The sequence below is a fragment of the Pelobates fuscus genome, chromosome 2 (genome assembly GCF_036172605.1).
Source record: "Pelobates fuscus isolate aPelFus1 chromosome 2, aPelFus1.pri, whole genome shotgun sequence".
In the NCBI taxonomy this organism is placed as follows: Eukaryota; Metazoa; Chordata; class Amphibia; order Anura; family Pelobatidae; genus Pelobates; species Pelobates fuscus.
This window is the reverse complement of record NC_086318.1, coordinates 69,446,305-69,590,483: the sequence shown is the minus strand read 5'-3', so window position 1 is coordinate 69,590,483 and position 144,179 is coordinate 69,446,305. Positions and strand designations below refer to the sequence as shown.

The window sequence follows — 144,179 nt, the reverse complement described above, 5'->3', positions numbered from 1 at the left end:
ATGTGTGTATGTGTGTATGTGTGTATGTATGTGTGTGTGTGTGTATATATATATATATATATATATGTGTGTGTGTGTGTGTGTGTGTGTATATATATATATATATATATGTGTATGTGTGTGTGTGTGTGTGTATATATATATATATTTGTGGTCGGCTAATATTAAATTGTGAAAACCTTGTGATGGGGTTTAAGTTGGTGTGGTGTGCCGGAACCGACGTAGGGGGTAGGCCTGTAAAAGAGGGCCTCCCCAAATGAATTGTATGAGAGGGCGAGGTGGGTGGGGTGAACAGCGTGCGTACGGCAAGGTAGGAAGGGGGGAGTGGCGTTCATATAGGAACGTTTAACTCCTCCCACAAATACAGGCCTTACGGCCTTAAACTTGTGGTCGGCTAATATTAAATAGTGAAAACCTTGTGATGGGGTTTAAGTTGGTGTGGTGTGCCAGAACCGACGTAGGGGGTAGGCCTGTAAAAGAGGGCAAAAAGGAATGCAAGAAAACCCACTTATAGCACTATAATTATCATGTAACTCCGTTGCCTTACTTCTTATTCGTTAGGAATGATCCTATAAAATGTTGCTGACTTTAGTGACTCTAATTATGTGTACCGGCATACAGCTACTGGGTGTCATGCATATGAAAGGATGTGCTAACATAGGAGTCGGTGGCCCACCCCCTACTCTAAAGCCAGGACTATGAACGTAAACCGTGTTAGAAGTGATTAGGGAGTGATTAGTATGGCAAGTGTCATGATTGCCTGGTTTGAATGTTGGCGTGACATGACATAGTGTTTGTACCTTCTTAATCCTCCTTGAGGAGACATGACTTGCCAGCCTGATTAGTTGTGATCGTGGAGTTGTAGGGATCTGGAACCCTTGTACGGGTGCGGGCACATAGATTTAAGCCCTGGTTGTGAGGCGACCAGAACCTTTGGAAGGTTGAAGGCCCGGAGGTTTGACACTAGGTTTGTGTGTCATGGATACTGTTAGGGAGTCTGATACTTCCCGGGATTCTCAACTGCGGATGTATGTTATAGTAGGGTGATGCCCCAACTATCTATTCCTTGATATTTATATATAGGGCATTCAAAAAGACGGTTTGGAAGGCTTGTCGTAAGGTGTTATTGTAGGTCATTGGTATGGTGCGATAGTGCTGTATGAAGCTGAGAAAGGGAAAAAAAAAAGTGGCAAAATGGTAGAATAGACTACAATTGAACGGAATGTCTGTGCTCGTTGTGCCATCACTGAGTCACGGAAGAATGTCATGTTCCAGTTGAACGTAAATTTAGGTGCACTAGAACAACGCTATCAGTGAAGGTAGTCGTCGAGTCCCAGTAGCTGGGCGACTGAACGAGGATGTATAAATGCGGCTATGAAGTGCGTAAAGTGACCGGTGAATCGGGTGTTGTCAGATGGGAGAGGTACAAGGACAAGTGAATCTAGGACGGGAATCCCCAAAAGCTGTGGGGATGCGCCACCCTGGATAGTGGTTCCACCGTACACTTGGGAGTAGGTCGGAACCAGGCGGGATGAACACTTAACTAGAGCACAAAATACTCCCCCCACCTGAACAGGAATGTCACGCCGAAGGACCTTCTAACACTGGCACCGTGGAACGGTCTGTGAACCATGTAACACTAAGGACTGAGGACAAACTAAAGTGTAGAATATGGTGCAGACCGCTATGCAGTCGGCCGAACCTTCAACTGGCCTGTATGACCAGGGTCCTAACCGTAGATGCTGCTGCCCCTATCAGTACTTTCCCAATGCCGACGTTGCTTTAGGTGGGAAGACTGAGCGATACTAAATCGGCAACCACAACCAATGTTTGTAGGGACGAGTGGCAACGTGAGGAGTTGGCGATGTCCGTCCTGCTAGGCCAAGTGGTTACACCTGCCCGTAACATAACTACCATCCTTAGAGATATAGTAAGGAGAGATCTGGGTAATGATATGCAAGGCAGAGGATGCGACAGAAAGCGGAGCAGACAGAACAAAGCTGAGACAGTGTTTATTAGTATCCTGGTGTTCCACAGTAGATAACAAGTGATTAGTTGAGGAGATGGGAACAACTAGAGCGCACTGTGAGAGTGACCCCCACCTAGTGTAGCACCCGTGAGACTAACCACCAAGTGCCGGACAGACTCGACAGCCATGGAACCACATGAATTTTTTACAACATATACGGGCAGACGGTCTTACCATGAGCCCCGAGGCAAAAGGCACATACATGAAGTAACCCACAGTTGGCAGTACTACAAATGCTACAGTTAAAATCGGTGCAAATAAGCGGGTGAGAACCCAGACCGTGAGGAGGGGTGAAAGGTGCAGTGGGGGGCCACCTCTGCGGGGTGGATGGAGCGAGCGCGAGTGGAGCGCCAGTATGCGCCGGGTTGGCGTTCTCCAAGGCGGATAGTCTATCATTGAGGGACTGAAGAGTGGTTAGAATGGTATTCAGACTTTCTATTACGGCCGAGAGTTCTCCTTGTGGGCTGGTCCCTGACCCGGAATCTTTTAGGATCGATTCAGCGGTTGTACTAGGGAGGAATGGTTCGACTCCCATATCACCTTCTTGGGACATACTGAAAAAGAACATCACAATAACAAAGCATTGATTAATAACCAAACAGTAGAATAAGCATAGAACTGGCTGGCTAACTAGTGCCAAAGCGAAAAACTCTCTACCCCATGACAGGTGAGGCCCTGCTAGTTGCCAAGCGGCAGGCGAGAGGCTCTACCTATGAGTTGGGCGTGGGGCTCGTGCCACTAGCGTGGTGGCGGGTTGTTGGCCTCTCGGTGACAGTAAAAGATCCCAAAACGTGTGGCCGTGTCAGGTGAGGCCCTAGCTATGAACCCGATAGGTGGGCTGATGCGAGGCTCTAACTATGATTTGGGCCGAGGGCAAAATCTCAGCGTTGAGATTGGGGAGTTGGCCTCGCGGGACCAGATCCGTAGTGCAACTAAGGCCAGCAACCTAACCCTAAACAGCCAGTTCTCTAGTCCTAGACGGGGGCTTGATCAGGGTGGAACGTAAGGTATGTAGCAACCGAGTCGAGGTTGACATGAACCGTGAAGGTACGAATTACAGGGAGAGAAAAGAAAAGAAAACAAGACGAGGAGGAACTGTAGACGTGGGATAGAAGACAGAGAAAAGAATGAACAATTCAGTGTAGATTTCAGAAAATGTGGATGATAGCGTAGTGACCATAACCCCAGAAGGTAAGGAAGAAACTCAGTATGGCAACTAAATAACCGGAAAGGCATTGTGCCAAGAAAAACGTGATAGTAACAGACGAGGAGAGGGTGGTGAAAAGAGCGAGGCTGTATGGAACAGGGTGATCTTCCATAGACAGCGAGTTTGATGAATCGTATGACGAGTAATCGAGTAGTGCCGTGGCCTGACGAGGCAAGGCGGGAAATCAAGCCCCCGTATCCCAATACCCCATCGTGTGAAGGCGTAACCTTGAAAAGGTGGTAGATTAACCAAATAAACGAAAAGTACATGTACCTGATTGAAGCGAGGAGACAGAACGAGACAGTAATCGACTGGCGATAGAATGCCGTCTTGAACCTGAAACCAAGGTGCAGTTTAAAAAAAGGACAACCCTACAATCTAAGCGCCTCTAACCGTAATCAAACAATGCTGAATATGTAGCAAGCAACGCAGACAGGAACTGTCCCTAGGAATCATACTTGGTTGTTTAGTTAATTTAATTTGTAAACCTATGGTATATAAGTGGACATGCTCTAAACACTGAAAACCACAATATCTGCATAATTTACCTAAGATTCAACCTATTTACCTCTTACAGCTGGTAGCCATTAAGCGAACGACATGGCTATATCCCATAGGCTACACCTGGTCCTGTCAGTCACAACAGCATCTGCAGTAACTGTCAATACGCTCCAACTTTTACAGTACTATCGCAGTAATTAAAACGGTCATCTTCACTGTAAAACACACTCTGGAAAAATAAGCATCCACCGGAGCGGTCTGCCCCTAACCATTAGCACAGTTTATTAGAAACCCTTCTCTGCACAACCTGGTGATAAACACCCCCATTTCTACTTGTGAAATGAAAGAATACAACGATGAGAGTTCCCTGTAAAACCTGCTCCCTGGCCGGATGCCCGCCTGATTAATACACGTCTCCTGTGGGCCGTGGGAAGCCTAATTCCCATGTGAGACACGAGCAGTATTTGGGATTGCACAGTAGAGGGTGCCCCTGAGCATCATCTCCCTGCAGCACACAATAATACAGTATACACTGGGAGCTGTCTGAAACAGGCAACACAAATCTTTCATTCACAGAGGACAGAGACACTTTGTAACAGCTCAGGTAAGAATCTGCTTGTGCTTGCTCCCAGCATGTGTCCAAGCTCTCATCCTTTTATACCCTGTGCACCTGCTTCCTACAGAGATCACTTCCTAAACAGTTAACCAGGACTTTATAAAAGCAAGTAACCCAGCACACAAACAGTTAAAACAGAAATGTATGCACTGGTCGCTATACTTTCCAGTATTTTAACATTATTAGGAATGAGCCCCAGACTCATGAACAGCGGGAGCCCAAGTATCCTAGCGGTTAAATGATTAGACAGTTTAATTGTCGACCAGCAAATAGCCCGAGCGCGGCTATTTGCTGATTACCTTAGCGTTCGTTTGTTCGTTGCCCGAGGTGGAGCGGGGGAACTGAGAGAACGCCGGACCGGAAGAGGTGAGGACCGGAAGAGGCCAGGACCGGAAGAGGCGAGGACCGGAGGAGCGTGAGCGAGGACCGGAAGTTCGGCTGTCACTGAGAGTGAACAGCGTGCGTACGGCAAGGTAGGAAGGGGGGGAGTGGCGTTCATATAGGAACGTTTAACTCCTCCCACAAATACAGGCCTTACGGCCTTAAACATATATATATATATATATATATATATATATATATATATACCTTGTGTGTATATATACACACGTGTGGCACACACACATATATACACGTTTTATAACTGCTCCCCTACTTTTGTCCCTGGCCCCTTATTGGCCCCCCTACGTATAAATCCTGCAATCGCCACTGCTTCTGCCAACCAAGACAGAAAACTGAGGCTACAATGGTCATAAAAGCACCAAAACTAGAAATAAGAGTAGGAAGATGTCACTGTGTTGAATCTTAATTTGTGATCTCCATGCATCCAACCTGCCTAGTATAAATGGTTCAGGCTGTTATTGGTATAATGGTGTGGTGACTATATTCTTAGAACACATTAGGCTTCCTAGTACCAATTGAACATTGTTTAAATGCTGCTGCCTCTTGTATATGCTGATGAGCATGTGTATCCCTTTATAGCCACTGTCTACATTAACTATTCAATCAACCCTAACTTCTAATGTCTACTCCCAGCAAGATGACATGTCATGTCAACAGCTCAAGATGGTCCCAAGGCAAAGAGATCAGCATACTCCAATATCATCCAAGTCATCAGATATTAAATACAATCCCTTTAGCATATGGTGGAAGATAAGACTCATGGCATAAATAAACTTGCGACAACCTGAAGAACCTTCCCGATGATATCATATCAACAAGGACCAGAATCAAGGAACAAATTAATGTTTCCAACAAATTGTTGGAAGAATTGCATTCTGTACTGGAGGATCTTACCCAGCATTAGACAATTGTGCATACCAAAGAGGTCCCTGCGAGTAAGCAATAAGTAGGATATAAGTAATTGCATAAAAGTCCTTTAATGTGCTTGGAACCAATTTTAGTGCAACAGGTATTCAGGTATAACCTGTAAACACATCAGGGTTCCGTCTCGGAATGATCCATTGCAAATGGCACAGATTCTGACAGCTTCTCATTTTATATACAGTATTTGCTGGATTTAGCATTGATTGAAGCTGTAGCAAAGTGTACACCAATTAATTCCTACTATGTAATTAATATCAGGTAGAATTACTGCCAGGAGCCAAACAGCTAATGAACTGTGATTCTAGGTTAATTCTTTCTCTTGCGCTTTAACACTTCATCAAAACTCTAGGTCGCTTCCATCAAACTATCCCTTCAAGGAAAAATTAAACTAAGGTGTGAGTGGAGCTGGGTAAGAAGAAAGAAAGTGATGAATGGAAGTACAGTGGAAGAAAAAAATAAAATATGTATAAGGTGGAAATTAAAAAATAATAATAATATTACAAAGCATAAAAAGGAAAATAAATGACCTGTCAGGAACAGAGAAAATTGTAGACAGAAAAAGAAGGCAACCTAGGGGAAAAAATGACGGTTGTGCAAAATAAAGGACTGAAAGGACAAAAGAGATGGAATTCATTAGAAATATACATGCATGTAATTTTATATTTCTACTGACTACCCCTGTCCCCTTTCCCAAATGACTCTCCTCTCTTTCAGTCCCCCATCCATCAACATGGTGTCGGCTCATTATTCCAAGTAGAAGGGTCCTCTATTCCATTTATCAAGCTCCACGGATGCAATCTGCATACCAATTATAGAATCAGACCCCTGATACCAGAATATGGAAATATGTATTGCGTTAGTTTGGAATGGACTGACTGAAGATTCCATAAAGTGAGCAATGGCTACGGTGGAATTTTACCTACTGCTTTCTGAAATGCCTGAATGTCAACTGTTGTATAAAATTTACTCATGTTATCTTGCCCTTAAAAGGGACATTTTGGGTCAACAGGTTCCCAGTGAAATACTTGTAAACTGACAATTAAAAAAATAATAATTTTTATTGAGAAAGAGTAATGGAGAAATAGATCAAAAATACAAAATACAAAAAAATTCAAAAGCTAGTCCAATTTATTAAAAATGAAACAATCATACCCTCCCTCTCTTTTACATTATATTAAACTTATAACCTCTAACCAGAAACAAAAAAAACGTTAAACCTCCTCAAACAGAAATTTTAAAAAGGTGTTGGAATGTGAGTTTGGATTGGCTTGGGGTGTGTATATGATCAAAGACTAAACATTTACCCTCCATTATACTGTGTGACATGAGTGAAGAAGATCTTAAACATTAGTCAGAAGTGTATGGAAAATAGAGAAGAAAAAAAAATGAGATGGGGATGTGGGTTGCATCCACAAATGAATACTCAAATTCGGCTTTCCACCATACTGTGTCATGTGAGTGAAGAACAATTTAAATATTCCTTCCAATATAACAAAATCTTGTTATGATCACAGAGTTCTTCCATATTGTACACAAAACTATTTTATCTCAGCAGCATACCAAAATTAGAAACTATTTTTCCACCTATAGGAAAAAGAAATATGGGACACAGTACAAACTTTATGGAATAATTTTAATCAGGACACCGTAGTCGTGTAGCAGAAGGGGTACTATTTAAGAGGGTCAGTATAAGATCAGAAATCATAAACAAGCCAAGAAATTGGTTAAGAAGTGCAAAGACACTCTCCCATAATTAGCAAATTCCCCAAATGTCCACCACATAGGACAGTTTGTGCTTCAGCAACCACTAGCACTACAACAGAGAGGAGAAAGACCTGGCTCAATATAACTAAGTCTAGCAGGATCCAAGAACCATACAGATACTTAAAATCAATATTCCTTGATTGTGGTGCAAATTGATAACATAACAATTCTCAAAGATTTTATTTCATAAGTCATAATCCAGGGTCCCATGAAGGATCCTCTCCAAAAGTACCTGAAAAGGTGATTTTCGTATTACAGATTGGTTTCGGAGCATTACTTGAATTCTTTATATTTCTTATTTTTACTAGGTTCATATACTTGTAAGTCTGTTTGAAAGAGGTCACAGAAAAATCTTTACAGCCATTGGCAAGACCATGTCAATATTTCTTAAATGGCATAAGGTTTCCAGATTCCTGAAAAGGCATTCCTAATGTGTCTTCTAAGAAGGCATGTGTCGGGTTCAGGTCAAACTTTTGCAAATCTGATAAAGCTTTTAAACGAAATATAGATTCTGTGTCCATGATTTTCACAAGTACATTCACACATCTCAGATTTCAAAAAAGCGGCAATGGGCTCTTATGATCTCTTCTATACAGCCCTTCATTTACAGCCTGGCCTAAGAATGTATTATTTAGGATATATAAAGGAACACTCCAAACTCCATAATCATTATAGCACACTATACTTTGTGAAGCCAAAAGTGTCCTGGCGAACTCCCTTTAGTAGTCAAACCATTTTAGAATGGCGTGCAGGGTGCCACTCTATGCCTCCACTGCAGCCAAAATCTCTAAGCTAAGCTCGGAGGTTCAGGGCTTAGTTTAGAACAGGTTTCTTAGTTCCTAAGGCCAAGCTTTTAATTCTCTAAGCATGGTGTTACTGTTCTCCTACGCATAAGCTTCCAAATGGGTTCAACAAGGGCACCCTTGATACCATAACTACTTCAGAATGATGTAGTGGTTATGGTGCTTGGAGTATTTTATCTTTTTTTTGAATACTCAATGTGTAGTCTCCCAAAATGTCATACATTTTTTTTTATTTTAAAGTCTATATTGACACCAAAAGAGTCTCTTCTGTAGTAGTAAAATGTGCATGTCTTTTCTTGTATTTGTTCTACACTGTAGTAGAGCCTCTACTCGGGTCTATCACCCTTAGTCGTCAAACAAGTATTTGTTCCATTTTCAGTAATGCGCCTCTTTAATTTTGACATTTTAACATAAACCAGGTCTTGATTTCACTGTCCCTCAGCAGCAACATCATGGGATCCTAGATTGTAGATCTGAAGTAGCTTCATGATGGAGCCCGCCACTGCAGATTGCTTTTTTTGGACCACTGAAGTCCCAAAGGCAAATTCTATCTACCAGCTACCCCAAGCAGATGAATAATTTGATTGTTATCACCACAACATAGCTATATCACATCCCAAATCTATTCATTTTTAGCTTCCTTAGAAATATTCTAACCATGAACCCCCTCTCCTCTTGATATTTCAATTTACCTTCACCTCTTCTGTGACTCTACTCTCCTTGTTGCAAAATTTTCAAAAATCTGCAGTAATTTGAGGCCATTTGTAGGGAAAAACACCTGCAGACATGTTCAAAATACAAATAGAGTGGACCTTTTCTGAAATTAACCAAATTGATCCAAAATGCACTCTATTTGGGGTTTACTACCTGAGAGCAAAGTTATATCTGGTATATAAGCTGTAAAGTTGTAATAATAATCATATCAATATGTTTCAAAGAACTCCAGACTACAAAATGAAGAAAATAGAACATGGACCTTGATTTTCCGACTGATACTGTTAGGAAAACTCTCCAAATTATTTAGCTACAGAAGTCACCATTAAAGTTTATGGGAATTCTTATCGATAAATTATTTTGAAAGTTTTTTTTTAACAGTAATAATTAATTTGGAAATCTTATTAAATCAAATCCTTAAAAAGAAAAAGCATAAATACTGAAAATCTCCATAACTAATAACCACATTTTTCTCTTTCCTCCTAAAACTGTCCAAACCAAACAAACTCTAATAACTTATTTGAATAAGTTAAGTGGAACCATCATCACTAAATAAAAACCTTTAAAACCTATCGCTTGTGTTCCCTTTTTTTTTCATGTGATGATCTGTGTTCTCTTACATGTATATTAAAGATTTAGCAACTGGAACACAAGATAATCCATTCCTGGCACAACCAAGGCATGAACTGCAACGGAGGGCAAAAATGAGAAACATTGCTTATTTTCTCCCCTTATCTGGATGCTCTTTCTATACTGACTACCAGGTGCAAATCATAGCACTTAAAACTGTGAACGAAAAAAGGGAGGTTCCGAGGCACCCCCATAACATGCATTTCTCAGGAGTGGGGCTGCCTTTAAGACCAAAATATAAAATCTAGATTAAGGAACTGCGCACACAAAAAAAAAAGTACAATTTCAAATCTTACAAAGTTAATCAACTATCTTCGCAAACAAATATGGGGATTTAGTTCCACCATATTTTGTTAAACCCGCCTCTACGTCACAGTACCTCCATTTTGGTGGGTCCCTATTTTAACTCATTTTAACATGGGAGAGCACTTAAAACAGTGACTGGCAAGGAGCTGAGATGGAGGCAGCCAGTTGATGGGTAAAGATGTCTGGATTTCTGCATTTCATTTTATTTGTAATACCTCCCAAAAATAAATATTGAGATAAATAAAAAAAAAATATTAAAAGTGATGGAGAGGGACAATTCCCTTTTAAAAGTCAGGAATAAACGTATAAAAACGTTTGATAAATAGCGAAGGTGGGATAGGTAGACAGAGATATTGTGTGAGTCTTGAAAAATAAAAGCTAAAGATGCATTCCTTTACCTATATATCTCTCGCAAATAACAGAGCAAAAACATGTCACAATCCACTGAAGCAGGTAACATGGACTAAAATGTATGTACTCTTACTTATAATGCACAATGTTGCTGTTAAATTATTCCCATGCTTTTGTACATGGGAGAAGGAAATATATTACAGTAAATTAATATTTGTAGGAATATTATTACCTGGAAGAGCATTGTGAGATTTGCATATCAGAGGTTAACACAGTAAAGGAGTTTAAGCATGCGTGGAATAGGCATAAGGCTATCCTAACTATAAGATTAGGCCAGAGACTAATGAAAGTATTTCGAAACGTGGGCAGACTAGATGGGCCAAACGGTTCTTATCTGCCGTCACATTAATGTTTCTATGTTTCTAATGATGTGATGGAATTTGCCAATTCCTAGTACACTTTCCATATCATGTCCTCTAATCTCTGGTAAAAATTTCCTTAAACACACTGGATACTGACAACGGCAGGGGAGAAATTTGCGGACAAACTCCAAGACAGAGGGAGACCCCAGTAAACCCCCAAATATCACATTGACAGAGATAATAAAACAGGAAATATGTAACTTGACCACAAACCCAGCCCCCTCCCAAACTTAGGACCGAACAAGACAGGGACAGCTTTACAACCCCTACTACCCTTCCCACTTCCCACACCATGGTGACATATATACTACTCCACACCCCACACGCTGAACTGCGTGAAAAAGAGCTAACATCCCATGCAAACTATCAGCTCATGACCTACCCAACCCCAGACACCCACATACAAAATGTATAAATGATGTGAACCATCGAAATTGTATGTTAATGACTGAGGGATGGTAGTGTGCTTTAAGGATGCTAGCAAGCTCTCTCTTCTTATATTTTTCTTCCTGAAATAGGATAGTTTATCAGTAACCTATCAGAAAGGACCTGCGCATCCCGGGTAAATAACATGATGTTTAACCGCTAAAGATCTGCGAGTCTACCAAAATGCGGATCCAGACAAAATGGAGGCCTGCGCGCCTCAACATTCAATGTTGTCTACACTTCTGGGGACCTGCGTGTCCCAATTTATATATTGCCACCCATTGCAGAGAAAACAATAATAAAAATATATTTAGAAAAAAAAAATTCCTTAAAAACAAAGGGGTTATACAAAACATGTCCCACAAGATGACAATCATAAAAATCTATACCTTGTGCATTATCGGGGATCTACACCCCCTCCCGTTACCCATAGTTCTGTTTTCCCTTGTTGTGTTAACATTGTTACATAACTTAATCCTCAGGAGACATGAATTCGAATCTCACTAATTGACTCATTATCATACAATTAACTTTGCGGTATAGATCAACATGTAAAGTGTTTTGATCCTGAAAACCTGGCTAAGGAAAAGCTCCAAGAATGAAAATCTGACAGCTTCACTCTGTTCCTGCAATCTGATTTATCCCGTCTTAATGAAGACAATTCCTTAAACATGTCACAGGCATCAGTGTTTCTACTGCTAAGAGGGTCTGACCCTGGAACGTAATTAGCATGTAATTGTGTTAAGTATAATTTAGGAGGAGTTTGGCTCCTAAATAGAATCTTTTGTGGTCATTAGAGTAAATTTAATTCGTCTTCAGGGGGATAAATATGTACTCTCTTTCCATCTGCTCCCGTGTTTTGTATTGATCAGATGGTGAAGGACCTTTTTAGTTAGTAGTAAACCATAGACAAGATGTGCTCTTGGACACGAGTGTTGTAAATCCTAGGGGTTAATTCATTTAGCAGCGAGTTGTTGTGTGTTAGCAACTATAGCAACTATAGCAAACAAAATTGCCAAAATTAGAACACGTTTTGCCCAAATTAGGAGATTAGTTGTCTTCTCACCATAGACAGACAGACAGACAGACAATAATTCAAGGATACGCATCAATAACAAAGCCAACACTAAAAAACATTTCACCTTTAATTCTGTAACATACAGTAACCTCTCTAATGCTATATTGTCGTCTTCTTCTATAATTTTTACTTCTCTTCCTTTTCCACTTATCACGTACTATTTTACGTTATAATTGCTCTCTTTCATTCCTGCATCCAATGTGTGTATCAGAATCAATGTCTCTATATACCATTTTAATAGGCGTTGTCAGCTAAAGCAATGATATCTTGTTTGTTTCTGCTGTTTTGTTAAGTAACGTCTTAATTGTTTCAGTTGAGGTATGTTTCCAGAATAAGGGAATTCCCTGAAAAAGTCATAAACACGAATACAGATTTACATGATAAGATTCCATTACTTTTTGGACGTATCATCATCATTTTACCATGTTGTTGTACTTGTTATTTAATTTGCTTTAATTTAATTTAATTAATTATACGTGTGATATGAACCTTTTTTGGGTTTTAATCATGAATTAAAAAGGAACTAGTGGCACTATTTGGCAATAAAATAAATGTAAAAGAGTTAATACAAATTGCAGTACTTACTATTAAATGAGGCCCTGATACCAAAAGCTTACAATCTATACTAGAGAACCGATGGTGCAAACCCATTCATCACTGTGGCTCATTGTTAATATTAAGATGTTTTTAAAACAACAAAATGAATATAATAATGATGCAATTATATCGGTTACTAATGTAGGTGGGGAGCTGTCTCAGAACTTCTTTTTAAAGATCTATCAATGCGTGAGATCACCATTTGTTTGTAGAACAATGCACACAGTTACTTTGTCCCACAGACCTTATAATCATCTGTCCTGACACCAAGGGCTGCTCTGCCTCAATATTTGTGTCTTGGGAGCCTTGGTCCTTCAGGCAAAGAGTAGGTGACAGGCTCCACTTAACATTCATTACCTGCATATAATAACCTCATATATCAAACTGGAATTGACCGAGAAACCCCTTGATAGAAGGTCTTCTGTTATACATGGCAAACACCATTAACCAAAAGTCCCTTGTTCCCTTGCTTGATATGCAAAACCAGTGGTGCCGTAGAGAAGAAATGGCTAGCACAATGAGTATTTGTTAGCACTATACATAATATGAATGAATTATGCAAAACAGTCATAACTCCGTCCTCAGATGCTTTGAGAAATAGGACCCAGGCTGACACCCAGTGCCCCGGAAAATAATGAGCATCGGCTGAACAAAATTATAAATAAAATAAATTAATTTAAAGTGGACGCTGATGCATAGAGACGGGACCAGTTTTAGCTGTTATGTTCATTCACCCGAGAAGTGTATTCATTGCTCGCAAGTGCAGCACCCCGAGGGTGAATACTGCTCTTATCGAGTGGATAAAGGTTGAATAACTGCTGGCTATTTGGGTATAGTTTTCTTTTAATTGCTTTTGCTCTCTGTGAGGATGCTAGAATGAAAACTGATGCCTCTATAAGGGTAGGAATGTTGCTTTAAAGGGCCAGCTACTTTCAGGTACAATACAGACATGTTAACATGTTTCAGAGTACACGGCTGGAATAATTTCTTAAAGGAACCGTGACTGTTTCATACTGTAAAAGAAACTCTAAAGAGCTGAATTGTAACTTAATTTGTCTCTATGATCCAATGGCATAGGTATGCTGATAAGGTTTAAATACATTATTCATCCTATTATTTAACCATTTCATTCTATGAATAAAGACCAGACAATTGTTTCATGCAGTAGCTCTGATAATAAGCAGAATGTGTCCTTTTTTAATTTGACCTTGGAGTCTTTCAGCCCAGTGAAATCTGGAGCTCCAGTCTTTTATCTCTCACTCTTATTACCTTAACTCATAAAAGCTCATTAACAAATGTTAACATGGATTTGAATGTCTCAGTAGTTGTGAATATTTTCTAAAATGAAAAGCAATGACAAACCTTTCTACAGCTGTCACATACCTTACTCCGGTTAAAAAAATTCTAAAAGTTTTTTTCTTCTTTCCCATTTTATAAGAGTCTCACCCTGGAGCATAAATTCCAAAATAGTTATACTTGGTACCTTGCTGTTTTTTTGGGGGGAAATTACAATAGATTTATGTTGTTATCCTTATCTTTCTGTACATTTGTTATGCTATATTTGATTTATATGGAGACTCTGTTATGTTTCCTTTCCTCTACATTTTGTATTTTTGATAAAAAAAAATGTATTTAAAATTGCTGTGCTCCTGCACAGCAATAGCGTTTCTAGCCAATCAGTTGATCAGGACAGCCGTGCAGCTCGTGGCAGCCCTGATCACCTCGGATTTTAAAATCGGGACACTGCTGATGGTTAACTCATCCAGAGACAAAGAACCCCTTAATGTAGGGTAGAAATCAATGTATAAAAAACACACAACGTACTAGTATCTAATAAAAAAGGAAAATAGTCACTAATGCCAATATAAAGGCGGGGGGGGAGGGAGGGGTAACAATATCTTATTTTCTCAACCAAACACGAAATTACACCTAGGTAAAGGTTATAGAAACACAGTTAATGGACAGTATAATAAAGTAACAATAGAAAATAAAAATTTCTCGAGTACTGACAGTTAATAGTAACATGTGAAAAAACTTCGGGAAAAAGTTCGAGCTTGACCTGAACTTGAACCCGAACCCGAACCCGAACCCGAACCCCATTGAAGTCAATGTGGACCCGAACTTTTGGGTACTAAAATGGCTCTAAAAAAGTCCTGGAAAGGGCTAGAGGGCTGCAACAGGAAGTGAAGTGGGGTAAGAGTAGGACAAGTGTCCTGCAAACAAATGTGGATGGGGAAATAACTTAAAATAACATAAAATACATAAAAATTAAAAATAATAATCTTGAACTAGGAGGAGGAGGTGGATGTGGAGTAGGAGGTTGAGGAGGCAGTGACCGTGGCGGTGTAGGTGGAAGCGGCAGTGGAGGAGGAGGTAGCCAACACTGTTTTTATTGGTTTGGTTTTTTAATAAACGTAAGCTTGTCCATGTTGGCTGTGGACAGGCGGCTGCGCTTGTCTGTGATAACGCCCCCTGCCATGCTAAACACACGTTCAGACAATACACTGGCTGCAGGGCAGACCAGCACCTCCAAGGCAGAAAGGGCAAGCAAAGGCCATGTGCCCAATTTGGAGACCCAGAAGTTGAATTGGGCAGACCCATCAGTCAGTACGTGTAGGCGTGTGCACACGTACTGTTCCACCATGTTGCTGAAATGCTGCCTCCTGCTAAGACGTTCCATATCAGCTGGTGGTGTTGGTTGTTGTGGCGTGCTGACAAAGCTTTTCCACCTTTCGGCCATGCTAACCCTGCCTTCTGAGGTGCTGGCAGTGCCCCAGCTGCGTTGGCGACCTCTTCCTCCTCCTCTGTCTTCGCCTTGTGCTTCCAATGAGCTCCGGTGTCAGTTGGGAATGCCGTCAGCAGCGCGTCTACCAGCCTGTGCTTGTAGTCGCACATCTTCCAATCACGCTCCAGTGAGGGAATTACGGACGGTACGTTGTCCTTGTAACGGGGATCCAGCAGGGTGGCCACCCAGTAATCAGCACAAGTTAGAATGTGGGCAACTGGGCAGTCGTTGTGCAGGCACTGCAGCATGTAGTCGCTCATGTGTTTCAGGCTGCTCAGAGGCAAGGACAAGCTGTCCTCTGTGGGAGGTGTATTGTCTGTGTCCTCTGTATCCCCCCAGCCATGCTCCAGTGATGCCCACGAGCTGCGTTGGGTGCCACCCTGCTGTGAACACGGTTCCTCCTCCTCATCCTCCTCCTCCTCATCTTCCAGAACTGTGCCCTGGCTGGACAATTGTGTACCTGGCCTATGCTGGTGCAGGAACCCACCCTCCTAGCCACTTGTGAATGACTGGACTGATAACCGTGGAAATTACCTCTCTTCCTCCTCCTTTTCCTCCTGTGCCACATCCTCTTCCATCATCGCCCAAAGCGTTTTTTCAAGGAGACATAGAAGCGGGATAGTAAGGCTGAGAATGGCGTCATCGGCACTGGCCATGTTGTTGGAGTACTCAAAACAGCGCAACATGGCACACAGGTCTCGCAAGGAGGCCCACTCATTGGTGGTGAAGTGGTGCTGTTCCGCAGAGCGACTGACACGTATGTGCTGCAGCTGAAACTCCACTATCGCCTGCTGCTGCTCGCACAGTCTCTCCAGCATGTGCAAGGTGGAGTTCCACCATGTGGGCACGTCACATATGAGCCGGTGAGCGAGAAGGCCGAAGTTACGCTGCAGTGCAGAAAAGCGAGCAGCAGCAGGGTGAGAACGCCAAAAGCACACACAGATAGCCCGCACTTTCTGATATATCTGGGTAGTTTTTCAGGAATTTCTGCACCACAAAATTCAGCACATGCGCCAGGCAAGGAATGTGCGTCAAACCGGCTAGGCCCAGAGCTGCTATGAGATTTTGCCCATTATCGCATCGTCCACAGCTGCTGCGCAGTGCGGGGTTTTCCCCCAAACATATGAGTTTTAAAACAGCCTGCTGTCATTTCCCCCTGGCTGTGCTGAAGTTGGTGGTGAAGGTGTTACGCTGACCGGATGAGGAGGTGGTAGAGGAGGAGGAAGCGGAGTAGGAGGAGGAGGCAACAGGGGGCAAAGAGAAATGACCTGCAATCGTCAGTGAAGGTTCGCTTCCTCTCCCTACACTACGTGACTCCAGCTTATATAGAAAATAAAAAGAATCTCAGGCACTCACTGTGATTGTTCTTCAAGCAGGTTTATTGCAACGTTTCGACCTCAATGAGGTCTTTTTCAAGCTTTGAGGTCATTGAGGTTGAAACGTTGCAATAAACCTGCTTGAAGAACAATCACAGTGAGTGCCTGAGATTCTTTTTATTTTATATATGTCTCTTGGGGTCTTTTGCTGTGTAATTGTTGTGACTGAGTGCGACCCTATTTCTATTTTTGTTCCAGCTTATATAGAGGCTGGGTCACATGCTGCACTGGCCAATCACAGTCATGCCATTAGTAGGCATGGCTGTGATGGCTTCTAAGGGCACACGAGTCAAACGCTTGTTGATTGGCTGCCCTGCAGCTTTTCAAAATGCGCCATTAAAATGCCGAACACCGAACTCGAACCCGAACTGTTACTGAACTGTCCAGGCTCGGGTTCGGGGTCAAAAAATCGTAATGTTCGGTACGAACCCAAACTTTACAGTTTGGGCTCGCTCAACTCTAATCCTAGCTCATAAAGAACTTTCAGAACTTCTGAAATGATTTTCTTAACATCCAGAATAACTATTTAGGAGGGTCCTTGGCTTGTTGATCCTGTCTGGGATATATATATATAATACACAAGATCCAGCGCACTCACTTATCCACTAAACAGCAACTTTATTGTTGACAGATTTTATTGCATAAGCCTGCCACAACATCAATGTACCCCATCTTTGGCAGGTCCTACTCTAACAGTCTAATGTCTGCTCTTATGAGATTAATCCACTTACTTGGGGAAAAATTCCATCTGGGGCTCTCTGCAGTACACAGCTAAATAGAGCCCTGGGATGAGGCACCTGTGACAGGGAGGGGTGCAAAACCAATGAGTTGGCTAGACTCCCAAATATATATATATGAAACTAGGGTGATGCACTCACCTGAACATGCAAAAATGGGGTGCTGCTGGGGGCCAATTTATGAAATACACAAGATCCAGCGCACTCACCTATCCACTAAACAGAAACTTTAATGTTGACAGATTTTATTAGTTTTCTTTTTGAAAACACCTAATCTAGGCAAAAAATAATGGGGGTTTAGTTACATTATATGATCATACATTGCATAAAACTATTAAAATCTGTCAACATTAAAGTTGCTGTTTAGTGGATAAGTGAGCGCACTGGATCTTGTGTATTGTATAAATTGTAGATTATGCTAGCTTTAGTGTACCTATAATCTTAATTTTATTAATGACAGGAGGCGAGTATTTGCTTAAGTCTCTCTTTACTAGAACTCCACAGCAGCACAGAAAAACAACCAATCAGAAAAAAGTTAGGTACTATAAAACTCCCCTCCCCATGCATCATTTCCTCTTTCAAGCTGCGACAAAAACAGAATAAAAGGCAGAGAACATCATGAGGAAGAAACGAAGTCCTAGATACGATGAATATAACGATGTCCACCATCCTAGTGTAACCGTCAAACTAGATAGTGTTGATGGACTGTAAACTGAAACGAGAGAAAAACAGAATCGAACAGGTTGATTATCCAATGAAATGTACTCTGAATAAACATGTAGGTACCCAGTGTAGCAAACAAAAATACCTTAATATGTAGATATCCCAACCCTACTTATGAAAAAACACAGACATAAGGAACAAGTGACAGGTAGCAGAGACAACAAACAGAGTTGCATACGTACCTGATAATCTAAACTATAACATTAAACAAGGGAGGGACAAGAATGGGTGGGAAATACTCGCCTCCTGTCATTAATACAATTAAGATTATAGGTACACTAAAGCTAGCATAATCTACAATTTTATAACATGACAGGAGGCTTCATATTTGCTGTTTCAATGCTCAGTTCACCAATCCAACGCTGTTTGTGTCGCTGGTATCTATTCCAGGAAATATCAGAGTAATCCTAATTGGACATTCCATGTACGATAAATGACAGCAGACGAATCAAAGAAGATGTCAGCCGACGAAGCATCTCAAGTACAGAAAAAAAGCACCATCCGCTGTTAAATCCATTGAATGTGGTGTTGCGACCAGTTTCCTAGCAGTCGGTCCATGAGCTGGCAAGCTGACCTATCAGCCATATTCCTGTAGTTGTATAATATCGAAGGTCAATCTCGGACTTAGGGTCGCGAGAAGAACCTGCCACCATGTCTCAACTCACGATCCGTAAGGCGGCTCCTCCGATCGTGCCAGGGTCATTCGGCGATGCGACCTTGCGGGTAGATCTACAACCTCAAGGAATGCGCCTAAGTCCACCACCAAAATCGCAATAGAAAACCGAGGAAGGATCTTCCGTTCCTTCCTGTCCTACCCGGTGAGATGCCTCATCCGAGGATAAATCCACAATGCAGGCAAGAGTGTGACCAAACCAGCCGTATTCTAAGTGATACCAATATTCCAAATGGACTGTGTAATCCTCGGAAGCAGTAGAGAAAAGACTCCAAAGGACGTCCATTCAGGGTTCCGAACTGAACTTGTGTGGAGGAAACGGTGGTCGACTACTCTGAGAATAGTGAAACCCAGAAATCTTCAAAGGAATGGGAAAAGCAAACTGGAACGCAGATTTCCATCCAGAAATGCCCTCGTCCAAGAGTGAAAGATCTCTGTGTAGGAGTCGGGGCACACCAGGTACTTCCATAAAGTCTCCTCGACGGTAGTTGAAAAATAGGTTAGCGCGAAACCAACAAAACAGCTCTCGCGAGGGATAAATAGAGCATGGACGGAGAGTCCTCTATCTTCAAACCATGTTCACCAGGTACGTGCTCCGAGGAGACGGGGCAGTCCTGCCATCTTATCCCAAGATCATAATGACCGGGGAAGTCAAGACGACCGGGTACTAGCCCGTCCCTAATCTTGTTACCCGAGCAAGGCAGTGCCTGTTTGCTCCATGAATGTCTCCGTATCACCTGACATCCTGACATGGGAGAAACTGTCCGAGCAGTTTGTTCGAAATGGTCTGGATATCCAAAACAGAAAGCAATCACTGTATTATATGGTGCAGAATATGCCAAAAAACCCTGCACTCTCATAATACCGGAGGGCCATCCGTTAGCCGTACCAACTCCAGGAGTGTGTGTAATAAGTGGGAGACTCCCCCCGTTATATCACTGAGTATTTCTTGCGTGTTTTACAGCGGTCCGGATCTAGTAGATCCATTACAGGAGATTGAATAGAGGGATCTAGTCTAAACATGTAATTCTTGCATGACCAGGCAGTCCTCTAGAACGAAGTCAGTAGCGTGGATGTCAGCTCTAATTGAATGCAGGAGGGACGCCCCTCTATGAAGTCATCAATGTCTTGCACAGGTACAAGCCTGTGTGATGAACAAATGGCCGGTACTGTAGAGCGTCGAGCGTATGAGAGAGCCGCGCTCTCTACTACTGTGATCGCATACCGTGAGAGCGTCCGGCTGCTAGCCTGAGCGGGCCGCACCCGTTAGTAACCAACAGCAGAGTCTACATCCGTGACTGGTTCTCTCTATGAGAATGGGTCCTCCCAACCTGTCCTCTGTATCCAGCCCAGTATCTGGTTGAGGACGAGTGCGGGCTGCGCCCCCTAGTAACAAATCAGCATCCGGTTCTGCATGAGAGGGTTCGCCCTCTGTTTCTGAAAATAAATATACTCGGATCGAGGTGATGGAGGGCCGCACCCTCCCGTGGTGCAAACTAGAGTCCCTAGAGATTCAGGGTGACCAAACTGTAGGGCGTACCTATTATTAATGTCAGCATAAGGCTGAGGGCAATCTTCGGAAACAACGATGGAAAACTATCAACCGACTATCCGGATCCCGTGCACGCGCACGGGGTCCAGGTAGACCGTTGGTAGTCTGAGGAAAGCTGGAGACGTTCTCCGCGATCCACGAGTGCCCGGGAGGTAGGAGGAGGTCAAGTCAGGCCTCACGACGACCCGAGCGAAAAGGAAAAGGAACTCATGAAAAAACAAAAAAGCCACAATTAACGTAGATAAGAGAAAATACACCAATTCTATCCCGGATAGAAGGAAAAACAGCAGGCCGGAAGGTAAAAAAAGTAAGTCCCACTGGACCGGGCCAGGAGCTAACCTAACGCAGGAAAAAACAACTGAACCTATAAGGCTTCCGGGAGGCAGATACGGAGTAGTTGGTAAAGACAAGGAAAAAACACCGCTTTCTCCTGTAGGAGTCTGAATACCGGTCCTTGCCTGTGCGAAGTTCACCTTGGAGATGTGCCGTCGCCGGTTTGGAGTAAACCGCGGATGTGTCCGGGGTCTTCATAAGAAACCTTGGCCTTCAGGCATGAGGTGTAGGGCCTTCACCCTTCCCACCAAATTCAGATGGCTGTATACTGGTGTCCTCTTGAACACGGTGGCAATGGTGTTTGTCTGGACACCTGCCTATCTCCATGTTACTGGTGGGCACTGGGTTTTACTCAGTGATATTACCCCAGGCCTGCGACCAAAAAGGGGTTCGGTACCAATAGTGTAGGCCCGCCAGTAGGGCACAGGCTCAGCAGGCCAAACGAATGGACACAGAAAGGTTAGCCAAGAAAATAGTCACAGACATAGCAGGCCATTCAAGTAGGCACCAACATAGCAGGCTATTCATTGGGGCACAGACATAGCAGGCCAATCAATGGGGCACAGACATAGCAGGTTGTTCTTATGGGCACAGACATAGCAGGGCGTTCTTATGGGCACAGAAATAGCAGGTCGTTCTTATGGGCACAGACATAGCAGGCCGTTCTTAAGGGCACAGACATAGCAGGCCGTTCTTATGGGCACAGACATAGCAGGCCGTTCTTATGGGCACAGACATAGCAGGCCATTCTTATGGGCACAGACATAGCAGGCCGTTCTTATGGGCACAGACAGAGCAGGCCGTTCTTATGGGCACAGACCGAGCAGGCCGATCTTATGGGCACAGACAGAGCAGGCAGTTCTTAGGGGCACAGACATAGCAGGTCAATCAATGGGGCACAGACATAGCAGGCCAATCAATGGGTTGTGTATTACCATAATATTATTATTAACATGTATTTATATAGCGCCTTCCAATTCCGTAGCGCTTTACAGTGGGTATTGAATGAGCAACGGGGACCTCTGAGTTCGGGTAGAGGTCCCTAAAAATTGTAGATCCTCAGGGCATCTTGTGACATAGGACCCTTAGACACCAACCCTTTTAGACAGCGTAATGCCGTGTGAGTAACCTGACCGGGACTGGCAGCCCCTAAATGCCCAGAAGGCAAACAGTGGTATTCCCGCTGTAGTGGAAATAAGCGGACGTTGTTCCAGTGACTATCATGTCCATGAATGTAAGATACACTGAGCGATACTCTCCTTAAACTGTGAAACAGTATGCACTTGCTCACACAGATCCGTTTTAAATTTCTTAGCATCTATAGATTACCATCACCATACCACCTGAAGGGTATTGTAACCATGGACTCTTGCAGGAGTAGGGCTAAACAATAGCCAACTCAATGACTCACCCCAAGAACCTGATAAAATTGTATAGTATCAGCGTAGACTGGTCTCCCATACCAGTTAGAGTCAGAGCCAGGTCTGGTAACATATATGCCATGGACAGAGAATCCATACCAGAGTAGTCTCATCTGAGGCCTCATAGCTGGGCCAGAAAAATATATACTGAGAAGCACATGAATCCTAGAATTAGCTGGCGCTGTATATGCCCTGTACAGAGCCTGTATAACAGTTCCAATATACCTGAAACACACAGTAATCTGTGATGTATCCTGATAGCAGAACTCGCAGTAATGACTGTTTGGGTAAAATCCGATGCAGGGTCACGGAAATATATAACTGCCTGATACGGGCACCTGAAAATTGCCCCAACAGTATGAAGTATGATTAATGTAAAAATGGTGACATAAGTAACTGGTAGCTTTAAACACAAAGGAAAAGCAAGTACATAAAAACGAAAAACTATAAGAAAAATAGAAAGACTAAGCTGTAAACCTAGACAGCCAAGCATGAGGATGTATACATAGATTAGTTACTAAAAGGTAAAGTTGAGAGTCTACTAAGCTTTATTTATTGCAGGTAAAAACAAACAAAAAAAAAAAACAACGAATGCCTTTCAGGCAGGATAGAACACAAAGTCAGGTAGCAGCTCGACTTCCATTAGGGTAACAAACCCGAAGCAGATCTCCATAGAAGCATGCACAGCCGGGGGAGGGGTCGCGATCAGAGCGCCCCCTCCTCCACCGGTCGGACACACGCGGTCCGGAGACGGCCGCGACACGCGGCCAAGTGAGGAAGAAGATCCGTCCGTCGGGTACTCGTGCTCGATCACGAGTACCCGGGGAACGGCAGGAAAGGCACGGGACTGTCGGAGGAGACTCCGCGGTCTCGGAGCCCAGGGGGTCGGAGGCGGCATGCTGACGGTCAGCCTCCAGCCGACCCCGGCGGAACACACACAGCCCGACATCTAAGGACAAAGGTAGCCAAAAAAACGGAGAATACACATCTGAGGGGAGGCAAAGCCCGGGAGGTCGGAGGGGAGAGACAGTCAGCCTCCAGCCGACCCGGGGGGAACTTTACAGCCCGGCAAGCGGGGTAGAGGCAGCAGGAAACACGGATCATAGTATCTGGGGGATTGCAGAGGGGGGAGGAAAACGGGTACAGTAAGGGTGAAAAAGCCTTCCAAGACCCCCCAAATCCATGCACAAACATATAAAAGAAATAGAAGTCATAGATAGCTGACAAAGCAATTACAAAGATGGCTATAGATAAGAAAGCAGGCCGATGATTAATAGGGCATCTGCCATGAAAAGACATGAACACCTTACAGAGAGGCATGCTATGTAGGAATAAAGCTACAGAAAATATTATAAGCTCCCAGATAGATAAATTCAAATTACTGCAATAAACAAATAAATCCCAAAGCCACCCACTAATAATAGCAGGAGGCAATGGTACTCTGACCTGTACTGATGCGGAGCAGCAAAGAAAGAGGAAATGATGCATGGGGAGGGGAATTTTATAGTACCTAACTTCTTTCTGATTGGTTGTTTTTCTGTGCTGCTGTGGAGTTCTAGTAAAGAGAGACTTAAGCAAATACGAAGCCTCCTGTCATGTTATAAAATTGGCCCCCAACAGCACCCCATTTATGCATGTTCAGGTGAGTGCAGCCCCTCTGCTGGAAGCTTTAAAATGTGCCATCTTAGAAGTCGATATGCCGGTAGAGAAGGGTTATGAGAGGATCTCTCCCTCTCTGCCTTATCCAACATAAGCAGAAGGAGCCAACAGCATCCACAATTTTGAACTGTATATTGCGAAACGTCTGATCCATGGGATCCCCAGAAACACTGCTTTCTGTAATGGATAATAGTGCTGGATCAATTTCAGGAGCCATTAGTGCCTGAGTGTCAGGGACACCAATATGGTTTCTAAAGAGGAGATCATCCTTTTTAACTAACGGGGATCAGAAAGCTAGTTTGGCAAAATCGCCTGACTTGCTCGATGGCCATCTGGAATGAAACCATTTTGAAGGGTGCACTTTACCTAAAAGGCTCACCCTGGCCATCTGAATGTTGCTCAACTTTCCTCGTTCAGTGGAAGCTGCAGAGCAAACCACCTCCTCAGACTCCCAATCAATCTCAGGTGATCCCTGCCTGGAGCAGGACCGCTTAGGGAGGATGCATGAGCAAATGCTCTTGAGGTCGGTGAGGGGCTGACAGCACTTAAACAAGTTTTATCCCTTTTGTGTGAAAACTGTTTAAAAAACCTCAAATGAGGGAAACACACGTTTGGCTTTTGAATGGGGTTGTTCCTTTAAATTGTCAACTACTGAAATGAGAGTGAGGGGAAGAGGGACCAAATCATGTTCACCATCAGAATTTGAAGAAGAGGAAAGGCAGCCCTTCTTTTTTCTTTTACAGGTGACTGGGACCATATCCTCCTCAGAAGACGAAGAGGATAGGTGCCTGGCAAGGAAGGCTCTCTTATGGAGCCTTATAACATTAATGGGACTGTCTCTAGGAGAGACCACCACCATATTTGTGGCAGACACAGAAATGGAATCCTCGATCAACGTAGCCATTTTAAAATCTGAGTTGATCAGGGCTGCCGCGAGCTGCATGGCTGTCCTGATCACCTGATTGGCTAGAAACGCTGTTGCTGTGCAGGAGCACAGCACAAGCGTTTTTAACACAGCAAAATATTTCTTTGGGACAGCTTTGCTAGGTGGCTATGCCTCCCGGAGGGACAAATGACATCATCACCAGAGACATAACATCCATTAAAGGGACACTCCAGGCACCCAGACCACTTCTGCCCATTGTAGTGGTCTGTGTGCCAACTTCCACTACCCTTAACCCTGCAACTGTAAATATTGCAGTTTTCATAAACTGCAATATTTACATTGCAGGGTTAACTCCTCCTTTAGTGGCTGTCTACTACTCCAGCGCCGAGGGACATCGGTGCTGGATGCAGGTAAGTCACTGAAGGGGTTTTAACCCCTTCATCAACTTGGGATGGGGGGTGGGAGGGAGAGGGGACCTGCAGTGCCAGGAAAACGGATTGTTTTCCTGGCACTGGAGTGTCCCTTTAAGGAATTGAAACAAACCTAAAACTTTGCTGTTAAAACAGACTTAGTTATATAAGGGTTATCTTAAGCCTTTAATTGCTAAATAAGTAAAACATATCTACTGGGTTTTTTTTCTTATCAATTTAATCAATTCATCTGAATTAGTTATCAGAAAGATTCAATATATATGGTTCTTGATTGAACGCACATGTGGCCAGTGATTTGGAAATCCTCATGCAACCAGGAGAATAGACACCCCTTAATGGCCAAGTTGGGAAAATGTTAAGGAAAACAGCCTCCATACTTAACGGGGGAAACGTTACTTCTCTGGGAATCACATGACTGTATATATATTCTTATGTGTCTTGTATAATTTGCCACGTTACCATGACATTACCCATATCATGTCACTCTTACATTGCAACCATGCTGCCACTTTGGACACACATGCCCAAATACAAATGTGTGTGTGTGTGTGGGTGTGTGGTGGTGATGTTACAGGGTTACTGTATGTGGATGGAGTGATGTGATAGGGTGACTTTGTGTCTGGAGCGGGGGAGGGGACTAGATGTAGCAGGGTGACCATGTGAAGGGGAGATGTGACAGTGTGACTGTATGTGCGTGTGGGTCACGTAGGTCAAGTAGTGTAGATAGAGACAGATATTGGGCGTTTTTTAACTGGATTTTCATGGTAAAAATGGTAAAAATGGGCACAAAACCCAATAATCTGATTGGCTAGAATTCATCTAGTTCATGCAGCCCTGTAGTTATATATAAGGCTGCATTTTTGATGTGCTAAAACTTTTCCATCAGCCTACCAGGATAAGCAAAGCTCTGTACCCTGTCAGCACTAATAGAAGAGCTGTTACTTCATCTGGAGGAAGAAGCTAGGCGTTCTCAGGGAGATGAGTAGCTCAGGAGTCGCCTGGCATCAGCCCCTTCTGTAGCAGCCTATGCGGAATGTGAGGAGGATGAACAGGCACCGGCTATTTCACTATTGGAATATTATAGAGATAAAGTCAGCATGGAGGCAGGTCTAAGAGAAAATTAGGCTTGGAACTCACAGCCTTATTGCAGCGGTCAGGAAGAAACTTTATTTATTGCACAGAACTCCAGACACCTGAGGAAGAAGAGGATTCCTCAACCCAAAATATGTTTCTCTCCTTCATCAATTGGCTTAGGCAAGAAGAGGCTTAGCAGAAAGAAGCAGGGTCCAGCTAAGACTGCTGCACAGGGGAAACCTCAACAGCTGCAGACTGCTGTGTCTCTTCAAAACTCCAAACTGGTGTGTGCTTCCCTGGGGTATCTGGTTTATTGAAGCTGGGGGAAATAATTGGTTTACTTAAAGATGTGTTACAGTGTATTCAGACTGGTGCAGGTTTGGATTCGGATAATGCTAAAGTAGTCCACTTGTGCTAAATTTAACAGAGTAGATGAGAATTGTTTCAATCTATGAAATGTCATCTCTAGGTTGCCATTTAAGTACATCCATGAAAGAGAAACTTTGGAAGAGAGATTACATTGATATATTATCTTTACTCCCTGCTTCAAAAGAGTTTTGACTTAGGAAGGATAAAGATAAAGGAGGAGGAATGATGCAAACCAATCCCTAGGCCTAGGTCATTGACTAACTGGTTGCAGTCATTCTGTATTTGTGTTAGCATTATATGTGAAAAACAGCCATTATTGATTGTGGGACTATTTCAGCACATAGAATCCATTCTAGAGGCTTACAAGAATTTTGGCAGCCTTGCATGGTTTAATTATGATGATTTATTCAGGCAAAAGATTTCCGTCATAAGAATATGAAATGGGGTGTCACAGATGTAGGATTGTGGGTTAGCATAATGTGACCACAAAGACAATGTGTTACTTCTTTCAATTCAGCTTCTGCTACTAATGTGTCTGGACAAAAACGTGAATTGTGCTTTAAATGACTCCCAGTGTAGATGGCTTAATACACTGCGTACATATAGGGGTCACAGGGGTCGCAGCTGTGACCGGGCCAATCACTCCAGGGGGCACAGTCACCCTGCGGGCCCCTGCGACCGGGTGCCTGCCGTCAGATTAAAAGTGCTAAAAAATTCACAGTTAGAACAATTCAGCAGGTATTGGGTGTTACGAGAGAGATTAAAGAGGACATTGCAGTTTCAGCTGTAGTAGTTCAAATTAACAGTGTAAGCAAGGGAAACAAAGTTGTGGAATTTATTGGAATGGTAAATGGGGTTTTGGCAGATGACCGGTGAGCTGGATTTTAGAAGGTTGGACAAGGAACATGACCTTAATAGAGTTATTTCCAATTGTGGTTGTGTTTGAAGTCAGGAGTGCTGATTTTGCCAATACGAGAATTCGAGTTGTGTGTGACAACCGTAGTGTGGTAGATGCAATATATTCTTTACATGCCTCATCCCCACACGTTGTTACATTATTACGGAGATTGGTTTTACTCTGCGTTGGAATAATATCTGGTTAAAAGCTATGCATATAGAAGTAAAACTCAATTTAATAGCTGGCTATTTCTCGTTTCCAGTTTTCACTTTTCAAGAAACTCGCCCCAAATGCAGAGAAGAAACCCATTAAAATTCCACTGGAAGTGTGGGAATTAATATCACCAGGTTGAACAGCTTATTGCAGAGTTCAATGATGAGCTCAGCTTGGGTGGCATACATTAATGCATGGAAGGTTTGGTGCAAATTTATGAAAGAGAGTCAGATTGATCCTTTAAATGCAGATTTAGGCCAGGCTATTTATTTCTTTATGCGTCAAATTGATGCGCATATTGTGAACCCTTCACTAAGAAGGGCTATATGCGATATTAAATTGGTGGCGAAATATTTTGAATACAACAAATGATTAAAGGTTATGTTGGAAAAGAAAATTGTAAAGATACCAGGAAACCAATTCCGTTTCAGTTATTGAAACAGTTAATTCATGTTCAAATGATTATAAGTTCAGCTTTTCCAAGTTGCCTTTCTATTAGCCTTTTTTGCTGCACTTTCAAATAAATTGGTTTCTGAAACTAAGTTTAAGCATTCGGGTTTAGGAACTGAGGACAGTAGCTTGTGAACTTCTAGATTGTCTATTTTCCTTCTGAAACCTAAAACTGACAGGGAGGGCAAAGGGAAATGTGTCAATATTAATGCTATCAATTTCTCATTTTGCCCGGTTAAATTTTTGTTTTTTATTTTAACTGTATGATGGGCAAACCCAGGTCCTCTCTTAATACATGAAAATGGAAGTCCACTTAAAAGATATCAGTTTAGATTAATTCTTAGGAAATGTTTGGAGAAGTTAGGCCAGGGACTAGAACATTTTAACTCACACTCTTTTAGAATAGGGGCAACCGCAGAAGAGATTATTTAAAGGTTGGGAAGATGAGTGTGTAATTGCTTTAAAAGATACATAAAACCAGAGTTGTTATAATTTAGCTACAATGTATTACAAACTATTTGTTTTCTCTTATAGGTTCAAATACTTTGTACCGTCTCTAATCTCTCCAATGAGAGTCTATCTGACCACCATCTGCTGATCATTAACAGTGGCATACTTCATACCCATTTCACACCAACCTCAGTACATCAATCTCGTTGAAACCTCCATTGTCTTGACCTACAGCAATTCTGAACCAACCTCCAAACTTTTACGCATCTCAATCACCTACACTAGTTCTGCAACCTCCCTCTACAACTCCACCCTCTCCTCTGAACTGGATAGTATGGCACCTCCATTTTTAAACATTGCAAGTGACCCCAGCTACAATCCTTGCATGCTAAACTGACCCTTTGCCTCCATAAATGCTCCATAACTGCTGAACACTCCAGACTCCTGTGTCTGAATTCTTCCATTATACATTTATGCTATGCTCCTACAGTCTGGCTCTATCCTCCACAAATGAAAACTACTTCAACACCCTCATAACCACACTCTCCCGAGAACCCAACCTCTTTTTTCACAATGTTAACTCTCTTCTTCACCCTGTTGCTGCTTTTCCTACTAACTTGACCACCACTAACTTTGCAAAGCACTTTACTTTCAGAAGATTTTCATGATCAGTAAAGAGATCTCTAATCTCTGTCCTACCACTGCCTATATTTTCCCCATCCCAGCACCCTGCTCTTTTTTATGCTCAGTCGCACCCACTATACCAGCAAAGATTTCTGCTTTACATTGGTCCTCCAGTCCACTTATCCACCACTTATCCCTAAATTATATACCTCACCTCTCACACGCGCAATGTCTCTTTCTCTGGTTTTGCCTCTCACTAAAATATTAAGTCTCTCCCTCTCCTTTGGCATATTTCCTTCACCCTTCAAGCACGCATCCATCACCCAAATTCTAACAAAAGTCCCACCTACTTCCCCATCCAAATACTGCCCCCATCTTGCTACTTTCATTTGACTCCAATATCCTCAAGAGAGTTGTGTATGCTAGATTGACCAACTTCATGAAATCCAACTCTCTTCTAGACCCGCTTCAGTCTGGATGCTAAACTGATTAATCTCTTGAAACTGCCCTGACCAGAGTATCCAATTATTTAATTGCTGCTAATCCAGTGGTCGCTACTCTCTCCTAATCCTCCTTGACCTTTCTGCTGCTTAGGAGACTGTTGATCATCAACAACTGGTCTACAAGACTCTGCACTTTCCTTGTTCTCTTCCCACCTTTTCCAGAGTACTTTTAGTGTTTATTTTTCTGGCTCTTCCTCTCCTCTGCAACTTCTTTCTGCAACCCCTCTCTGTAAGTGTACCCCAAGGTGTTGGTGCTCACTAGCCCCCTACAGTTCTCCACATATACTGCCTCTTTCAGTCTTTTTGCTTCCAATATAATTTCTATGTGGATGACACGCAAATCTATCTGTCCTGTCCTGATCTCTAGCTGTCCCTCTTGTGCTTGTGTCTCTGACTGCCTCTCTGCTATTTCCAACTGGATGAAAGCTCATTTTCTAAAAGGGACACTATAGTCACCAAAACAACTTTAGTTTATTGAAGCAGTTTTGGTGTATAGATTATATCCATGCAGTTTCACTGCGCATTTCTCTGTTATTTCAGAGTTAAATCACTTTGTTTATATAGCCTTGTCACACCTCCCTGCATGTGACTTGCACAGCATTCCTAAACACTTCCTGTAAAGTGTCATATAATGTTTACACTTCCTTTTTTGTAAATTCTGTTTAATTTAGAAATTATTATCTTCTACTCTGTTAAGAGCTTGATAGACCCTGTAAGAGCCTCCTCTATGTAATTAAAGTTCTTTACAGAGCAGGAGATCAACAACATTTAATGTAAGTTACATTTTTTAATGCCAGCTGTGTCAGTCACAGCCAGGGGATGTGTGACTAGGACTGCATAAACAGAAACAAAGGGATTTAACTCCTATATGGCAGATAGCTGAACAGTGAAACTTCAGAAGCATGATTTGTACACTAAAACCGCTGCATTAAGCTGAAGTTGTTTTGAAGACTATAGTGTCCCTTTAAACATAACCTGTCCAAAACAGAGCTTCTTGTCTTTCCTACCATGATTGTTGCTACACCCATGTATGTCACCCTCCAAGTCAATGGAGTTACCATCAGCTCCATCCTGGAGGCTTGCTGCATTGGTGTTCTCTTCAACTCTAACCTCTCCTTCACCCTTCAAGTCCAATCATTTGCCAAATCCTGCCACTTCTATCGACAAAACGCACTGCCCGTCCAATCTAACGCAGGATGCAGTCAAGGTGCATGCCGCTATCATTCCCTTGACCACTGCAACCCGCTTCTCAGTGGTCTTACGTGTTCCCAGTTGGCCCGTTACAGTCCATAATGAATGCAGCAGCATGGTTCATCTTCCTGTCTGCCCCCACCTTCGATGTCTTCCCCATCTCTCAGTGCTTACACTGGCTTCCCATAAAGTATTTAAAATTTTAAATTCTAGTGTTTGCTTACGATTCGCTGCACAATTCTGCTGCAACCTACCTACCTTTACTAAGACACAAGTATGTCCCATCCAGGCCCCTCCACTACACAAAATAAAAATAATAATAATAAAATGGGAAAATGCCATGCACCTCCAATCAAATACTCTCTATAAGCAGCATTTGATTGAAGAACTGAGTTTACCTCGGTACTGAAGTCCGAAACAGCAATGTTTTACTGTGAAGTGTTAAAATTATATTGGTCTGGATGCCTTTAGTGGTCTTTCAAAGTGCCAAGAGCAAAGGCTAGAAGATTTAAAAAATATATTTACTTAGATCTGAGATCCTCAGCATTGAACTTGTTAAATGACACCTTCATGTCCAAACTTGTACAAGCACCAACTAGAAAGGACACTTGTCTGAACCGTGTTTTAACAAACAACGTTGATCTTTTCAGCAACATTCAAGTAGGTGAGCACTTGGGAAAAAGTGATCACAATATAGTGTCTTTTGAAATAAACTCAAAAAAACAAAAGAACATGCGGTATACTAAAACATATAATTTTAAAAAGGCCAATTTCTCGGGCAGCTTCTAGGGCAGCTTTAAAATATATTGACTGGCATAGACTCTTTAGTGAAAGGAATACTGAAGATAAATGGAACATCTTCCAACAAATATTAGAAAGATAAATTTCTCAGTATCTACCATTGGGTAATAAATATAATATGAAACAAATTGAAACCAATGTGGCTTAGTAGAGGAGTAAAACAAGAGATTAAAAATAAGAAAATGGTATTTAAAGTATTTAAATCGGACAAATCAGCTGCATCTTATAAAAGATATAAGGAAGCCAATAAAGCGTGCAAAAAGGCGATTAGATTCGCTAAACTTCAAAATGAAAAAATGATAGCCAAAGATAGCAAAACCAACCCCAAAGCATTCTTTAAGTACATAAATTCTAAAAAAAAATGTAGGCACACTAAAAACTGGAATGAAAACCAGGAAAAGGCAGAAATCTTAAATAACTATTTCTCCTCCGTTTATACTAAGGAAGAACCCATGGCAATAGATGTGCAAATTATTGCTGCTAAAAACTTGCAGAATAATTGTAATTGGTTAACTCAAGACAAGGTGCTGCAGTACTTAGTTCCTTAAGTACTCGTGGATGAATACCGTCAGGCCCTGGTGGCTTAGTAGAGAAGTAAAACAAGAGATTAACTAAAGAAAGTTAATATAAACAAAGCACCAGGGCCTGACGGTATTCATCCACGAGTACTTAAGGAACTAAGTGTAGAAATAACTGAACCTCTGTTTATAATCTTTCAAGATTCTTTTCTTTCAGGAAGTGTTCCAGAGGATTGGAGGAAGGCAGATGTGGTTCCTATATTCAAAAAAGATTCAAAATCCTTGCCTGGAAATTATAGACCTGTGAGCTTTATTTCTGTGGCTGGGAAAATATTTGAAAGGTTATTAAGGGATAATATTCAAGAATTCATTGAGAAGAACATGATTATCAACAAAAATCAGCATGGTTTCATGAAGCACAGGTCGTGTCAAATTCTTGGGTAGAACATTGGCTTAAAAATAGTGTACAAAGAGTTGTCATTACTGGTAAATTTTCAAGCTGGACAGAGGTGGCAAGTGGTGTCCCTCAGGGTTCTGTTCTGGCAACCCTTCTATTTAACATGTTTATAAATGATCTTGAAAAAAGCATTGAAAGTCATGTTTCAGTGTTTGCAGATGACACAAAACTCTGTAAAGTGATACAATGTGAGCAAGATATTACTTTGCAGCAAAAGGATTTAGATAGACTGGGGGACTGGGCATTCAAATGGCAGATGAAATTTAATGTTGAAAAATGCAACGTATACCCTTAATGGAAGCGAATTAGAGATAACAACACATGAAAAGGACTTGGGAATTATTATAGACAACAAACTGGACAACAATGTGCAATGTCAATCAGCAGTGGCTAAGGCCAGTAAGGTATTGTCATGCATGAAAAAGGGCATTCATTCTCGGGATGAGTATATCATTTTGCCTCTTTATAAATCACTGGTAAGACCACATATGGAATATGCTGTCCAATTTTGGCACCTGTTCTAAAGAAGGATATTATGGCACTATAAAAAGTGCAGAGGTGGGCTACAAAATTAATAAAAGGAATGGAACATATCAGCTATGAAGAAAGGTTAACAAATTTAAACCTCTTTAGTTTAAAAAACGTTGCCTGAGAGGGGATATGATAACATTATACAAATCTATTTGTGGCAAATACAAACCATGGTGTGGAAATCTAATCACAACCAGACTTTACATAGGACACGAGGTCATGCGTTTAGACTGGAAGAAAGAAGATTTCGACTAAGGCAAAGGAAAGGTTTCTCTGCCTGAAGAAGTGGTTTTATCAGAGTCCATACAGATGGTCAAACCGTAACTAGATGCATACTTGCAAAAACAGAGTACTCAAGGATATAATTTTTCAATGTAGGGTAATAGCTGCTTGATCCAAGGATAAATCTGACTGCCATTCTGAGGTCAAGAAGAATTTTTTTTTCCTAGTTTGTTGTAAAATTGGAAGTCTCTTTTCAGCCATGTAACTATGTAACTATGTAACTATGTAAATGTGTGTCAAATAAATTCAATATAACTTTTCATTAAAAGAAAAAAATTCTGTTGTGCAGCAAATGATAAGTGCTTCCTATGCTGCAAAAGGCAATATAAATTAGTTCTAAGAGTACCTTTATGTGGGTGTAGAGATGTTAGTATGTTAAAAGTAACTCTACAGGGGGCGGGGCCTGACCGCCATGCTGACCGGTCGCAGGCCACAGAGGCTCCTGATAAACCTGGTCCAATATGGTTAAAACTTTACGCAAAAACGCAAACTGAGTGACCTGAAGTTGCATCAAGCACCCGGGCAGAAGCTGGAGCCACCGCGGACCCTGAGATCGGGAGTGCCAGAGCCCCCTGCGGGCAATATGGGACTTCGGGGTCTGCGGCCTAGGAGGGTGGAGAGCGGGACGGACGGCCGCCGTCCTGCTTGTGAACCTGGCCGCCACGCAACAGCCTAGGGTCGCACCTCACAGGCCTCGCTTCCCCCCCCATGGGCCGGGGGGGGTCATCCCGGTCCCCACCGGAGGGAATCCTCACCCTCTAAAGCCAGCATCGGACCTACCTGAAGGCGCGCACCACGAGTCAGGCCTCTAAAATGGCGGCGCCGCGATCAGCACCATACCATGCAACCTCGCATGCCTTCAGGCGAAAACAACACTACCCTCACTGTATAAGCCCGCATGGGATCATGCCCTCACACTACACGGAGAACGAGCTGGGACAGGAGATGGAGGACAGCGTCGGCGACCGGAGCCCACAGCAGCACCACTCACCTGGTACCTCTGAGGCTGGGCCTGGGAAACAATGTCGACTGGAACGGCTCACTAGCGGCACCAACGGCAATCTAAGCTGCCACCAAAGCAACAGAGCCCATCGGCTGCCCTCCCTTCTCACACACGCCACTAACCAACGAGCAGCTCGCCCACAACATGAGACTCATCTCACCTCATCGCCCAACGAAGATTCGGCAAACAAAGCCACAACCAGCCTGCCACGGGCCGACAGGGCTGCAGCAAGGTGCTTGCCTCATAAAGCAAGCCGGTATCTGAAGCCACGCAGAAGAAGCTGCCGCTCCTGCACAGCCGGGCTTACACAGCGACCCCTGAATGCAGACCTACACTTGGGAAAGCAGCAAGGCTCCATAGAGAGACTCTCAGGACTGGGAAACGCAGAGCCTCCACACGGCATTGGATGAATATAAGTACCATGGTACCCCAGCAATACACCCCCAGTGCCCACACCTTGAGCCCAGAACCACCCCAGTTTCACCCAGCACACCAGCATGCTCTCAGCCTTAGATCACCATAACGGGACTTAAAGCCTGATTCACCTGGGAAGCCTCCCGGGAAACACACTCCTCTACCACAGTACTATAGACCACAAGCTTGAGTCATAAAAGACTATTAATCACTAGCACTGTTTTCATGTTTACTCAGCATGTTTTCTTCCAAACATGTCCTAATTGTGCAGACATGTGTACTTAACATATTATTTTATTGCCATATGTATACAACCACATAGTATAAGCTACTATATGGTACTTATCACTTAACGGAGCTCAATGTTAACATTTTCTGTTACCCATCCTTATTCTATGCCTAGCCGAACTCCCCAGTTGCAACTAAATGGTTAAAGCCTGTTTAAGCATCTATATATAAAAAAAAGTGCATGACCCTCAAATGTCACTTCAAGTTTTAAAAATATTGTACTGAAGCTTGTCCATGATGCTGTGACTTATTGAAAGCTTGTTTGTAATTTTCATAAATGCACGACCAAAATAAAGAATTAAAAAAAAAAAAGTAACTCTACAAAGGTGCAAAATAACATTATGAGAGGTTTTAAAGTAACTTGAAAATAATAACACAATAACATATCTACAAAGGGGTAGGGAAGTCCATAACCAAGACAAAATATCTCTCCTACCTGCAGAATTAGCAATATGCAAATCTACCTGAATATGCAAACTAGCAAGCCTAAGCTCCATATCCAAATCCACCTAGCTGATCCACCTAGTTGATTGCAAGCATTAGGAAGACAGGAGAGCACACTATGACTTAACACTAAACAATTACATTACACACACCCTGCACCCACTATGGGTACAGGGTGGCTAGGAGTCATCCAGGGATCTAATTGAAGTGTCTATCTTATGCTACCAGTGATGGTGACCACCACCCGGAAGTCCCTTTAGAGGAGGAGTTAAATCTGCAAGGTAATTATTGCAGTTTTTCAAAAACTGCAATAATTACAATTGCAGTGCTAAGGGGCCTGGGACAGTGCACCAAGACCACTCCAATGAGATGAAGTGGTCTAGTGTTCCTTTAAATGGTTCTCCTGTCATTCTTATTCACAGCTGGGACACAGATCTGCTACATTTAATACATTTTTATCAAATAATTATTTCAGTTTCATTATGTTTACAAAGTTAGACAATTGCATTTGTCTTTAAAGGGTTAACTCTTCTCTTTATGGTTCTCTTGCACATTGAACAAAGATAGACAATAAAAAACAAAATCAAATGGCTGTATCTCAAATGTGCCCCTTCAATGTCCACATATACCTGGCAAAGGTACATACGGAGGTATTGCTGTACTCAGCCGACATAGCTGAGCAATAAATGAAGTATTATACAGTCGTAGCACACATAAAGTTTTCAACTCACTCACTTTGTGTGTCAAAAAGGCAGAAAAAATGCTTATTACCACTGCACTTGGTACAAGCTAGCAGAAAAATTATCCCACGCTAAGGTTTAAAATATGCCTTTTGAATTGCCCTGGGATGCCTTCTTTAAGAAATGGTATGCCTTTATGGTGTAGTTGTAATATGTAGCCTGCTCAAGTGCTCCAAAGTGGGACATGGACGCATCAAAACCCTCCATGAAAATTCACACTTAAAAACCTGAACTTGTCACATCTCTTTTACAGCACTGTAACTTCACAAAATAGTGTGTAGGTCATACGTTGGGCATATTGTTTCACTCAGAAGATGTAACTGAGCATAATTTGGGGATTTGTATGGCAGTGGTACATATCAAGTGTAAGAAATACTCAGCAAAAATACAACATATATGTAAAAATGCAATTTCCCCCCCCCCCCCAGGGCCGGCGCTACCATTAAGGCGGACTAGGCAGCCGCCTAGGGCGCCCCTTAGGAAGGGGCGCCGCCAGGAGCGCCGGCCCCCCTAATGCTGCAGCCGCCCGAGCGCTCTGTAGAGAGCCTCAGGCAGCTGCAGCTCTGCCCGGGCTGGTGCGTCCATGAGGGCGCACCTCCCGGGCGCAGCATGAAGAGAGGAGCTGACAGGAGGGAAGCGCTCAGCGCTCCCTCCTGTCACTCCCTCACTGTAGCGTGGCCAGCCCTGTATGATCCGCCGGTACAGGGAGCATTTGTCTCCTGTACCCGGACGGACTAACAGGAAGTGAACACTGAGTGTTCACTTCCTTTTAGTCCGGCCGGGTACAGGAAACAAATGCTCCCTGTACCCGCGGACAGTACAGAGCTCGGCCACGCTACAACATCGGTAGGGGAGGGTGGGGGGAATAAAGGGGGGGGGAAAGAAATAAATGGAGAGGGAGGGAGGGGGGGGAATAAAGGGAGGGGAGAGAAATAAATGGAGAGGGAGGGGGGAAATAAATGGAGAGGGAGGGAGGGGGGGGAAATAAATGGAGAGGGAGGGAGGGGGGAAATAAATGGAGAGGGAGGGGGGGGGAATAAATGGAGAGGGAGGGAGGGGGGGGAAATAAATGGAGAGAGAGTGGGGGGGAGGAGAAATAAATGGAGAGGGAGGGAGGGGGGAAACAAATGGAGAGGGAGGGAGGGGGGAAACAAATGGAGAGGGAGGGGGGGGAATAAATGGAGAGGGAGGGCGGGGGGGGAAATAAATGGAGAGAGAGTGGGGGGGAGAGAAATAAATGGAGAAGGAGGGAGGGGGGAAATAAATGGAGAGGGAGGGGGGGGAATAAATGGAGAGGGAGGGGGGGGAATAAATGGAGAGGGAGGGAGGGGGGGAAATAAATGGAGAGAGAGTGGGGGGGAGGAGAAATAAATGGAGAGGGAGGGGGGAGAAATAAATGGAGAGGGAGGGAGGGGGGAAATAAATGGAGAGGGAGGGGGGGAATAAATGGACAGGGAGAATAAATGGACAGGGAGGGGGGGAATAAATGGACAGGGAGGGGGGGAATAAATGGACAGGGAGAATAAATGGACAGGGAGGGGGGGGGGAATAAATGGACAGGGGGGAATAAATGGACAGGGAGGGGGGGGAATAAATGGACAGGGAGGGAGGGGAAGGGTGGACAGGGAGGGGGGGATACATGGACAGGGAGGGTGGGGGAATAAATGGACAGGCAGGGTGGGGGAATAAATTGAAAGGGAGGGGAAATAAATTGACAAGGTGGGGGGAAGTAATTGACAGGGAGTGGAATTGACGGGGTTAGGAGGGGGAATGAGAGTGGGGAGGGGAGAAGAGAGTGACAAGGGAGGGGGGAGAAGAGAGGGACACGCAGGGGAGAAGAGAGTGACAAGGGAGGGGGGAGAAGAGAGGGACAAGAGGGTGGAGAAGAGAGGGACAAGAGGGTGGAGAAGAGAGGGACAAGGGGGGAGAAGAGAGGGACAAGGGGGGGAGAGAAGAGAGGGACAAGGGGGGGAGAGAAGAGAGGGACAAGGGGGGAGAGAAGAGAGGGACAAGGGGGGAGAGAGAAGAGAGTGACGAGGGAGGGAGAGGGGGAGAAGAGAGTGACAAGGGAGGAGGGAGAGATCGACGTCCATCACACACACACAATGCACCCCTTGCACACAGAAAAACACACAATGCATTACACACACAGACACACACACACAAGCAATTCAACCCTTACATACAATGCATCCCTTACACACACAGAAACACACAATGCATTCCTTACACACACTCAATGCACCCCTTACAGACGCACACACTGCATCCCGTACATACACAGAAACACACATTGCAGCCCTTACACATACAAACACAGATTCACACAATGCATTCCTTACACACATATCAGGACATCCCCTACTCCTGTGAACAAACTATTTGGTGGAACATGAAGGTGGACCCTGGGGCCCAGACCATGAGCTGTGTAAAGGGCCTTTAAAAAAATGGAGCTGCTTTCCGTTCTCCCAGAACACAAACAGCCTCCAGAGAGCCTGTTATACACTAGACGAGTGGAGCCAGACTGCAGCTAGAGCCCATCACCATCCTCATCTGATTGTAAGTAGGCAATCTAGTATATTATTCGTGGCACTAATCTCTAATTTACCTCACATTAAAGGGACACTTTAGTCCCCAGAACCACTGCAGCTTAATGTAGTGGTTCTGGTGTCTATAGCCTGTCCCTGCAGGCCTTTTAATGTAAACACAGCGGCACTGCAGCACTTGCATTAGTTAACATGGGGCATTGTGATGTCATATGGGGGGGGGCGGCAAACTTTACTTTTGCCTAGGGCGGCAAAAATCCTTGCACCGGCCCTGCCCCCCCCCCCCACCACAAACATTGACATAAATTGGTGAAAAAATGGTGACACGTTAAGGCACAATATACACCATAATAGATACCCTGGGGTGTCTGCTTTATCAAATGAAAGACCTTTGTGGAGTTATTTGAACAGTCACACTGCTATAATACCCTAAAATGAGACATAGACCATTGAATGTTCCTGGCATACTCTTTGTCTATGGTGGGTTTTTATTTGCATAAAGCACACAGCAGAATGGTTATACAGTATATCATATGACATACATGGTTGTTGGGTAATGATTGTTTTCAGTGGTGCAATATTTTGGTATTACATAAACATATCAATTTACTTTGAATAACATATAACAGGGGAAGGGAGGGTGGGATCCAGGGTGAGAATGGGGTTGGGTTGCTGTGCCGGCTGCATGACAGCTACAGGTCTGCCCATGTCCTCCATGGGTACATAGTCGTCGTAGCCCAAGATACATTGTTACAAGGAGATGCCTCATGAGTTGCTGTTTTAAACAGCTAGATAAAAACTTTGGAATTATACATTTTCCTCTGGAACTTGTGCTTCCAATTTATGGGCAAAGCTGCCGGAGTGTGGACCTGCTTATATAGGTTCATATGTTGTGGGTTATCCTTTGTATATTTATCCCACAGCATCCACGCCACTTGCCAAAATGCTTTGTCGCTTCCGCTGCCTCTGGCTCAGCGTTCTTAACATTTTGTGTTGTCCTTTTTTCTACAGGGATCCGTCATTTTTATTATAAAGACTTGGGTTTGAACTTTCATGTCATCATCATACAATCTAGTGAGTACCTAAACCAAAGACCCTCAGAGTACCTAAATTACAAAAAAAAAAAAAAAGAAGAAGAATAAGGTGCATAGTGCTATCCTAAAAAGGTCTAGTCAAAAATAATTTGAAGTGAAAGAAATGCCCAACGCGCCTTTCGTCGTGTAAATACGTTCAGGTGCAGGGGCCTTCTTTGACTTATTTCTGTTCTTCCAATTTCTAAGGTATATTGATCTGCCAACACTAATGCCATCCCGAATTACCCATATTAGTAGGGGTAGGCAGGTGTGATGGCACTGGTATAGTTCAGTATACCTACTTGGATGTTGTATATTAAGAGTTTAATACCCGATATATCGGCCCATCAAGTCAAACTGGTGTATATCTGTTAGAATAGGAGTGGCTTTCCTTCATAGACTATTGTCCCAACTATGAAATTTAGGGGGGATTTTTTACCCCTGTTTTTACAAGTGGACTGATTAAGTCTTATCTGTATGCTTTGGGGCATAAGTATCAATGGATGGCATGGTAATAAACATTTCCCCCTTTTCTACTGATTTAGGCTCCAATAGAGAGACGGGATAGAACTTCACACATTATGAGTTGTTTTGGCAGCCCTATGTGGTTGTATCACTTGGCCCCACCCTCTTTGACTTAGACTGTTAACTGTATACCATGACTATAAACAAGGTTTTAATTGGGGTGTTTTACATGTCTGGCGCATGTGCAACAACGCAGACAGTGACACACTCTTTCCCCCTTAGTCGGTTTATGACACTGTGCGCCGGGGGGCGGTCGATCGACAGGACTTCACAGATAGTGTGCTGGCTAGGCAACACCCCGCTTGGCCTGGTGTTGATCTTGCCGTCTAAGCCTGCCCCTCATATGCTTATTGGTCCTAGCTTTAGTCTGTGACCACTCAGTTTACATGCCACGGTCACGCCTTTAGAGAGGGGAGCTTGAGTCCGATTCACTGCAGGGAGGATTAGGGATGTAAGAGTTATAAGTGTTATACTGCGACTTTGCCTTGTCTGTCATTCAGGGTTAATGAACCCAGTGATAAACACACCCCTTCTTTATTTGATCCATTTCTTCACACAGGGAGACTCCAAAGTTTGAGCCTGCCCTCTTTGAGTTGATTGACACACAGTAAAAACCAATAACTGTCTGTCTATACGGAAAGCGTGGCTTATCTGTGGCCACATGTTTGATGTTTGGCTGGCACTGTTGGTACCTCCCCCTGGATCATACCTTGTTGCACCGATTGGCTCCCTTATTATGAGATCAGCCCACTATTGGCTTAGACACACATGGCTAATTAGTGAGCAGGGTATTTAACTCACCTAGATGGATTTGCTGATTCTGCCCCTGACAATGGCGTATTTACACGTTGAAACACGCATCGGGCGTTTCTTTCACTTCACATTATTTTTTACTACACATTTTTAAGGTAGTACTGTGCACCTTATTCTTATTTTTTTGTAGTTTAGGTACTCTGAAGGTCTTTGGTTTAGGTAGGCACTAGCCTTCTGCGGTACAGGGACAGTAGCTAGCTTATATACTTTATGCTTGTTTTATTTTTTGTAGTCTCCAGTGGTTATGGTAGATATACATTTAGCCCATGTGTGTCCCTATTTTTTTTTTTTTCATACCTAGGCTTTGGCTCTAACTTATGCATATATGAGGGAAGCATGAACTTTTTTAATCCCATTCTCCTTACCTGTATTTGGGTTATTTCTATAGGGAAATATTTCTCTCAATATTCCAGCTCTGTCCTGTACCTAATTGTTTGGTGGATGCCATCTATCTCCCTATCTTTTCCTGAACCTTTACCTCTACTCTCGCCTTTTTCGGCCAGACCCCAGAGACGTTACCCGTGTGGTGGATTTCTGTTTTTCTTTTTGGTCTCAGTAATTATGATCTAGTTATTAATAAAGGTTATTTTTTTTCTCTTTTAGATTGTATAGTCTGATCTCTCTATCTCACCACCCGCCCTCTGATCTCAGCGGATGAGTAGTTGGGATTCTGTTCGTTGATTCTATGCTATCAAGAATATCTTAACGTCTAAAGTATCTATAACTATCTATCAGTTGGTGGTAAAAACTTTTGCATATAACATCTTGAAAGTCCAGGTCTGTAATCTTTGCTTTAGAGCAGGGATAGGCAACCTTTGGTACTCCAGATGTTGTGAACTACATCCCCCATAATGCTCTTACACCCATCATGCTGGCAAAGCATCATGGAAGGTGTAGTCCAAAACATCTGCAGTGCCGAAGGTTGCCTATGCTTGCTATAGAGTGTTTATGGAAACAAATAATTTCAGGGTTTTATTGTTAGCTTACGAAATTCCCGCGTATATTGATAGCAGGTGTGCATTTAATGAGTTAAAGGGCCAGTCACATCTTTCCCCTTAGATTCAAGATTATAGTCTCCTCTTTTAATGCGTCAGATTCCAAAGGATTTTCTTTTATTTAGAAAGTCCATCTGCGCAGCAGCAAAAAACATACGAATGAATTCAGGCAGGAAAGGCACAGTTTATTTTGGATAACAGAACACTGATAATTTGGAGAACAAATTTGTTATCAACTATCATACTGATCTCCTGCTGCAGAGGGCAAATGTGCTGAATAGGGCAGGCTGACCCACTTAATCATTTGCTGTTCAGAATTACTGCTCGGAGAAATAATAGGGTCAGAAAGTTTAGTTGGAGGGATGAAATGGACTAAATACAAATAATAAATGGGATTTTTGAAATGGCAGGGAGCAATGCATAAATCCACCTGCGTATAAAAGGCTGAAGCAGCATCTAATGCGTTTCCAAAATAGCCACCCGCTCTGTGTATAGAGGACATTGTCCGCTGCAGAATAGCCCCTCTCTGTCAGACGGACACACTCCTTATTAATCGGAAGAGGTAATTGTATGGAGGCAGAGGGGGGCGGGGGGGCGAGTCTGAATCCTGCTACTGCTTCTGCGGCTGCCACAAGAGATAAAAAAGCAGCAAATTGCACCCAGTTGAAAAGCTGGTGCTGAGAAGTGAGGGTTTGTTGAGTGCTGGGTAATTATCAACCACAAAAGAGACCAAATTGCCAGCTCTGTGCTGTGGACCCAACTCCAATTTTGCTTCCTTTCCAGAGCAGATCGAGCTTTTATAACACGATAAGGCTCTGGATGAGAACTTGCTGAATGGGCAGTCTGGACATTATATATATATATATATATATATATATATATATATATATATATATATATTACAATATAAAATAACCTCATTATATTTTCATATAATATGCAGGAATACTTTTCATGTATATACATTTAAAATGTTAGCATCTTGTGCATCTTGAAGGCAGGCACCACCAAAGTCTTGACCTTAAGCCCTCTAACTCCAGCTCGAGGTATCATAAAGAATCCATAACTCCAAGTTCTCTAAGCTGTAACCACCCTTAAAGTGACATACCAGACTCTGTGATCATGCACATTATTATAGTTAGTTTAACAATGTTGCCACAGTCTTTTAAAGAAAAACATTCAAAAAAAATGTTATTGTTTAAAATTAAAGCTTGCATGTATTATAGCCTCTGCGTGTTTTATTTTATAGAGAACACATATACAGTACATCTCCTGACTTATCTTTATTCCATGGGGGTGGCCATCTTTTAATTATCTTTGGTTAGAAGCACTGCTTGCTTCTCCAACCAAAGACCACACGGGTAATAGGGTGCTAGGGCATCTTCACAAGTCCATATGTCATGACGGGCCTCTCAGAACTGTATGGTGCGCTGGGTCCAGCTGTTTTTATGAAAACTGCAATAATTACACTTGCAGGGTTAAGGGTAGTGGGAGTTGGCACACAGGCCTGAAGAAGTGGTCTGGGTCCCTGGAGTGTCCCTTTAATTTCTCACATTTCTTTAGATTGTATTCATATTAAATTATGTTGCATATAAATATTTATGTTGCATCTAAATATTTAGTGTGATGAAAGCCCTGTTTTTCCTGAACAAAATGATACACAATAAGTGTGGGTGCATTTAATATGAAATAGGTAAATTATGGATTAACAGACTTTTGTTTTGATTTTGTTTTGAACAGAACGTGTACAATTACCTCCATCCTTATGGGGCTAAAAACTTGTGCATGCCTACAGGGTGGTAGATAATTATCCATCTAATATTTATAAAAATTTACTAAAATGTACGTGTGTATACCTGACAGCTTTTAAAAACTTTTTTATTGGTATTTTCATGTCTTTTCAGTGCGATGATTTTTAGCTATTTAAAGGCAGGTATGCACTACACATTGAGAGATCACCTTGAAAAAGACCTAGTGTTGAAATGTTGAACTGTAGCGAGTGATATGGTATATATTATTATATTTACTGTTTATTTTCTAATAAGGTAATATAATTTTTCCATTTAACACCCAATCAAATTTTGAACATTAGATCATTGCCATGGTGCGCTTCTATAAATATTGTTTCCCCACGTATAAGCAGGACAATATAAGGTGCAAGACTATAATAAAGAAGATATGGCTGGTTCTATTTATAGTTTATATGGCATACAATATACTGAATATTGTATACCCAGATTAGCAGTTATATTTATTTATAAGGCACTAACAATGTAGTACAGTAGGTGTTATATTACCCCATTTTTGACTAATAGATATATAATGTCAATAAAAGCTTTTATCAAACGTAGTATCAAAACGAAGTTCTACGTAAATATAATTTGTGCTAAGGAATACAGTCCTGCACTGCCCTCTAGTGGCCAATATTTACAACTGTAGCTGACTTGATATTTTGTAAAAAGTATATGCGTGACCTCTTTAAGCAAAATTAATGTTTGTCGTTTACATCTAGATAGTCAGCAAAGGGATTGCCTTTATTTCAAGGGTTGTACAGCCATTATGGCCCCATTCACGTCTGCACTCCTGTCTTTATAGTAACTTTAACATTTGCTCTGCAGTGAGTACTAGTAAATAAACCATTCCAAAAAGAAATAAAGGAAGGCTCCTAGATAATCTACTAAAGCGACGCAGAACCCAAGTATACATTCCCAAAATTAAAGACCGAAAACAGACCCATCATCTCCCGGGACAAATCTCAGCCACATTCCTCCAATACTACAAAGAATTATCAACTACTCCAAATCTGAATACTCCGCATTGCCAATGTGCTATTAAAACCATTCGGAATTCGCCCCCTAACTACCCTCTTCTCAGAATGGCAACACACATTTCTACACACTCTGGCGAGAGAGCAAATATCGCACTACGCCAGTTCAATCCCTCAAAAACCCTACATACTTCGGGATCGAACGGAGTTCGAATCCCTCTGCCTTCAGGAAATGGAACCGCAAAAAGCAATCTCCTAGATCTACGCCACACTGGCAACAGACCAATACCTTCTAGCCCCACCATGCATCAGACAGTGGGAAGAAGACCTTGACGAAACACTCTCAGAGGCTGACTGGGACAAAATCATCACCCACGTCCAAAAAAAAACCGAAGGTCGGCAAGACTACAAGAAAACATATACAAAGTCTTCACCCTCTGGTACATTACCCCCGCTTCCCTCCACGCCAGGGACAATACAACACCAGACACTTGATGGCGATGCAGAGAGAAGAGGGGCACCTTCAAACACATCTGGTGGGATTACACCCTCATTCAACCATACTGGGGAGCGATTGGCCAAGTGATTCAGGAAGTGATGGATGAAGCCCTACCGTATCTTCACCACCAAACTAGTATGCCGATACCGGCCTACAAGAGATCAATGATCCCACAACTTCTGAACACAGTCAAAGCCATCATCCCTATATACTGGAGACAACCGTGCACCCCTCCCTTCCCCCCCCCCAACTCAAGAGATGGAGGATACGAGGAAATTCGAAGACCTGAACGCAACCTCGGCAAAGGACAAAGAAAAATACACAAAGAGATGGTTCCACTGGCTAAGACATATCTCCTCCAACGAGTTTGTACAATTCCTGATGATCACCTAAACAAATAAGAGGAAGTAGCTAGTACAGTTGTGGGTGGGGACTCATCATCTTCCCCGTTCCCCCTTTTGCTCTCCCCCCTCCTTCTCCTCTCCCTCCTGTTGCCCTCAAACCTCCGACCTTCACACCTGGACCTGACCAGTTCCCCCGACCGCGGACCTGACCCGGAACAGCCCCGATTGGAGCAGCCCACCATAATCTGCGGGGGAACGCCCACACCTTCCACTCTACATATGCCCTGGGGACAGATGACGAGCCACAGATGACAACTACCAAACATTCTGTCGCATTCTACTTTCACATCGCCCGAACCTCAGCACAAAACCAATAGGGCATATCACTAACACAGACAACCACACTGGAAACCAAACACGATAACACCGACAACAGACAATCCTATTTACACAACCAGCCTGCTACATGCACAAGGGGGGGGGGAGGCAGTGCAAATATGCTCACTACCACTATGCGCAATAAACACTGACTGCTGAAACCATGACTCACCCTAGCTGCACTGCATGTGGCTTCACCTCTGCGGGGATACCCAGTTTGACCAGACAAAAACAATCACCACTGCCACACTTCACCTTCAACCTCTGCACAGGCAAGGGTTACTGTAACTAATAACTCCACCATGCCACCCAAGCCCTAGGCCACCAGATGCCTAACCATGAATCTACCGGAAGCTCAGGCAAGTAGACATTCTCTTTCGAGCCTTGCCTATCCACTGATTCATTAACCACGGCAATGCTAACATCCTAAGCCTAAATATCAGCACTCAATTCGGGATATTGTAGTTTATGATCCTGGACAAAATCCCCAACGTAACACCCCACCACACATCTAGCTAACCACATATATATTAGTTATTATGCTGTTACACACTGTTCAATACTGCATTTGATGGAATTAAACGACTTATTAGTACAGTTCACGTTATTGCTGTTCATGTCATTGATCTCAGGCTAAAATACCGCTCCGTATTAGATTGATGATTCGATAATTGCCTATATAATCTTTGCCACACATTAATACATGAACGCTGAATGTTTTCTGTGCACCATGCTTCAGAAGTCTGATCGCCAGGGCGGTCCTAACATCGGAAACATATTTCCTCACACACACTGTAACATACTATGCTTTATTTATATGATCACGCAAGTTATCCGCATACTCGTTTTGTATTATTATTATCCATAAATCTACATATTTCAACTTATACGCCTCTGCGTAGACAACCATGCGATATTTCCAATAATTTGCAATATGTTTGCTTTTACTTTATTAGCAAAATAAAAAACATTTAACACAAAAAGAGATAAAAATAAAATACAGAAACGGTCATATCCTCAAGCAAAGACTCTTTTATATATAAAAAAATTGAAATTTAGCAAATTCGTATTTCAAGTTTCAATTCTGGACAAACTTCATACTTTAAATTTGTTTTATAAATTAAAGAAACCTTTTTTTTTAGTGTTCTGTTGGCACAGAGAGGCAGTAATGACGATGTATGAACTGAATTGTTATAAATTTGTACATACATCGGTGTGTATGAGGTAGTGGGTAGCATTTCCTCCACAATGTAAAAAGGTAACTATTAGGAATATCATAAAAATGAAAGGTATAAATAAACAAAGTACAACAGGATAGCAAGGTGGAAAATGAATAAGAAATTAGAAAAAAAAATTAAGAAATAGATGCAAATACAGGGATTCTATATAATTTGGAAAAGAGAACATTAGCTGAGTTATGTGACAGCCCGGTTGGTTTATTTACTAAACTGGAAATTTTGGATGAAGTTTAAAGGTACTTTCTGAGTTCCAGTGCTACCATATCTTAACATAGTGATTTTGGTGTAACATGCCTCTCCATGCGGTATTGCGTTTGTAAAAAAAAACGTAAGTGTTTGTGAAAATGCAGTGTTTACCTCAATCTGTAAGAACACCAGATAGCCACTAAAGGCACTTCCTCCTTACAGTTGTGCAATATTTGCAGGTCTGATGCTGATGCTATTGTGTAATGCATCTCTAGTAGTAGATGCTCTGTGGAGCAGCGGAGCAGTAGGCTCCCCGCCATGTCTCTTCACGGAGAAGCACTGGATTCACTGAGCTTGCCAAAGTAAGAACTAGGGGAGTACATTTTATAAAAGTTTGACTACAGAAATAAAAATTCGGGGGGGGGAAATCATTAGAATTACATGATTGTATTACTAAAGAAGAGATTCCCTAGAAAGCTTAACCCATTATAACCAAGCTGTGGTTTGAGAATTTTTCCAAGTATGGCAATACAGGCATAACTTTTCTAGATCACTATAATTCACAGTTTGACAATTAAACTCTTCTCCACCGACAGGAATTGTATAGCTAACAGAAGGGTGCAAAGTGAGGTGAATGTATCAAAAGAATGCATATATTTGGTTACCAGTCTTTCTATGACAAAGGAAAAACTAAATGTGCACATCTTGTATAAAGTTTTGTCTTTTATAGGAATATAACAAATATATAGTTTTAATGCTTTGTTCCTTTAAACAGTAATATTCTACTGAATTCTAACTTTTTTATGACAGAATTTGAATGATCTATTATATTATATATATATATATATATATATATATATATATATATATTACATTATGTTGACATTTTCCGTAAGCTGCACTGCTAGTAATGCATTCGGGATCCTTGCAAAAACCTGTAAGCAAGGTATTTGACCATTGTGATTTATTGTATGTGAGAACATTTTGCATTTGTACTAACATTTCCTGTGTCAAAAAAAAACACAATTCTAAGTTTGTCTGTAAAGCAATCTATATATAAAATTGCTGTGTTTATATACAAGCTAAACACCCCTTGCTTTAAGTAAATGGTATGCTAATATGTTTTAATTAAAACGTGCTGGGTAGTGAACAAGTTCAAGCAAGTTGAAACAAGAATACTGAAACCGTAGCAGTTGATGCCATTTCCTGGATACTGAAGATGCAAAACCAAATGGTACAATTCTCATAAGATGCAGGAGCATGTGACCTTAGGATTCTTGCGTTCCAATGTCTCTCAACTACCATATCCATTCATCATAATAAAGAGTATGAGTCCAAAAAAACGCAGTAAAACTGAGTAAACTTACTCAGTAACATTCACAAGTTTCTTCAAGGAGACTCACAGTGCATCGTGGTCCTTCTCTGTATAAAGCAAGACTCTTCTCGTGGGGTTACCTGGCACCATCCAGCTTTATTAGCTGGGTTTGTTTAGGAAAAAGTTAATACTTTATATCTTTGGTGTCATAATTTTCCACGTTCATAGTCATTCCTTGTCCACTGTAGATACCTTTCGTCACTGTGTTGACTGTTGTGGGTCCTGTCTCTGTAGATTTTTTTTGAGTTGTAGTTTTCAGTCATCATCTGTAGAAGAAATAATGGAAATTTGTCACTAAATTAGACAAGCTGGGAAAATTACACAAAGTGGTTATGGTAGCCTAAATTCGTACAATTGGTTTAACTCATACACTACCCAGCATTGCAAAAAGTTAAAGAGGGACACCTTTTACTTTAGGACACATCCAAAAGATAACGTGACCTACACCAATATATTTTCTCACATATTCCCTGCAGTTTAAATGAGTGCAAAATTATTGCTGTGGAGCTTTGCTACACAATAAAACACTCAAAAATACTGTTTGAATAGACAGACATTTGAGTACAAAAAGTAATTTGTATCTCTTATATGGACTGTCCATCCTAAAAAGTGACATCTAGGAAGTAAAAACTCACTGTGTAGAGAATAACGATATAGAAAAGTTCAATTGAGTGTTGTATGGTAAGCTATGACATTCGCATTATAAGGAAATAGTGATGGTAATTATAGGACAGTATTAAAGACAGTGATAAACATTTACCAGAAAGTAAGGAGACAACTGATAACATCAATAATAGGTAATATTAGGAATAGTTAATATGTAATAAATCAAAGTGTGTGTGTGTGTACACATCAATGAGATAGTGAATACACCTGAACAGAAGCAATCTGTAATCCTACCACTATGGGGCAGTGATGGGCAGTGTTCTCCTTGAGACATCCTGTGCCATCCAGCAATTTATCTTTCATTGTAACAGCAAATATTTTCCGAGCAGGAAAACAAGTTAGGCAATAGCTATTGATAATTTTATCACAGCTTACGCTTTGTATGTTTATTTGTTCATAAGTAGGGAGTTGGTTTTCTATAGTGTCAGCAGCAGCTCAGGTCTTACTCAATTCTTCTTCTTCTTTATTGTGTTTTTTGTTTTGTTTTGTTTTTTGTATAGTCAGCGCCATAAGACTCATCTACATTGTATGGCACAACATAACATTAGCCTCCTGAGGCACGAGGCACTCCTAGCCTGCCATTGAGTGGAGCAAGCACAGGATTGTGACCATACTGGATGTCACAGTGTAATGCCCCAATATAATAGTAAAAATAGAATATTAATCAAGCTTGATAAAGACCCTTAGGGGGTGAAACGTCGCTTTGTAGCTGCTGGTTCCAATAAATTGCCTTTTTCTTGGAATTCATTTGGAGTGCCTGGATTCATTTTCTATTTTTACTATTATATTTGGTCCATTTTGGTACTGGGACATATCCAGTGAAGCACCCTGGATTCCTTGGCAAGGGGTGGAGTGCACTTCCATCAATTTTCTACATTTAACAGTGTAATACCCCAACACACAGAATTTAGGATAGCAAGGGACAAAACTAGGATATAACGAATTACCGGGCCTTAGAATGGCCGGTCTAAACGTCAGACAGAGATAAAGCATAATCAGAGACGAGCCAAGGTCAGGGTAACAGAGAGACAGCGAAAACGAGAACTAGCCAGAGTCAGGTACACAGTAATCAGTCAGACGGGCAAACAAGACAGGAAACGGTTAAAGAAAAACTCAGAGTCAGGAACAAAGCCAAGGTAAAAAACTGAATAAACACAATAGATCAAGGAACACACTAAAGAGTACTGAAACAGAAACCACGATAGGGCAAAGTGGATAGGTCTAGGGAAGATTAAATAGCCTTTAATTAACATTTTGTGCGTGTGTGGGGGTGCTGGAATGAAGTGGGCCAAAGGGAACCTGAACCCACTTGTGGCTCTCACTGCCCATTTAAAAGCACAGTCATGATGTGAGCCGTGCTCCTAGTTTGAGGCGGGCCGCATGATCGCTCACTGCAGTTAGTGCACACCTCCAGCTCAGAAGAGGAGATCGAGCCACACCTGGCTCACGTGGAGGTCCCCGACGGTCCCCCGGATAATGTAAGTGCCGCCACAGTACCTCCCCCTCCCCGTAGACAGGTTCCCTGGGCAGGAAGGACCAGGCTTGGCAGGAAAGCGGGAATAGAATGAACTTAGAAGGCAAGGGGCATGAATATCAGCCGCAGAAACCCAACTACACTCCTCTGGACCCTTCCAATGGACCAAGTATTGGAGATGGCCCCTAAGCGGGAATCAAGCACAGCAGCCACCTCATACTCCTCTGGGCCCTCAACAGAGACAGTAGGAGGGGGAGAATCAAGCCTGGTGAAGAAAGAAGAGCGAAGGACCCCAGCCACCCCCCGGATAAGGTAAGTACCGACACAGTGGATATTACAGTGCGGGCCCAGCATAAATTGAATGGGCACTCAGTTCTGTGGGCTGTGTAAATGCCTTGGGTACCATATATGGAGTATGGTGCCAGTCTCTTTTTTACATATCCAAAATAGAAGTGAATATGCTTCATATATTTTATGCAGCCTAGAAGAAACTAAGTAACATCTATATATGATCTTTAGATGTATTCCAAACATAGAGATACAACAAATATATTTTTTTAATTGGATAGTATTTTGGTACCATTCGAAAGTGGTATAACATAAATTGAGATCTTTTTCCCATTTGACAATGGAAGGGATTTTTTGAGCGTCCAACTTTCCTTCCAACAGCTTAGAAGACCTAGTGATTAAGCCCTTAAATTCTAATCTCACCATGGGGACCAGATTTTTTCCACCTGGTGGGTGGTGGTTGGGATTCCGTTAAAGCCATCATAATATCATATGAGCAATTGGTATTCAGCTGATCTACTAGATCTTGGATAGAGGGGATTTTCTTGCTCTTCTATTTGAGAGATGAAATGAGTTGCTAAGGCTTGCTGGTTAAATGAAAAGATGGAAGGGAAGGTTGATTATATATTTCCTACCTGTTCTATGTTAAATTTTGTATATATTGTATATTAATATTATTTTTGTATTTTATTGTACACTAACTGTAACAATGCAATGATTAGTGGACCCAGGACATACTTGAAAATGAGAGAAATCTCAATGTATCTTTCCTGGTAAAATATTTTATGAATAAATAAATATTTTATAAATAAGTAAATAGTGGGGAGAATACTGCAAAGGAGCCCAGTCTACGCATGACAGTCACATATAATAATGGATAGTCTCGTAATGGAGAAAGGACAGAAAATCTGTTTTTAAAGTGTTTAGGTGTTCACAAAGTGTGCAAAAGGAGGGGAGAGGATTTCTGGATATCAGGATATGTCTCCATGTCCACTCACCGAAGGGTCTTCTTAGAGACGTGGAGTGCAATAGTCTGGGCAAAACTAGGCACTTTAAAGTATGAGCCCACATCAGGGACTTCCAAGCCTCCACAAGATGAGGGTTGCTGAAACATTTTATGGGATAATCCGGCTCTGGTCATCACTCAGATGTAAGAATGGATTATATAGTGCATTTCAGTGAGGAAGGAAGGAGGGGTGATATTAGTATATTAGCAGTGTTCAGAAAACGTATAGTAAATTAGGGACCACCAGCATTTTGACCGAATGCATGCGGCCTCCCCGTGAGATTTTGATGAAGGCTTTATGTGTCAACCATGTCAATCATGCTATTTGTGTTATCATTGTTGTCAAACGCCACACCCCCACTCACATCCCTAAAATTAAAGTGTCCCTGTTTGTCTGCTTTAAAAGTTAGAAGGTATGTAGAATGTAATAAGTGAAAGAAATCTGACTGTGCCAACAGGTGAGCAAAGTGTCAAAGGATGAGTCATTACATTTTACAGTAATTTTTACAGTAAGGGGAATTATCTATTTACAAATATAATCTCTCAGAGGCATACATGCAGCTCCTTCAATGAGGAAACAAAATGTGAGAAAAAAAAAAGAATACATATATATTAGGTCAGGTCTAGATCCTATTCCGCAGAGTTAGTGTATTACTTACCTATTAGAAACATAAAAAAACCTAGAATGTGACGGCAGATAAGTACCATTCGGCCCAACTAGTCTGCCAAATAATTTGAAATACTTTCATTAGTCCCTGGCCTTATCTTATAGCTAGGATAGCTTCATGCCTATCCCGCGCATGCTTGAACTCCTTTACTGTGTTAACCTCTACCACTTCAGCTGGAAGGCTATTCCATGAATCCACTACACTCTCAGTAAAGGAATACTTCCTGATATTATTTTTAATCCTTTGTCCCTCTATTTTAAGACTATGTCTTCTTGTTGTGGTAGTTTTTCTTCTTTTAAATATAGTCTCCTCCTTTACTGTGTTGATTCCCTTTTTATATTTAAGTGTTTCTATCATATCCCCCCTGTCTCGTCTTTCCTCCAAGCTATACATGTTAAGATCCTTTAACCTTTCCTGGTAAGTTTTATCCTGCAATCCATGAACCAGTTTAGTAGCCCTTCTCTGAACTCTCTCTAAAGTATCAATATCCTTCTGGAGATACGGTCTCCAGTACTGCGTACAATACTCCAAGTGAGGTCTCACCAGTGTTCTGTACAATGGCATGAGCACTTCCCTCTTTCTACTGCTAATACCTCTCCCTATACAACCAAGCATTCTGCTATTGAACCATGCATGGTATTATACTCCCTAAATGGGCACATAGCTATCATTACAAGTTGTCCCCCAAGATTTTCTTTTGGTTCCTGTGTTAATGGTCATGCTGATTTTAATTTAGGGAGAAAGAGTGAGAGGTGGGGGAAGGAAAGGGATCAAGAGCAGGAAATGAGAGAAAGAGGGAAAATAGTAAGCGACTTAACCGTTAGTCATCATGTACCACTATCGGCTTCTTGTACGAAGGATTGTGGACTTTAAAAATTTATATTAAAACAATACATTAACAAGGTTCTTCAGTTCAAATTAAATTTAGAGTGAATTTTAAATTCAAAGGTAACCTAGCCAGAAGGATAGCAGGCATTTTCCAGTTCAGCAATTTTTCATAAAATATGAAATTTACTTTGAATTAACTTATAGTATAGTATTATAGTTGGTATTATGATGCCTAGAACTGCATGTTGACCTGTTTTCTAGATGTCAACAGCCCCAAGCCTGTTTGGCTACTTGTCCCAGCACAAATAGGTTCCAGTGACCTCGCACACATTTTGAAAGCTGATAGGAGATTTCAAGTTGCAGGAAGGAAAGGGGCACTCGGACCATGCACAGACCACTTTGGCAGCGGTGGCTTGTCCACAGGGGCACCAGGGGCCACACTCCAAAAGCTTTTATGTGGCGAAAAAATGTATCTACAGTAGTTTAGAAACACTAAGATTCCTTTTCTGGAGAGGAGGGTGGTAAGCCAAAATAATATGGGTCTTTCTTTAATTGTGTAAAAGCAGGGGTCAAGTCCTGGGGAATAAAGTGTGGGAACTCACTCGAGTTCCACCCCCACCCCACCACAAAAAAAAAACCAAAACTTGTTTGCATATATAAACACGTACACACACACACTCAGGTGCACATATACACTTACAGACACACACGTACACTCACAGACACACAAAGAAACACACAAAGACACACAAATTCACAGATAGACACACACACTCACAGACACACACACACTAACAGACACACACACTCAGAGACACACACACACACTCCCAGACACACACATTCCCAGACACCAACACACAAATACACATACATACACTCACTCCCAGACACACACTCCCAGACACAAACATACACTCACACACACATACATACACTCACAGACACACACACTCACTCACAGACACACACACTCCCAGACACATACACACACTCACAGACACACACACTCACTCACAGACACATACACACACTCACAGACACACACACACTCACTCCCAGACACACAAATACACACACACACACATACACATACATACACACTCAGACACATACACACACACATACACTCACTCACAGACACATACACACACACACATACACTCACTCACAGACACATGCATACACTCACAGACACATACACTCACAGACACATACACACACACATACACATACACACTCACAGACACACACACACTCCCAGACACATACACACACACACTCCCAGACACATACACCCACACACTCCCAGACACATACACACACACACTCCCAGACACATACACACACACACTCCCAGACACATACACTCACACATACACATACACATACACACACACTCACTGACACTCCCAGACACATACACACACATACACTCACAGACACACACACTCACACACTCCCAGACACATACACATACATACATACACTCCCAGACACACACATATACACAATAATTATTGCATATTTTTCTTAAAATTAAAAATGTCCACCCAGCCTCCCTACCTGGAGAGCTGGCGTGGACCTGTCCCTGGGGTCCAGTGGGGCTTCAGTGCGGCCGGCTCTTTTCTTGCTGTCAGCCGCGGCGAGGGAGCTGTGTTCTCTCTGCTCCCTCTCGCCGCGCGGGCTGTCTGCTGATGCCCGGAGCCGGAAATGACGTCATATTCCGGCTCCGAGCATCAGCAAACGGCGCGGCGAGAGGGAGCAGAGTGAACACAGCTCCCTCGCCGCGTCTGACAGCAAGAAAAGAGCCGGCCGGGGGGGATCCTTCAGGTGGCCATTAGGCCACCTCTTGGGCCCCCCATGACAGGGGGAACACAGGGGCATTTAGGGGCGGCATTTTTTGCCGCCCCCTGAGTGCCTGCAGGACCACAAACGGGAACGGCGTTCCTGCTCTAAAAAAAGTGCAGGAACGCCGTTCCCACGCGTTCCTGCAGGACTCGAGCCCTGTGTAAAAGGTTTCAGTTCTGCAGGGCCTCTCCTCCCTCATTGGTAGCTGTTTGGAGGAGCTTACTTGAGAGTATCTAGACATGTCAAAAAAACAGGGATAGTTTGAAATCTGCTCTGTTTCAGCAGGTTTCACACAAGTCTACTGTTCTTTAAGAAGGAATTTCAGGAATTTCCATTACATAGTTAAATAATTACATAGGCTGAAAAGATACACGTGTCCATCAAGCTCAGCCTTTGTCACATTAGTTTTTTTTTGCTGTTGATCCAAAAGAAGGAAAAAAAAAACTCCAGTTTGAAGCACTTCCAATTTTGCAACAAACTAGGAAAAAATCCTTCTTTTTTTTTTTTTATTATAATCCTATTGCCAACAGTAAACATGCGACACATTTATATGAGTGAATTTGATCAATTGTGTTAAGTGCAGTAAAAGATTATCAGCACAGTATTATCATAAATTTGTGTCAAATACAAAAACAGATACAAATACAAACAGACATAATGAAAGACTGCAGCATCCGGGGCCCGATGTTGAGTATGGGGGGATTAAATATCAAAGGTATTTTGTTGTTTTTGTCCTAGAGTACATTTTCCTTATTTTTATAGATAAGCCAGGGATTCCATGAGTTTCGGTGAGAGATACATTTTCCAGAGGAAGCTATAAAATTACTTTCCATTGTATATTGATAATCTAGTTGATTAATTATTTCTTGCCATAATGGAGGTTTGCTGGATTTCCAATTACGAGCTATAGATATCTTAAGTGCATAGAGAATATGAGTAATTAAATAAAAAAAAAATTGTCCATTATGGGGAAATCTAGATTAAATAGGAAAAGGGAAGGTGTCAGTTATATGGAATCCGGAATTAGGTCAGGGAGGATATACGGTCTTTAATATCTTTTAATATATCACAACTATACCATATATGGAGTACGGTGCCAGTCTCTTTTTTCCAACTCCAACATAGAGGTGAATATGCTTCATATATGTTATGCAGCTTAGAAGGAACCAAGTAACATCCAGATATGATCTTTATATGTAATCCCAACAAAGAGATACAACGAATATATTTTTTTAATTGGATAGTATTTTGGTACCATTCGAAAGGGGTATAAGATAAATTGAGATCCTTTTCCCATTTGACAATGGAAAGGATTTTATGAGCGTCCAACTTTCCTTCCAACAACTTAGAAGACCTAGTGATTAAGCCCTTAAATCCTAATCTATCTAGATAACCGTAAGTAGAATGTTCAAATATAATTAATATTTTTTTTTAAACAGTGTTTAATTCTTAAGTAGTGGGAAGTATCTCTAAACAGTATATTATATTTATTTTGTAGACTAGAAAAACTAAGCAATGTTTTGTTTTCAAAGATAGCTTATATTCTTTTAATACCCAGTTGCTTCCAGCTATGCATATCTATATCTTTCATGTTGTAATACAGAGTTTCCATAGGGGCATATGCAAGGATGGATTCTGAAAGATTTAATTAAATTTTTAACGTTTTTAAGATGTCAAACATATCGACAATCAGTTGATCAGTTGATGTAGTTAGTTTGTCCAGAATATTGTATTCAGATTGCAGAAGTTTCCTGTTCGATCTGAAACCAAAGAATTCTCGACTTGTTGACCACAGAATGGCAGTCAGATTTATCCTTGGATCAAGAAGCTAGTATCCCACAATTTAAAAAGCATGTCCTTGAATATTATATTTTGCAAGTATTCATCCAGTTGCTGTTTAAACACACACTACCAGAAACAACAATAGTGAAGCTCTGCATTTAACATCTTGCAGCAACTCCCACAACCTCCGGGTACTGACTGAAGCTTGGAAGATACTTCACTTCATTTATTCTTACTTTGCTACTATATTATAATGTGTTGCTATAGAAGTGCTACCATTTATACCTGTAGCTTGCCACTGTAATTTATTGTGCATGCAGGTTTTTATCATTGTCATTTAATGTTTCTGACCAATATTTAATGTACATAGTTATTAATATTTTGGGTGTTAGAATTTGGTTGCTAAACCTTTCAATTGTGTACAACACATGGCTACTCTACCCTCCCCCTTGTTCCTTTGCTCTTCCCAGCGGTAAATACCTTCAAATAACTGTTCCATCTCCAACGCTGTTCTTCAGGCCCCACCTCACAGTCACAGAAACAACAACAGTGAAGCTCTGCATTTCTTTTCAGCACTGGTGCCCAAATTACATAGCATATTTAAGGTGCAGTCTCACCAGTGATTTATAAAGAGTCAAAATTATATTCTCACCCTGAGAGTTAATGCTCCGTTTTATGCATGACAATACCTTACTGGCCTTAGCAACTTCTGATTGACTTTTGTTGTCTCATTTGTTGTTATCCCTAATTCACTATCATTTAGGGTGTAAGCTGCTTGTGAATTCTTACCCCAAAGTGCATAACTTTGCATTTTTCTACATTAAATATAATCTGCCATTTGAGTACCCTAATCTATCTAAATCCCTTTGCAGCTAAGTAATATGTTCACTCACATTGTATTACTTTACAGAGTTTTGTGTAGTGTAATCTGCAAACATTGAAATATGACTTTGTCACAAGGAAGACAATATGTGCTTATTGTTAAAGTAACACTCTAAGCACCGTAACCACTACAACACACTGTAACACACAAACATTGAAATATGACTTTGCCTATTTTAAGATCATTTGTAAATATGTTAAATAGATGCGATTCATGAACAGGACCCTGAGTTGGAACTGTTTTAGAACAGTTTGACGTCTTACCTGTGGTCTGCCAGGCACTGCTCCCTGCCTGAAGGACAGCCAGAAACACTCTTAACGGCGGTGTAGGGTTTAGCACATTGTTTAGCTGTGATCAGCTGGCGCTCTTAGCCAATGAGACGGCTCTGAAATGCAGGACTTAACTCAGGAGACCTAAAGCAAGCTCCTAAGCAGGAGCTTGTGGATTTCATGGTAGCTGGAAAGAGGCGGGAAGCAGCATCCGGTAGACCCAAGATGAAAAGGCAAACCATTCCTACAGTGGCATTGGGGTACCAATGCCATTCTGTGCTAAACCCTACACCACCGGTAGTGTTTCTGGCTGTCCTGGAAGCTCTACTTCAGGCAGGGAGCAGTGCCCGGCAGACCACAGGTAAGACGTCAAACTGTTCTAAAACAGTTCAAACTCAGGGTCCTGTTCATGAATCGGTTCTATATAACATGTTTACAAATGATCTTGAAATAGGCAAAGTCATATTTCAATGTTTGTGTGTTACAGTGTGTTGTAGTGGTTATGGTGCTTAGAGTGTTACTTTAACAATAAGCACATATTGTCTTCCTTGTGACATGCAAGATATTTGACGATTTCCCATATTACTATTTTCATAGCATACAAGCATACATATAGAGCACAGGCAGTAAGTGAATCAACAACAACAAAAATAAATTGATAAGGTAACGTATTTTTACCAGTGCTTCTGGAATATCCACTTTTGGGAAGTAGGAAAACCGCACCAGCTGAAATATTTTCCATACTAGTATAGAAACCACTACAAGTCCAGCGATGGCCACAAATAAGGAGATGATACCAATAATAAATTTGGAGAGTTTATGTGCTGTAAAGATTTGAAGACAAAGAGAGCACATATCACTTTACCGTACGGACAACTAAGCAGCAAATTAGAGTTTAATAACACATGCAATTGCCAAACTCATTGCTCATATCCTTGTCATTAAAAATCATCCATATGCATAGGCATGGTGGGGTAAAAAATACAGACAGGTCTTTAAGGAGCACAATGTATTTAACATCACCATGGAACTCATGTCTGCGTCCATCGTAGTGGTGAAACTACTAGTGGTGCAGCCACTTCACTGCACTGGGAGGGGCCTATCAGGTGGCCCTAGCACTTATGACACCCAATGGTATTATTGTTGAACAGGGGCCCTCTTAAGGTGCCACGGCACCCAACCAGGCCCCTATTCAGCAATAATACCACCTTACGTAATATTGGCATCGCTGGAAGGAAGTGACAGCCGATCACTTTCTCCCAGCTTCATATAGAGTGTGCCGCGTGGGAGGGACGAAGGAGGTGGCACAGGCAGGAAGAGATACAGGAGTGAGCCTCAAAATCACTCCCATCAGCCTCAGCCAGTAGAACCCCAAGCAAGTCACACTCCTGGACACAAAAGGTAAGCTAACAGGAGGGTGGATGCAAAAATAAAAAATTATAACATGTATGTGTCAGATTGTGTGTGTGTGTGTGTGTATGTGTATCTATTTGTCAGTGTGTGTACATGTGTCATTGTATAAATTTGTGCAGCTTTGTGTCAGGGTGTGCATCTATGTGTGTGCATCTGTGTGTCAATGTGTGAGTATCAGGGTGTGTATAAGTGTGTCAAGGTGTACATAAGTGTGTGTCAGGTTGTGTATATGTCAGTGTGTGTATCTGTGTTAGTGTGCACATGAGTCAAGGAGTGTGCATGTGTCAAGGTGCATCTATGTGCGGGTGTATGTGTGTTTATATGTGTTTATCCGTGTGTTGAAGTGTATGTATCCGTGTGGGCATACATGTATTTGGCAGTGTATGTACATACATTTAAGCAATCAATTATCCCGTCATTCAAACACCAATACTACACACAAAAGCACACCTGCATGTGAAAACCAACATTACATCCAAACACCCCTGCATTCAAACGCAAACACTACACACAAGTGCACCACTGCATTCCAATGGCAACAGTACATACAAATAAACCCCTACATGCACACATATACTCTATACAAAAACATGCTTACATTCAAGCATACAAACTTTGCTCACAAATACAACCCTGCAAGAATAGGAAAATGGTAGATTACCAGCTGGCATAGCATAATTGGAATTGTACAACAGATGGGGATCTACCTTTTGGCCACTGTTGCACTAGAGGGGGGCCCAAAAAAACTTTTTTGCACCAGGGCCCTTTATACATTAGTTCCGCCACTGGTCCACCGATACTGAACAGCATTTACCATGCTGCAAAATGGCCTTACTCCAGGAAACAGGCAAATTTTCCACTAATATACCATTAAAAATCAGCTGTTTCCAGCTACACTAGTCATTTACAATATTAACAGTGTCTACACTGTATTTCTGATCGTTTGATGCCATTTTAATGGACAATAAAATCTGCTTTCCCTTCGAAATGTCAAACTTTTGGACACTAGTGTATATTTTCACATTACCCAACAAATGGCCTTGATTCGATATTATGGCATAAGCTTTTTAAATGAATTAATATTTTTGTATAAACTTATAAAATTATATTTTCCAGAATATAAAAATATAAAAAAACATATCATATATAAAAAACATGTCAATATATATATAAAAAAAAAAATTCCAAATATAAAATAATTTGAAAAGCTTACCCAATAATATTAATTTGAGGACCATGCTGGATATGGGGTCTGAGTTATGAAAACTATGTGCAGGTCTTTCTTAGACATGTTGAGGTCTATACAAAACCATTAATTGAATCAAACCTCTCATCTATTAAGGATGGAGAACATTAGAGTGCCTGGGTTCCTGTCTGATAGTATATAGTCAGTATATGAAGCCCCTCAGCTGTCGCTTACTGAATGTGGAGATGGGACTAAGCTCCCAGTCCTCTACTGGCTAATTCTCACTCACCTTCCACAAAAATGCAAGCTGTATTGCTACTACTGCTGTTTCGGCCAACTGCATATGCCACCACATATGCACAGTATTCATTATTGGGGTCAGTGTCTGTCAAGACAACAGATGTTGTGTGTTTATTCAGCTTCATAGTCTTCACCTAAAAATAAGAAGGAGGTTTGATATGTCAGAGAAAATAAAAGCTGTCCATTCTGTCAGTACACCTTGTTAGTAAATGAAAGCTATACTTGTTTACTAGTAAAGAAATTGTTTAAAGAAATCTAGAACATATGGAATTAGTTTGGTATGGAAATGAGGGAGCAGTGTATTATAGGTGATAGGTGGAGAGAAAAATCCAAGAGAAAGCAATATAGTGTAGTATCTTCTGACAGTTGGTGGAGGAGCATAAAAACACACTTTTCAGGAGCTATAGATCAGCTCCAGGTGGCAGTACCTGGGCAGCATAATCCCCACCTATAGATGTGGTGGTCATGTAGGTCAAATGTTGTATCTGAATCTGATCACAGTCGAAATTTTGTGTATATCCAAACTTGAAATCACTGTTGTATATTTGTGTGCAAAAAATAAAACAGCAAATAGTGCTCTCACTGGTATAAAATCAAACTTAAAAATAAATAAAAAAAAGAGGTACTCACAAAACGGGAGCAAAAAAAAAAAAATATTTTTGCTCAGTCCCAGTCACATAGGCGATATAATCCCCACCAAGGATCTAGCTGGAGTTTTCCTCATGATAAAAATTTCCAGAAGGGTCAAGAATCTTTTTATTCTCTTTTCACCAATTGTCAGAAGACACTATATTGTTTTCTCTTAGTTATTTTCTCTCTACATAGAACACTGATCATCTCCTGGATTCGCGACTATCTACAAGGCACTGCTCCCTCATTTCGATACCGAACTGTACTTTTTACCTGAAGGAAGATACTCTGGTTTGGGTTGCTTTAGCTGCCTACTACTACCCACATTAGCGCTAGAAATCCTTTATTAGTTGTATTATATGGAATCAGTACCCTACTGTTTTTCTTCATCCAGTACCATATGTAGCTCTAGGTTAAGAAGGCCTGAGTCTAAGACAGGCGACGGAATGGGGCAGTATGATACTGGAATTTGAACTTTATTTTATATTGTAAGAAGAAAGAGGAGGAACACTGCCGTGAAAAAATATATAAAATTTAAAATATAACTTTTAATAGTGAAAAGAATACAAGGTGATAATTATACAAAATTACTCTCAATAGACCTAAATGTACAGAAAAGAAATACAAAGAGATAATATGTAGAATTAAGATTTAAAAACATATAACATTAGAAAATGTCAGTTGGAATGTCTAGATTGACAGATATAAATGAGACAGGTTAGATGCCCAGCTCTAAACAGAGAGTACTGAGAGTGTAGAATGAAATTAGACACTGAAATAGTGTAACAAAAAGAATACTGTCAAATGTTAAAATGTATCAAGAGTTACAGCCTAATAGTTCTCAGAGAGTGTGGAAACACACAGCAAGGTGTAAATACACCAGTGTGATTTAAAACAGTGTACTCTGTGAGGTGCTTGTGAATATAGGCAAAGCTTAAGACAAAAAAGTTTTATGCCATCTGTCTCTTATTATCAGGCATTTCCTTTCTGTCTTAAAAATATATTAGAAAGTCTGTTAAATGCTGTTCAGGAGACTGCAAGGCAAAAAGAATAGAGGGAAAGAGATATGAAATATCTGTGCCTGCAGAGGCACCTTTCACTAAATGAGTATAACACCTACAGAAATAAAGTTAGTAATGAAAGACTTCTACAAGGATAAATAAAAATCTCTGTGTCTTCAAGGGCACATATCAGGTAGAGGAACTAACTAAACTGATGAAGAAGGAAAAGAAAGGATGTATTCTCTCTCAATATATAGCTGTGCCTTCAAGGACACCTGTCTTCCGATTCCCAATAAAGTTCTGAACTAGCTAGCTAACATACACAAAAGCCTTGATAAGCGTAGTGTAAAACAAAAATGATCTGTTTAAATTCCTAATCTCTATGCGCTAGGTGCGCTAATGCCTTGGATTATACACAAAGCTTAACTAATAATCCCCCACCCGAATCACCCAATATCTAGAATAAATATGCCGGAATCGTTAAGTCCCAAAGTAAGAGGTAGCAGAGGGACAGAAGGCTAGTGCTGGGGGGGATCAGAATTAGAGATCTCGGAAAACCCTGACGCGCGTTTCGCCGGTAAGGCAGCTTTTCAATATTTTATATTGTGTGGAGTTTTTATTTTGGAAGTAGCTGCTTTACATACCTGCACTCCTCTCTACATAAAACACTAGATATCCGGCCTTTCACCCCAGTTTCTCCCAAATCGCTCTTTAAAGCTATAATACTCATTATAATATTCCCAGTTTTATAGTCATATTCACCAAATCACATATTCTATACTATCCCTACCGATTCAATTAGGTATTGCTCAATCCCCTTCCATATTCTCCATTCCCCTTATATAGCCACTTCGTATCCTCTCTTTAAAGTAACACTTTTTTGTTAGGAATACAACAATGCATGCCTAACAATATCCCTCAGCCTCCGCGGCTGTTTCCCTCCCCCCACCGATGCAAAGGGATAAATAGATCTTTATTCACTTACCCACTTACAGCACTGGGTCACGGTCCGCCCCCTCTGACCTAACGTGCATGTGCAGCGAGCACTGTGTCTGCATTAAGCCTTCCCCATAGGAAAGCATTGCCCCCCCCCCAAAAAAAAATCATCCACCATGCCCACGTATACTGTGTACTGTACTCACATCTAGCTCTTTATTAGACCTTTTCCAATAGAATGCATAGTACTCAAAGGAAGAACCAAGGTTTTCAATTTCAATAATCAGCTTATGTCCTACATCAAGAAGGGTTATGTTTGGAGGTATAAGAAGAGCTGTGGAAATAAACAAAATATATGTAAGGTTAATAGAGGCAATTAATATAAATTACTTTAATATAGATTACCCAGAGGCTGTGCTATCACTCATCGTACAGAACCACAAATAGTGGAAAAGTATGATGTAAGAAATATTTGCATTTGAAAGTATGCATACTCCACTATAAATGAATTCACCAACCTGTCTTCCCCATAAAGAACCACCTCTTCTGTTTACATTGAATCTCATCATTTCTAACTTACTACATTTTGTCTATGGATTGGAGAGTCTCACAGAGATGGATTTTGACCATGCATACATTTATTCATTGTAGTAGATCTTACAGGACACCTGTTCTAGGGTAAAACCCAGATTGACTATAAACACTTCAATCCCTCTTTTCATCTTGAAAAAGTTCTCTTTCGTTTTCTTTACAATCCCAAAATAATTTTATGGCTTTTTCTTTTCATGGCTTCAAGGACAGAGAAAGTGCTTTGTACATTGTGTAGCCTCCACTACTCCTTCTAGTATGGGACCAACATTCATAAATTCTCATCCACATTCCTACACATAAGTAGTTAAGAAGACAGATATCACCCCAGATACAGAAGGTCACTGTTCTCAATCCCAAGACATGACGTTGAAGAACCTTCTGAAAAGTATTCCACTTGTTAGTACTCTACCAGTTAACACAACACTGTGTTACCAACCAAGTATGCCTTCTGATTCACCGGCACTTATAACTACCATCATTACAGTAATAAAGCATGAATTTAGAGATACAGGAAGAGTCTGTGCCATCTATGTGATACATATATAGTGTATGGTGTTCCCACTTTATAGACCCTACACACAAAAAAATACAATACAGTGCAGAAGCAGTTTCTGTATCTTGCAAACCCTGCTCTCTCATGAATTCTACCTGCATGAGTGGAGGAGAAAAGTGAGGGAATGTGACAAAAGTAACTTTAATACTACATAATTGTTTTGACCCTGTTATAGATATATATATATATATATATATATATATATATATATATATAGAGAGAGAGAGAGAGAGAGAGAGAGAGAGAGAGAGAGAGAGAGAGAGAGATACAGTTTCTCACAAAAGTGAGTACATCCCTCACATTTTTGTAAATATTTCATATCTTTTCATGTGACAACACTGAAGAAATGACACTCTGCTACAATGTAAAGTAGTAAGTGTACGGCCTGTGTAACAGTGTAAATTTGATGCCCCCTCAAAATAACTCAACTCACAGCTATTAATGTCTAAACCGTTGGCAACAAATGTGAGTACACCCATAAGTGGAAATGTCCAAATTGGGCCCAAAGTGTCAATATTTTGTGTGGCCACCATTATTTTCCAGTACTGCCTTAACCCTCACAGGCATGGAGTTCACCAGAGATTCACAGGTTGCCACTGGACTCCTCTTCCACTTATCTATGATGACATCATGGAGCTTGTGGATGTTACAGACCTGGCCCTCCCCCACCTTTTGTTTGAGGATGCCCCACAGATGCTCAATAGGGTTTAGGTCTGGAGACAGCTTGGCCAGATAAACCCCCTTTACCTTCAGCTTCTTTAGCAAGGCAGTGGTCATCTTGGAGGTGTGTTTGGGGTCGTTATCATGTTGGAATACTTCCCTGCGGCCCAGTCTCTGAAGGGAGGGGACCATGCTCCATGTTGGCATTCATGGTTCCCTCAATGAACTGTAGCTCCCCATTGACGGCAGCACTCATACAAGCCCAGACCATGACACTCCCACCACCAAGCTTGACTATAGACAAGACATACTTTGTACTCTTAACCTGGTTGCCGCCACACACGCTTGACACCATCTGAACCAAGTAAGCTTATCTTGGTCTCATCGGACCACTGGACATGGTTCAAGTAATCCATGTCCTTAGACTTCTTGTCTTCAGCAAACTGTTTGCAGGCTTTCTTGTGCATCATCTGTAGAAGAGGCTTTCTTCTGGGACGACAGCCATGCAGACCAATTTGATGCAATGTGCAGTGTATGGTCCGAGCTCTGACAGACGACCTCCCACCCCTTCAACCTCTGCAGAAATGCTGGCAGCACTCATATGTCTATTTCCCAAAGACAACCTCTGGATATGACGCTGAGCACGTACACTCAACTTCTTTCGTCAACCATGGCGAGGCCTGTTCTGAGTGGTTTCCCACACAGTCCCTCTGATTAATACCCCTGCAGTAGCAATCTGAAAACCCCTTGCATGGGGAATCGTATAAATTTGGGGACCTTGCAATAAAACCTCAGTTGACTCCCAGACTATGTGTCATCTAGTTCTTGGGGAAAAGGGAATTATATTGTGCTACCTGTGTCTAACCTATGGAATCCTGACTACCAGCGGAGATATCGTGGATTAACCCCCACTACTCCACTACAGTAGACTATTCCACTTGAGTTTTGATATTACGTACAGCAAAATGTATTTAGGAATCTTGTGATCTTCTCAGTTGAACTATTATCGTAAATACTTGTTTTAATTAGTAAATATAATAGTGGATAGTGGATTGGCTCTGTTCATCAGTTAGACAATGAGAGATTGAGAGGCAGAATTTTCTTTCTGAAGTTCCTTACTTGAATTTTTTCGAAACAGGTAGCCTAGTGGGGCCCAGTCTGATGTCCTGTTTTCCAGCTCTGCTCGAACCTGTATTTCATACAGGACGTTGGTGGGAATGTCCTTACTCAGATTACAGAAAGGGACAGAGATGTAATGACAATTTTCAGCTTCTATCCAATCATGCTTCTTATGGTAGCGCTCATATTCTCTAGAGAGATTAAAAAAATATTTCCATCTTAAACAAGAACCATACGACTCCAACAATTCTGCTCTAATTATTGCAAATTGTTAACGGTTTGATATAAAATTAAATATTTAAATGCAATACCATTAGTTTCAAATTATATCCGCACACTTAGCTGGCAAATACGTATCTCTAAATATTTATTTTTTTCATGAAAAGAATATCCACAGTTACAGATATTGTGTATTAGTACAATGTAACTACCTGTCCTAAAATTATCACTGATGGTGCAATCATGATGCATAAAATAACAGTAAGTCACTGTAAAAAACTTCAAGCTTTCAATTTGTATCTTTCATGGTTATTCACTAAACATTTCAAATGTAAGGACCCTGCCTACCCATGTCTTCTTTCAATTAGTGTTTCTGTCCCTTTATATAATTGTTTATTTGTGTCTGAGTATGTGCCTTTCTTATCATTAGTTTACTACCAGTTGACCTACCTTGGCTATTTCAAACAGTCACAACGTCAAGGCAGACCCCCCTAGACGGGTCCCACTCTGACCCTTCACCTTGCTTCCTTGAGCTTCTGGCAAATATATCTCTAATGAGACAGAAAGGGGTATTTTTTATATACACCCCTATATACTTATTAACCTTTAATAGGGAACACATGGGATTGGCGGCAGCATTGTAACAAGGCAGTGTGATACAAAAAGTGAATACAAATACAAAAAGAAAAGTCCTGCGCTGACTCCCATCACTGCTGGGCGGCAGCAACGACCACAGTACACATCAGCTAATACATACAGTAAAAACCAAAGAAAAAAAGTTACCTGCGCTCTCTCCTTAATCCCTATTTATATTTAAACAAATGGAGGTCATTTAGTTACTCCAATGGCCACTGGAGCGAATAGACCCAAGTAAGAGCATAACTGGGTAACATTCACTGGAGCTTGGGTGCCTGTGCCTTCTCTTTAGGTGTGTGTAGTTCATCTATGTCCACGGATATAGATCCAAATATTGATCTTTGTTATATTCAGAGGAAGCCCAAATTATTATTACAAGTGCTCTTGTAGGAGCGCAAATTAGACACCAGACACCTGTTGGTATTCAAAATAAGCCTCTGTCGTTTATTCGTCAGCTTGGTTTTTATACATTAAAAAGTAAGTGCTTACGTGCAAATACTCATAGGACGGTAGTAGGAAGGGAGTGAAAGGGTAAAAGGAGTACAGATAAGACCTAGGAATGAACGTCATGTACATATAACAGATAAGTTCCGAGAAGTAGAAAGAACAGACTGATTTAGGAGAGACAGCACAGGAGGGGGCTATCTGCTCCCGGAACTAGACATATATGGTCTTAAGTGTCGTTTTAAGCATCAAGCATTTCCTGAGTCCAAGTTAGGCAAATTAATATAGGATACCTAATATGACACCTATATGCTGGGTAATACTTTGAACCTGAGAAGGAAATATTAGCCCCCACCTACTTCAGGGGAGGCACCTTCAAAGCGTATTTAACTTCAACTTCTTTCACTGAATTTTGTAGTCATCTTTTAGAAAAATGGTACAAAAGGTGGATGCTCAGTGATATTCATACCAATATTTTTTTGTGAAAAAGAATACTTGCAGAAGAATATTTGCAAAGTAAAACACGTTATTTTTATCAGACTACAAGCTCTGTCTGTTATTACTAATTCTGTCTCAAATGTTCTTAACAAATATAGTGCTGACTGGCTCCCCCCAAAAAATACTTCATGATTATTTATGGGTGGAGTAAGGTGCCTGTTTTGATTTTGGAACAACATCACATTGTTGCCTACATACACACTCTTGTTTTAGGGGTTTGGCTAACTGGGAGACATCCCCAGACCTATAAATACTTGAGCTTTCCATCTGTTCATTTCCCTGTTGTGGTTTCCTTGTTATCTCAATAGTGCGTTCCTTATTGTGTAATAATATTGTTTATCTATTTGGATTACATAGATTTAAGCACTATGTTTAGGGTTGTTATACTTACATTGACAGTGGCTTTGTCATGTTTTATGAGATATGGTTTTACTTGGCTAGATTTTCACAGAAAAGTTAAAATTCACACTTCCATCTTTTAGATTTTAAGCTTGTTTGGGCGGAACCCTCTTCATCGAATGTTCCTGGATGTTGAATGCGTTTTGTTAGAATTGCTTTTTGTTTTAACCAATTGTACAGTGGTGCAGAATATGTTGGCACTATATAAAATAATTCTTCTTTGAATTGCAATCTACCAAGCTCTCAACAAATGCTTTACGACAATATTCATTGGGCATTCTATCTTAAGCCCACAGAACAGATTTCTCGAATGAAACTTTGTCTGCGGGCCTACATAGTTTAGATGATTACCCTTGAATCCTGACTGTGTAGGTAACGTTTCCCCACTCCACTGGTAAGGGATTCCATGTCAGGATGTGCTTAAAGTTGATGGACGTCAAAGAGATGTTCTGAGGGGCAGGAATCGTTGATTTTCCTATAAATGAAAGAAAGAAGGAATAAGATATTAAAGTGAGCAGAGAGTAAATGGCATGTGCGAACAGCGAACTGTGTTTGGGAAAACACAGTCACATGGACATTTTGCTTGTAGTTGTCATTGTAGGTAAGCTGAGGTATTCTGAAGTGCTCTGTACGAGCTTATAATGATTACTTTTATTATTTTTACCTCTAGGCACTCTGGTCTACTCTAATGAGCTTCTGCATGAATGTATCCCAGCAGGAGACACTGTAATGAATGGCACTCAGCCTATCATGCAGATACCTTTTAGAACCAAATCTTTCGTGGGTTTTGCATATTGTTTCTATTTTGTGTATGAGAGTCATATCCTGCTCTTTAACCTGCATGACTTACCTTTGAATAATTCTTAATTAGTTATTGGAATAAAATGGCTACCTGCTATCCCTGATTAGGCTTAAGGACCACTAAAGCCACCCGCTAAAGCTACCCAGAATACTTAATCTCAATGCAGGGTTAGATCCTCATTTAACTCGGTCATGTGACACAGAAGCCCCAATAGGAAAGCATTAATTCAAAGCTTTCCTTTTGGTAAGATTGATGGCATGTATGGTGCTGGCCGCACATGCTCATGGGGTTTCCAATGCTCCTCTATGAGGAGAATTGGATTGGACATGACATCGATGGAGGAGGCCATGCTTCCTCCGTGATGTTGTGGAAGGTGGAGAGGTAAGCAGCACAGAGGGAGCCGACGCTGGAAAAAGCTAAGTAAAATCATATTTTTTATTAGGTAAATGGGTGGGAGGGGGCCTGTTTTTAAACAGGGACATGGACACTAAACCGTTGGGATATCAGGTTTGTATTCCTAACACTTAAGCTTTCCTTTAGTATCTCATGATTGTTTTTACGAGACATGAATTATTCTGACATACTGGCATATGTTTGCAACTCACTTTGGATTCTAAACAATTCTCCCATTAGTGAATTATACTGATATTGAAACAAAAAGTAACATTTCCACTGGTCACTCAATCATTTCTGCCATAGATTGTTTTCCCGTGCTGTTTTTTCAAGCTTTGTCATTTCTCCTGCTTGTACCAATTGTGCAATAATAATTTGTTAGTCGCAACATCCACTGGAACAAGCATTTCACTGTGTGCACTTCTGTCCTTCAAGAAATATGTATTAAGTGCAGGTGGCGCCAACCTAGGCTGGAGCCCCAAATGGCTCCTGGGTGAAATTTTCCACATATAGCACTGAGACCCCCAAATTCCATGTCGAGCAATGTTTTCACTTCACTAAAGTTCAGATGTGCAGGCACGTCCAGGATAATTCAGACTACAAAATCTGGACATTATTCACAAATGTATCAATGTTCACAATTTACACAGTAGCCTCCAGATTACCTGTACAGTTGATATTTCATCCTGTCTGGATACAACAACTTGTATTATAGTTATTTTAACCTAATTTTGTTCATCCGGACCAGATTCAGACTTTAGTGAGCAACCTTATAAAGTGTGAATTTTTAGGCCTTCAATGTAAATTTCAAATATTCTAAAATAGTCAAATTGAGTACATAGCTGACTTTGAGAATTGTTACCATAATCTGCTATTGGATAATCTGCTATTTGAATTCCCAGCAATGCACACTAATTCCACGTGGGTGTCATTGTTATTGCCCATCATACGACTGTCCTCCTCGTTATTCTCAGTCATTTTCCCTGCTGGCATGCATGGATAGCCTGCTATTTCATGGACATTATGGACCAAAGGACTCCACTTGTGGACTCAAGTGGTTTAGAAGAATACCTTCTGGACAGACATCAACAAAGTAATGAAGATAAACTACAGTGACGTTCTAAGATTTCTACCTGCCCTGGAGAATCTGAGATGCTTCACCCAGCAGCATGGTACGATATGCTTCAACTCATTATTGTAATTTATTCTCCATAGAAAGACATTCTTTTTTTTGTACTCAAAAAATTTAAAAATGTTTGCAGTTAAGGTGGACTAGAGTATCATGCCATATTTGAAGTCTCTTTGCAAATTGCAATTTAAATCACGCTAACGTATCATTTATAGATTATATTTCGTTGTCTCTATTACACAGGGCAGAAGTTAAGAACACAACATGTATTAGTTGACAAAAGTGTATTAAAGGGACACTGTAGTCACCAGAACAACTACAGCTTAATGTAGTTTTTCTGGTGAGTATAAAAGCTCCCTTTAGGCCAGTGGTGTATCCTGGTTTTGTGCTGCCCTAGGCAGGACAAAACTCAGGCGCCCCCCCTATCCCCACCCAACCCTTCCATGTGCCACCCCCACCCAACCCTTCCGCCCTGCCCCGCATTCTAAACACACACACACACATGCACTGACAGAAACACATACTCACTAACAGACACCCATTCACTAACAGACACCCATTCACTAACAGACACCCATTCACTAACAGACACCCATTCACTAACAGACAGGCACACACTGACAGACAGGCACACACTGACAGACAGACACACACACTTACAGACAGACACTAAGAGAACGACACTAACAGACAGACAGACACTAACAGACAGACACTAACAGACAGACACTAACACTAAGAGACAGACACTAAGAGACAGACACTAAGAGACAGACACTAAGAGACGCACACTAAGAGACGCACACTAAGAGACGCACACTAAGAGACGCACACTAAGAGACGCACACTAAGAGACGCACACTAAGAGACAGACTAACAGACAGACACACGCTAAGAGACAGACACTAAGAGGCAGACGCACACTAACAGACGCACACTAAGAGACAGACACTAAGAGACAGACTAACAGACAAACACACACTAAGAGGCAGACACTAAGAGGCAGACGCACACTAACAGAGGCACACTAAGAGACGCACACTAAGAGACGCACACTAAGAGACGCACACTAAGAGACAGACACTAAGAGACAGACTAACAGACAGACACACACACTAAGAGACACACACTAGCAGACAAACACACTCACTCACATTAACACTCACTTTTTTATTTTATTTATTTAACAACCCCCCCAGCCTCCTTACCTTTAGGAATGCTGGGGGGGGGGGGGTTCTCCCTCTTCCTGGGGCTGTCGGTCGGGCTGCTGGGCTGGCTGTTAGGCGCGGGCGGCACTGGCGAGGGAGCACTTTCCCCTGAGCTCTCTGCTCAGCTCCCTCGCACGCCGCCCGCAGAGTGAGACTGGGAGGGCGGAGCCAGAATATGATGTCATATTCCGGCTCCCAGCCTCACTCTGCGGGCGGCGCGCGAGGGAGCTGAGCAGAGAGCTCAGGGGAAAGTGCTCCCTCGCCAGTGCCGCCCGCGCCTAACAGCCAGCCCATTCAGCATGTCTGTTAGCCGCAAGGCTAACAAGGCATTTGCCCTGGGCGTTTGGGGCGGCTTTTTTTGCCGCCCCCTGGAAAATGCCGCCCAAGGCAAATGCCTTGTTTGCCTCGTGGCTAATACGCCCCTGCTTTAGGCATGTTCATGTAACCACTGCCTTTTCAGAAAAAAGGCAGTGTTTACATTGCCCCTAGGGACACCTCCAAGTGGCCACTCCTTAGATGGCCACTGGAGGGGCTTCCTGGCTCAGGGCTGCACATCACACACAATGGGTGGGAACAGAAATTTTTTTTCCCCCAGTCAGTGAAGATTTACCAAGGAAAATTTTATTTATGTTACTGCAACTTACATGTGAGTATCTAAGGTACTATGAGTGTCTGCTGTATAGCAAACCTTGCACATATCCACATGAGGTTTGATCAGCGTTGTCTCCCATCGATTTCTATTATTTTGTCTTCGTACTGAAGTCTTGGAGACTGTCCACCACGTTAAATTGATGGCACCTCTTTAGCACAAAAAAAAAAAAGGTGTCACCCCATTGTGTATGCAACATTTTCTTTTAGCCTTTATCCATTTACTTGGCCTCTTTAATTTCGCCCTCTCCATTAGTTTTTACATCCCGCATCCACCGGTCTCGCCTTTCTCTCCCAAATCTGCATTTTTCATTAGTTTCCTTAACCTGTCTTTTCTTTATGTAAAGTGTGTTGAGTGTTACATACTGTATGTGTAACTGCTTGTGTGTGATGGGAATTGTATGTGTGTGCAAATTGCTATGTGTGCATTTGAGGTGGCTCTCTGCTTTCATCCCCTGTTTGTTTGTGTTTTCTAACATTCATCACCCCCTCCCTATTGTTAGCCCCTAGTGCTAACCTTCAATGATGAGAGGTGGTCCCTGGCAGTCCATGAAGCGCAGATCGCGGTCAGTGCTCCCCCCAGTCCTGCACACTCAAAAAGTAATTCTGTGATGGTTCTCTGACTGAATGCAAGGGAGCACAGACAGTGATCCAGACTGCATGCCCAGGGTTGCCACCTGGCCGGTATTTTACCGGCACAGCCAGTATTTGATGCTCTGTGTGTGTGTACTGAGCAAACTGTGTGTGTGTGTGTGTGTGTGTGTGTGTGTGTGTGTGTGTAGGTGTGTGTGTACTCAGCAGTCTGCCTGTGTGTGAGTACTCAGTAATCTGTGTGTACTCAGCAATCTGTGTGTGTGTATTCAGCAGTATGTGTGTGTGTATTCAGCAGTGTGTGTGTGTGTAAAGCATTCTCTGTATGTATTCAAGAGTCTGTGTGTGTGTTCAGCAGTCTGTGTGTACTAAGCAGTCTTTGTGTATGCATTCAGCAGTACAGAAGCGGGCAACCAGAACTGGCCTGAAGACCCCTGGTCACCTAGAGGTCTTTTAATATCCCTTTGCTATATATTTTATTCTCTCCTCACGATAACCCTACTGAATTCTGGATTGCCATATTTTGTAAAGAAATTTTTAGCAAAGGGTTAATTAGCACGCCTTGCACTATGTTTTTCCATTAGCTTTGTTTAATTGCATTAATTCACAGAACCCATAATTATCATACCACACACACCAACATATTTTTCTTACTATGAAGATTAACCCAACCCTATGGTATCGGCTGATGAACTGATTAAACTTTGATATGTTGTGAATGTTTACCATCTGTGAAGCACTGGATTTTGTTTAGCATTGTGATCCTCACAGAGAGAATTGAGATTCCACGTGTTTTCATACTATCCTGAATAGAATCCAGTTTGACAGCCACTAGAGCAGGGTTCCCAACCCAGTCCCCAAGTACCCCCTACCAGTCCAAGTTTTAGGAAACACCCTGTTGGGTCTAAAGTGTGTGTTTTTTTTTTCCCCCCAAAACACATTAGGTACAATTGAGTAATCCTTAAATCCTAGACTGTTAGGGGGTACATGAGGACTGGGTTGGGAACCACTGCACTAGAGGCATGCTTAACCCCTTAAGGACCAAACTTCTGGAATAAAAGGGAATCATGACATGTCACACATCTTATGTGTGATTAAGCGGTTAAAGGACCACTGTAGGCACCCAGACCACTTCAGCTTAATGTAGTGGTCTGGGTGCCTGGTCCATCTAGGTTAACCCTGCCTGCTGTAAACATAGCAGTTTCAGAGAAACTGCTATGTTTACATATGGGTTAATCCAGCCTCTAGCGGCTGTCTCATTGATTTTCACAGTGAGAAGACGTCAGCGTCCATAGAAAAGCATTGAGAAATGCTTTCCTATGGACTGACTGAATGCGCTCGCGCAGCTCTTGCCGCGCATGTGCATTCAGCCGTCGGAAGGAGGAGGAGAGTCCCCAGCGCCGAGGTAGCCCGGCGCTGAGAAAGGTAAGAATTGAACCCCTTCCTCCCACTGCAGCCCGGCAGGAGGGGGGCCATGTGGGTGGGGGGGGGGGGACCTATTAACACAATAGTGCCAGGAAAACGAGTTTGTTTTCCTGGCACTATAGTGGTCCTTTAAAGGGACAATACAGGCACTGTGATCCTTGTCTGCAGGTAGCACGGTCCTCTAGGGTAAACAACAGGCACAGTCCTTTTAATTGCATATACTCCAGGCACTTTATTTGTAAATTCACACAGGAGACAGCAGTAAATGAAAACATAAATATAACACAAATCCCTATAAACAAAAACCTAGCTCGTCTGAGCACTAACTAACATTAAGTTCCCTATCTCTCAGGGGTTAAACTAGAACAAAATTATTGGTTTCACCAACCTAGTGTCTTTGTCAGCTCTCAGCACTCCAGTGCTACAAGCAAGCCTTGACTGCTTCCGTTTCTGCACTCCCAGTGCTCCAAGCCAGCCTTGACTGCTTCCCTTTCTGCACTCCCAGTGCTCCAAGCCAGCCTTGACTGCTTCCCTTTCTGCACTCCCAGTGCTCCAAGCCAGCCTTGACTGCTTCCCTTTCTGCACTCCAAGCCAGCCTTGACTGCTTCCCTTTCTGCACTCCCAGTGCTCCAAGCCAGCCTTGACAGCTTTCCTTTCTGCACTCCCAGTGCTCAGTCTCCTTGACTCTCTCACTGGAGAGAACAGCCTCTCTCCTACCTGCTTCCTGGGTGGAAGCCAGCAATCCCACCTGTACCTGCCTAGCAGGGAGTGGTTTATTCCCACTGCTACAGCTGATTATCTGCAGCTGAGCAGTGGGTTGGAGACAGTTCCAAAAAACTCTGACCTGGACCTTATTTCTCCCAGTTGTGTCTAAACTGAGGAGTGGAGCATTGGCCCACCCTTCTCTCCAAATGCTCCACCCCAGGGGCCCATAACTAAACATAGCTTTGTGTTGTGCAACACACAAACTACATATACTCCCCCTGGGGTTAAATGGCCTCTCTGCCTTCACTTTATCACAGCACCCAGACAATCATCTCATCTCATTGAAGTGGTCTAGGTGTTGTGCCCCTGTCCCCCTTAGTAGTGCAATGTAAAATGTATTCCTAACACTATAAAATCCTTTTAGCCCTTCAATATAAACATTTTTCTTTCTGCAAAAGGCAATGTTTTACCTTGAAGAATTTAACAGCCAGGAACACTGCACCTAGACCACCAGTGGTCTCCAACCCACTCCTCATGGACCACCAACAGTCCAGGATTTATATATTTCCCTGTTTTATTCCAATTGAGATACTGACTAACATGGGACTGTTCGTGGTCCATGAGGACTGGGTTGGAGACCACTGACCTAGAGCACTTCATCTCAATTACGTGTTCTTGTTGACTTTAGCAGTCCTTTTAAAGTACATTAATATCATTCAGCAACTTTGCGTATTTGCAGACACATTTAAATCAGGTTGATAATATTAACCCCAATGTTAAACCTGAAATTCACTTTGAAATCTCACTTCAGTAAATTACCCTGTAAGTCTTCTGACACTGTTTTAGGAGTATGGAAGTTAATTGATATTCAGAGCTGTGCTTCACTTGTATAAATATAGCTAAAGAGTAAGAATAAAAATGTTCTGTAACTTTAAAATATCCATAAAACATTTTAAATGTGTCAACCCTGCATGGGTCATATACGGAATCATCACGAAAACAGGAAATTGTTTCAAAATTCCATTTGTCATACTTTAGTTGCTACGATTTCCACATGGTCTGACAACTAAAAAGCTGGCTTAACTTGTTAACACTTCCCCTTCCCCCATTTACTTTGCCAAAACAGAAGCTTTGTAGCTTTGTGATCACGGGGTCTATTCATTAAACAGAGATGAGCACTGTTTTTTATCCAACAAGCAAAATGTAAACCAAGATTGTTAGAGACTTTGACGAAATCTTGTTGGTTTAACCTAGATTCAACCCTGTACTGGCTCCGTAACCCCTGTATTGGCTCCGTAACCTCTGTATTGGCTCCGTAACCTCTGTATTGGCTCCGTAAGGTTCTGGTGAGGTCCAGCAGTGCAGAGCATTAACGCAAAATTTAATTAAAGAGCTCATTAAAGAGCTGCTCGGCTCCCTCCCACTTTGAAGAGATCCAATAAGTGTTTTCTAGTACTAATAATTAAAAAGGGTTGTCTATTGTAAATCAAGTTTTTATTGATAGAAAAATAGGTTAGAGGTGGGCACGCAGGCCCTCAGGGAACATTTGGTGCAACACGTAGTAGGTTAACATTTTTACAGGTAACATAGGTGTATACAAGTGAAAACAGGGTTCGATTTTATAGCGTTGCCGAGTATCAATAATTTTACGAGATCTGTTCCTGAGTCATAGTCAAAGCACAAAGGGTCTGGGCGTCAACATGTTTTGAGGCCTGGAGCATACCGATTTTTTAGGGTGGGATGGGTGTACTAACGGCCATAGGTATTAAACAGGTGGTGTTCATTGGTCACGTTGGGTTCCCAGACCGTCGTCTGTGAGGGTATGTCGTGCGGGGTAGTTCTGAAAGAGGGGAATGATCTACCTAGAGATCATGTGGGGGGGGGGGGCTTGATGGGGTATTGTTAGGTGTTGGTATTAGGATAGTGGAATTAGCGGGGGGGGGAGGGGGGGGTGTGTGTGATCCGTGTGGGTCGAGTTTGTGTGATCAGTCTCCTCCTATCTTGCCACTTTCTATCATGTATTGGTTTCGCACTTTGGGCGTTTGCGGTTCTCCTCCGAGGATGGGCATAGGTGGAGAGATGTAGGGGTGCTGCCACTCGATCTAGTTCTGTGATGGTTATATGGCCAGGGAGGGTGGTCTGTGTCCAAGTGGAAGCACTGACTGTTCCTGTGGTTGTGTTATGGCATGACGGGGGTGAAGAGTGGGTAGGTATGCCTGGTAGTGCGTGGTGCGATGTGATCTTGGACCGTGCTTGTCCGTGGCGTTTCGGGGAGAGGTGGTGTGGAAGTCTAGTGTGTGTATGTTGCGGAACCTCAGGGCGGCTGCACATGTCCCAAGGCCTTGTCGCAAAGTTGTTCCTTCGGTATGTATGCTCCCCAGTGGTGTCCGTGCGAGGCGCCCCCCGTTGTGTTCCCTGCGAGGGTGTGGGTTATATCTCTAGGGGTCTTCCTGTAGTCGCGTTCAAATGTGGTCTGGGAAGGTCACTGTAAGGGGTATAGGTTCAAGTGCTCGTCCAGTCGGTAGGGGCATTTCTGTCTCTCGGTCGTTTGTGTCATGTATGTGTTATATTAGCGTCACAGTCTGCTTGAGTGGGTGTGATATAGTGGTCTCGGGTTGTGTTGTGTGTATCGTAGGTGTCGTGGACGTGTAACTGTCCCACGGCCCGTCTGCGTCCCGAGCACCACTCATGGTCTTGCCCGGTAGGTGTACCATGGCGACCAGGCTTCAGCAAATTGTGTCTCCCTGCCCGTCAGTTCCGCTTTTAGGGCTTCGGCAGATCTGATATCCTCGACCCTGTGGATCCATTCTTCCCTTGTGGGGATGTTTGTCTTCTTCCAGTATACCGGTATGAGTGATTTGGCTGCGTTGAGTAGGTGGCGTAAGATAGATTTTTTGTAGGCAGATACTGGTTGGGAGGAGATGTGTAATAAGGCTAATTCTTCCGACCATTCAAGGTCATCACCCAGGATTAATTGAATGTCGGTTTTAGTTCGGTTCCAGTAGGGAGCGATCTGTTCACAGTCCCACCATAGGTGTTGCATGGTGCCCCTGTCCTCCTGGCATCTCCAGCACGTTGGTGGTGTGGTGGGAAATATTCTGTGGAGTAACACTGGTGTGCGATACCACATGGAGAGTAATTTATAATTAACCTCTTGGTAGTGGGAACTAGAGGAGCTTTTATGTTGCCATATCAAGGCCTTGTCCCATTGCGTTGATGTAAAGGTCTTATTCATGGCCTGTTCCCAGTGTCGTTTAAAGGTGTTATTTTCCAGTTCGGGGCTAGTTAGTAGATGTTGGTAGAGTTTTGAGATAGCATGTTCCAATGGGGTGCCCTGAGAGCACAACTTCTCGTACCAGGTTAAGTCTCTGTGGAGCCTATCTTTGTGTGGGATTGCGTCATAGTAGTGCTTTAGCTGCATGTATCTGAAGACTGCCATATGTGAGCGCGGTCGTGTGTCCAGTAGAGAGTCCAAGGATCTCAGACTGCCGTTCCTAGTGGCTTTGTATATTGGGATGTAGTCTGTTTCGCCCATGAAAGACCAGGCAGCTGGCGGCAATCCGCCCCCTATGTCGGGATTATGGGCGATGGGTAACAGGGGGCTGGGGGTAGGGGAAATTTGCGTCACCTCCCTGAGGGTTTCCCATGTGAGGAGGGTTTGTGTGATCGGGTCGCTATCTACGTTCCTGTTGGTCCTCGTTGCTTGCTTCCTCCAGATTGCCGCTTTCAGGTCGATGTCCCTGCCTTCTCGATCCAGGAGCACCCATTGTTTGGCCGTCTCATTGTCATGCCACTCCAGGATCCTCTGTAACGTAGCTGCTTGGTGATATTTTCTGAAGTCGGGGAGTGCTAAGCCCCCCCTGTGTCTAGGCCTGCAGAGGATGTCGTGGCGTATCCTGGACCTCTCCCCCCTCCATACATATTTGATGACCGCAGATTTTAGGGACGAAAAGAATTTGGCTGGTAGGGCTATCGGTATAGTCTGGAACAGGTATAGGATCCTTGGCAGGATATTCATTTTAAGGACCGCTATCCTGCCGTGCCACGAGATGTATGGGTGGGACCATTTCTGTAAGTCGTTTTCGATGCTCGACAGGAGTTTCGTAAAATTGCGCGGGTATATGTCCTGGTCGTCCGCGGTGACCCAGATGCCCAGGTATCGCATCTCCACTGTACACCACCGGAATGGGAATTGTGAACTGAGGGCCGAGTATTCCGCCTGGGGAGTGGTGACATTGAGCGTTTCACATTTCGCCAAATTGAGTTTGAACCCCGATATTCGGCCGAACCTGTCCATCTCCGAGAGTACACACGGCAGTGTGATTCGAGGCTGTGAGATAAAGAACAGAAGGTCATCCGCGTAGGCAGCCACCTTATGTTCCGTGCCCTGCCAGGTGTAGCCGTGGATGTCTGGACAGTCCCGGATCGCCTGCAGGAGTGGTTCTAATGCGAGTGCAAACAGGAGCGGCGACAGGGGGCAGCCCTGTCTGGTCCCATTTGCGATACCAAAGCTTGCCGTCAGCGCTCCATTGACCCTAACCGCCGCTCTCGGCTTACTGTATAAAGCCTTGATCCACGTCATAGTCCTCTGACCAAAGCCCAGATATTGCAGTGTATGGAACATGTAGTCCCAGTTGACCCGGTCAAATGCCTTCTCGGCGTCCGTAGATAGTAGAAGGAGCTGTTTCTGATGTTTCCGTGCATGGTGTTGAATGGAAAATAGTCGTAGCGTGCTGTCTCGTGCTTCCCGGCCCGGGATGAACCCCGTTTGGTCCACGTGGACCAGGCTCGGTAGTGTCTTTTGGAGTCTGGTCGCCAGTACTTTCGTCAGGAGTTTGGTGTCTACATTCAGTAGGGAAATCGGACGATAGCTGCCGCATTGTTCCGGATCTTTGTTGGGTTTAAGCAGGACTGTGATTGTCGCCGTCAGGGATTCCGTACCGAAGCTGCTTCCGTCTGCGACTCTGTTGATCGCCTTCATTAGCCAGGGCAAGAGTATCTCGGCGAAGTGTTTATAGTATCCCGTGGAGAATCCATCCGGGCCAGGGGCTCGTCCAGCTTTCGTGTTCTTCAGTGCTGCAGCCAAGTCTTCTGTAGTAATTGGTTCGTCTAGTGCGGTCACTGCTTCAGGGTTCAGTCGTTTTCGTACGTTGCTCTCCAAGTATGCTCTGGCGAGTGTCGAGGATTCTTGTCTGCGCGTCGGGCTCTCCGAGGTGCGGAGGTTATAGAGAGCATTGTAGTATTCCCGAAATTCATTAGCTATTTCTTCCGGGTACGGGGATGTGTTGCCGTTTGTTAGTCGTAGCTTCCTCACCTGGGTGCGGGGTGTGTCTCCTTTCAAAAGGTGTGCGAGGAGCTTTCCACCTTTATTCGCGTGGGCATAGAAGAATGATTTAGATCTCTGCAGTGATCGGTGGTATCTCTGTGTGAGTAGGGTCAGTAGATGTTGCCTGGCTTCCGTCAGTGCATCGTAGGTCGCGGACAGCTGGGAGTGTTTATGTTGCATCTCTAGGCGTGTGATGGATTTGTACGCTTCAGCCATCGCGTTGGTCAGGTCTTTCCGTTTTCGCGTAGCGATACTGATTAGAGTGCCTCGAATCACGCTCTTATGAGCTTCCCACACCGTTACCGGGGACATCTCGTCCGTCCCGTTTTCGGTGAAATAGGATCCCAAGGCCCGTGAGATTTCCCCTCTCACTCCGGCGTCTTGGAGTAGTGATTCGTTCAGTCGCCACGTCCAAGTTGCTGGCTTAAATAGTGGGGATTCCAGTTCCACCAGGACCGGGCCATGGTCTGACCATGAGGCCGGTTCTATGTTGGCCGATCGTAGACGAGAGAGTCCGTCTTGTTTGACGAACACGTAGTCTATTCGGGAATATCGGTTGTGTATCACCGAATAGTGTGTATAGTCTTTGACGGAGGGGTGGGTCGCTCTCCAGCAGTCTACTAACGTCAATTTGTCCAAAGATTTGCGGATGGTTCTGATGCGGGCCTGGGATAGGCAACTGTGGCCAGTAGAGGAGTCCATGAGAGGGTCTAGGGGAGCATTAAAATCTCCGCCCACTATCAGCGCCCCTTCTGAGAAATCGTGGAGCTTGTCCAGTGTCCCACGTAGGAATTGCGATTGTTTCGAGTTGGGTGCATATATGGTTGCGAGGGTGTATAGCCTGTCGGCTATTATGCCTTTCAGAAAGAGGTAGCGACCGTTTCTGTCGGCCATTCTATCCAACTCCTGAAAGCCCAGATTCGCAGCTAGGAGAATCGCTACCCCCGCTCGGCGAGCCTCTGGGTGGTTGTTACAATAGCTCACCGGGTAGTGGGGGCTCCTAAGTTTGGGGGCCGCGTTCTCCCTGAAGTGGGTTTCCTGCAACATTGCTATTGAAACGTGTTTTTGTCTCAGGGATCGTAAAAGGTGGGAGCGGCGTTCCGGTATATTAAGCCCTCTGCAGTTGATGGTCATGACGGACAGGGGTGCACTGCTGTATGCCATAGCGCTTTCGTGGCCCCTTGTCCGGTACGCGAATGGAGTGTTCGGGCGAGACGGGCAGTCGGGAAAGCAGTGGCAGTTAGTAATGTCAGGAGTGTGACTATGAGGCGTACCGTCTGGTGTGTCTAGTTTAGTCCTGAGTATAGTCAGGGGGACAGGGGTCTCTCGGGTCTCGGTGTGAGGTCGACTCTCGTGGGGGTGTCCCTGCTAGCTATCTTTGCTTGGCTAGGACGTGTGCAGTCGCCGCCAGGGGTAGTGTGGGTGGAAGTAAGTATGTGCGGGTGTGTATGGGGGGGGGGGGGTGTGAGGGAAGTGTGCAATGGGTTGTAGTGGAGAGGGGGGGGAAGATAAGGGAAAGATTAGGGTGGAATAAGTTAAAATAAGGGCGAGTCGGGTGTGCTCGCCCTCAGGGGAGCGTCCCCAGCGAGGGTGAATGTACCCCGCTATCTCCTAGAAGAGGAGAGTCACTGGCGCCGCAGCAGGAGTGGCCAAGCGTCCCTCCGATGGCCAGATCGGTAGGTGGGGGACCTGGTGCTCCTCTGGGGGTTTTTGCGCCGGTGGTAGTGTAGAGCAGTGGTTGGATTTCCGTCCAGGAGTTGTGTGATCTGGGTGTTATAGATAAGTCTGGTTCCAGTTTTATACGCTCCGTCCAGTACCCTGCCCTAGTGTGTAGTCGTGGGTAAGGTCACCGTAGAGGGGATCAAACAACGTCATAGCATTTCAAACATCGTGAGTATATGCAGTTATAATAGCAGCAATAACAATAACAACAGTAATAATAATAATAAAGACAACCGGTAGCCTCCCTTTCCCGCCCCATCCGTAGAAGCTATCTTACAGGTAGTTATTCCAGTTCCCCACCCCCTGGGTCAACCCCTGTGGTCTTCGTCCCTGCAACCCGCCCAGTGTTGTGCGCCAGTGGTGAGTGTATTCTATAGTCTATATGGGAGTTAAGGGTGTGGGTTAGCTGTGGTTGGCTAGCGTTTTGTCTTAGTCCCAAGATACATGTGAGGTTCGCTAGGGGTCATACATGAGGGGTTCCAGGTGTCCGTCCCGTGAGATCTACTGTACCCAGGTCACTCCCTGCTGCATCTATAGTATTAACCAGGTTGTCTGTGCCCCCCCGATTTTAAACCAGTGTTAGTTGCCCCGGTATCCAGTTCTGTACCCAGTCTGACATCCCCATTCAGAGAGTAGGAGGTGTAAAATAACAACATTAGATATGACGGGCAAATAAACATATAAAGGGATATATTAGCGAAACATGTATATGACAATATGGTAATTGTGGGTACTTAGCAATTACGGATAGTCTCTGGATCCAGCTGTTGAAAATGTCCCATAGATCTGTCAATGCAGCGGTGTTCAATGTTGTTTCCTGCGTAATAGCGTCCCATGTGTCAACAGTGGAGAGGAGGGCATCAGTGATGACATCTGGACAGGGACCAGGCAGTCCATGAACCCCTATTCCCCCTTCCCTTCCCACCCCAACATGGTTGAACCCTTGGGCCCTTGTAAACACTTTTGGATGAGGGTTTGGGTGTCCGGGGCCGTAGAGGGGAGTGAAAAACGAGGTCATCGGTGCAGCATGTGCGATGGGGTCAGAGCTGGGCAAGTCCGTAGGTCCGTGGAGATGGGGCGTCTAGTACCCATCCGGGGGCACCAGCAACGTTCTTGTGGCGGGTTTCGGGCAAGTCAGAATATTTGGCAACGGTAGTCCAGTGTCGAATTACAGTTCCGTGTAGACAGCAGAGAGATGTGCAGTCCTGGGTTAGTAGGCCGTAGGGCATCACGGGGTAGGGGCAGTTCCAGGGTGCGTGGGGTGGAAGTTTTCCGATGGGGTAACGTTATCGCTGGTTGTCATTAGTCTTGTCCCCCTCTTTCTTCCCAGTGGGGATCGGCCCCTGCGTCGACGTGACGCTCGTGGTGGTCTCGGGCCCGCCTCCAGCGGACCCAATACCCAGTCCGGTACAGTCACATGTGGTAGGCCGAGGTCCTCTAGGAATTTGGGGATCTCTTCCGGCCAGTGAATGGCTATCCACCCGTTTTGGTGTTTCGCCATAAGGGCGAATGGGAATCCCCATTTGTATGCGATGTTGCGTTCACTAAGGAGTGTGGTGATGGGTTTTAGTGCTCTTCTAGCCTCTAGGGTTATTGGGGACAGGTCATTGAATAAAGATACATGAGCCCCTTTGTAGTCCCATGTGCGTTGGGATCTGGCCGCTTTCATGATGGCATCCTTGACTGCAAATGAGTGTAAGCAGCAGATGATGTCCCTAGGGCTGTCGTCTAAGGAGCGGGGTCTGAGTGCTCTGTGTGCCCTGTCATACCTGATCTCCATGGTGTTAGTGTCGGGCAAAATCAGGCGGAACAGGGCCGTCAGCTCGGTCTCAACTTGTTCCTCGCCATCTGCTTCTGGTAGGCCGCGTATCCGTATATTGCAGCGGCGTCCGCGGTTATCTAGGTCCTCTGTCGTTCTCCGCAGTTGTAGGAGCATAGTGCCTTGACGGGCCACCGCTGTATCTGTGGCAGTCAGTCTGGCGTTAATGGCCTCGTGGGAGCGCTCCAGGCCTTGCACGCGGGTACCTTGCGCCGCTACTTCCGTTCTAATGCCGGCTATTTCAGCTCGCAGGGCGTCCTGGATGGTCGTGGTCTGTACCAGCAGGTCTGCTTTGGTGACCATGTTGGCTGCTAGGGCGCGAATTTCATCCATGACCCCGTCCAGAGTGGAGGTAGACGGTGCCCCTGACATGGAGGAGGTAGACGCCATTTTGGGGCCTCCGGTTTCCTTATGTGAGTCCGCTGGAGAGTGAACAAAATCGTCCATCGGGCCCACCGGTTGTTGTGCTTGGGTTCCCCTTGGGGTTCTCGGAGGGTCCCCCCTGCGATTCCTTCCCATTAGGAGCAGTTTTGGCGTATTAAAAGGGCTTTGTTGGGACCGGTGGAGCGGAGCTCGAGGCTTAAGCGTCCATCCTGGTCGGCATCCAAGCCACGCCCCCCAAAGGGTTGTCTATTGGGCTTCATTAATACTGGGTAGAGGCCAGTAATCGGTTGGGTGGAACATAATTAAATTATAGAGTCAGGAGATGCCAATCAAAATATGCCCAAGGTCAGTACATGCCCAGTTTCTTGGCCCATAAAAGGGTTTAACCTCTAAAGCTTTCAACTCCTCAATATATGGAGGGTAAGTAATCTTGGAGTCCCACCAAGTGGTAGGATTCCCCAGGACATTACCACGCAATAAACACAGACAGTGATTTTAACTAAACTGTAAACTAGGAGGAATTTAACAGGGAAATTCAAATTCACAACATACACAAACTGGTCCTTTATCTACAATTAATTGTTTAATTAATAATCATGTGACCTAGGGGTTTAGTACCTGTAAATTTTTCAATATCAGTTTCGTTTTTTCCCACATTTTGCAATTTTGGTATTTGGTTGATAATTAAATCGGAGAATTGGACACTCATCCCTTTTCCGTATATAAAGCAGCAGATGTATGCTGACGTATAAGTCTTTTTGCTTTTTTTTTTTCCACTTTTTCAGTAAAACAAACAAAATAAAATTCATTATTTTTAATCTCCCCTTCTAAATTGGTGAAATATTTTGAAAGTAGAATTAAATATATATTGCTTTTTCAACTATTACCAATCGCATGCAAACAATAACATGTTTCAAAGTCAGTACAATCCAGAATTACCTGTAGGCGTTGATAAACTAAATGTCAAGCAGGCCATCATCGCTGCCACTGTGAGTAAATGCCCTTGAAAAATGCTCATTGTCCAATCTGTCCAGAAATCTCCATGAACGCTATGTATCCACTTGGTACATGAAGTGGCACGGCCATAATTCTACTGTTGCCTGGGCTGTGAAAAGCCACATTCAGCATGCATGTCTCAACCAGACTACTACTTGGAAATCTGGTTCTTCACCTACAGACTGAGCTGCTCTCCCAAGAGGAGTGGCCAGTTCATCACTACACATAACTAAACAATGGCAAAACATTCGACTCATCGCACATGGAATCCAGAATGCAAGATTAGCATTTTGTTATGACAGATCAAGAATGCTAGTAGAACAAGTCTGAAAAGTGTCAAGTATTTAACTGTTTGGCAAGTTTTTCTATTTTACATTTTTCTGTATTTTGACGTTTAGCCAAGGTTCCAGGTTGATACCGCTTGAAGGGGTGCACCCACACCCATATTCAAGGCCCTCATTAACCCCTTAAGGACAGAGCTTCGGAAGCTTGTCTTTCACTTAATGACAACGGCATTTTTTGACAGAAAGGGCTTTAACCCCTTAACCCCTTAAGGACACATGACATGTGTGACATGTCATGATTCCCTTTTATTCCAGAAGTTTGGTCCTTAAGGGGTTAAAGGGACACTCCAGGCACCCAGACCACTTCTGCTCATTGGAGTGGTCTGGGTGCCAACTCCCACTGCCCTTAACCCTGCAAGTGTAATTATTGCAGTTTTTTTTAAACTGCAATAATTACCTTGCAGGGTTAAGTCCTCCCTTAGTGGCTGTCTATTAGACAGCCACTAGAGGGAACTTCCTGCTCTATAGCACAGGTTTTCTGTGCTAGAGCGTCGCTGGACGTCCTCACGCTGTGTGAGGACTTCCAGCGTCGCTCTGTTCCCCATAGGGAAGCATTGAAGCATTCATTTTCAATGCTTTCCTATGGGGTGCGCTAATGCGCATGCGCGTCATTGCCGCGCATGCGCATTAGGTCTCCTCGGCCAGCGGGCGAGATCAGTCTCGTCCACCGGCCGACGTAAGCAGAAGGAGGAGCGGCGGGGGAGGAGGAAGCAGCGACGTGGGACATGTCGCTGCCTCTGGTAAGTCACTGAAGGGGTTTTCACCCCTTCAGCAACTGGAGATTGGGGGGTGGGAGGGAGAGGGACCCTCCAGTGCCAGGAAAACAGATAGTTTTCCTGGCACTGGAGTTTCCCTTTAAGGACCAAACTTCTGGAATAAAAGGGAATCATGACATGTCACACATGTCATGTGTCCTTAAGGGGTTAATTTGATGTAACATATATATATATATATATATATATATATATATATATATATACATGCTTATTTATTATAAAAAAAAAATACAGAAAAATGCAAAGAAAATGAAAAATGTTGTGTTTTTTTTAGTTTTTGCAATAATATGTGTGCACAATTAGTGCAGGTTAAGGAAAGTAATTAAAAATAAATTAATTTAGTTGTTCTGATTTACAGAATATATAATGTGTCTGGGATTTTACGTTTTTTGTTTGGTAGTTACAGGTCACAAAGCACAAGGAGTAAAATAAACTTTTAATGTGGAGCGATTTTAGAATTTGGTATGTTTGTCTTGTAAGCTTAGTAGCCATAAAATAAAACAACATTGCCACACAAAATTATATATTTATATAAAGTAGATACCACAGGCTATTTACCTAAGGTTGTTTTGACACTTTCTACGTAGCCATTTCACCACCAATCTCTGCTAAATATTGGAGTAAAATTGTGTTTTTGGGGGGTTTTGGCACACAAACTTATAACAAAGAACTTCTCATGTGTATTTTGTAAAGTTGGTGTGTGCTATTCCTGTACAAAGTTTTATTTTGTGTTCAGTTACATCAGCTGAGTAAAGTGACACCCCCATTGTATGTCTTTGGCACTATTTCATGAAGCTACAGTGCCATATAGGAGACCTGTCCTTTTCAGTATTCACAGACGAATTTTGAGAAACGGATTTAATGAGCCTATGCTTCCATTTGGGGTATTATAGTAGTTTGACTGTTCAAAAAAAACCCCACAAAGGCCTACCATTTGTAAAAGTAGACACTCCAGGGTATCTCATGAGGTGCATATTGTGCCTTAACATGCCCCCATTTTTTTTACTAATATATGCCAAAGTATGTGGTAAAATAATAATTTGGGGCATTTTTTTACATACGGATTGCATTTTTGCTGGGCATTTTGTATATTTCATATGTGCCACTAAGTTCAAAACCCCCAAATTATGCTCAGCTAAGTCTTCTGAGTAAAAATACATCCCAAATGAATGTCTTTGGCACTATTTTGTGAAGCTACAGTGCCATATAGGAGACCAAGCCATATCAGTTTTTACATAACTTTGAATTTTTACGCTGGGCCTATGTGCAATTTCCAAGCATCTTCGCAGGTTTTAAATTCAAACTACACCACAAAGGCCTACCATTTCTTAAAGTAGACACCCCAGGGTATTTCAAAAGGCATATTTTGAACCTTAGCGTGAGATCATTTTTCCGCTAGCTTGTACCAAGTGTAGTGGTAATAAGCGTTTTTTCTGCCTTTTTGACACACAAAGTGAGTTTGCACAGTATATTTTGCAAACCTTATGTGTACTACCACTGTATAATACTTCATATGTTGCTCAGCTATGTCAGCTGAGTAAAAAAATACCCCCGTATGTACCTTTGCCAGGTATATGTGGACATCGGAGGGGCACATTTGGGACATAGCCATTCCAGTTTTTTTCAAACTATAAATTTTTACGCTTTGGCCATGTCCCGTTTTTGAGTATTTTACCAGGCTATATAATTCAAACTACCCCACAAAGGCATACCATTTATTAAAGAAGACATCCCAGGGTATTTCAAAAGGCATATTTTGTAAATATGAATTTTATTGAACGTTTTTTTTTTTTGTGCTTTCAATTGCAATATAACAACTATTTGGACTCGAAGGTCCCATATGACATATACATTTGTCAGGTTACATAACATGTGAGAATAATTACTGGTTAGCATGGCTACTCGCGGTTCTTTGTTAGTTTATGTCAAGCCATTGTTTATTGGACTCTCAGGTCCTATTTCTTGTATGCACTCATCTCGTAATCCGTCATGAAGGCGCATGACCGTTATGAACACACACCAATTATATACATGCCTTGAGTTCGTGTCGGGAACCGTTCGGCTCCATGTGTGGTGTTTGCGCCTGCGTCTGTGGGAGCTGCAGTGTGGGCTTAGACTCGCAGGTTTCCTAGCTTACTGCGCTGTGTGCTGTCGTGGTCTGAGTCGCTATGTGCTGGTCTAGGGTTATTAATAGTGGTCCGGTATGTACGAAGTCAGGCAGTCAGTGGACTCCTATAGGAGTGCGCCGATATTCCTGTCTTTCGTCTTGCGCATGTTGTGAGCTGTGGTTGCCTTTCCTGTGCGTGTGTTGTCTTGTTTCAGTGTTTGGCTGTTGCGGTTGTAAAACCTCAGGGTGATTCGATTGTGTTCATGAGTGTTTGTGTCTGTGTCGTGTGACCCTCTCTCTCCTTCTGCGTGGGGTGTCAGCTCCTGTATGGTCTTATTGCATCCCCGTGTGTGTTCCTCTGTCCCCTCCAGTGTGTAGGGGGTTGATGTCCTATTTTCTGGCGGTCCAATACCTCCCACAGATCCGCTAGGCGGGTACTCTGTGCCGTCGGCTCTCAGTACAGTCGTGAGCGCCCTGGGGTGGTACTGGGAGGTTAGTGGGAGCTACGGTAGGGGTTGGGTATGGGGAAGGACGGGAAGGTGGGGTTATCTGCCTTCCTCTTCAGTGCGCCCGTGTCCGCCCCCCCCCCCCCCCAACGACCGCCCCGTCTCCCGTCTCAGTGCTTCTCATCGTCTTCCTGCATTTATGTGCCGTGCAATATCCACGGCGTCCACCTTTCCACGTGTTTGTCTTGTTTCCCTTGGGATTCTGCTATCTTTGCCTCTGCTATCTTGATGTCTTCCACCCGTCTTGTCCATTCTTCTATCGTGGGTGGGTGTTCCTGTTTCCAATGTAGAGGGATCAGGGATTTGGCCGTGTTTAGCAGGTGCCTCAGTATCGACCTCCGGTATACGGGGATTGGTCTTTCTGTGTGATGCAGGAGAGCGGCTGCCATCGTCAAGTCTGTGGATTCATCTAGTATTCGTTTTATCTCCCGTTGTACGTTCTCCCAGTAAGGTTTTATTTTTGTACAATCCCACCAAATGTGTTTTAGGGTGCCGGGGTCCTCCCCGCATCTCCAGCAGGTGTTTGGCATTGTCGGGTTGTATCGGGCGATCTGGGATGGAGTGCGATACCAGTGTGACAGGAGCTTATAATTTATCTCCTGGTATTGGGTGCTGGAGGCGCTTTTGTGTTGTAGGGTTAATATTTTTCCCCATTGTTCGTCCGTGAAGGTCTCCTCCGACCAGTCCTCCCATTGTCTTTTGTATAGGTTGTTGGCAGTGCGGTGGGATGTCTGCAGGTTCTGGTACAGAGCGGACACCCGACCATCCGAATCAGGCGTTTGTGTGCATAACTCCTCGTACCATGTTAGTTCTCTGTGTATCTTGTTCCGTCGGGGCAGGTTGTGATAATAGTGCTGCAGTTGGAGGTGGTGGAATTGATGCATTAGTGTGGGCGTTTCTGTTCCCGCGATTTCCCTCAACGGTCGTACTCCTGTGTTGTTCAAGACTGCGTGGATCGGTATATATCCTTCCCGGTCTTCGGCCAGCCAGGCTGTTGGTGGGAGACTGTCCCCCAGGTTTGGGTTGTATGTGTTGGGTATCAGGGGGCTGGGCTTAGGGGAGATCTGCTGTTCTTTCCTCATTGCGGACCAGTGTGTCAGGGTGTGCGTGAGGGGTGAGTCGTCCCCGAGGAGCGTTCGGGCGTCTCTATCAGCGTTCCAGATCAAGTTATGCAGGTTTTTGTCTGCTGTGTCCCTCCACAGCTGGACCCATCGTTTGTGTGGTGTGTCGACATGGAGTTCTTTAAGTCTCTGTAGGACAGTTGCCTGATGGTATCTGTTGATGTCGGGCAGGGCTAGCCCGCCCCAGCTCCTCGGAAGTCACAGTTTGTCATAGCTAATTCTCGCCCTTTCCCCCTTCCAGACATATTGTATGAATGCTGTCTTGAGCGTCTTAAAGAATGCGTGGGGAATGGTTTGCGGTGTCGTGTGTAGGATATATAATATCCGTGGCAAGATATTCATCTTTAAGACCGCTATTCGGCCAATCCAAGATATGTGCGGGTAATACCATCGTCTGAGGTCCTCCGTGATGTGTGTTAGGAGCGGGGCGTGGTTTTGAGCGTAGATGTCTTTGGATGTGTGTGTTATCCAGAGTCCTAGGTATCTCATTCTGTCCTTGCACCAGTGGAACGGGAACTGTCGCCTTAGCCGTTCGCAGTCTCTTTCCGGAACCGTGACGTTGAAGATTTCACATTTGGCCAGGTTGAGTTTCAGTCCGGATAACCGACCATAGGTGTCGAATTCTTCCATAAGAGGTGGTAATGAGTCTAGTGGGTAGTCGAGGAAGAACATCATGTCATCCGCGTATGCGGCTACTTTATGTTCCTGTGTGTTATGTCTTAGTCCCGTGTCTTAATCCTCTCATTTCATCGGATGTTTTCCAGTAGGGGTTCCAGCGTGAGGGCGAATATCAGGGGCGAGAGCGGGCATCCCTGCCTCGTGCCGTTTTTGATGTCGAGTCCGTCTGTAAGTGATCCATTCACCCTGACTCTGGCGGTCGGACTGCTGTAGAGCGCGGCGATCCAGGTGAGCATGCCCATGCCCATACTTGTGGCGCATAGCGTTTCAAACATAAAGACCCAGTCCACCCGGTCGAAGGCTTTCTCCGCATCTGTGGAGAGGAGCAGCAGTTGCGATGTCTTGCGTCTGGCCAGATGTTGGATGGCAAACAGTCTCAGAGTGCAGTCTCTTGCCTCTCTCCCTGGTATGAAGCCTGTCTGGTCTGGGTGTACTAATCGCGACATCTGGGTTTGCAGTCTCAATGCCAAGATCTTGGAGAAAAGTTTGATGTCCGCGTTAAGGAGCGATATGGGACGATAGGTGCCTACATGTTCGGTGTTTTTTCCGGGTTTGGGAATCACTGTGATGATAGCTGCCAGTGCCTCCCTGTGAAAGGTGTGTCCTTCTCTTATGCTATTGAGTGCCTTGGTCAGGTACGGTAGTAGTATATGTCCAAATTTCTTGAGGTATTCCACCGGGAAGCCGTTCGGTCCCGGGGCTTTGCCCGATTTTGCTGTTTTTAGTGCTCTTCGTACCTCTTCTTCGGTAATAGGTGCGTCCAATTCCTCTGCGTCGGCCGGTGCAATGGTAGGTAGTTGTAGGTTGGTCAGGTATTCAGATGCGGCTGCCCGCCTCCTGTTCGGGGAGTGCCCGTCTTTCCCATCATGCACGTTGTATAGCGTCTTGTAGAATCTCTCAAATTCATCTGCGATTTCCGTCGGGAACTGTGTTGTGCCGTTCGGATGGTGTGGACCTGCGCCCTACGTTGTGTGTCTCTCAGCATCCGTGCAAGAAGTCTGCCTCCTTTATTTGCGTGCCTGTAGAAGAATGCTCGTGAGCGTTGTATTGTTCTGGCATGTCTGTGTTCAAGAAGGTCAGCCAGTTGTCGTCTGGTGGATAGTAGTTCTCTGTAGGTGTGTTCCTGTTGGTCGCGTTTGTGCGTAGATTCTAGTTCGCTAATTTTCTGTGAGAGGGCTACGATCTGGTGGCTAGCTTCCTTCTTTCTTCGGGTGGCAATTCTTATGAGGTGACCCCTGATGACGCTTTTATGAGCTTCCCACACCGTCATGTCCGATACTCCGTCTGTGGCATTCTCAGCGAAGTATTGCGTGAGGTGTTCAGCCACCTGCGTTTGTATTGCCGGATCTATCAGCAGGGAGTCGTTTAGCCTCCACGTGGTTCTTGCCGGTCGGAACAGTGGTGATCTCATGTGTACCTGTACCGCGCTGTGATCCGACCAAGGCATGGTAAGGATATCCGCCCTCTGCAGGTGCGTGAGCCCTTCTTGTTGCACAAATACGTAGTCAATTCTGGTGTATCTGTGATGTAGTGCGGAGTAATAGGTGTAGTCCCTGTCTTCCGGACTCAGCGCTCTCCAGGTGTCTACCAGTCTCATGTCTCGAAGAGCTTTGAGTATTATTTTAAGTGCTGTGTCTGGGACGCTGCTACTTCCTGTGGAGGTGTCTCTTCGTGGGTCCAAGGGTACGTTGAGGTCTCCACCAAATAGTAGGGTCCCCTCCGTGAATCGGGAGAGACGCGTCAGTGTTGAGGAAGCTGGCCTGTCCACTGTTTGGGGCATAAACCGTAGCGAATGTGTACATTTTACTTGCTATCTCTCCTTTAATGAAGAGGAACCGTCCACCCAAGTCTACCATCTTGTCCGTGAGAGTGAATTGTAAGTGGGATGCCACTAATATCGCCGTCCCCGCCTTTCGTGAGGTCGGATGGTTGCTATAAAAGTTTGTTTGGTAGCAGTTGTCCCTTAGCAGCTTGTTGGTTTCCGGTCTGAGGTGTGTTTCCTGTAGTAGGGCAACTGCTACGTGTTGTTGCTTGAGGTTGCGTAGAAGGTGCGACCGTTTCTCCGGGGTGTTGAGTCCCCTGCAGTTTTGTGTTCGAATCACTAAGGGTGCTGGTGTGTACGCCATGTTGTCAGGGCCCCGGGCTTCCACCCAGTCGGCGGGGTGGGTTCTACCTCCCCGAGGGTTACTGTTTCCTCGTCGGGCGGGCGGGCACGGGCGCTACTCCGAGTGTGGCTGTTTTGGGCGGAGAGGAAGGGGGTACTGGCCAAGCAGGGGAAAGGGAGCTAGAAGTTCAGGAGCTGTGTATGGGTGTGTATGTGAGTGCTGAGACTATGTTAGGGTTGTAAGGTGTGTCAGCAGCCGTGTATGTTGTTAATCCACTGACTGTTCTAAATTACGTGTTTCGGGAGGTCGATGTGTAGGGGGCAAGATGGTGCCCCTCGATAAGGTGGCTCCGTGTATCTGGGTGGATAGGCAGTGCCGTACCGCCAGTCAGTTTTCCCGGCTAGGCTGCGGCAGTGGTCCCCCAGTGGAAATTTTACATGGGTTGTGTGTCGGGTGGTGGCCTGTGCCGTTCAGGACGTATCTCTCCCGTTATATCACTTGTCGTGATGTGTGATGAACTATTTGTGTTCCGCCAGTCTGCGGTCCCGCTATATTGGTAGCTTGTTAGATGCACTAATGTTTTCTTGTTATATTATCTGAAGTATAACCTGATGGGTGGAGTCGTCGTCTGGTACGTCCAGTGTGTGTGGGGGTCTGTCTCTTCTGTTAGAGGATATCGTTAGTGAGGTGTCGTCTCCCTCCGTGTCAGTTTGTCGTCACATGTGGAGCGTGTGCTTAAGTGTGTTACCTATGAAAGGCATGGGATTCGTAACACATGGGAAGTGGCGCTTATATGTGTGGGGGTTTCCTTCGATGCTGGCTGAGCTGTCCTGGGTGACAGGAAAGCTCACCCATGGGCTACTGGCGTGTTAGGCGCGGGGTGACAGCTATTGCTTACGGGTATTCGGTCAAGCTTTATAGGTGTGTCTGTGCCGGAGTTGGGTGGCAGCTCAGTGCGCATACACTGTAAGAATTTGCATTAGTTTGTGTACACATTTCAGCATATGGTGCAAGTAGTAAGCATGACATTCATATACATTCCATGTTACATTCTCCCTCCCTCCCTTCCTCCCCCACCCTCCTTCTTCCCTCCCTTCCCCCCTAGTATTGGTACGTTAACCTTTCAATTTGTTGTAGTGTGTGGGTCCCCATTTCCCCGGTTTACTTTCTGCGTCCTATGTAATCTCGTCCCCCTCCCTACCCCTGCCCCCCCCTCCGCTACTCAGGCAAACAAGATTAGTTACTTTTTGTGGTTCCATGTCTGGTCCTCTTTCCCCTCTGCCTACCCCTACCCCTAGCTCCAAGTCTACTCCCCATTCTCTTTCAAACTTAATGTGCCCTCACCATCTGCCGGCCGCCTGTTCCAAGTGACAGGTATCTTTCCCTCATGTCCCCCTCTCCCCTATCTCCTCGCCTCTCCCGTAGCTGGCCTGAAGCTGGTTAGGTCCCCATCCTCCCCCCCACCCGCCTGCGTCTCTGGTCCCGGATCCCGTTATGCCCTTGCTCACGCTTTCTGTGCCTTCCGGCAGTGTGATAATGACACGTGAACCCGGCTCGGGGGTTATGTGGTCGATTCAGATTGCAATCAGTGCACGCATAGTGTCCACATGCATCAGTCCCATATTGCCCCCCTGACCCGTCCCCCCCAACCTGCTGGTGTTCCCTGGGGTTAGTCGGGGAGCGAAAGTTCAAGGTGCTAATCGTGGTTCAGTGTCCCAGTGTCTCTCTCCGCTGGGTGGAGGGTGGTGCTCGTGGCTTCGTGCGTCTAGGAGGTGTCAGAGCTTTTTCTGTGTGTTTGGGTCATATGTCATTGTCTCCGTCGTCGAGTGTCTATAGGTCCAAGTGTGTGTGGTACTTATCTGTGAGTCCTGTATCTTGGTCCGCGATCTGCTGCGGGAAAACGTACACCTCTGCTAATTTGAGTCAATAGATCAGACTCCTGTCCATCTCTGCGGTCTAGTCTGCTCCGGGACGTGCTGGTTGATGCACTGGCTGTGTGAGTCTGTGTGCCTGGAGTCCTTGCGGCGAATCTTCCCTGCGGCGTCTGTGTGCTCTGGGTGCCACTTGGCGGTTCACCTGCTCTGGTGGTCCCAGGACCCAGTCTGTCACTGCAGTGTGAGGTGGTCTGTAGGAAGACGGGTACCTCTTCCGGCCAACGTAGGGATTTCCAGTCATTGCCCTGTTTGGCTGTCAGGCAAAAGGGGAAGCCCCATTTATATGGTATATTCCGGCTCCTCAGTAGCTGTGTTACCGGTCTCAGGGCTCTTCTGGCTTCAAGCGTGAGGGGTGACAGGTCTTGAAAAAGTCACACGTCTGCTCCTCTAAATCTCCATGTTTGTTTGGTTCTAGCTTTGTTCATGATAATTTATTTTATCTTGTATTCATGTAGACAGCATATGACGTCTCTTGGTGGGTTTTCAGCAGTGCGGGGTCTCAGGGCCCTGTGTGCCCTGTCAAAGTCGAAGTGCTGTGGTGCGTCAGGGCCCAGGATTTCCCTGAATAGGTCTGTCAGCATAGCGCTGACATCTTCCTCCCCAGGGGCTTCAGGCACGTTGCGGATCCTTATGTTGGATCTGCGCCCCCTATTGTCCAGGTCTTCAGCCTGCCTTCTTATCTGGAGTAACATGGCTCCCTGTCTTGCAATGGCAGTGTTCGTGGCCTCCATTCTAGCTGCAGCCACTTGCTGTGTGTTTTCTAAGGCCTGTATGTGGCCATCTTGGGCTGTGAGGTCCCTCTGCAGCGTGGCCACCTCTGATCTAATGGCCTCATGCAGGTTGGCTGACAGGGCTTGGAGGTCTGATTTTGTGACCATGGCTGTGGTGAGTGCCCTAATATCTGCCCTGATGTCTGCTAGGGAGGGTTCTTGCGGTTCAGGTACCTGTGTTGTAGGATGGCCGTCGGCCATCTTGGAGCCCGGTACCGCGCGTGGTTGCCTGGCTGGTGTTCTCAGGTACCCGTCCAGTGTACCAGCGTGCTGTGCCTGTTGGGGTCCTGTGTCCGTCGGGTGTGTGTCTGATCGCTTATTTCGGCCCATCGGTAGGTTATTCTGGTGTGCAGTTGCAGTGTAAAATCTAAGCGGGACGGAGCTCCTCTGCTATGCGGCCATCTCCGTCAGCGTCCAAAAGGCATATTTTGAACCTTAGCGTGGGATCATTTTTCCGCTAGCTTGTAGCAGGTGTAGTGGTAATAAGCGTTTTTTCTGCCTTTTTGACACACAAAGTGAGTTTGCACAGTATATTTTGCAAACCTTATGTGTGCTACGACTGTATAATACCTTATATGTTGCTCAGCTATGTGGTCTGAGTACAGCAATAACCCCATATGTACCTTTGCCAGGTATATGTGGATGTTGAAGGGGCACATTTGAGACACAGCCATTCAGTTTTTTTCTAACTTTGAAGTTTTACGCTGTGTCCATGTTCCAATTTGGAGTAGTTTAGATGGTTGGTTATTGAAACTTCCTCACAAACACATACTATTTATTAAAGAATACACCCTGGGGTAATTCAAAAGGCATATTTTGAACCTTAGCGTGGGATCATTTTTTCTCTAGTTTGTTCTAGGTGTAGTGGTAATGAGCGTTTTTAAATGTATTTTTTAACTTTTTTTTAACTTTTTTTTACTTTTTAAAACATTTTTTTAAACTTTTGTTTTGCTTATTAATTTTTCTAAACTTTCCTAAACTTTCTTAAAACTTTTTTTACAGATTTAACATTTTTCTAAGCTTTTTTTTTACCGTTAACCCCTAACTAGCAGTAAGCAGCACAAACCGTAAATTCCCCATTTTCCCATAACTCCCACCCACCCCAGCTAGAAAAAAAATATTAGTTATACAATATTTTAATTAGTTAATTAAATAAATTGAACCCCTGAGGATTAAAAAATAAATAAAAGTTAATCGTGAGGGGTTAAAAAAAATTAGATCACAGTATAATACTGTGATCTGTGTTTTGATCACTGTAGGCAGTGATCGACTGGCAGGGAAGGGGTTAATTTTTATTTAGACTGGGTAAAGGGGGGTGTTTTTTTTTTTTTACTTAAACGTTATTAAAACTTTTTTTAACTTAATTTTTAACTTTTTAAAGCTTATTTTAAAACTTTTTTTAACGTTAACCCCTAGTTAGCCTAACACCAAATTCCCCACTAACTTCTACCCTCCCCAGCTAGCTAAATATATTATTTTAAAATACTTAAATTAATTAATAAAATAAATTTAACTACTGAGGGTTAAAAAAAAAAAAAAAGAATTAAAAAAATTAAAAAAAAAAAAATCAGATCATAGTAAAATGCAATCCCTGCCAATTGATCACTGTAGTCAAGGGAAGGGGTTAATTTTTTATTAACATGGTAAAGGGGGGTGGGATTTTAAATAAACTTTATATTATTTTTTTACACAGGGAAGCAGATCAGCACTGATCCGTCTCCCTGCACTTCACACTGAACCCGGAAGTGCAGGGAGGTGGAAGGTGAGTATACACAGCACATGTGCTCGCTCTGACATGCTGTCAGAGCGGGCACATGTGCTGGTACAGCCCGATCCGGTGCTCCCGGTCTGCCTCTAATACAGAGGCAGACCGGAGCACCATTAACCCCGCGATCGCTGCGATTGCAGCGATCTGGGGTTAATTTTACCACGTGACGGATCAATAGACTGTTCCCAAGCTTCCCCAAACTCTGGCCCTCCAGATGTTGCCAAAGCACAACTCCCATGATTCTCAGCCTATCTTTTTCATTGATAGAATCATGGGAGTTGTAGTTCAGCAACAACTGAAGGGCCGGAGTTTGGGGAAGCCTGAGAGACCTGGTCCCTACTGCCCACTAGTTGGCGGTTTGGGATTTCAGGTGGGCGGTGGTGGGTTCTGCAGAAAACGCCCGTAGGGCCTCACTGTTCATGAAATGATCTCCCTCACCGGCCTACTGGCACTTAGCTCCAGCAGAGGGAAGGAAGGGCTGATACAGTGCTGTGCTTGCAGGAGGACAGGAGAGTCATAAAAGGGGGCAGTAAGTGGGAAAAAAAGTGCAATAAACAGTGCAGGCTAATCACCCCGAAATAGGGATCACTCCCAATCCCAATAACAATGCAGAACAAAAGTATAGTTATACAACATATACCAGGAGAGTCAGGACAGGAGAGTCAGCCTGCAGCCAGAGGATTACTGTAAAGTAAACATGCCACCACGGGACAGCCAGGGCTTGCAGCATTATGTCCTCCCTCCCTGGTAAAAGGTAATTGGAAGGCAGGGGGGAGACATTAAGATAGATTTTCACATCTCACCCACCTACACACAGCAAAGACCCTATGCACCCCTCACACAAACTAACCTAAAACCCTCACACACACACACTGTCCCTTTACACACACACACACTACCCTACACTGCACCCATCATACTACACCCCTCACACACATACACACACTGCCCTTTCTCACACACAGACTGCCCCCTCACACACACTGCACCCCCCACACACAGCGCACCCCTCACACAAACTCCACCCCTCACATACTACACCCTTCCCTACACACACACACACCCACACACACACAATGCACATCAGACACACACTGCCCCCTCACACATACATACACTCACACACACGCAGCATCCTTTACACACACACTGCCCCCTCACACACACACTGCCCGCACCACTCATACACACCGCACCCTTCATACACACACAGCACCCTTCACACACACACACACAAAAACAGAAAAAAAGTAGAATAGAAAATAGAAAAAAGTAGATGCGTATAAGTACACATCATATTTCAGTGACAGAAAAGAATCAAAAGTCAATAAACAAATTCCTAACAATTTAAAGAAAACTATGGTGTTAGAAATACAAAGTCGCTCCGTTATCTAGAGCCTCGCCCGGGTCTTCCGTAAGTGAAATGCGGCTGGATTATGCAAGGTTTGCAGCCTGGCTGCCTGTAATTCAGGCTTAGTTAGTTTAGTGCCCCCGCTTTTAACTCTTATTACTTTCATAATTGTTATTTTATTTTCTTCTATTTTTGGATTTTACTTTAATGTTATTTGTTTACTTTATTCTAGTCTCAGGTATCAGGATAATGCACTAAACGCGGATTAAATCCAAAAGAAAAAAATGAAGTAAAAATAGCTAATCTGGCAAAATTTTCTCTCACCTCTATTTTTGCCCCTTCTGCTTTACATTTCTTAAATTGTTGGTTTTAGTTTCCAACTTTAAAGGAATGCAAAATGCATCTAGCTGCTGTTTGTTTGTTTGTTTTTTATTTCTTTTTTTGAAAATATTTTTGTAAATGGCCCGCTTTATTTTTTTAATAAACTTATTAGTGAAATAATTTTTTAATTGGCAATGCATCAGCTTTGTTGCCTCTTTTGGATGTACTTCTTGTTCCGTTGTTTGTTGACTCATTTCTGATCTCTGCATTATTTCGACTTCTGCTGTCATGGGAGGCTAAGATCGAGAATAGATAAGTGATCGGTGAGTGCCAAGGCTCTTGTGATCTCTAGTGATTTAAACGTTTAAATATAAGTATATTCACACAGCTAAACACTACAATGAAAGAATTACTGTTTTATAAGAAAATGTTTTTAAAAGTTTTTAGGACAGTAATTTTAATAGGTCACAAATGCACCACACAATATATATATATTTATTTGTTTGTAAACTAAATACCTTGGTATTTACCTATAGGCATTTCCAATCTTCTCACGTTACCATTTTCAGGTACAGACTGAGCCCTCGGACAAAAACTAGGTCTGAGTTACTCTTATGTAACTCTAAGCATTCCTATTTGTGGGTGCGTGTGCTTAATGTGAAAGCATGGATACAAATACATATACAAAAAGAAAAGTCCTGCGCTCACTCCCATCACTCCTGGGCGGCAGCAACGACCACAGTACACATCAGCTAATACATACAGTAAAAACCAAAGAAAAAAGTTACCTGCGCTCTCTCCTTAATCCCTATGTATATTTAAACAAATGGAGGTCATTTAGTAATTCCAATGGCCACTGGAGGGAATGCCCGCCTGCCCTAGACGGGTCCAACACTGACCCTTCACCTTGATTCCTTGACCTTCTGGCAGAGATATATATCTATGAGACAGAAAGGGTTATTTTTTATATACACCCCTATATACTTATTAACCCTTAATAGGGAACACATGGGATGGGCGGCAGCACTGTAACCTAGCTGTGTGATACAAAAAGTGAATACAAATACAAAAAGAAAAGTCCTGCGCTCACTCCCATCACTCCTGGGCAGCAGCAACGACCACAGTACACATCAGCTAATACATATAGTTAAAACCAAAGAAAAAAAGTTACCTGCGCTCTCTCCTTATAAATACAAGTTTGACTTACAAGGTAAATGCATGAGGCTATGTGTGTGTATATAGTAACAGTGTGAATAGATGTGTGTGTTTCAATGTATACTGCCAGCATATATGAATATGTATATATGTGTGTAATGCAAAGATGTATTTTTCAGTGCAGGGATCAATTTTCATGCACTCCAAGTATGTAGCTGTATCAGTGTACCTGCATGTATATTCAGAATGCACGTCTCAATCAGCATAGTTATAAATTGTGGATGCAGATGTGTTAAGAACAGGTGACTTTCATGTCGAATCAATGATGTTTTCTGGGTAAATGCTGCCATCTAGTGCTCAACCCCTGCAATTACGAGATTTAACCCATCAGAAAACATTCTTATTTCTTGTAACTGAAAGGACACTTTAAATCTCAATAACTTCAATGTTCAATCTCACTAGAATAACATCGGATATGGGAGCACAGCGTGGTAGTTCGTTTTGCTCCCTCATGCCAGTCAAAACCTACTGAAAAGCTACAATAATTATATACAATCCGAAATGTGAATCTTGAGTCCTGTGCTACAGTTATTTAGCTCACCTGCTACTTGATGATATCATACTCATGCTGCCAAACAGCTCTGATGCATACTAGAAGTCCTGTACATTGCAAGGTGGGGCCTCCATGGATCAGATTTGTTAATCTTTCTGAAGTGTTTATAGTTCATAGACCTTGTCCCTGCAACCTTTTTCCCTAAATATTTAATTTCAGACATAATACTTTTTTTCTGTGTGTACTGGGTTACCTCCCTGGGCTGTCAATCACTGTGGACAAGCTGCGTTGCACACATAGTGCCAATTTTCCTGCTTCCCGGCTGTCAGGCAATTTAACCCTCTTACCCCAATGATAAAGAAAAAGCAAACTGGTTGTGGCATTTGACCTCTGCCTTTCTAATCGCAGATGCCAAATGTGAAAAAAGAAAAAGCACAAGCCAGTTGAGGAAATGAAATGTGTATGCCGTCAGAGTATTCATTTTTTTTTAAACTACTCAAAAACAGTTTAACAAGTAATGTAGTAATCTGTAGTGGTTATGGTGCTTAGAGTGCCCCTTTAAACTTTAAATGGAAAGTATCACATGACTGTAAAAATGTATGAAGGAATCTGAGTTAGTCATTTCTTAGATCTCATGTCTCTGCCTGTCTATGTTTCCACAGAAAACACACAAGCATAAATTATACAACCCAAATGATCTGGTTTAGATTAAAACTTGTTCATCAGAATGATTCACGCAATTAAGCTACATCCATACAACGCCCTGTTTGTATCACAACATTTTGTTTCGTCTTTCAGGGTTACTGCCGGGCTGATCGTTCTGGGACTGTAGGTGTCAGACAGACAGGACCACCAATCCTTGGACACTGACAGCATCAGGAAAAGTTATAACCATACAAAGATAGAAAGTGTTCAGTTCACCTATAACAGGACATGTGACAGCCAATCCTAAATTGTATTCAATGCTCTTTCCTAGAAGTGATGCCTTGATTGGTTCAAAGACATATTTCATCCTGAAAAAAAAAATTAGCTTTTGGTTTCGATTAGGCAAGAACAGATAATTTATTGAAGTGAAAAACAAGAAAACAGTAATTAAATATTAAAATTAAAAAGGTATGCATTTGTGATAGGGCAGAACATGAGCATTGGGTTTTGTTACAAATAAAAAAAACACAGATTTGAAAAAAATGAAACTCTACACATAGCTGCACTAAGTGGGGTATTATGGAGGTACGGTGATCGGGAGAAACTAGAAATACCTGATAGACGCAGAAAGGCACGAGACAAAGATTAGCCATGACACACGTTTTTTGGTTTTTTTCTTTCAATAAACAAAGCATGTCACTGGGAGTAAAAGTAAATTGCATCTTAAAGGGACACTATGGTCATAAAAACAACTACAGCTTAATGTAGTTGTTCTGGTATAATCAGTCCCTCTAGGATTTTTACAGTAAACATTGTCTTTTCAGAGAAAAGGCAGTGTTTACATTACAGCCTAGGAACACCTTCAGTGGCCATTAGATGTGCTTCCTGGGGCAGTGCTGCACAGTGTGATTGAGATTCAGTGTCTCCACCCACTGCATGGAGACACTGAACGTTCCTCATAGAAAAGCATTGATTAAATGCATCTCTATGAGGAAATGCTGAATGGCCAGGGCTGTGTTTGGCTTGTGATGGCTCTGCCCCTGATCTGCCTCCTTGACAAGTTCAGCCAATCCAATGCTTTGCTATGGAAAAACATTGTGATTGGTTCAGATCATCACTTCTGGTGATGTCAGCCAAGAAGGCAGATCATGGGCAGAGCCAGCACCAGCAGACTGGAATAAAGGTCAGATTTTACTATATTTAGGGGGGCAAGGGAAACCAGGGGGGCTAGATGGTGTTTTTAACACTATCGTGTTAGGAATACATGTTTGTGTTCCTGACCCTACAGTGTTCCTTTAGACTGTAATGTACAATGAATATAATGTGTAACAGTATTATTGAAAACATAACTCACCGCCGGTCCGCAGAGGCAACAGGTTATCAAGGTGAGAGCAGTGGCGCCACTAGACTTTGTGAGGCCTTAGGCAAAACTCAAACATGAGGCCCCCACTAACATCTAAAGTTAAAAATAGGGTTTGCATTGTGTGTATAAGGTGCTGTTGCAGAGGGTGGTAGGGTGGCTGTGGCAGAGGGTGGTAGCGTGGCTGGGGCAGAGGGTGGTAAGGTGGCTGGGGCAGAGGGTGGTAGGAGGACAGTGGGTGGTAGGGTGGCTGGGGCAGAGGCTGGTAGGGTTTCTGGGGCAGAGGGTGGTAGGGTAGCTGGGGCGGTAGGGGGGCAGAGGGTGGTAGGGTGGCTGGGGCAGAGGGTGGTAGGAGGACAGTGACAGGGTAGTGGGGTGGTAGGAGGGCAGAGGGTGGTAGGGTGGCTGGGGAAAAGGGTGGTAGGGTTTCTGGGGCAGAGGGTGGTAGCGTGGCTGGGGCCGAGGGTGGTAGCGTGGCTGGGGCAGAGGGTGGTAGCGTGGCTGGGGCAGAGGGTGGTAGGAGGACAGTGACAGGGTAGTGGGGTGGTAGGAGGGCAGAGGGTGGTAGGGTGGCTGGGGCAGTAGGGTGGCTGGGGCAGGAGGGTGGTAGGGTGGCTGGGGCAGGAGGGTGGTGGGGTGGCTGGGGCAGAGGGTGGCTGGGGCAGAGGTGGGGTGGCTGTGGCAGAGGTGGTGGGGTGGGTGGTGGGGTGGCTGGGGCAGAGGGTGGTGGGGTGGCTGTGGGTGGTGGGGTGGCTGGTCGGGTGGCTGGGGCTGGTGGGGTGGCTGGGGCAGAGGGTGGTGGGGTGGCTGTGGGTGGTGGGGTGGCTGGGGCAGAGGGTGGTGAGGTGGCTGTGGGTGGTGGGGTGGCTGGGGCAGAGGGTGGTGGGGTGGCTGGGGCAGAGGGTGGTGGCGTGGCTGTGGGTGGTGGGGTGGCTGGTGGGGTGGCTGGTGGGGTGGCTGGGGCAGAGGGTGGTGGAGTGGCTGTGGGTGGTGGGGTGGCTGGGGCAGAGGGTGGTGGGGTGGCTGGGGCAGAGGGTGGTGGGGTGGCTGGTGGGGTGGCTGGAGCAGAGGGTGGTGGGGTGGCTGTGGGTGGTGGGGTGGCTGGTGGGGTGGCTGGGGCAGAGGGTGGTGGGGTGGTGGTGGCTGGGGCAGAGGGTCATGGGGTGGCTGGGGCAGAGGGTGGTGGGGTGGCTGGGGCTGGTGGGGTGGCTGGGGCAGAGGGTGGTGGGCTGGCTGGGGCAGTGGGGTGGCTGGGGCAGAGGGTGGTGGGGTGACTGTGGGTGGTGGGGTGGCTGGGGCAGAGGGTGGAGGGGTGGCTGTGGGTGGTGGGGGCAGAGGGTGGTGGGGTGGCTGGGGCAGTGAGGTGGCTGGGGAAGAGGGTGGTGGGGTGGCTGTGGGTGGTGGGGTGGCTGGGGCAGAGGGTGGTGGGGTGGCATAAATACCTTATGTTTCCCTGGTGGTCCAGTGGGCGGCCAGGCTTTTTCCCTGGTGGTCCAGTGGGCGGCCAGGCTGTTTCCCTGGTGGTCATTTGGGCGGCCAGCCTGTTTCCCTGGTGGTCCAGTGGGCGGCCAGGCTGTTTCCCTGGTGGTCCAGTGGGCAGCCAGGCTGTTTCCCTGGTGGTCCTTTGGGCGGCCAGCCTGTTTCCCTGGTGGTCCAGTGGGCGGCCAGGCTGTTTCCCTGGTGGTCCTGTGGGCTCCCTTTACAGTCTGCAGCTCCGCCGGGTGCAGAGCTGCAGACCACGTGGTGAGTTTAGTCTCGCGATCTCAGTCAGTCAGAGCGTTGCCGTGGTAACCCGCGGCAACGCTCTGATTGGGTGAGATCGCGAGACCCACTCAGTCTGCAGCTCTGCACTCGGCGGAGCTGCAGACAGGCTGGCTCTCTCCCGGGCAGGCATAGGAGGGGCCTCGCACCCGGCGGCATTAAGGGCAAGCCGCCGGTCCCCCTCCTGTGTCGACCCGACCTGTTACACTGCCCTAAGGCGATTTAGGCGGCTGCGAGGCCCCCATCAGCGCGAGGCTCAGGCGGCCGCCTAAATCGCCTAATTAGAGAGCCGCCTCTGGGTGAGAGGTGCTACAAATCCCACACTGATATTGAAATAGCTGCACATTCTAATATTAATAGGTTAGTTGATGGTTTTCCATACACATAAAAAGGTTGGGGGGAAGGCACTTAGCTTACAAAATGGATAAGTCTATAGCATACTTCTTGAGCAGTAGTTTCAAACCTTTTTTTCCCTTGAGTACACCTTGGCAGTCTATATCCATAAATTGTAACTTTCATATTAGCGAAATGTTTGTAATTATTATAGTTGCTGTTATTTCAAGTGTATACGTTTCTCTCTGCCTCAGGCTCTCCCTGCTCTACCTCTGTCCCAGGCTCTCCTACCCCAGGATTCTCCAACTTCTCTTCTGCCCCAAGTAAGCATATGTATGTGTAATATATATATTACATTTACAGTTGTGCTCAAAGGTTTGGAGAATTGGTAATACAGTGAGGGAAAAAAGTATTTGATCCCCTGCTGATTTTGAATGTCTGTCCACTGGCAACGAAATGATCAGTCTATAATTTTAATGGTAGGTGTATTTTAACAGTGAGAGACAGAATAAAAAGAAAAAAGATCCAGAAAACGCCTGTCAAAAAAGTTATAAATTGATTTGCATGCCAATGAGTGAAATAAGTATTTGACCCCTTCGACTTGGTACTTAGTGGCAAAACCCTTGTTGGCAATCACAGAGGTCAGATGTTTCTTGTAGTTGGCCACCAGGTTTGCACACATCTCAGGAGGGATTTTGTCCCATTCCTCTTTGCAGATCATCTCCAAGTCATTAAGGTTTCGAGGCTGACGTTTGGCAATTCGAACCTTTAGTCCCTCCACAGATTTTCTGTGGAATTAAGGTCTGGAGACTGGCTAGGCCACCCCAGGACCTTAATGTGCTTCTTCTTGAGCCACTCCTTTGTTGCCTTGAATGTGTGTTTTGGGTCATTGTCATGCTGTAATGACACATGTTCAATGCCCTGGCTGAGGGAAGGAAGTTCTCATCCAAGGTTTGACGGTACATGGCCCTGGCCATCGTTTCTTTGATGCAGTGCAGTTGTCCTGTCCCCTTAGCAGGAAAACACCCCCAAAGCATAATGTTTCCACCTCCATGTTTGACAATGGGGATGGTGTCATAGGCAGCATTCCTACTCTTCCAAACACGGCGAGTTAAGTTGATGCCAAAGAGCTCGATTTTTGTCTCATCTGACCACAACACATTCACCAATTTCTCCTCTGAATCATTCAGCTGTTCATTGGCAAACTTCAGACAGGTTTGTACATGTGCTTTCTTGAGCAGGGGGGCCTTGCGGCGCTGCAGGATTTCAGTCCTTTACAGCGTAGTGTGTTACCAATTGTTTTCTTGGGGACTGTGGTCCCAGCTGCATTAAGATCATTAACAAGATCCTCCTGTCTAGTTCTGGGCTGATTTCTCAACGCTCTCATGATCATTAAAACTCCACGAGGTGAGATCTTGCATGGAGCACCAGACTGAGGGAGACTGACTGTTATTTTGTGCTTCTTCCATTTGTGAACAATCGCACCAACTATTGTCACCTTCTCACCAAGTTGATTGGCAATGCTCTTGTAGCCCATTCCAGCCTTGTGTACGGCTACAATCTTGTCCCTGACATCCTTGGACAGCTCTTTGGTCTTGGCCATGGTGGAGAGTTTGGAATCTGATTAATTGATTGTTTCTGTGGTGTCAGGTGTCTTTTATACAGGTAACAAACTGAGATTAGGAGCACTCACTTTAGGAGAGGGAGTGCTCTAATCCTAATCTCAGCTTGTTACCTGTATAAAAAACACCTGGGAGCCAGAAATCTTTCTGATTGATAGGGCAACTTTTTTGACATGCGTTTTTCTGGATTTTTTTTGTTGGTTTCTTTTGTTACTCACTGTTAAAATACACCTACCATTAAAATTATATAGACTGATCATTTATTTGTCAGTGGACAAACGTTCAATATCAGCAGGGGATCAAATACTTTTTTTCCTCACTGTATATGTACCATGTTTTAAAGAAAACATGAGTGAGCAGACAAAACACATTTCTTTTATTTCTTATGGGATTCATATTCAACTGTAGGTTATAACAGAATTGCACAATCATAAAACAAAACATGGCTACAAAGAAAATAATTAAATGACTCCTGTTCAAAAGTCTGCATACCCTTAGTTCTTAATACTGTGTATTGTCCCCTTTAGCATCAATGACAGCGTGCAGACTTTTGTAACAGTTGTCTGCGAGGCCCCTAATTCTTGCAGGTGGTATAGCTGCCCATTTGTCTTGGCAAAATGCCTCCACGTCATGTAAAGTCTTTGGTCGTCTTGCATGAACCGCAAGTTTGAGATCTCCCCAGAGTGGCTCGATAATTTTAAGGTCAGAAGACTGTGAAGAAGACTCCAGAATCTTCACCTTTTTCCACTGTAACCAGTGGAAAGTCAACTTGACCTTGTGCTTAGGGTCATTGTCATGCTGAAAAGTCCAAAAGCATCCCATGCACAGCATTGGGGCAGAAGAATGTAAATTGTCTGCCAGTATTTTCTCATCCCCCCCAAAACATCAGTGAGCCACCACCATGCTTCACAGTGGGGACGGTATTCTTTTCACTATAGGCCTTGTTGACCCCTTTCCAAACATAGCGCTTATGGTTGTGATCATAAAGCTCTCTTTTGGTCTTGTCACTCCAAATTACAGTGTGCCAGAAGCTGTGAGGCATGTCAAGGTGTTGCATATTGTAACCTGACTTTTAGTGGCATTGGCGCAGTAAAGGCTTTTTTCTGGCAACTCGACCATGCAGCTCAATTTTTTTTAAGTATTGTGCTCCTGAAAACAAGCACACCGTCTTTTTACAGAGCAGCCTGTATTTCTTCTTAGGTTACCTATGGGTTTTTCTTTGTATCTTGTACAATTCTTCTGGCAGTTGTGGCTGAAATCTTTCTTGGTCTACCTGACCTTGGCTTGGTATCAAGAGATCCCCACATTTTCCACTTCTTAATAAGTGATTGAACAGTACTGACTGCCATTTTCAAGGCTTTTGATATCTTTAATTATCATTTTCCATTTTTACAAAGTTTCATTACCTTGTGTCAGGGTACCTGGAGTCTCTACCTTTGAGAGAGGTAGAGACTTAGAAGTTTATCCGTCCGGACGCCATGTCTCCTCGGTCTCCCGCGGTTCACTCGGTCGTGCTAACGCCGGCCGCGAGGGAGTCTCTTCCTTTTATAACAGGAAGACCGGAGGTAGACGTCATGACGCCAACCCGGAACATCCTGCCACTCAAATCTCGGGAGACGAATCAGGACTCGCCGGAGGCGTGTCTTCTCTCCCTAGCCAGGATACTTAACAGTGGTTCTCTCATTCACTCATTGCCCTGTCGTGGTTCTAGTCCGCCTAGTCACACAGTGCTTTATTATTCACTTGTCTTTTGGTTCTGACCCGGCTTTGTTGTTTACTCTCCTGCCTTTCTGTTGTCCTTGACCTCGGCTTGTCTCTCGCTTACCTGTCCTCTCGTTTCCTCGACCTCGGCTTGTCTCTGACCATTCTATTGTAGTTATACGTTAGTCCGGCCATTCTAAGGACCGGTATACGTATCTGCTACTCTTTGTACTCTGCGTGTTGGATCCCTGACCCGATCCTGACATTACGACAGGGCCATGGATCCTGCAGGTACAAATTGTCAGCTTGGTTCTCCTGATCCTAGGTTTGACGCCATGGATCATAGGATGGATCAGATGGCTCTAGCACTACAGGCGCTGCTGTCTCGCCCTATTAATCCACCTGAGGAGAGGCGTAATACTTCTGCTTCTTCTGTGGGTTTGGGGTTAGAGGTAGCTACTGTAGGTGCTTCTTCCCGAGTTACCCCACCTGTACGTTATGCTGGTTCTCCTGAGAGGTGTCGTGGCTTTTTGAACCAGATCAGTATTCATTTCGAGCTACAGCCCCGTTCATACCCTACTGATAGGGCAAAGGTGGGATTTATTATTACCTTACTCATTGAGAAAGCTCTGAGATGGGCTAATCCGTTGTGGGAGAATGATAATCCATTAGTCTATAACTATAATTCCTTTGTAGCTGCTTTTAAAAGAACTTTTGACCCTCCTGGCAGGAAGGCCAATGCAGCCAGATTACTGTTGCGCCTTAGACAAGACAACCAAACACTTGTGGATTATGCACTAGAGTTCAGGTCTTTGGCGGCAGAGGTAAAATGGAATGAACAGGCCTATATAGACGTATTCTTAAATGGATTATCTGATGTAATACTTGATGAGGTAGCGACAAGAGAGCTTCCCGAGAATCTGGAGGACTTAATTTCCTTTATCTCTCGTATTGACGAACGTCTAAGGGAGAGACAGAATACTCGAGATAGAACCGCTAAATCTTTCTCTAGACTAGCACCATCATTTCAAGTTTCTGAAACCAAAGATCCACAGGTTTCAGAACCTATGCAGGTAGGCCTTACTCGTCTCTCAGAGGAGGAGAGACAGTACAGGAGAAGAGAGGGACTGTGTATGTATTGTGGGTTCAGAGGTCATGTACGTTTGAGCTGTCCCAGCCGTCCGGGAAACGCTCGCACCTAAGTTTCTCTAGAGGACAGACCTTGGGTGTTTCGATTTTGTCCTCTACTCATAACTACAAAGAACATAGACTCCTATTACCGGTCTCTTTAACTTGGGAGAAGGGAACTTTAGAAACTATGGCATTGATAGACTCCGGCGCTGCTGAGAGTTTTATCGACCAAAAGTTTCTCACCAAACACACTATCCCATCCCAGTTAAGGAAGACACCCTTGGCTGTTGAAGCCATTGATGGTAGACCTTTAGTTGAGCCTGTGATTTTCCGGGAGACCACACCTCTTTACTTAACTACTGGTATTCTACACAAGGAGGAAATATCCCTACTACTCATTTCATCCCCTTCTGTTCCCATAGTCCTGGGATACTCCTGGCTTAAGAAACATAACCCCGTTATAGATTGGAGATCAGGGGAAATAGTTTCATGGGGTCAGAATTGTCAAGAGAATTGTTTAAAGAAAGTGTCACCTCTTTGTAGTGTCAACTCACTTAATAACGCTACTGACTCTACCAAAGTACAGATACCGTCCTTGTATCAAGATTTAAAGGCAGTATTTGACAAAAGAAAGGCTGATACCTTACCACCACATAGGCCTTTTGATTGCAAAATTAATTTACTTTCTGGTACCATGCCCCCCAGGGGTCATGTATACCCTTTGTCCACGAATGAAAACTTAGTTCTAGAAGAGTATATTCGTGAAAACCTAGACAAGGGGTTCATTAGAAGATCCTCCTCTCCTGCTGGGGCTGGATTCTTTTTTGTTAAAAAGAAGGATGGTTCTTTAAGACCTTGCATTGACTACCGAGGTCTTAACAAGATAACCATCAGAAATGTTTATCCGATTCCCTTGATCACCGAGCTTTTTGATCGATTAAAAAGTTCTAAAATTTTCACTAAGTTAGACCTTAGAGGTGCTTATAATTTGGTGAGAATCCACGACGGTGACGAGTGGAAAACTGCATTCAATACTCGATATGGGCACTATGAGTATACTGTAATGCCTTTTGGTCTCTGCAATGCTCCGGCAGTATTTCAGGACCTTATTAATGAGGTTCTTAGGGAGTTTCAAGATGACTGTGTGATTGTATACCTTGATGATATTCTTATACATTCCAGGGATATTGAGACTCACCACAGACAAGTCAGAAGGGTTTTACACAAACTTCTTCAGCATGGCTTGTACTGCAAACTAGAGAAATGCAGCTTTGACCAATCCCAAACTACCTTTCTTGGTTATGTGATTTCTGGGGAGGGGTTTGAAATGGACCCGGAGAAGCTCCAATCCATATTAGAGTGGCCTTTACCTAAGGGTCTCAAGGCTATCCAGAGATTCATTGGTTTCTCTAATTACTACAGACGTTTCATTAAGGGATACTCCTCTATCATTGCTCCCATCACCAACATGACCAAACAAGGGGCTGAGACTAAGAATTGGTCTACTGAAGCACTTCTGGCTTTTAAGACACTCAAAGAGTTGTTTGCTTCCGCACCAATTTTAGTTCACCCTGATACTACTCTACCTTTCCTACTCGAAGTTGACGCTTCTGAGACAGGTATAGGTGCTGTTCTGTCCCAAAGGTTGGGTGTAGATAAACCATTACATCCTTGTGGATACTTTTCCAAAAAATTGTCAGGTACCGAAAGCAGATATGACATTGGTGACAGGGAACTACTAGCGGTTATAATGGCCTTGAAGGAGTGGAGACATTTATTGGAGGGTACTTTGCATCCTGTTACTATTTTGACAGATCATAAAAACTTATCCTATATTGGAGAGGCTAAACGACTATCATCTAGACAGGTTCGTTGGTCCATATTTCTCACTCACTTCAACTACGTACTCACATATAGGCCAGGTTCTAAGAATTCTAAAGCCGACGCCTTATCTCGCCAATATGAACCTGCTGCCGTATCTGAACCGGTTTTGTCCTCTATAGTACCCAAGTGTAACATTATCGCTAACACTACTCTCAAAGTTCATTCTCCGCTACTTGATCAGATAAGGAACTTGCAGCATCTGGCACCTAGACTGACTCCGGTTTCCAGACTTTTCGTTCCCCCTGAACTTCAATTGGAGCTCTTACAGTGTCTTCACGAGAGTAAGGTGGCTGGTCATCCGGGTGTTCGCAAGACGTATTCTTTGATCTCCAAGGATTTCTGGTGGCCGTCGTTACGGAAGGATATTAAGGATTTTATCGGGGTTTGTGTGGTCTGTACTAAAACTAAACTACCGCATTCGCTTCCTTGTGGTCTTCTACAACCGCTGGAGATTCCTGACAAACCTTGGTCCTGTGTGGCAATGGACTTTATTGTGGATCTGCCTGTTTCTAAAAAGCACACTGTTATCCTTACCGTAGTCGATAGGTTTACCAAGATGGCACATTTCGTACCTTTGCCTAAACTCCCGACTTCCCCTGAATTGGCGGAGGTCTTTGCTAAGGAGATTTTTCGCTTGCATGGGATTCCTTCGGAGATCACTTCTGATAGAGGCTCCCAATTTGTTTCACGTTTTTGGAGGTCGTTCTGTTCTCAATTAGGCATCAAATTGAATTTTTCGTCCGCCTATCATCCTCAGTCTAACGGAGCTGCTGAACGAACCAACCAGAAGATTGAGCAATACTTACGTTGTTTTGTTTCCGAACACCAGGACGATTGGGTCGGTTTGATTCCTTGGGCAGAGTTTGCGCACAACAATCTCGTTTGTGACTCCACGCATTCAAGTCCCTTCTTCATGAACTATGGCTTTCATCCATCCATTCTTCCCCCGGTTTCCTCTTCCCAAGGAGTGCCGTCGGTTGATGTCCATGTGGCCAATTTGAAGAAGTTGTGGGATCAGACTCGACAGATTCTTCTACACAATTCTGTACTGGTTAAGAAACATGCTGACAAACGTAGAAGGGCGGCTCCGAATTTTGTTCCGGGCGATAGAGTGTGGTTGAGCACTAGGAATATTCGTCTTAAAGTTCCTTCCATGAAATTCGCTCCTCGTTATATTGGTCCCTACAGGATCTTGACTCGAATTAACCCAGTGGCATATCGTCTAGCTCTTCCAGCTACTTTACGCATCCCGAATTCCTTTCACGTGTCATTACTGAAGCCTCTAATCTGTAACAGATTCTCCTCCACAATCGCCCCTCCGCGCCCTGTTCAGGTGGAGGGTCAGGAGGAGTATGAGGTTAACTCCATTATTGATTCTCGTATCTCCCGGGGGCGAGTACAATATTTAGTTGACTGGAAGGGATATGGTCCTGAGGAGAGGAGTTGGGTACCACAAGAGGATGTTCATGCTCCCCGTCTTCGCAGGGCATTTCACTCCCGCTTTCCATCTCGCCCCGGCTCCTTCCGCCCGGTGGGCGTATCTGAGGGGGGGGGTACTGTCAGGGTACCTGGAGTCTCTACCTTTGAGAGAGGTAGAGACTTAGAAGTTTATCCGTCCGGACGCCATGTCTCCTCGGTCTCCCGCGGTTCACTCGGTCGTGCTAACGCCGGCCGCGAGGGAGTCTCTTCCTTTTATAACAGGAAGACCGGAGGTAGACGTCATGACGCCAACCCGGAACATCCTGCCACTCAAATCTCGGGAGACGAATCAGGACTCGCCGGAGGCGTGTCTTCTCTCCCTAGCCAGGATACTTAACAGTGGTTCTCTCATTCACTCATTGCCCTGTCGTGGTTCTAGTCCGCCTAGTCACACAGTGCTTTATTATTCACTTGTCTTTTGGTTCTGACCCGGCTTTGTTGTTTACTCTCCTGCCTTTCTGTTGTCCTTGACCTCGGCTTGTCTCTCGCTTACCTGTCCTCTCGTTTCCTCGACCTCGGCTTGTCTCTGACCATTCTATTGTAGTTATACGTTAGTCCGGCCATTCTAAGGACCGGTATACGTATCTGCTACTCTTTGTACTCTGCGTGTTGGATCCCTGACCCGATCCTGACACCTTGTTACACAGGCCTTTTGATAGTTATTTTCTGCTCCCCGTGGATCAGTATCTAGCCTGCTCAGTGCATCCTCATGAGAGCTAAAAAAAAACTAATTGACTATTAGACTATTTATACACAGACACTAATTGCAATTTAAAAGGCACAGGAGTGGGGTAATTAACCTGTAATTGCCATTTTAACCTGTGTGTGTCACCTTGTGTGTCTGTATGGGTATGTAAACTTTTGATCAGGGCCATTTGGGTGATTTCTGTTATCATTATAATTTAAAAAGGAGCCAAACAACTATATGATAATAAATGGCTTCATATGATCACTATCCTTCAATAATTTTTTTTTTTTTTGCATGATCAGTCATATTTTCTAAATCAATGCAATATTTCACAATTTATACCAAGGTAAGCAAATATTTTAGCACAACTGTACTTACACACACTGACAATCATGCAGATACACAGATACAAACACTAACAAATGTGGATGTACAGACACAAAGATACAAATAATGACATAAATACAGATAAACACACACATAAAATTACAAAGACACAGATACAAAAACTGACACATATGCAGATGCACCGACACATAGGTACAAACTCTGCCACACATGCAGATTCACAGACACAGAGCGCAATATACTACACTATACTACGATTTGTATTATTTTGTTTTATTTTTATGCGGATACCTTCTTCAACCACGTGAAGAATTTGCACTGCATTATATCCTTAGGCGGGGATCATACCGCCCAGGCGCATAATTTGGAGCTTTATTGAAGCTCCATAAAAGTGTGAGTGCACATTTTATCTTATTTATATCAACACCAGTTTTCATATACTCCACTATCAGTTTTTCCTTGTCGTTGCATATATCCAAATAAGAACTATTTAGGCGCTGTACCATCTTTCAACCGTACTTGGTGATTTAGCTGCTATTGGACTGTAATAATTTTATAAGTGCAGAATAATATCCTTTTGTATTTTTTTTTTAAATCAATGGATACCTGCTGCACATGGAGGGGCTGGGGATAGGGCGGGGGCCAAGGGCAATTTTCGCACCGGGGCCCCGTGGTTTCTAGTTACGCCTCTGCGCTCAGAGGTGTGTTTCTGGGCTTCATGGAGACTTCAATAGATCTACTGAACTGACCCTGGCAGGATCTCCCTGTCTGTCCACTTCCAATTGTGGCTGGTGTCTTGAGTTTGCCAGCTGCCCAGCACCGATCAAGGTGTAATCGGCTGGAAAGCAGACTCAATTCTTAATTATGTGGAATGTAATTATGAAAACAGACAGTAGATGGCAGTAGGAGGCAACTATCTACTGTTTTAATGAGGAATCCCATTTTCTAAAATCAAATATTAGCAAAGGGTTTCCTTAGGGTTTGGGTTGGAGTTAGTAGTGGTATCAGGGTTAGATTTAGGGGTAAGTGTAGGGTATGGTTAGAGCTAGAGTTAGAGTTAGGGCAGGCTAGTGAATAAAATTAAAAAAAATGGGGAGGAAAAGAATAATAATAAGAAAAAAATAAATTTTTGGTGGTGAGATTTTTTACATATCCAGTGCAACTAACTAAAAATAACTCAAAATAGATTCATAATTGTTTAATGCCTAATATATTTAGGATCTACATTAATTTTTGATAGTCAACACTAACCCCATACTAACCATACCCAATGCTTACACTAACTCTAACCATATGCCTAACCTTAACTTTAACCCTAGACTGTCTTTAATCCTAAAACAGCATTAACCCATACTCAGCATTAACCCTTATCTTAACCCTACACTAACCCCAACTCTACAGCTAACCCTACCCCAACAGTAAGTGTAATCCTACCCTACTTTTACCCCTAAATCTAACCCTACACTAACCCTAACCCTACCCCTAAGATAACCCACTGCTGATATCAATACTGGAATTAGAAACAGGTTTTACTGAACATAACAGAGTAGATGGATGTATGTTGCCACCATCTACTGGCCATTTTTAGAATTACACTTAGAGTGATTCTGAATATAGGCATGGTCCCAGCCAATTACATAGAGATTGGTGCTGGGCTCTTGTTAATAGTGAAAGCTTACGGTAGCTATTTAGAATCAACATTAACTCACAGTATTTTGCATGGTGAATATGAGAGCATCCAGAGCTCCAAAATTGCAATATTATGTATGAATTGTTTTTACAGGCTAGGGTGATTGATAACCAGTATCTGTAGACATTAACAAATTAAAGAAGATAGCGTGTTTTAAAGACAATTCAATACTGAGCAGTGTGTGCAGGACTATGCAAATAAAGAAAGAATTAACTAGCATTGCAGCCTAGAGTGCAGCACCATGGTGAAAACCAGACTGGCAGGGAGACAAGCCCAACCATGATAGGGCAGTGTCAGCCTGATGTGAATGCATGCCAGGTTGAGCAGTTGTCATGCTAGTCTAACGAGCAGAGTGTTTTTTTATGTGCTCTGCCCATGGCTCACTGCTCTAAATGCAATTTGAGCAGCGGAAGATAAACTAATTATGTGCTTACTCTGAATTCACTAGGGATACTTTTTAGACGGGGACAGTCCCAACAAACATATTTTTAAAAATAAACTTCTGATCCCATGTATATATTATACATTTTGGCACTGTGTAATTAAATGTTAAAAAATTCTTTAAAAAAAATATATTAATTATAACTGTATTGCTCTACCGTTTTGTTGATAGTTGTTTATAACCCGGGGGCACAGTATAGATAAATGAATCCTCAAATTATCTACACTGAACAAAATTATAAACGCAACACTTTTGTTTTTGCCCCCATTTTTCATGAGCTGAACTCAAAGATATAATATTTTTTGTATGTACACAAAAGGCCTATTTCTCTCAAATATTGTTCACAAATCTGTCTAAATCTGTGTTAGTGAGCACTTCTCCTTTGCCGAGATAATCCATCCACCTCACAGGTGTGGCATATCAGGATGCTGATTAGACAGCATGATTATCGCACATGTGTGCCTTAGGCTGGCTACAATATCACAGATGTTGCAAGTTTTGAGGGAGCGTGCAATTGGCATGCTGACTGCAGGAATGTCCACCAGAGCTGTTGCCTGTCAATTGAATGTTCATTTCTCTACAATAAGCTGTCTCCAAAGGTGTTTCAGAGAATTTGGCAGTACATCCAACTGGCCTCACAACCGCAGACCGTGTGTAACCACACCAGCCCAGGACCTCCACAGCCAGCATCTTCACCTCCAAGATCGTCTGAGTCCAGCCACCCGGACAGCTGCTGCAACAATCGGTTTGCATAACCAAAGAGATTCTGCACAAACTGTCCGAAACTGTCTCAGGTAAGTTCATCTGCATGCTCGTCATCCTCATCGGGTCTCGACCTGACTGCAGTTCATCATCGTAACCGACTTGAGTGGGCAAATGCTCACATTCTATGGCATCTGGCACGTTGGAGAGGTGTTCTCTTCACGGATGAATCCCAGTTTTCACTGTACAGGGCAGATGGCAGACAGCATGTATGGCGTGGTGTGGGTGAGCGGTTTGCTGATGTCACCGTTGTGGATCAAGAGGTCTATGGTGGCGGTGGGGTTATGGTATGGGTAGGCGCATGTTAAGGACAATGAACACAGGTGCATTTCATTGATGGTATTTTGAATGCACAGAGATACTGTGACGAGATCCTGAGACCCATTGTTGTGCCATTCATCCACAACTATCACCACATGTTGCAGCATGATAATGCACAGCCCCATGTTGCAAGTATCTGTACACAATTCCTGGAAGCTGAAAACATCCCAGTTCTTACATGGCCAGTATACTCACCGGACATGTCACCCATTGAGCATGTTCGGGATGCTCTGGATCGGCGTATACAATAGCATGTTCCAGGTCTTGCCAATATCCAACAACTTCGCATAGCCATTGAAGAGGAGTGGACCAACATTCCACAGGCCACAATCAACAACCTGATCAACTCTATGCAAAGGAGATGTGTTGCACTGCGTGTGCCAAATGGTGGTCACAGCAGATACTGACTGGTTTTCAGAACCCCCGGACTCCCCCAATACAGTAAAACTGCACATCTTAGAGTGGCCTTTTATTGTGGCCAGCCTAAGGCACACTTGTGCAATAATCATGCTGTCTAATCAGCATCTTGATATGCCACACCTGTGACGTGGATGGATTATCTCGGCAAAGGAGACGTGCTCACTAACACAGATTTAGACAGATTTGTGAACAATATTTAAGAGAAATAGGCCTTTTGTGTACATACAAAAAATCTTATATCTTTGAGTTCAGCTCATGAAAAATGGGGGCAAAAACAAAAGTGTTGCGTTTATAATTTTGTTCAGTGTAGATAATATGAAGATTTATTTATCTATACTGTGCCCCCGGGTTATAAACAACTATCAACAAAACGGTAGAGCAATACAGCTATAATTAATATATTTTTTTTAAATAATTTTTTAACATTTAATTACACAGTGCCAAAATGTATAATATATACATGGGTTCAGAAGTTTATTTTTAAAGATATGTTTGTTGGGACTGTCCCCGTCTAAAAAGTATCCCTAGTGAATTCAGAGTAAGCACATCATTCATCTCTTGTAAAATGGGGGCAAAAACAAAAGTGTTGCGTTTATAATTGTGTTCAGTGTATTAAGTGTGTCAAGCAGATGGGGTTGTAAGTCAGTCTGAAATCATCCTGCCATGTAAAGAACAGTGTTCCATAAATGTCAACCTATAATTTAGATGTCTTTTAAAAATTGTCGTTATGTCAAAACAATAATCTTCTATGTTGTTGATTGCTGGCAAATCTTTTAATAGCACATTCACATCTGCAGATGTCACAACACTGTTATTCCTGCAGTTTTTAATCATGGCATTCTCCGTAAAAATGGCAATGTAATATTTGAGGTCCTTGTATAGTTTGCAGAGACCCCTAAGGAAGGAGTAAATAAACTTTTGGTAGCATTGTGCAAAACTAAACCATTGAAGTCCCTCAGGTTTGAGCCCTATTTTTTTTTTTTTTTTTAAGTATTGTTTTTGCATTTTAAGGAATTCTGCCACAGCTGTTTTGTTGGGTTTTGAGATTGTATTTTGATGGGGAAAGGGATAGGAACTAAGAATATCAGAAAGGCTGTGGCAATAGGAAAGGGGGTAACCCTAGGTAAAAGGTAATTGAATAGGAAGGTACTTGCCTAAAAGTGTCAATTAATAAAAAAAATACCATTTAATACATTTGTTTAAAAGCTTGCTGTTGAAAATCAACAAATAAACCAAAAATTATTACTAAATTCTAAAACTATCAATAGTATAGACAAAAAAAAAAAAAAAATGTATAAAGAAAACGGGAAAAAAGGACTAATATAGAGTAATCCAAAATGAGATATATGTAAGATAAATTGAATTATTAGTCTATTAATTGTTTCTGGGATTACAGCATGAGCCTTAGTATAATACATTTGTAGTGTAGATTTAGAAATGCCAGTGAAAATGAAACTGGCAATACTAAGATACGCAAAGTATCAAAAGAGTAAATATAACCACTAACTATAGTTTAGTATACTATTGTATCAGTTTCCCTTGAAGGGAACTATCAGTGAAACTATGCTTAGGTTAGAAACTCTATAAAAACGAGGAAATCAGCCTGACAGTCTCGAATTGTTCAATGCATGACTGTTTTCTCAAATAGTGCTGTTTAAGAAATCGTCCTATGAATTGCTAAGCTGTGCCTTCAAGGGCACCTATTCTGTATAAGAAACTGTCTGCCAGTCTAAGGTGAGCACTGATTTAGGAAAAACAGAGTCATACATATGCCCTGCCTATATGTCTTGCAGGGGACATAATGCCTATGATCTAATTACAAACGAAAAAAAACAAATATCTTAAAGTAATCGTTATAGAGTATAGTGCAGAGCAGAGCCCCGACGCGTGTTTCGCCGGTGAGGCGGCTCTTCAAGGGGGATAAGAGTATTGTGACAGGTTGGGTATATATCGGGAAATTCTAACTGGAATGTGTTCATTTGGTCCAATGAGGTGAGTAAATTTGATTGACTGATCATTTGTGAGAACCCATGGGAACTTAGAGACGTAATAGGATGATTTAAATATGTAGTCTGCATAAGCCTCCAATAGGAGTGCATCATATCAAAAAACATTAAACTGTGTTTAATACAAAATTATTGTTGAACTATTTGAGATATCAAGTTATGTGTGCAGTAATAATTTTTTTACAGTTTGTAAAGCGTTAAATCAAACTGTGAGTAATTACATAGGAGATAAGAGTTCTGCTGTCTCTCCATACCTGATATATTCTTGGATGTCCCTTTTAGTATATGTATGATTGCACAGTTAGATATTTTTGTTGTTATCTTATCTTAAATGGAATTAATGAGATTTAGCAGCATAGGTTTGTATTGCAATGATACAGATCAATTTGGTAATATATGACAATCGTATCTCATGATTGTATGTAGCAATCATGTTGTCCATGTTGATACACGGTAATGATATAATGTTTTATTTTTGTACTGCATAGTTATTGTATTGCAATGATGTAGATCTATTTGGTAGTATAGGGCAATCATATCTCATGATTGTATGTAGCAATCATGTTGTGTTCATGATTGTGCATGGTAAAAATATACATAATGTTTTTATTTTTGGTAATAATACACAGTACTCTTATTGCTGTAATATGATGTTATAATTCAGGGTATATTAACGAAGGATAAAGAAAAATAATTTCTGTTGTTACTATTTGTAACTGAGATTGTGATTGGTATTAACGTGTTGTTTCCCTGCTTGGCATTATTTTAGATGGGCAAAAAATTAATAAAAAATTTGCTATATTATTATTGATCAAAATAATTGATGAATCCTGGTTACTAATGTTTCTCATTATTTTAGTGTCTTCAATGGATAAAGAACTTTCTTATATCCAGAGTGAGATTGTCATACTAACGGTACCCTGTTGTGTTATCATTTATTATAAATTATGTTTAGTTTCCTATTAAGGAATTTTAATAAATAATGCTCCAATTGGGAGTATATCATAATTAATAATTAGTAAGTAAAAAAATACATTTAGTGTTAAAGGACCACTACAGGGCACCCAGACCACTTCAGCTCAATGAAGTGGTCTGGGTGCCAGGTCCCCCTAGTTTTAACCCTGCCTGCTGTAAACATAGCAGTTTCAGAGAAACTACTATGTTTACATTAGGGTTAATCCAGCCTCATTGACCATGTGTCTCGCGAGAACGGGCCAATCAGAGCATTGCTGCGGGTTACCACGGCAACGCTCTGACGGGTCTCGCGAGATACATTGCTGCAGACCGGATATAATGGTCACCGGACCACGAAGCAGAGCAGCAGATGGGATATAATGGCCACCGGACCACCAGGGAATAAAAGTGTATTTAGCCCCCCCTCTCACCATCACCACGCCCCCCCCCCCCTCCCTGCCTCACTCCCCCTTTCCCCACTGCAATTCCCTTCTCATCTCCCCCTTTCCCCACTGCAATTCCCTTCTCATCTCCCCAGGTAAAGAAAATCTTAGTGTTAATGTGTCTTTAATGTGTCTTTTATTTACTGAGTGTCAGGAAGCACAGAGTGCCACTGGGTAGGGGTGCCACTGATTGGCTAGAACGGTCAGCTGACACTCTAAGCCGATCAGTAGCTCCCCATTCATAAAAAAGTAAAACATTTTTATGAACCGGGAACCCCCCTGGAAAAATTCCTGCGGACGCCCATGATTAGGAATACAGATCCCCATAGAGGAGCAGTTGAAACGGATGCGCATGCATGGCGAGGGCCACATCTAAATGCTTTTTATAGGAAAGCATTGAATTAAATTCTTTCCTATGAGCTGCAACCTCATATGATCCGTTTTTACTCTGTCATTGTAGAGGAAGCACCTCTAGTGGCTGTCTGGTGTGTTTAAAGAAGCATGAAGGGCACCATACCAACTTAATTAACACAAAGTTTTTATGGTACTTGGAGGTCCCTGGAGCTTTAACAGTCTGCTCTACAGTGACGTTTCTCTGTCCTTGTCCACATTTGCTTTCAGAAATTCTTCTAATGAAAGGAACACTAAAAAGCTAATAATACAGACCTTTATTCACAATGTTTTAGTGCCCCTGCTCCCGGTTATAGAAGTCCCCCAATGCTATAAAATGTATAATAAAAATGTTTTTACTTACTTCGGTAAACATTGCCATTTTAGCAAAAAAGCTAAGTTTTACGTTGAGTGGATAAAATGACAGGGCCATGCACCCAGGCCAATTAAAGCGGCACTGTTATGCTGAACTTGCCTTTCCCCAATCGCAAAAATCGGGGGAGGGGAGGTTGGATTGGGAGGGGGGAATCACAAAAATGAAACCGCTGGGGGGAAAAACAAACATTTTCACCCAGCAAGTGCTTCGAGCCAACTGAGCTCTGCAGAGTAGGGAAAGGCTTATAAAGCTGTTTTTATTTTTTTTGGGGGGGGAGTAGCTGTGATTGGGTCTTTTTTATTTTATTTGTTCGATTGGATTTATGGATTTCTATTCTGCCTTTTTAAAAAGAGAAAAAGAAGACATCTAATGATAAGTATGATTTTTTTTTTTTAAGTTTAGGTAATTAGTTTATTGCTCCCCCCTAAGTATTATTAGAGTGAGGGGGTAGGTAGAATTTTATGGGGAGTGGCTAGTTGCTTGGGGACCCCTAGTCACTGTGGGAGGGTGGGGGGGTGGTGATTAGTTTTACATTTAGCCCCCACCTGTCGCTCATGGGTGGGGAGACAGAAGGTCACTCCCATTGTAATTTAAGGGCCCCACTGAGGATGGAGGCTGGAGGGGGAGAAGACTGTAGGTCCCTCTCCTTTTATCATTGAAGGGCCCCCTTCCGCTGCTTATGGGTGGGAGCTGGGGGGGGGGGATTTTAGGTTACCTTTTGTCACTGAAGGGTTTTTTACATATTACAATTAGGGAGCCGTGAGCTCAATCCTTGTAATAAACTGAATGAACTGTCTTCGTTCGTTTAAAGACCGTTCGTTCTTTGTAATTTCTATTCGTTAATTTATCTTTCTGACAATTGAACGATTAGCCAAACTTCCCAAGTAAAACTGGGCATGCGCAGGAATTTCACTATGCTATCTAGTGTGGGCACACTAAGATGGCGGTGCCCAGGACCTAGGTCCTGGCAAGAAATCAACAGGTTAAAAAGGGTGAAATGGGGGACCTAGGGGCATTTGAGGGGGGAAGGGAGGGGGGGGGAATTACTTATGACAGTGCTGCTGTAATTGAAATAAAGTCGCCTGGGTGACTTTTTGTAGCCTTTATCCACAAACACCTTTATTATCAACTATCTCCTAATCTCTTCCTATACAGCTTGAATTCATACATCATAGCAACCACTGCTCTTCCTCTCTGTCAATCTTTCTTTATCAGCAAAAGCAGTCAACCACTTATCTTATCTTTTCTTTTTTTTTTTTTGCTTTTCTGTGCATAATTTTACTGCACAATAAATCACAAGGAAATAGATTTGGTGGCTCTTTATCATTCAGGTGGAATCATCACAAATTAGGGATTATTCTAGCTTTAGTGTCTGAATAATCTAAATTTTATTAACGACAGGAGGCGAATATTTGCTTTATCTTTCTTTACTGAACCTCCCAGCAGCAAAGGAACAGTTAACAGTAATGTAAAAAGTTCAACCAATCAGATTGTATAACAGTATTATATGATGTCATCAAACTCCTCCCATATCCTCTTTCTTGCTGTGGCCGATGATATGTCTGTGTCAACCGTGTCAACCGTAACGATGAACTGTGGACGAAGTTGAAGTCCTGATGTAGCCAACCATGTAAATATTCAGCGTGATTGAAGAATCCATATGTACAAGTGTAGGTATTTTTCACACTAAGGGAATAGAGAAAAAAGACATGAGAGTATAGGTTCTCATACTATATGAATGCAATTTTACGGCATGCATGTTAAGAACAATAACTGTAATTACTTCTTGTAAAATAATGTTGAATATTTCAAACACTAGGTTAGAAGTGTTGTGGTGTGAACCTATGGCAGATGGTGTATGAATTGTGTGGAACAGATAGACTGGAAAATATATAGTAACTTACCTGGGCGGGTATAATAATAATGAGAATAAAGAAGGGGGGGGGAAATATTCGCCTCCTGTCGTTAATAAAATTTAGATTATTCAGTCACTAAAGCTAGAATAATCCCTAATTTTATGGCAAGACAGGAGGCTTCATATTTGCTGTGTTTAAGGCTATAAAATGATAGAGGATGCAGCGTGTGACATAGGTTTGAAGTCGAATGTACGAAAGGTAGACTCCCTAGACCAATCCACAGATGACAGGATGTCTGATAGGGAACTACCCACATGAAAGGCTAAGGATGCAGCTGCTCCTCTGACCGAGTGCGCTCCGAAGGAAGAGTCAACTCCTGCTTGGGTTAGTATCCATCTGATCCACCGTGTGATGGTGGGGGTCGACACAGGCTTGTGTGGTTTGACGTAGGATACAAGAAGGGGTCCTGTAGGGGGACGTAGAGAGGTTGTGGCATTTATATAATGCCTTACGCAGAGCGCCACGCAAAGTGATTGTCTATTCGGGAAATAGGGGTAAAAGACAGATGATGAATTACTCTTAGGATACCAGACATAGGAGTAAGGCCAGTTTGGCAGAAAGTTGGCGTAATGTCAGATTCTCATTAGAGGGCCATGATTCTAAAAGGGAGAAAACCTGAGTGACATCCCAGAAATTAGAATATTTAGGACAGGGAGGTCTGGCTAGCCTGATTCCTCGTAAAAGTCTACAGACTGAAGGGTGTTTTCCTATTGATGCATTATCAATAGGGTTGTGGGCCGCAGAGATGGCTGATCTAAAAACATTAATAGTTCTGTAAGACTTGCCCTGATCGAAAAGTGTAGATAGGAAATTCAGAATAATGGTCAGAGGTGCTGAAAAGGGATCGGTATCCCTTTCCAAACACCAGCCAGCCCAAGATCGCCATGCAGAGAGGTAAGCTCGTCTGGTACTTGGGGCCCATGAGTCCCATAGGAGAGCCTGAGCTGTCTCCGAAAATTCCGACACGTTCCAGGATCCCCTGAAACGGTCCAGGCCACAAGCTGGAGTCGGCCCTGAAGGGCGAGTGGGTGACAGAGCCCTGTTGGGTCTTTGAGGATGTCGGGGAGTCGAGGTAGAAGAATTGGGTAATTCGCAGATAATTCTAGTAGGGTTGGGAACCAAGTCTGGGCTCTCCATAGGGGATTGACAATGACTATCGTTACTACTAGAGCTTTGACCCTGTAAAGGGTGCGTTGGATCATGGAGAAAGGTGGGAACGCATATGCGCCTGTCACCGGCCAAGGATGCAGAAATGCATCGACTGCCCGGGACTGGGGGGTCTGGGAGCCAGCTGAAAAAGGCCTCCGTCTGGCGATTGAGCCGAGATATGAATAGGTCCAGTGAGAGGGGGCCACGAAGACAGTGAATTTGATAGAATAGGTGAGGGGCCAATTGCCAATCGCTTACGTCCCTCCAATGGCGGGAGAACCAGTCTGCGACTAGGTTGTCCGTGCCCGGAAGGTATTTCGCTCTGATAGATAAGTTTCTCTCTAGGCAGAATTGCTAGAGTTCCTTGGTAAGGTCCAACAGTAACTTGGATCGGGAACCTACCAAACGATTCACATAACGTACTGCAGAGACGTGGTCCATGCGTAGTACTAGTGAACAATTGAAGCAGTCTTTTGCGAAACTGCGAATTGCAAAAGATCCTGCGATCAATTCTAGGCAATTGATGTGCAGTGCTTTCTTGGAGGGGGACCATAGGCCTCCTGTGGACCGTTCGAAGCAAGTGGCGCCCCAACCTAGGAGACTGGCATCGGATTCCAGAATGAAATCCGGTTGGGATCCGAAGATGGCTTTGCCATTCCAGGCTTCCATGTTGTGGAGCCACCAATGAAGTTCCATACGAACTTCGTCTGTTAGGTGGATGTATTGATCGTAGGAGGTGGAATGGTGTAAATAGTATGTCTTGAGCCGTTGCATGGCTCGGTAGTGTAAGGGTCCTGGATAAATGGCCTGGATAGAGGCGGACAGTAGGCCTATGATATGGGCCAGATCGCGTAAGCGAATGTGGTGGGTTGATAGCAATTTGCAAATGTCTTTTTTTATAGTTTGGATTTTTGTGGAGGGTAATTGCAATATCGCCTGTACGGAATCTATGAGAAATCCGAGAAACTGAACCTTCTGAGAAGGTTTCAGGGCCGATTTCTGAAAAATTATTACAAAACCTAGGTTTTGTAGCAAGGCCGTTGTCATGTCCGTGTGTAGGCGTTAGAGGTCTAAATCTTGAGCCATTATCAGGATGTCGTCCAAATATATAATGGACCGAATCCCTTGTGATCGGAGTAGCACCATCACTGGTTTCATCAGTTTTGTGAAACACCATGGTGCGGAACTTAGACCAAATGGAAGGCATGTGAAAAGCCAAATCTCTTCTTGCCAGAGGAATTGAAGAAAGGCTCGATGATTGTAAGCCACGGGGACTGTGAGATAAGCATCTTTGAGATCGAATCTGGAGAACCAATCTCCCATGCAAAGGAGGTCTCTGAGAAGATGGATGCCCTCCATCTTGAAGTGGCGGTACCTGACATAGTGATTCAGGTCCTTCAGATTAATAATTGGACGTAGGTCTCCAGTTTTTTGTGGACCAGAAAAATGTTGCTGAGAAAGGTATGTGGAAAGGGGGATTTCTCTATCGCCCCTTTTATTACTAGCTTGTGTAATTCTGTTTGAAGTGTCAGGTTGTCTGGTGTAGACATCTGTAGTGGTGTAGGTGGAGTGTCTGAAAGGGAATGGAAAGGAAGTCTATTTTGAACCCTTGTACTGTGTCTAGGACCCATAGGTCTTGTGAAATCCGTTCCCACTGTTGGAAAAAATGGGTTAGTCGACCTGCTATAGGTACATTGAAAGAGGGAAGGTTTATTACCTGAAGCAGTGCGTCCACGTAAGGAGGCAGATCCACGTCCCCGGATAGATCCTCTATTGTTGAATAACTGCCTGTGGTATGGTCGGGGTTGACCCGACTGCCAATAATTTTCTGACGGGTGAGGCCTGTAGCCTGTAAAGGCAATTCTGCTGTTCGTTCGGCCTCTATAACGTCCAGCTCTCCCAGAAAAATGGCCTGACTGGGAACGAAAAACTCTCCTTAAGGAGGATTGGGCCTTATTTAGGGTAGTGAATACCGCTACGTGTTTGGAGAGGTCTCATGAATAAGTCTCCAAAGAGTAATCCGTTGGCCTCTGGTCCCAGTTCTCGGGAGCTCAGATCAGCTAATTTAGCATCTAATTTGTATAGTGCCGCCCTGCGTCTCTCAGTGGATATGGCAACATTTGCGTTGCCTAGGAAACATAAGGCTCTCTGGGCCCATTCTCTGACAGTATTTGGGTCAAACTCACCGCAAACTCACCGCTATTCATAGCTTCGTCAGCTAGAATAAAAATTTGAATGACCGGGCCTGCGATGTCTAGGAGTTTATCTTGGGCTGTCTTAAGACCTTGTTTAATGCCCTTGCCCGTCTTAGTGAGGAAGGTCACAAAGAGTGGATCAAACTCTGGAGTGAGAGCCACCTTATTGGGAATGGTAGGTCTAGGGCACTCGGCTCGATTGAGTTTTGCCCTAATTTATTTTTCAAGTGGTTTGCGTAACCACATTTTGCAAAAGGTCGAAATATGGTCCGGTGGGGCCCATTCGGCCGACCGTGGATGTCTAATGACCCTAGGGTCGAATAAGGGGGCACCTGAAGCATCCAGGAGGATGTCTGATTCGGGTTTCTTTTGCATAATTGTATCAGTGTCTTTTGGAGTAATAAAGGTCTCCTTGACAAATTCCGATGAGGTATCCCCTAGCACATTCGCCGAGGGGTCCTCATCAGAAGAGCCAAAGTAGTCTTGAATTTCATCACCCCTATGAGATGTAGAACCCTCCAAGGGGTCAAAAATATCTTGTGCTGGGCGATTGAATGATAATTTCAGGGACTTGGCAGGAGCCTTGCCCTTGCCCGCGGAAATACTACTCCCTTTCCAAGGGCGTTTGCGAGTTGGTTCTTGGTCTGAGGGCTGAGAGTCCTCTGAGTCAGAGGGTATGTGAGTGATGGGATTGATATCGCCAGTTTTTTCATGGAAGGCTGCTAACGCCTTAGAGATGGATTCGGCTATTGTGGAGACTAGCCAGGCTTTAAGTTATTGAGACATTGCGGGTTCATTATTAACAGACATGTTTTAGTTTTAATAAATGAGTTAACAAATAATCTGAGATCAGATTGAAATGGGGTTCACCCAAAGTGTTTAGTGGATTAAAGATGGGGTCACCCAAATCAACGCAGTTGGTGTAAAGGGCGGCACACAATAGTGGGGAAGACCACTAATTTATTGAAGTGGGTTGAACCACTGTACCAAAGAAATGGTGGGGTTACCACACAAATAGTTAGACCCTTTATTAAAAGGTGTATGTCTGTCTGTAGTAAAGTGTGATGCACTTTAAATAATATATGTTATACCAGTGAGGGTCACTCACTGAAGTAATGGTGTGTAAACACTTGTTAGAGATTGAATAATAAAAGAATAAGGTGGGGGTCACCCACAATAAAGATAAAATGAGTAACAATTTAGAGCTGATAAAAAGGTGGGGTTCACCCACAAGGCCTTCTTTATTAATAGAAATGGAGAATACAGCAGATATAGCCTGTTAATGAAACACAAATGAGTATAATGAGAATTCAGTATACAAAGTGGGCACTTTAAATTGTTGATTAGCGATCAGGTAAGGGTACTTACCAAATCCAACGTTGGGACAAGCGATCTGTGTCCTTTTGAGGCAAAACCACGGTTTAAAATGGCCGCCGCCAGAAGAAAGGGCAGTAGGAAGCGCGTCAGAAAATAGCCGCGAAAGGGCGGGAAACCCGAATGGCGCGGAAAATAGCCGCGGAATTGAGCCGCAGACTCTTGGGAAATGGAGTCCGCAGTAATAATAAAATAGTTGAAAGTAGAGCCGCGGTCACTTGGAAGAGACCGCGGCCGCAAGCAACGAAATACGTGCGGGGTTAACCCCGCTCGTTTTAAAGGGGAAAACACAATAAATTCGGATAAGTGTTATATGTTGAGTGTAAGTGTAATAAAGGATAACAGGCACATTAAATGGTTTGAGAATAGTTAAGACCTTAAAAACAGTAGTAATACGGAAGTTGTAGGTTTAGAATATAGTATATTGGTTAGAAATTAAGAGCTATGTAATTGGAACAGACTCACCTGGGAGGCAAGCAGCAAAGAAAGAGGATATGGGAGGAGTTTGATGACATCATATAATACTGTTATACAATCTGATTGGTTGAACTTTTTACATTACTGTTAACTGTTCCTTTGCTGCTGGGAGGTTCAGTAAAGAAAGATAAAGCAAATATGAAGCCTCCTGTCTTGCCATAAAATTGCTAGTTATTCACTACAGTTATATCAACAAAACACGCTTGAAATATTAGTTATGTTGACAACCAGCGGTTAATTGACTACTGCACATGGGTGCTTCCCGTGATTAAAGCTCTTTTTTTTTTTAATCCTTTTGAGAAAATATAATGTTCATAATACAAAGGAAGCAACTCCGCATTGAAAGTGAAGAAACAAACAAAAAAATGGGAAAGGAATGGACTTCAACCTGTCTGACTCTGTTTAAAATGTTATTTTTATGAACATTAAACAAGTGGGATGTAGTAATTTAACACGTGTAATTTAACATGTATAGTAGTTTGTCATTGTCTAAATGTGTATAAAAGTGTGATCTTACTGTTGTCTGAGCTTGTGTCATTGTCTGTATACTTTGAGTGTGTGTCTATAATGTCTGTGTATGTCATTGTGTGTATATAGTATATGACAATGTGTGTACACACCATTAATAACAAATTTATATTATGTATTATGGTTCTATTTCTTTCACCATTCTCCCATCTGACTGCTGAAAATATTCACATGCTACTAAATACAAACACACACAGAGACTGCTGTATACCCACACATACACACACGCAGACTGCTAAATACAAACACAGAGACGCAGTCTACTAAATAAACACACAGAGACTGATAAATACACACAGACTGCTGAATTCATACACATACTGCTGAATACATACACACAGACTGCTGAGTACACACACACAGATTGCTGAATAGGCATACACACGCTGCTGAATACACACAGACTGCTGAGTACACACACACAGATTGCTGAATAGGCACACACACGCTGCTGAATACACACAGACTGCTGAATACATACACACAGACTGATGAACACACACACACATATATATATATATATATATACTGCTGAGGCATACAACGCACCACTGAATACACGCACACACGGATTGCTGAATATAGACACACACAGACTGCTGAATACATACACACAGACTGCTGAGTGCACACACATGCTGCTGAATACGCAGACTGCTGAATACGCACACAGAGACTCCTAAATACATACACACAGACTGCTGAGTGCACACACTCATGCTGAATACGCACACAGACGCTGCTGAATACACAGACTGCTGAATACGCACACACAGACTGCTGAATACATACACACAGACTGCTGAACATATACACACAGATATACTGCTGAATGCATACACAGACGACTGAATACACACACCAAGTGCACACACACGCTGCTGAATATGCAGACTGCTGAATACGCAGACTGCTGAATACGCACACACAGACTCCTAAATACATACACACAGACTGCTGAGTGCACACATTCATGCTGAATACGCACACATACACAGACTGCTGAATACGCACACACAGACTGCTGAATATATACACAGACTTCTGAACATATACACATATATACTGCTGAATGCATACACAGACCACTGAATACACACACACACACTGATTGCTGAATGCAGATACACACAGACTGCTGAATACATATACACACACAAGTACCTGCTCTCAAGAATCAGCTCCTGTTGCCATGCTTCCACCTCCTTGACCTGCAGCATTCTCCCACTCCTCCCATGCGGACTCTATTAGTAAAGAGGGCAGGGACAAACTGCGACATCCCCACCTCAGACCTCTCCACACAGCTCTAGCACCGAGTTTTCCTAGCACGGCCTGAGAACACTGCACACCCTGGTGGCCGGTGCCGATATTGAAGAACATTCTCTTCAAAGAAAAACACTGGCTATAGTATTGCTGGTATTTTTGCAATACCGGCAATGGCCACATAGCTTCAAATACCGGCTATGCCGGTAAAATACCGGCCAGGTGGCAACCCTATCCGGCACCAAAAATAAACTCTCTAATTGGTTTCTTTATATCTACATGTGCCTAAATATATCTTGATTAATTCCCTGAGTACTCTTGTTTTCATTAAATACATAAATAAAGGTAGGGACTTTTTTTCTTCATGTACAGCAGTCAGGCTGACAAAACGTGACAACGGGCAGAGCTTAAAAAAAGGTTATGTTTAAGTTCCAAATCAAAATTACCCACAGTCCATCAGGAAAATCGATCCCACAGAAAGGAAACTTCCAATATCATGGATAGAGGAGAACAAAATGGCTGCCAGATATTGAGATTCGGCACAGGGAAGAAAGAAAAAATATAAACAAATGCAAGTAGTAAGGAAGGGAGTATAAATATTAAGATACAGGGGCTTATGGAAAGGAAACAAAAGTGACATCTGCTTTAAGAATTTTTTCTCATGTGTATTTACATTTTTATTAAACATGCTGATATAAAAAACATTTTAATATTACCAATATATTTTGATAGTACTTTAAGGCTACGTATTCACATCTAACATAAACCTCATTAAAACTTTAATAAATATGCCTTTTAAACCCATAGAGGTCATTTTCTTAATTTTTTTTTATTTTTCGTATCATCAAGTATCTGTAACTGGAAGACGTTTACAGCGAACTGCAAAACATTTGTAACACAAAAGGGTATATTTACTAAACAACAAATTAAAGTGAGTAGAATACTATAGCAAAGTTAGAAAAAAAAAGTGTATGCAAATTCTTCATCTTTGCTATTGTTACAGCCTATTTTCACCTGATGTTTTTTTTTTTTTTTGTTTTTTTTTAAACATGGCTTTCAGTTTAAAAAATATTCGTTTTTGGTGAACAAAGTATTAATTCATAAGTAGCTTGGCTGTTGCCCAGGAAGATTTAGCATATCTAAATGTCTATAGAACATAGAAACGTGCATAGAAAATAATTTTGTGTTTTGGCTTGTGACAACGATCATTAATAACTTTGTTGTTATAAAGCTCTATATAAGTTGTAATTTAACCCCTTAACACCGCAGCCAAATGTACAAGTTGTGAACGAAACAAAATGTAAACAAAACCTGGCATTTGCGCTATATGTCTGTCAAACCGTAATTCACCTCTTTCATATTAAATGCACCCCCCTTATTATATATCATTTTATTCAGGGGAAACAGGGCTTTCATTTAATATCAAATATTTAGCTATGAAACATAATTTAATATGAAAAACATGGGAGAAAATAAGATTTTTTTTTATTTTTTTAGTTCTACATGACATTTTAACTGTCAATGTCATAATACGGTTTGCTTTTACTGCAATAAAATACACATATTTGTATTCAGCAAAGTCTCACGTGTAAAACAGTACCCCCTATGTACAGGTTTTATGGTGTTTTGGGAAGTTACAGGGTCAAATATAGCGTGTTACATTAGAAATTGAAATTTGTCAGATTGGTTACGTTGCCTTTGAGACTGTATAGTAGCCCAGGAAATAAATTTACACCCATAATGGCATACCATTTGCAATAGTAGACGACCCAAGGTATTGCAAATGGGGTATGTCCAGTCTTTTTTAGTAGCCATTTGGTCACAAACACTGGCCAAAGTTAGCGTTAGTATTTGTTTGTGTGTGAAAAATGCAAAAAATGCCAATTTTGGCCAGTGTTTGTGACTAAGTGGCTACTAAAAAAGACTGGACATACCCCATTTGCAATACCTTCGGTTGTCTACTATTGCAAATAGTATGTCATCATAGGGGTAATCTTCATTATTGGGCTACCATAGGGTCATAAAGGCAACGTAAGCAATCTGGCGAATTTTAATGTGAAAAAAATGAAACACAAGCCTTATATTTGACACTGTAATTTTTGAAAACACCATAAAACCTGTACATGAGGGGTACTTCGCTGAACACAAATATTTGTGTTTCAAAACAGTAAAAAGTATTGCAGCAGTAATATCGTCCGTGTAAGTGCTGTTTGTGCGTGAAAAATGCAAAAAACGTCACTTTTACTGGCGATATCATCGTTGTAATACATTTTACTGTTTTGAAACACTAATATTTGTGTTCAGCGAAGTCTCCCGAGTAAAACAGTACCCCCCATGTACAGGTTTTATGGTGTCTTGGAAAGTTATAGGGTTAAATATAGTGCTAGCAAATTAAATTCCTTATACTTTCGGCATGGGTTGTCAGGCAGGTCCCGCTAATTGTAATTAATTAGGATACCTAATTATGTAAAATTATTACATAAATATATGTGTAGAATTAATATATGTATATATATATATACATATGTGTATATATACGTATATATATATATATATTTTAAATATTTTTATTTGTATATAGGTATATATATATAGTGATATATACGTATATATTTATGTATATAGATATATATATTATTTCGTTCTACGTGTATTTCGATATAAATATATATATATTAATATCACAATACAGTTAGAACGAAATAAAACACATCTATATATTTTTTAATATTTTATTTTTAATTATTTTTTTTATTTAATTTTTTTACGTATTTACATATTTATTTTTTTATATTATTTATAAATATATATATAACAATAATTATATATATATTTAATCAGTATCAGTCTACGTGTAATTTGATATTAATATATATATATATAATTATATATATATTAATATTAAAATACACCTAGACGGTGTATGTGTATGTGTGTATATATATATACTTAGATCATATATATATAATATATATATATGATCTAAGTATATATATATATTTTTTTTTTTACACTTTTAACTTTATTTTATTTTCAGCCAGCAGGGGGACCAACTGTCATTACTCTCAGGACCTCACTCTCACATGACCGGGAGGGACCGGAGGAGGCAGATCTGCCTCGGGGGGGCTCCCTGGGAGTCCCCCCAACCGCGATCGCCGGCGTGGGACCACCGGCGACCGGGTAAGTTAAAAAAGAACGGCGGGCGTATATTTACGTCCTGCGGCGTTTAGAGCCGCTTTTAAAAGGACGTAAATATACGTCCGCCGGACTTAAGGGGTTAACATGCATATCAATGGTGGGGGAAAGAAAAACAAATGATGCATTGGCCGGGAATCGAACCCGGGCCTCCCGCGTGGCAGGCGAGAATTCTACCACTGAACCACCAATGCTTTACAATGTATGATGTCATATTTCCTCCTCTTCTGCTGAAGAAAGCAGACACTGCATCTGGATTTAGTTTCATCATTACACATGCACACAGACCTTTTTTGAGGGGGAGGGAAAACAGCAGCCCGGCTAGCTCAGTCGGTAGAGCATGAGACTCTTAATCTCAGGGTCGTGGGTTCGAGCCCCACGTTGGGCGTTACATTTTTTTTTTTCTCTCTTTTTTTTGGCATAAATGTTCTGTGCATAAAAATGGAATTGCAATTTATTGCTTTATATACAGAATATCTAATGTAATTACATGTACTTCTAAAGCTTTAACTAATATTTACATTTAGAAATTATTTTATGCTAGAACTGATAACACTTCATTGCAGTACAATTACCTTCCGATGCCTAATTTAACTTCGTTTTGTAACATCTGTTATTTCAGCTATTCAGACAGCTCAATAGATCTGATCATTTTAGCTGATATAAAAGAGGAATTACATGCCTCTATAACCCTGTCACCCTATCTCGACCCATAACACCACGAAGTCCTAAATAACAATAAGCAGAATCTAAATCCCCCTCCGCCTCTTAACCCCTTAAGACCGCAGCCAAATGTACAAGTTGTGATAAAAAAAAAACGTAAACAAAAATTGGAATTTGCGCTATATGTCTGTCCAACCGTAATTCACCTCTTTCATATTAACCCCTTAACGCCGTCACGGCGTTCCATGCCGTCGCGCTTTAAAGCCGTTGCGGCGGCATGGAACGCCGTAACGGCTGCAGCCCCCAGGAGCCAGCAACTACTCACCTCCGCCGCGATCCTCTTCTGGGGGGCTGCCTGAGAGCCCAGGCAGCCCCCCTCCGGCAAATGAGGCCCCCGGGGGCCATGTGATCGCTCTCAAAGAGCGATCACATGGCCCCCTATAGCTGGCTATGGATCTGCCAGCAGGGGGACTGTCTAAAATATTAGACAGTCCCCCTGCTGGTAGGTAGTGTAAAAAAAAAAATTATTAAACATATTATAAAATAAATTAAATGCATTTTTATATATATAATATATGTATATATATTATTTATATATAATATATATACATATTATATATATATGTAACGTCATACGTAATGTATTTTAATATTAATATAAGTATATAAATTAGTATTAAAATAAACTTAGAATGACGTTACATATATATATATATATATATAATATGTATATATATTATATATATAATAGATCTACATATATATATTATATATATACGTATAATTAAAATAAATAAATAAAATAATAAAATAAATAAATAAAATATTGAAACAAAATTTTATATAAACTATATATGCATATGTAATTTCATTCTAACTGTATTTTGTTATTAATATATATTGGTAACAAAATACACTTAGAATGACATTCTATATATATCTATTTATATATAAAATACAAATAACCACAAATATATAAATATAGATAAATACATATAATTACATAAAAGATTACATTAGTATACACGTAGAATTTAATTACATATATATGTATATATATTAAAATTCTACATGTATATTTAAGTAATCTTTTAACATAATTATGTGATTTGATTAATTAAAATTTGATTGACATGCCTGACAACACAGGGAGAAAGTGCAGAGAATTTAATTCACAAGCACTATATTTGACCCTGTAACTCTCCAAGACACCATAAAACCTGTACATAGGGGGTACTGTTTTACTCGGGAGACTTTGCTGAACGCAAATATTAGTGTTTCAAACTGGTAACTTGTATTACAACGATGATATTTTAAGTAAAAGTGACGTTTTTTGCATTTTTTACAAACGAACAGCACTTTTATGGACTATATTATTGTTGTAATATGTTTTACTGTTTTAAAACACTAATATTTGTGTTTAGTGAAGTCTCCCGAGAATAACAGTACCCCCAATGTACAGTTTTTTTGGTGTTTTGGAAAGTTAGAGAGTCACATATAAGGCTTGCATTTCATTTTTTTCACATTGAAATTTGCCAGATTAGTTATGTTGCCTTTGAGAGCGTATGGTAAGCCCAGGAATGAGAATTACCCCCATGATGGCATACCATTTGCAAAAGTAGACAACCCGAGGTATTGCAAGTGGGGTATGTCCAGTCTTTCTTAGTAGCCACTTAGTCACAAACACTGGCCAAATATTCGTTTTTTGCTTTTTTCACACAAAAACAAATATGAACGCTAACTTCGGCCAGTGTTTGTGACTAAGTGGCTACTAAAAAAGACTAAACATACCCCACTTTCAATACCTTGGCTTGTCTACTTTTTCAAATGGTATGCCATTATTGGGGTAATTCTCTTTCCTGGGCTACCACACCGTCTCAAAGGTAACATTACTAATCTGGCAAATTTCAATTTGAAAATGGAACGTTCTATATTTGACCCTGTAACTTTCCAAAACACCATAAAACCTGTTAATGGGGGGTACTGTTGTACTCGTGAGACATCGCTGATTACAAATATGTGCATTTTGTTGCAGTAAAACCTAACAGTATTATGACATTCACAGCTAAAATGGCAGACGGAAATACAAATTTAAAAAAAAAAATCTTATTTTCTCACATTTTTTTACATTTTATTCATAATAAATTATGTTCCATATATGAATAGTTATTGATAAATTAAAGCCCTGTTTCTCCTGAACAAAATGATATATAATAAGTGTGGGTGCACTTAATGTGACAGCGGTGAATTACGGTTGAACAGACATATAGCGCAAATTCCAGTTTTTGTTTACGTTTTGTTTTGATCAGAAAGTGCACTATTGACTCCGTCCTGAAGGGGTTAAATGCACCAACACTTATTATATATCATTTTATTCAGGGGAAACAGGGCTTTCGTTTAACATCAAATATTTAGGTATGGAACATAATTTAATATGAAAAAAATATACAAAAATGGAAGAAAATAAGAATTTAAAAAAAATGTTTAGTTCTACGTGACCTTTTAACTGTGAATGTCAAAATACTGTTTGCTTTTACTGCAATACAATACACATATTTGTATTCAGCGATGTCTCACGTGTAAAACAGTACCCCCCTATGTACAGGTTTTATGGTGTTTTGGGAAGTTAGAGGGTCAAATATAGCATGTTACATATTTCAGTTTTTTCACATTGTAATTCGCCAGATTGGTTATGTTGCCTTTGAGACCATATGGTAGCCCAGGAATAAGAATTACCCCCATGATGGCATACCATTTGCAAAAGTAGACAACCCAAGGTATTGCAAATGGAGTATGTCCAGTCTTTTTAGTAGCCACTTGGTCACAAACACTGGCCAAATTTAGTGTTAATATTTGAAAATGCAAAAAACTAATTTGAACGCAAATTTTGGCCAGTGTTTGTGACTAAGTGGCTACTAAAAAAAACTGAACATACCCTATTTGCAATACCTTGGGTTGTCTACTATTGCAAATTGTATGCCATCATGGGGATAATTTTCATTCCTGGGCTACCATACGGTCTCAAAGGCAACCTGGCGAATTTTAATGTGAAAAAACTGAAACGCAAACCTTATATTTGACTCTGTAACTTTTGAAAACACCATAAAACCTGTAAATGAGGGGTACTGTTATACTCAGGAGACTTCGCTGAACACAAATATTAGGGTTTCAAAACAGTAAAACGTATCACAACAATTATATTGTCAGTGTAAGTGCCATTTGTGTGTGAAAAATGCAAAAAATGTCACTGTCACTGAAGATATCGTCGTTGTAATATATTTTACTGTTTTGAAACACTAATATTTGTGTTCAGCGAAGTCTTCCGAGTAAAACAGTACCCCCCATGTACAGGTTTTATGGTGTCTTGGAAAGTTACAGGGTTAAATATAGTGCTAGAAAATTTAATTCCCTGAACTTTCGGCCTGGGTTGGCAGGCAGGTCCTGCAAATTGTAATTAATGAAATGACCTAATTATGTAAAATTATTCCTTAAATATATACGTAGTATTATATATATATATATATATATATATATATATATATATATATATAAAAAGATCCAACCTCTGGCACTCAACCTCCAATAGTAATAATCCACAGACTTGTACCCGGGTGCATCCCAGCAGACATATAAACCAAAAATTGAAGACAGGAGCACTCTCTGGGAATTTCAAATTTATATTATCAAAAAATCACCACCTCTACATCAACGTTTCGACCCTTCAGGGCCTTTATCAAGATAATAACAGTGTCAAAAAATGCCTATATATACAGTGAAACTAAATGTATAACTTACCCCATCTGTGTGAAAAGTTTTCTATCCACTTCCGTGTTCCGTGACTGTGCGCATGCGTATGGACGTGTATCCGTGCGTGATGACGTGCTCAAAATGCGACCCAGTGCGCCTGCGTGTAAACGTGCAGTAGTGCGTGCTGACGTGATAATAACGCGCACCAGACACCTACTGTGTCTAAACAACCGTTCCCATGGATACACCCCCGTGACATGCATGTTACAAGGAGGAGAGAAATACTAAGTCCAAAATAGACCAGCCGAGAATTAAGTACATATACAAGCCGAGGAGATCATACAATCCAATTAGTTACCCATGCTAAAACCCTGACTGTACAACTGCCCTAAGTCCTGAAATCAAACCTAGATAAAGTAGGAAATGTGCCAACGAACTAAGTTCGAGAATCTATAACAAAGAAAGAAAAATGTGTGTATATATAAAAAAAATAAAAAATCTTCTATATGAGCCTGTGTGTCCAGTGTAAATCAGTGTAAAGTGTATGTACAAAGACTAATGTGTATGTAACAATAGTAGTGTAAACCCTATGAAATCGGTGAAATCGGTGTGTGGGGCACTGGATTGGATTGTCACCGATTTCATAGGGTTTACACTACTATTGTTACATACACATTAGTCTTTGTACATACACTTTACACTGATTTACACTGGACACACAGGCTCATATAGAAGATTTTTTTTTTTTTTTATATATACACACATTTTTCTTTCTTTGTTATAGATTCTCGAACTTAGTTCGTTGGCACATTTCCTACTTTATCTAGGTTTGATTTCAGGACTTAGGGCAGTTGTACAGTCAGGGTTTTAGCATGGGTAACTAATTGGATTGTATGATCTCCTCGGCTTGTATATGTACTTAATTCTCGGCTGGTCTATTTTGGACTTAGTATTTCTCTCCTCCTTGTAACATGCATGTCACGGGGGTGTATCCATGGGAACAGTTGTTTAGACACAGTAGGTGTCCGGTGCGCGTTATTATCACGTCAGCACGCACTACTGCACGTTTACACGCAGGCGCACCGGGTCGCATTTTGAGCACGTCATCACGCACGGATACACGTCCATACGCATGCGCACAGTCACGGAACACGGAAGTGGATAGAAAACTTTTCACACAGATGGGGTAAGTTATACATTTAGTTTCACTGTATATATAGGCATTTTTTGACACTGTTATTATCTTGATAAAGGCCCTGAAGGGTCGAAACGTTGATGTAGAGGTGGTGATTTTTTGATAATATAAATTTGAAATTCCCAGAGAGTGCTCCTGTCTTCAATTTTTGGTTTATATATATATATATATATATATATATATATATATATATATATATAATTTTTTTTATTATTTTTATTTATATATAGGGATATATACGTATATACTTATGTATATAAATATATATATATTTATTCGTTCTACATGTATTTTGATATCTATATATATATATATATATTAATTTTAAAATACAGTTAGGGGGGCGGGGCCGGACCGCCGTGCTGATCGGTCGCATGGCGGAGGAGCTCCTGAGAAATCAGGCCTTTGGGCCATAACAAGCAGCCATCCACACCCGCAAACAGCGAGACACTACTCACTCAGATGTGGGAAGGGTAGCGGACCCCGAGATCGGGAGTTGCGGGCCCCCCCACGGGAGGCCCGAGACTTCGGAGGCCGCGGCCTACTCTAGGGGAGGCAGGGTGGACGGCCGCTACCCTGTCTCCCCACTATTCTGCCTAACGCTGGAATGTTGTGTGCCTGCCGGCCCCTGCACCCCCCCCTCTGGGCCGGGGGTGTTATCCCGGTCCACACTGGGGCGCACTCAAACCGACCTACAAGCTGAATAAAGGGCGCTGAACACGCAAGGCCCACAGCCCAAGATGGCGGCGACCCAGAGCACCTGCCTAACCACTCCTGCGATATGCCACAACAGCTGTCTGAACAATGGTACAGCGACCTCAGACCAAAGAGAGAAGGACACCAAGAAATCCAGCGGGCCCTCTGCAACACGCACCTCCCTAGCCGAGATAATGGCTGGAGGGGACTCATGAATCATCGCCTGTCCAAGCGACACATGCACGGAGTTCCCCACAGCCTGATGCAGACCGGGTAACATGGGAGCTGACTACTCACCTCCTGGCATCTGGGAATAGACTCTCATGGACGAAGCATGCAGCCGCATCTTGCCCCCACCAACTTCTCCCTGCCGGGGCCCGCATGGACACATAACAGCAAGACAGCTCTGCCCCAGTGGCCTCACTTAAGCCTGTTTCCCCTCACCCAAGACAACGAGTATACTCACCATGCCTGTTTGGGACACTTAGCTCCATCACATAAGTAACACCCTAATACATGGTTTATCCTGCTTACTGTAATATAACTGTTTACCATAGTTGGGAATGCAGTGTCACATGCACATCAATTTGAGCATAACTAAACTTGTCGTTACTTCACTATACAAAAGATCAAACCTACAATACTTACTGTCTAAGCGTGAACCTGTTAATGTTGTATGCTTATCTGCAAACTAGCCTGTAACTACAAACTAAAAATGCGCTACTCTCTATGCCACAGTTTAGCCTGTTTACAAAATCTACTTGTACGCTGTTGTGGCGTCTTTCAATGCCTATGTACCTTCATGCGCAACAAAAATAAAGAATAAAAAAAAATAAAAAAAATATATACAGTTAGAACGAAATGACGCATGTTTATATATTATCTATTTATTTTTTTAATTTTATTTTTTAACATATTTATATATTTTTTTTATTATATATAAATATATAATGAAAATTATATATATTTAATCAATATCATTGTACGTGTATTTTGATATTAATATATATATATATATATAATTATGTATATATTAATATTAAAATACACGTAGACAGTATGTATATTTATGTATATATGTGTATATATATATATATATACTTAGATCATATATATAATAAATATATATATATGATCTAAGTATATATTATTTAATTTTACACTTATTTAACATGTTTCATTTATTTTTCAGACAGCAGGGGGAGTACCTGTCATTACAGGCACTCCCCCTGCTGGCATTGACATGGACGGCTATGCCGTCCATGTGATCGCGGGGTCCTCGCGATCACATGGCCCTGGGGGGCCGAAGAGGACAGAGGGGGACTCCCTGGGCTCCCAGGTAAGTCCCCCATACCGCGATCGCCGGCGACCGGGTAAGTACATTAGATCGCAAGACGTTCTATGCCGCCCTGGGGCGTTTAGAGCCACCAAAATAAGGACGGCATAGAACGTCCTGCGGTCTTAAGGGGTTAATAAATAGAATTAAAGTGAACCTCTGAAACAATTTAATTATGCAAATAGAAGATAAATTCGTAATCAAATTTGTGGTGAGGGTTGGATTCCACAGTATAAGCATGCTACAATTTACAATATCTGTCAATGGAGTATCTATATAATTATTGCCATGATCAAAAAGTAGTGGTGTTCACGTTATAACATGGTGACCTCTTTACTAGAACACAGATTTAGAGAAATAATATGGTTAAATATTTGGCCAGTTGTTCAGGGAAGCCCCATTTTTCGATTTGCCAGAAGCATTGTTTGAATATTGGGGGAGGAGGGGTGTGGGTAACCTCCAGTTGGCAGGGATCAGAGATTTAATTGCATTCAGTTAATGTTTTATTCTGGCTTGATTATTTTCAAGGTGTTACAGAAACTGACCGATGAAAAACACCACTTTTAGAACACTAATATACAGATCAAAATGATGGATAAATACAATCTAGGAAATCCAATTAGTATTTGCAGAAATATCAATTTCCTAAGACCACCTAGATGAAAGAAATAAAAGACCAGTTTTACTGCTGGAAACTTTGTCGGAATGATTGAAAACGCTGTGACACTGCATTTTGCATTTGGGGATGCCTTCTTTCATCTCATGAATATTAAACTTCCATCTACGTCTAACCACGGCTTCTGGGATGATCATATGTTAACAGATTGATTGTATCACAGCATTTTTTAATCCCATCATGCATCAGATATTTTTGTCTTAGAACTCATAGGGGAGGAAAAAATAAATACAAATCTCACGTGATTTCACCGGCAGCACCAACAATTCATCCAATCTTCTAGTTTAGATTGGCACCACAACCAACCTATGTCTGCTGCATAGGTTATGACACGCATAGGCAACCTTTAGCACTCCCCATGTTTTGCAAGTATTATGGGTGTAAGAGCATTATGGGGGATGTAGTCCACAACATCTAGAGTGCTGAAAGTTTCCTATCCCTGGGTTAGGATGTAATGAGAACCTGTAAAGCTACTGTATGTGTAGGGACACTGACAAACTGCCAGAAATGTTGCTGCACTAAGCTTCTCTCTTCCCCCTGGCCGGACACAGACACACAGCATTTTACTTCCTCTTTTGTTCCAAATTCATCTGAATTGTGCAACCATTACTTACCAAAACTCTCAGTGACACAAGAGTACAACGTGGAGAACTATTTCGAAAACTGAACGTGGCTGTTAAAAATAAATCTCATAGCTGAAAAACCATCTGCTGGACAGAAGGCTATGGGACAAGACCAGAC

At 42.8% G+C, this 144,179-nt stretch overlaps 1 protein-coding gene and 1 non-coding gene across 2 annotated transcripts; one reads left to right on the top strand and one right to left on the bottom strand.

The window, feature by feature from the left end:
* Positions 1-49,057: 49,057 nt before the first annotated feature.
* On the bottom strand, positions 49,058-86,967 carry IL20RB (interleukin 20 receptor subunit beta). Its single transcript, XM_063440900.1, has 7 exons — positions 86,727-86,967; positions 69,987-70,110; positions 67,440-67,630; positions 64,723-64,850; positions 61,939-62,083; positions 59,729-59,874; positions 49,058-49,601 (listed from the first exon to the last, which is right to left on the bottom strand). The coding sequence occupies exons 1-7, from the start codon at positions 86,803-86,805 to the stop codon at positions 49,482-49,484; spliced, it is 933 nt and encodes a 310-aa protein (XP_063296970.1). The 5' UTR covers positions 86,806-86,967; the 3' UTR covers positions 49,058-49,481.
* Positions 86,968-135,440: 48,473 nt separating this feature from the next.
* TRNAK-CUU (transfer RNA lysine (anticodon CUU)) lies at positions 135,441-135,513 on the top strand. Its single transcript has one exon. It is a non-coding gene; the product is annotated as a tRNA-Lys (tRNA).
* The last annotated feature ends 8,666 nt before the right edge of the window (positions 135,514-144,179 follow it).

Bases quoted from the DNA above. Each gene is read 5' to 3' on its own strand.
- IL20RB (XM_063440900.1), bottom strand. From the start codon at position 86,805: ATGAGCATTTTTCAAGGGCATTTACTCACAGTGGCAGCGATGATGGCC. The intron at 62,084-64,722 runs GTGAGTACAGTA...TCTTATTTTTAG, and splicing joins GGTCTAATAAAGAGCTAGAT to GTGAAGACTATGAAGCTGAA. The intron at 49,602-59,728 runs GTAAAAATACGT...TTTCTTCTACAG, and splicing joins TGGATATTCCAGAAGCACTG to ATGATGACTGAAAACTACAA.